We start from the raw sequence: 144,179 nt of genomic DNA on the forward strand, positions 1-144,179 counted from the left end.
ACACTGCACAGGTTCTGTGGGATATTTATGTACAGTGATTTTAATTTGAATAAAGTTGACCCTTTAATTTTTTTAACATTTGTTTTTTAAAATGATATTTAGTGACATTTATAAACTTCTGTGTTCTACATAAAATAATATATAAAAAGGTCACATTTTAATGAAGTGACTTTTTAAAAATATGTTTTTATGTTATTTTATTCCTCTCACACCAATACTGAAAAATAAATACTGTATTCCATTATAAGCAAGCAGCATATGTATTAAAATCAAAGCAGTTGACTTGGACATCATATTCACTCACTAACAAGTAACAATAAAAAATAATATCACTTTGAAACTTTTTTCCCCAATTAAAATAGTATAAATTTCTACCATGTTATAAACAAGTGTTTTCAATATAGTATTATTTTTTTAATAAACATTTCATTTCATTCAACTGGAAAAAGGATGGGGATGATTATTGATAGGAATTCATAAATAAAATATTTCTCAGGTGTAAGAGAGTATACCAGAGGTTAAAATCAATTCATCTTCATTAAAGACCAACTAACGCAGATAATTATTTTTCTCACACAGTATGATAAGAGCAAAAGAATATTGGGTACAGTTCAAGGATATGGGCTATACTCCTGAATTTTACTCTTGAACCTTGTGTGAATTGAAAAGCGTCACACAAAGTTCAAGCTTGTATATTTGAAATAATAGAATTCTAGACACAAATCTTCCCAATAGTTGTTGATGGAATTGATGATGGACTTCTCATCATTTGCCTCTCTTCTATTATATGGTATTTGAATAAAGTAATTAATCATTAAGATATCTTTGAGTTATAAGACCATATGTCTACTCTGTAAAATTAATATGTATTATGGTAATATAATTTTGGAATTTGTGAGTTTCAAGTTTACTTAATGGCTGTTTTAAAGGAATCTTATAACAGATGATCTTCTATTTTCTCTCCTAGTCTCTATCAACTAAAAAAAATAATAAGCTTATATTCAGTTACACAATATAATAATAGCCATAATTTAACAAATATTTTGTAGAAGGAGCTGTGACAGGACTTCAAATACATTATTTAATTTTATTATATTCATTTTATAAATGAGAAAAATGGGATTCAGTAATATAAAAGAACTTGCCAATTGCCTCCCACCTCTTCCACCTAGTAATTGGCAGAGCTTAAATTCAAACCTAAAAGACCCTATTTTAATTCTTCATGACATAGTGCCTCTACTGGGTCATATCTTTAGTTATTCTTTTATAGGAATGTGGTAAGAGCCACCCTCTACCAAAGCCTTATGAAATTTGTCAAAACAAAAGCCTTATGAAATTTGTCTGAGAGAGAGAGAGAGAGAGAGAGAGAGAGAGAGAGCCTCTTTCTTATTTAACAATTTCTGTTATAGTCCATAGCAAGAAAGCAGAGAGGCATGGAAAGTAAGCTTCGCAGAAGACCCCTTCAGTGCAATCATTAAACCTGATATTAGTGGGATGTTAAGGTTATTCCATGGCTCCATTTGAAATTTGTTGTGTACTTTGGAAAGACAGAGAAACTTCAGGTGAGTAAAATTCATCTTATGCTTTCCTGCTATGAGTGAATATCTGCATAAACAGATTCTCCCCTTTCAAACCAGAAATGTGATATATTATTACTGGGTTCTTTCCAACTTCTTCATCAGAACAAAAGAACTAAAAAGATATTTAGAGGGTGATCATCTGCAACAAATGTTTGCATGTACATAATTGTATTATGTGCATATACTTTGAGAGAAGCTTTATTTTTCCCAACAAAGGCAATAAGATAATTCCAAAAGCTTAATATTATGGAACAATTTATTATAACTGTACAAAACCCAGGTTATCACAAGAGGTCTGTTTACTAGAAGATAATTTAGGACCTGCTACCAACTTTTAATTCACATCCTTCTATGGCAGAGTGGAATTCCTTTATGTGTGAGCTGGGCCTTGCAGAAATCATTGCAAAGTGCACAAAAGTTAAGCACCTGCTTTAGCTGTCCTAGTCAAATAAATTTTTCAATAACTGAATTTCCCAGAGGGGAGGAAGATGGTGGCGTGAGTAGAGCAGCGGAAATCTCCTCCCAAAACCACATGTATCTATGAAAATATAACAAAGACAACCCTTCCTAGAATAAAGACCAGAGGACACAGGACAATATCCAGACCACATCTGCACCTGAGAGAACAGAGCGCCTCACGTAGGGGGTAAGATACAAGCCCCGGCCCTGCGGGAGTCGAGCGCCCATCCCCCCAGCTCCCGGCGGGAGAAGAATAGGCAGAGCAGGAGGGAGACGGAGCCCAGGAATGCGGAACACCCAGCCCCAGCCATCCGAGTCAGAGTGCAGACACAGTACGTGCCCAGGGGGCCCTGGATGCTAGGGAAACAGGGCAGCAAGAACAGTGAGCGGACACCGGAGGCCGGGCACCGGAGGACATAAGAAAAGCACGCGACCAATTTTTTTTTTTTTGCTGTTTTGTTTTGGCGAGCACTTTTTGGAAGTCTTAAAGGGATAGGGACCCCAATACTAGGGAAACAGGGCAGAAAGACCGGTGAGCAGATGCCTGAGGCTGGCGCCGGAGAATAAAGAAAAACGAGCGGCCACTTTTTTTTTTTTTTTAATTAAAAAAAAAAATTTTTTTTTTTTTTGTGGTTGTTGTTTTGTTTTGGCGGGTGCTTTTTGGAAGTCTTAAACGGGCAGGGTGGGACACTTAATCCAGAGGTAGGGAATCCAGGGATCTCTGGGCACCCTAACACCTGGGCTGCAGGGAGCAGGGAGACACCTTATTGATATAAATAGCCTCCAGGCCGCTGCCCCTCCAATGAGACTCCAACACTTTGGAGCAGAGGCCCGAACAAGGCCACACCCACAGCAACAGCAGAGATAAACTCCATAGCAACCAGGCAGGAAGCAGAAACCCTGTCTGCGCGCAGCTGCTCAGCACAAGCCACTAGAGGCCGCTGTTCTCCCAGGAGAGGGCCACAAACCAACAAGAAGGGAAGTTCTTCCAGCCATCACTTGTCCCAGCTCTGCAAACTATTCCTATCACCATGAAAAGGCAAAGTTACAGGCAGACAAAGATCACAGAGAAAACACCAGAGAAGGAGACAGACCTAACCAGTCTTCCTGAAAAAGAATTCAAAATAAGAATCATAAACATGCTGACAGACATGCGGAGAAATACGCAAGAGAAATGGAATGAAGTCCAGAGGGAGATCACAGATGCCAGAAAGGAGATCACAGAAATGAAACAAACTCTGGAAGGGTTTATAAGCAGAATGGATAGGATGCAAGAGGCCATTGATGGAATTGAAACCAGAGAACAGCAACGCATAGAAGCTGACATAGACAGAGATAAAAGGATCTCCAGGAATGAAACAATGTTAAGAGAACTGTGTGACCAATCCAAAAGGAACAATATCTGTATTATAGGGGTTCCAGAAGAAGAAGAGAGAGGAAAAGAGATGGAAAGTATCTTAGAAGAAATAATTGCTGAAAACGTCCCCAAACTGGGGGAGGAAATAATCGAACAGACCATGGAAATACACAGAACCCCAAACAGAAAGGATCCAAGGAGGACAACAACAAGACACATAATAATTAAAATGGCAAAGATCAAGGACAAAGAAAGAGTTTTAAAGGCAGCTAGAGAGAAAAAGGTCACCTATAAAGGAAAACCCATCAGGCTAACATCAGACTTCTCGACCTTACAGGCCAGAAGAGAATGGCATGATATATTAAATGCAAAGAAACAAAACAGCCTTGAACCAAGGAAACTGTATGCAGCACGACTATCATTCAAATATGATGGTGGGATTAAAGAATTCCCAGACAAACAAAAGCTGAGGGAATTTGCTTCCCACAAACCACCTCTACAGGACATCTTACAGGGACTGCTCTAGATGGCAGCACTCCTAGAAAGAGCACAGAACAAAACACCCAACATATGAAGAATCGAGGAGGAGGAATAAGAAGGGAGAGAAGAAAAGAATCTCCAGACAGTGTATATAACAGCTCAATATGCGAGCTAAGTTAGGCAGTAAGATACTAAAAAGGCTAACTTTGAACCTTTGGTAACCACGAATTTAAAGCCTGCAATGGCAACAAGTACATATCTTTCAACAGTCACCCTAAATGTTAATGGGTTGAATGCACCAATCAAAAGACACAGAGTAACAGAATGGATAAAAAAGCAAGAGCCATCTATAGGCTGCTTACAAGAAACTCACCTCAAACCCAAAGACATGTACAGACTAAAAGTCAAGGGATGGAAAAACATATTTCAAGCAAACAACAGCGAGAAGAAAGCTTGGGTTGCAGCACTAATATCAGACAAAATAGACTTCAAAACAAAGAAAGTAACAAGAGATAAAGAAGGACACTACATACTGATAAAGGGCTTAGTCCAACAAGACGATATAACCATTCTAAATATATATGCACCCAACACAGGAGCACCAGCATATGTGAAACAAATACTAACAGAACTAAAGGGGGAAATAGACTGCAATGCATTCGTTTTAGGAGACTTCAACACACCACTCACCCGAAAGGATAGATCCACTGGGCAGAAAGTAAGTAAGGACATGGAAGCACTGAACAACACAGTAGAGCAGATGGACCTAATAGACATCTATAGAACACTACATCCAAAAGCAACAGAACATACATTCTTCTCAAGTGCACATGGAACATTCTGCAGAATAGACCACATAATAGGCCACAAAAAGAGCCTCAGAAAATTCCAAAAGATTGAAATCCTACCAACCAACTTTTCAGACCACAAAGGCATAAAACTAGAAATAAACTGTACAAAGAAAGCAAAGAGGCTAACAAACATATGGAGGCTTAACAACACGCTCCTAAATAATCAATGGATCAATGACCAAATCAAAATGGAGATCCAGCAATATATGGAAACAAATGACAACAACAACACTAAGCCCCAATTTCTGTGGGATGCAGCAAAAGCAGTCTTAAGAGGAAAGTATATAGCAATCCAAGCATATTTTAAAAAGGGAGAACAATCCCAAATGAATGATCTAATGTCACAATTATTGAAATTGGAAAAAGAAGAAAAAATGAGGCCGAAGGTCAGCAGAAGGAGGGACATAATAAAGATCAGAGAAGAAATAAATAAAATTGAGAAGAATAAAACAATAGCAAAAAATCAATGAAACCAACAGCTGGTTCTTTGAGAAAATAAACAAAATAGATAAGCCTCTAGCCAGGCTTATTAAGAAGAAAAGAGAGTCAACACAAATCAACAGTATCAGAAACGAGAAAGGAAAAATCACGACGGACCCCACAGAAATACAAAGAATTATTAGAGAATACTATGAAAACCTAAATGCTAACAAGCTGGGAAACCTAGGAGAAATGGACAACTTCCAAGAGAACTACAACCTTCCACGATTGACCCAGAAAGAAACAGAAAATCTAAACAGAACAATTACCAGCAATGAAATTGAAGCGGTAATCAAAAAACTACCAAAGAACAAAACCCCCAGGCCAGATGGATTTACCTCGGAATTTTATGAGACATAGAGGGAAGACGTAATACCCATTCTCCTTAGAGTTTTCCAAAAAATAGAGGAGGAGGGGATACTCCCAAATTCATTCTATGAAGCTAACATCACCCTAATACCAAAACCAGGCGAAGACCCCACCAAAAAAAAAAGAAAACTACAGACCAATATCCCTGATGAAGGTAGATGCAAAAATACTCAACAAAATATTAGCAAACCGAATTCAAAAATACATCAAAAGGATCATACACCATGACCAAGTGGGATTCATCCCAGGGATGCAGGGATGGTACAACATTCGAAAGTCCATCAACATCATCCACCACATCAACAAAAAGAAAGACAAAAAATACATGATCATCTCCATAGACGCTGAAAAAGCATTTCACAAAGTTCAACATCCATTCATGATAAAAACTCTCAGCAAAATGGGAATAGAGGGCAAGTACCTCAACATAATAAAGGCCATCTATGATAAACCCACAGCCAACATTATATTGAACAGCGAGAATCTGAAAGCATTTCCTCTGTGATCAGGAACTAGACAGGGATGCCCACTCTCCCCACTGTTATTTAACATAGTACTGGAGGTCCTAGACACGGCAATCAGACAAAACAAAGAAATACAAGGAATCCAGATTGGTAAAGAAGAAGTTAAACTGGCACTATTTGCAGATGACATGATACTGTACATAAAAAACCCTAAAGACTCCAACCCAAAACTACAAGAACTGATATCGGAATACAGCAAAGTTGCAGGATACTAAATCAACACACAGAAATCTGTATCTTTCCTATACACTAACAATGAACCAACAGAAAGAGAAATCAGGAAAACAACTACATTCACAATTGCATCAAAAAAAAATTAAATACCTAGGAATAAACCTAACCAAGGAAGTGAAAGACTTATACTCTGAAAACTACAAGTCACTCTTAAGAGAAATTATAGGGGACACTAACAGATGGAAACTCATCCTATGCTCGTGGCTAGGAAGAATTAATATCGTCAAAATGGTCATCCTACCCAAAGCAATATACAGATTTGATGCAATCCCTATGAAACTACCAGCAACATTCTTCAATGAACTGGAACAAATAATTCAAAAATTCATATGGAACCACCAAAGACCCCGAATAGCCAAAGCAATCCTGAGAAAGAAGAATAAAGTAGGGGGGATCTCCCTCCCCAACTTCAAGCTCTACTATAAAGCCATAGTAATCAAGACAATTTGGTACTGGCACAAGAGCAGAGCCACAGACCAATGGAACAGACTAGAGAATCCAGACATTAAACCAGACATATATGGTCAATTAATATTTGATAAAGGAGCCATGGACATACAATGGCGAAATGACAGTCTCTTCAACAGATGGTGCTGGCAAAACTGGACAGCTACATGTAGGAGAATGAAACTGGACCATTGTCTAAACCCATATAAAAAAGTAAACTCAAAATGGATCAAAGACCTGAATGTAAGTCATGAAACCATTAAACTCTTGGAAGAAAACATAGGAAAAAACCTCTTAGACATAAACATGAGTGACCTCTTCTTGAACACATCTACCCAGGCAAGGAAAACAACAGCAAAAATGAACAAGTGGGACTATATTAAGCTGAAAAGCTTCCGTACAGCAAAAGACACCATCAATAGAACAAAAAGGAACCCTACAGTATGGGAGAATATATTTGAAAATGACACATCCGATAAAGGCTTGACGTCCAGAATATATAAAGAGCTCACACGCCTCAATAAACAAAAAACAAATAACCCAATTAAAAAATGGGCAGAGGAACTGAACAGACAGTTCTCCAGAAAAGAAATACAGATGGCCAACAGACACATGAAAAGATGCTCCACATCGCTAATTATCAGAGAAATGCAAATTAAAACTACAATGAGGTATCACCTCAAACCAGTAAGGATGGCTGCCATCCAAAAGACAGAGAACAGCAAATGTTGGCAAGGCTGTGGAGAAAGGGGAACCCTCCTACACTGCTGGTGGGAATGTAAGTTAGTTCAACCATTGTGTAAAGCAGTATGGAGGTACATCAAAATGCTCAAAACAGACCTACCATTTGACCCAGGAATTGCACTCCTAGGAATTTACCCTAAGAAAGCAGCAATCAAGTATGAGAAAGATCAGTGCACCCCTATGTTTATCGCAGCACTATTTACAATAGCCAAGAATTGGAAGCAACCTAAATGTCCATCGATAAATGAATGGATAAAGAAGAAGTGGTACATATACACAATGGAATACTACTCAGCCATAAGAAAAGGGCAAATATAACCATTTGCAGCAACATGGATGGAGCTGGAGGGTATTATGCTCAGTGAAACAAGCCAAGCGGAGAAAGAGAAATACCAAATGATTTCACTTATCTGTGGAATATAAGAACAAAGGAAAAACTGAAGGAACAAAACAGCAGCAGAATCACAGAACTCAAGAATGGACTAACAGGTACCAAAGGGAAAGGGACTGGGGAGGATGGGTGGGTAGGGAGGGATAAGGGGGGGGAGAAGTAGAGGGGTATTAAGATTAACATGTATGGGGGGTAGGAGAAAAGGGAGGGCTGTACAACACAGAGAGGCAAGTAGGGATTCTACAACATTTTGCTCTGCTGATGGACAGTGACTGTAAAGGGGTTTATAGGGGGGACCTGGTATAGGGGAGAGCCTAGTAAACCTAATATTCGTCATGTAAGTGTAGATTATTGATATCAAAAAAAAAAAAGGGCATTTCCTGTGTGGTAACCTCCAATGAGTTTTACACAAGATTATAAAGGGCATATAAAAGTGTAGGCAAAGGGTCTGTTTGTGTTTATACAGAGGATCAAAGCCTAATTGGGCTACCCCGAAAATGAACTAAGATACGATATGAAAAAGAACTTCCAACATCAACACTCTCTGGAAGACTCATGCCAGAAGATGATCATCAAAAAACCCCAACAAAGATCCACACACTGCTACAGCTGTAGATGCACTCATCCCACCAGGTCCTGGACTTGCCATGGGAATGAGGAAGGAGATATCTAAGCTGGCCTGTGCATACAGTAAAACAACAAATTTGACTGAATCTATACTGTTGGAACTCAACCAAGAATTAGGAGAAGTGCAAATTGTAGCGCTCCAAAATCTTACAACTACAGACTATTTACTGTTAAGAGAACATAAGGGATGTGAACATTCCCCAGGAATGGGTTGTTTTAATTTGTCTGATTTCTCTCAGACTGTTCAAGTTCAGTTGGACAATATCCACCATGTCATAGATAAGTTTTCACAAATGCCTAAGGTGCCTAACTGGTTTTCTTGGTTTCACTGGAAATGGCTGGTAATTACAGGTATGCTTTGGTTATGTAACTATACCCCTATTATGTTAATGTGTGTGCACAATTTAAGTAGTAGCTTAAAACTTTTACATGCTGAAGTTACTCTACAAGAAGATATGTCAAAGAAATAATCAATCTTCCCATGTTTTCTGCTGCCTGCTACTTCTATAGCTTTTCTTCTTCCTTCCTAATTACAACCCTTAAATAGAATTCATGCCTCATATCAAATTTACCAAGTATCATAATTCTTCCAAGTAGTAAAGATACCTCAAGACAAATGCTGGGCATAGAAGCTACAGGGCATAAATATGCAAAGAAATAAAAAGCTAACCATTTCAAACAATAAGGCTTCTCTCTCACTTACCAAATTAACATTTCCCTGTATGGCCCGGAAGATGACTGGTTAGCCAGAGACGGGTAAGATTCCTCAAGGGAGGACCAACCTAAGACGGGCACAGTCGCAGGGGGGGTCATCAGGTGAGAAATTGGGGATCAACAGAAGTGAGGTTTAGAACCTCACCCCCCCGTTCTGAGAGAAATCTTCTGCATACGTGGATGTTTTATTGCCCTTGTCTAGCTTGGATTAACACATAGTATACAGGCACACACCTGATCATCTACATTTGCTCTCTTACAACACTAAACTATGTTTTCTACCTTTATCTCGTATCTACCTACCACTTCAGCATTTTATTAAAAATAATAATAATAAAGAGAGAAATGTGGTATCCACATATAAATCAAGTATAAAAATCAAATGAGTATTCATATTTGAACTGACTGTTTATAGTTCATAATGCATGAGCAAAACCGAAGGTTTCTGTGATGGCTGCCCTTGTACTGTTCACCATTTAAGAACTTAATTCACTATGTAAGAATTTGTTCTCCATGTAAGAACTTGTTTGTTATGCCTCAGAAGATTGGAGACTGATGAAAATTAGGCTTGGGGTGGATTAATGATTGTGCATTGAACATTGACTCCCCTATACAGAATTTTATTGTTGTTAACAACCATTTGATCAATAAATATGAGAGATGCCCTCACAAAAAAAAAAAAAAAAAGTATACACTTCCAATGGTAAAATAATAAGTAACCGGGATGTAATGAATATAGTCAAGATATTGTCACAGCTTGGTATGGTGATAGCTGGTACCTAGAATTGTCATGTATATAAATGTTGAATCACTATGTTGTACACCTGAAACTAATGTAATGTAATACCGTATGTCAACTACCCTTCAATAAAAAAATAATTATCTACAAAAAAAAAATAATAAAATAACTGAATTTCCCAGTGATTCTGTTCTTTCTCAGCACCATTAGACTGCTTATCACACAAGTATCTCTGTTCTCCTTTTAGTTTAGGTTCACTTGTTAGCTCTGATGAGGGACAAGGGCTCATAAGTCTTATTCTGTTGTTAACTAGGTGGTTTAGAATTTCCTTAGAGTTTCTCAAAATTTAAAATGCCTAAGCTCTGCTATTGTGCCCCAGAAAAGAAATGTCTGGGAGTGGGGTTCAGGCATGCATGTGAACAATAAAAAATAAACTCAAACCTTGTTAAAGTAAATTACATGTGCTATTCTCTCTAGAGCTGGATGAGTTTTTAATGTGAAGATTTTAGAAAGATTATAAGCTTGGCCTGACTTTAGTTATATTAACTCAGCACCACCTTAGTGAGTTTACAAATATGAAGACATATATATGGTATGAAATAATCAATATGTTTCATCTAAACTGCTTCTTTACCCTATTCTTGACAAATCTGGGACACCCTTACTTGAATATCCTGAACCTATTAAGGTTAAACATGTCAATGACACACACCAGAGCCAGGAAACTATTGTATCAGTATCTTGGCTTTTCAAAAAATTGGTGTTTCCAATGTAAAATTAAATTATTTTCCTAAGGTATATGTTCACTGAGATAGATGTTTTACTTCTTTTTTTCACACCTCTCCCATCTCACTCTCCTCCTACACTTTTCCTGCACCAGACCATGTATGGGGAATATAATTATAACACAAGATAGAATGAGACAAGAAACATGACACTTAAATTCTGCTGTGAGTGTCCAGACCCTGCTCTTCTCTTTACAGACCTGGTCTCAAGTTTTAGACAACAGATTTCCCATAAAAAACATAGAGTTCAAGAGTAGGTTAACATAAATAATTTAATGCAAATAAATATCCACTGTAAAATTAAAATTATTATATCTTCTTTCATCCCTTTCCTGTTGGTTGGAATGATCTCTGATGGCTGGAACTCAAGCAGCCATCTTGGACTATGAGACGAAAGACTTATTGCTGAGGACAAGGAAGGTAGACTTTTGAGATAGAAGGGTCCTGTCTTTCAGATGACTTTTCCAAGTTACCCTTACAATGAAGGACTAGATTTTGTTTTATAAATATAAAATAGAAATACACTTTAATCTTATTTAAACTATATTATTTGGAGTTTCTATTGGGTGAACCTAATCTTAACTCATACAGAACACTAAAGTAGTTTTTAGAGGGAGAAACTGGAGAAGCCATTTTTGGATTAGGGCATATTGCCATATATCATGGATTAGAGCAGCAGCATCTGACATGTTAAAAGAGTGTCAAGAGCCCAACAACACAGAAGTAATAGAAAAGCACAGTTGCCATGACCCTGGATGGTCAGCAAGGTAAGCACATCCTAACGCAACGCCCCCTCTCCTCCACAGTGACACTCAGTGATAGCAGGGAGATATTTCTTGGTGGCAGGAGGAGGAGTGGAAGTACTTGTAATTTTCAAAGGGAAGACTAAAAAGCTAATGAAATTCTGATATTAGTATTACATACCATGAGGTGGTAATTTTTTTTTTGTAAAATGAGCTAAATTGGGAGATTAACACCAAACTTCTCTATCTTGTCTTAGTTCCCAGAAAGCAGAGTCTGAAGTAAAAACTTATTTTGGGGAGGAGAATCATTGGGAAGTAAGAGTTAGGGAAAGGGTAAAGTGAGAAGCACTGGATTTTACATAAATTTCAAACTCAATGTGATTTTTAACTTTAAACATTAGCCTAAAAAATGTACACAGGTGTCACAAATGAAGACTGAGATGCAGAATTCTGGGGGACATTTTCTAAAAGGGAAAGAGATGAACACAGGGTAGCACTGCATGTTATAGTGGTTAAAGTGCAGTCCATTTGCTCCATGTAGGAGGCAAAAGGAGATTTGGTTGATGCCATAAACAATAGTAACAGTACTGCCTAATTTTATTAGTGAATAAAATTAATCTTCTCATCTAAAATAGGTAACTTCAAGTAAAATCTAAAATGCCAAAGTGTACAAAGCATGTAATACTCTTTATATGTAAGTACATTCCTTACATAGAGCACACACAATAAACCTAAAATGAAAGGTTTAATAATGGATGTTTAGAACTATTACAGCTTTTCAGATATTAGCATTTTTGTGCCACAATTTTACTTTAATATGAGAACCCAACTTTGAGAGGGACTCAGAGAAGTAATTGTGTCAGAATCGTATTTTGGTTTACTAACCAAACTCAGCCCAGATAGAGACAGCCACTAGAATGACTGAGGTTGAATTCATCAGCTTGGAGTCATAAATGCTTGAAAGCCAAGAATAAATTGACTAACAAGAAAAAAGAAAAAAAAGCATTACATTTCATATCCCACAGTTTGTGAACTATGAATTGTACACATTTAATGTAGGGACTGCATCTGGGCTTGCTAAGAATTCAGGCCAGGGATGGTCTGCATAATGGGCCAATTAAAACTGCAGGAACGGCAGTCAGTTTTATTTGACAGATGGTTATGGTATTGTTGGAAATGCTTTGCACAGATGAGAGTGAAATTCCAAAGCACAGCTCCTTTGTGCAATTCCAATGGGTGATGAGGAGGTTACTTTTGAAAGGTAAATTCAGAATTTTTTCAAACACTGGATGTTCCACAAAAGGATGGTAAGAGTTTATGGATATAGCTAGCTGTGTTCTGGGATGATATTATAATCCCTATTAATACTAACAGCATCGTTAAAAAAATTTAAAAAACAATACTAAGAGTATCCTTAAAAAGGATGTCTAAGAATGATAATTTTAAGTGCCTGTATCATACTCTGAATAGCCTCAAGCAAAAGAACCACAAATTCAACTGCCCAGAAAAACTTATTTCAAGAGAGGAAAATCCATATAGTCCAAATGCAACCACAGTGTTGGACAAATTTTCAAGGTGTTAGCATGTCAGTGAACTGAGGAAGGAGGTTTACATAGAAAGGGCTGACCTACCATAGGCAGAAGATGAAAGATTATTTTTAAAGATGCAATTCCCTGCATGGGAAAGAGAAATTTGTATTTCAGCCAAACCATCATGTCTCTGATTGTTTTAGAAAATATTGCAGCAATGGCAGGCGCCCGATTCCCAGAAGCTGAATTGCCAAATGAACAATCTAAAGAAAATAACCTCTGAGGCCATTTGGGCTCAAAACCAGCAAAGCTTCTGTGACTCTGGCTAAATTTCTGAGTTTTTGAGACACGTTTTTTTGGCAACGTTATAAGTCCCTGATTATTTAGGATATGTTTCTTAAATTTACACTGGAAGATGGATGAAACTGCGCTGGAATCGATACTAAAATTAGAGTTTTTGTTTCTCAGTACAGACTCAAGGACACTTAACATTCAGAAAGCCTGGAAAGACTTATTTAGAGCTGGCTTTATCTGGCAGTGTCCCTCCTCGCTCCTGGCTTCATTTCTACTCTGATCATTTGCCAGCCATTGAAACTCTAAAATTTGGTGGTTGCATCTATTAGTTTCCTGTTGCTGCTGTAACAATTTACTTCAAATTAGGGGCTTAAAACAGCACAAAATGACTATATTGTAGTTCTGGATGTCAGAAGTCTGAAGTGGGGTTGCAGGGCTGTATTCCTTCTGGGTGTTCTAGGGGAGAATCCATTCCCTTGCCTTGCCAGCATCTAGAAGCCACCTTATTCCTTGGATTATGTCCCTTTACTCCATCTTTAAGCCTGACTCCCTCTTCTACTCTCTCCCTCTCTGTGTATGTATATATAGAGACCTATCATCATCTATCATCTATATTTATCTATCTATGTATCTGTCTATCTATCTATCTAGATATCACCTCCGATTTCATTCTCACATCTCCTTTCTGACTCAGACCTTCCACCTCCCTTATAAGGACTCTTGTGATTTCATTGGACCCATACAGATAATAAAGGAAAATCCTACTATCAGGACCTTCAACTTAATCATATCTTCAAAGGTCTTTTTTCAAATAAGGATAACTTATTATCAGGAGGTTCCTAAGGATTAGGGTGTGGACATCTTTGGGAGGCCATCACAGTGGTGACGTGAAATTGACTTCTATCCCAGTGAGTTAAGCAGCCAAGTACAGACAGTGAAATCACTGTGGCTCCAGCACAAGCCTTGACAGCAGGAAGCATGAAGAATTAGCAGAGCAGTTAAACCCTCCAGGAGACATGGCAAGGCATTGTAGAAAAGGACACTTCATCAAACTTGTGTATTGTCAGCAACTAAAGAAAGGCCTATTAGAATCTGGATAATCAGCAATGACCCTTAAGGTGGGCCTCTCTACCCCAGAGATGCTCATATCATAATCTCTGAAACCTGTGAATATGTTAGGTTACATGGTAAAGGGGATTAAAATTTCAGATGCAATCAAGTTGGCTAATCAGCTGGCTGAAGACAGGGAGATTATCCCAGTTACCTGGATGGATTCAACAGAAAGGGCCTAAAAGTGGGAAGGCAGCAAAAGAGGAATATGTAAGGGTGATCTGATGTGAGGAGGACTTAGGCCACAGTTACTCTTGTTCAAGTTTCAAAAGAGGCTACAAAACAGGATACAGGAGAGTTCTAGAAGCTAAGAAAGGTCAGGAAATGGATTCTCTCCTAGAGTCTTCAAAAGGGAATATGGCCCATGATACCTTTCCTCTTAGTCTGCTGAGATATATTTTAGACTTCTGAACTCAGAAACTGTAAATAATAAAATTGTGTTGTTTAAGCCAGTTGGTTTATGGTAACTTGTCACAGCAGCAATGGGAAACCAGTAGATTTTGGTGCTTTCTCATGTATTTCCAGGTTTTTTAGTTTATTGGTGACAAAACACCCAAAGAATTTTAATGAACTCTTGTCAAATTCATATTTTATGTACTGTATTTAATAAAATAACTCCTAAAAAACTGGAAGAACAATATATAATTAAAAACCCCAACAAGACCATTTTTTGAGTTAATTAATGATCACCACCTATCTTCTGAGGGGTCAGAATTCTATAACATATCTGAATTTTACCAAATGCTCCCATTCTAATGTAGATAATTATTTCCCCTTAAAATAAAATCAAACTTATTAGCAAAAACAAAAACAAGTGTAAAATTACTTTATCCAGTGTGATTTGGCAAAGTGCATGTTTAACTTCTAGATCTAACTGTAATAATTTTATTTTTATATCCTGTATTTTCAGTTGATTTATCTTGAATTAAAGATGACTCTTGTCTTGGAGGGTGCACAAATATGGAAATATGAGTGGGTTCACCATTCTGCATAAGGAAAGGAATTCTCAGAAAGTTAAATCGTATGTGCTAAATGAAGCCATGATAGATGCCTAACACATGTGTTACATATATGTAGTATACATATGTACATATACACTGCTAGTTGATAAACCATACATAAACAACTTTAAAAGCTTATGTTCAATTGTATAATTGATTATTTTGATTGGAAAACACTATTTAGTTTCTCTCTTCAAAAAATTTAATGATGAAATTATCCCTGGGATTATACAGTTAGATAGTTTGTTCCAGGAAATTTTATATTCTATGGGGATAGAACACTTTATCAAAATTTAATTTTTGTTGAAATTTTAGGAAAACAAAATATTGTTAAAATAACTCAGCTTAGTTAATATTAAAGATCTCATTGGCTTTATTCAGCAATTCACGAATTGGGCAGCATCCCATCTACCAGAGAGAAAAGAGCTCTGAAGAGCTGAACAAAATAGGAGACATGTACAACAGGAGGGAGCAGTGACAAGAAAAGAACAGATCACCTCACCTTTGAGGAAGGAGACTATCAGATGGGTGGCCTCACTAGTGCTGACCAGGAAATTCCAGAATACATTCCTATGAGAGGCTGAAATTGCAATTATGTTAGTTATTAAGTCTCAGTACATGATATGTGCTTAGCAAAAGTGACTCTATTTGGGGCCTGTTGTCTCTTTTTTAACAATATCAGAATTTATAAAACCCTCTACCATAGTGCAGGATTTCCCACCCAATATCCACCTTATTTATAATCAAGTATATCTGAAAGTATCATTATGGGCAATTATAAAGTCATGAATGTGAGATTGGGTTAGGAAGCTTGATTTGATTCTTGCTTCTAGAATTTGTAACATGTGAAAATTTGGGTAAATCACTTCCTTATCTGTGACTCCCTGAAGTGCACCAGTTCTATTGAAATACTCAGGTTATCAGCACCTGCATTACACGGAATTGCAGATTTACCTGCCCCATCCCAACCTTACTGAATTCCAACTACTCTCTCGGGTTGAGGTCCAGCAATCTGTTTTAAAAGGCCCTAGAGGGGATTCTGATGCAGATTTACATTGGAGAATCACTTGCATAGCAGCTACTTTTATATTCTCCCCCAGTTCTCAATTCAGCATCTGCACACCCATCCTCCAGCTTTTGAGACTATCAGATGCTAAAGGTGCTCAATTGTATGTAATCCACTGTGATTTACCCTCAACTGGTAAAAAGTAATGGATAATAATTTTATCTGCTAACTTGATGGCAGCAGCTTGGCTATCTAGAGAAAAGAAGTCTCATTTTTTAATGGTGGTTGAAATATGAACTAATAATTTTGACTGGCAGCTTTCATTTCCTAATTTAAATTTAGGACTTGTCACCTTAAGTGGGTTAAAAAATGCATATAATTTTAATACCTAGCCAGTAAAGGAAGGGATGAAGGTGGGAGCAGGAACGCTCTCAGTACATGGCAGGTGATCAGGGTCAGCTGTTTCATACTCTCCGCAATGGCAGATGCACAAAGCTGACACTTCACTGGGCTCACTAAAATGCTCTTCAGAGATTCCGGTGCTTTCCCTCCACTACCATCACAATTCCTGTGATGAAACCAGTGAAAATTTTACCCACCCATAGCATTGCCTGCCACATACACTCTCATGTTGAAATATCCTCACCTTCCCTTGTGGTTCTTTTGGACTCATCTTAAAAAGGTCTTGTTGACTATGTCTCATAGCCCCACTAATGGTGCTCCAAATCCTCTGAGTATGCAGACTGACACAAAGCAATTGTCCCCATCATTGTTCCAGACATGAATCAGGCATCATTCTACAGCATTCTCCAAATGGCAAGGTGTCTACACTTCAAGCTTTTGGTGAGTTCATGAGGCCATCTCAATAGTCATGGGGCAAAGTGGGCAGCAGTATCTCCATAAAAACTGATACCACTATAGAAGCCAAGTGCTGGCTCCAAAATATTTTACCAAATGGCTTCTCCAGACCATATTTATTTGTTTTGTGTAGTTTTGAGCCTTTTAGCTGATTAGTCACTAAGAGCTTAAATTTCTTAATTATTAAAAATCAACTATGACTTTTCATAATAATACTAATTTTTCTGTTTTATATATATGTACAACAAATTATTAGTTTTTCTGTCAATCTAGATGTAGAGCTTGTAGATAGAATATATTATAGACCCCTTTTACTATTACCTGTATAAGTGTTATTACTGTTAAAGCTTCATTAACTATTCTTATTTTTAAGCATATCTTAATATTTGGAAAGTGATACGCTTGTGATAGGAACCCTTGTATACTATGCTATCCATTTGTTAAATATTATATATTAAAAAAATTCAAGACATAGATGTTCACAGGTGTTTCTAGTTATGGACTTGCATCATTTTATTTAAAGGAATCACATATTCATTAGAATCTCAATGGATCTCCATCACTCCTTGAGCCTTTGATGTACCAGCATAAGAGTTTTAAAACCTTTATGTGGTCTGTCAGACATGATATGCAGCTGCTTTATAACTCTTACATAGATCAACATGAAGGAATGATGGAGAGTTTCTTTTTTATAAGAAGGAAAATTAGAAAACATTTTCTCAAAATGACATTATTATAGTAAATAATTATGAGAGCAAAAACGTAGTAATAAAATCTAATTTTAGCACTTAATTGAGTTTGGTTGATTATAAGCAGTTCAAATTTGGATGAACTTCAGTAAATTAATTTGGCAGAATAAACAGCAAAACTCAATTTTTCCTGAAATAATTTAGAACAAAAATAAATTGAAAAAAAATTGAAGAAAACTGAAGAACTTTCTAAGGTGAATAAGTACCCTACTTGTCAGGTAAATAATTCAACAACTGTTTTAAATTTGGAGAATTGATTTATAAAAATATTCATAGGATAGCCTTCATATAACAACATTTCTCAAGAGTGACAACATGCTGTAGTATCCGAGTTCTGTGTGTGTATAGAAACAGAAGTTACTGTAACCATTTGTATTCTTATATTTGAATAAAGTAGTTATTATGTTGCTTTTTGGCAAGGAGTTATTAGAATGTCAGATAGAAGAATACTTCATGTCTTGCTAATTCATTTATAATTATGAGTTTAATATAAAGTTTTGTTAGACATACTTGAAACAAATTTTGAAGTGTGTTTACTTTTCCAATGTAAGTTTTGAAATTCATCATTGAAATTCATCACCGATACTTACAATTCACCATATGACAAGCTATGTAGTGCATTTACCATGTGGCAGCTATACAGTAGGATCTATTAATGTTTATATTTATCTCTAGACATGAATATGTTTATAGATGTGATGGAATACATTATAGACATGTGCTACCTAGAGAGCCAAGTATTTCTAATAGACAGAAATAAGTTTAGATGATTTATATACTCTTCTCCACAATTGAAATTCTCCACAATTCAATCACTACTGTTGTCTTGATTTCATCTACTACACATGCATAGATTTAAAAAATATGCATTATTCTTGAAGGCATATGAGTGTTTGAACCCAATCCCAGTATCAGAATTGCCACGTTGGTTCCATTTCAAAATGCCAAATGTAGATGTAGTTTCTTAGTACTCTTCCTTCCAGAAAAGAGATTCTTTCACCTGTTTCTTCTTGAAAAGGTAGTCTTATGAAGATCATATATACATATATTTAATCAGACAAAATGTACTTCATAGGATTTTTAAAACAGACTCAAAGGAAAATTAAATATTTACATTTATTCTGAGCATTTAGTACCATTTGTAGATCAGTATGATAAGGAAATAAGAACATTAAATCAGATTTTCTTTAAAACTTAAGCTACCCTTAATTTTAATGTCTCACTATCTCTATTAATAGCTTAGTGCTACTTAGAGCAGACTTTTGTTTAAATGCATGTTTGGAAATCTGTTAAAAATGAGTAGATACAACACAGAAACACATAAATTAATTCAATTCTTCCAGTTTCAAGAACAGAGAAATGAGTATGTTAAAGACTTTGTTAAACCAAGCAAGTATGGGTTTAATACACAATAAAAATCAGCAGCAAGTAATGTTGTCATTTATGCAACATGTATTTTCTGAAATGTACTTAGGTGACAGTCTGGTTTTAAGTGTAGGGATATTGTATTAAAAGAGATAAATATTGAGATATTATTCAGGCTGGAGAATAGAAAATGAATAAAAAGGAAATAAATAAAAACTAGTTTGCATTGTGGCAAAGATGATAGGAAAAACATACTAAGCAATACCAAACGTGCTGTTTTTTTGTGTGTGTGATGGTTGTGTGTCTGTGTGTGGTTGGGAGAAGGGGTTGATCCAAATGGTCTCCCTGTATATACAATATTTTAGCTGACACTAAAGATTGAGAAGAAGCCAACTAAAACTAGACCCAGAAAAATCATGTTTAGGGAGAGAAAACAGCAAACCAAAGACATGAAACAGAAAGAAATGCCCAAGTACCAGAAACAGAGGATTAAGAAGAGAAAGAATTCTGAAGTTATCTTAGACATGTTGGTAAGGACAAGATAATGCGTTATTCCTTTGAATGTCAAAGGGAGTTTGGATTTTAGAGATTAAAGGAAAGTCATTGTGTGCATGTGTGTTTGTTTAATATATCGGTTCTATTGTTAGTTTTTACTGTAGTCAAAATACATAACAAAATTTACTATTTTAACTACTTTTAAGTGTACAATACAGTGGTGTTAAGTTGTTATGTTAATTATCACACTGTTGGGCATTCATCGCCACCATCAGTCTCCAGAATTTTTCATCTTCTGTAACTGAAACTCTGAGCCCATTAGACAACACTGCCTTGGCCCCTGGTAACTACCACTCTACTTTCTACCTCTATGAATCTGACTATTTCATGAGGGGAATCAGGTAGTATTTATTCTTTTATTACTGGCCTATTTCACTTAGCATCATCTCTTCAAGGTGCACTGGTGTAGAATGTGTCAGTATTTCTTTCATTTTTAAGGCTGAATACTTATCTGCTGTATGCATATACCACATTTGGTTATCTTTTCATTTATTAATGGAACCTTGGATTGCTTCCACGTTAGGCTATTGTTAGTAATGCTGTTATGATCATGGATATACAAAAATCTGTTCAAGTCCTTACTTTCTATTATTTTGGGTGTGTGCACAAAAGTGGAATTGCTGGATCATATGTAATTTACTTTTTTAAATATTTTGTCTGTAAGAATCCACTTTTTTTATTGAAGTGTCATTGATATACAATCTTATATTGGTTTCAAGTATACAGCACAGTGGTTTAACAATTACCCATATTATTAAATCCTCACCCCAACTAGTACTATTACTGTCAACACAGAAAGATGTCAGAATCATTGACTATTCTCCATGCTGTACTTTCTATGTTTAATATTTTGAGGAATTATCATACTATTTTCCATAGCAGCTGCACAATTTTACATTGTCACCAGTAATACATGAAGATTCTCTACATCCTCACCAGCACTTTTTATTTTTCCACATAATCACCAACACTTGCTATTCTTCATTATTTTAAAATAGATATCATAGCATGTATGAAGTGGTATTATAGTTTTGATTTACATTTCCTTCATGACTAATAATATTGAGCATCTTTTCATGTACTTCATTCGCCATTGTATATCTTCTAAAGAACTATCTACTCATCTTTTGCCTACTTTTTAATCATTTTTTATATATTCATATTATATGACATATATATATACAAGGGTTACAAATATGTGTGTGTGTGGGTAGGGTTTATGTGCAGCTCTGTATTGTATTTTATTTGTCCATATGTTTATCCTTATGATAGTAACACACTATTTTGATTGGTCTTATATAGACTTTAAAAATCAGGAATTGTATCCTCCAAACTTTTTTTTTCAAAACTATCTTGGCTTTTTGAACTCTCTTGAAATCACATATGAATTTTTGGATTTTTTATTTCTGCAAAAAACAAAACAAAACATAAAACACTGTTGAGATTTTGAAAGAAATTGCATTGAATCTGTAGCTTGCTTGGGTAGTGTCATCACCGTAACAACTTTAAGCATTCCAATCCACAAACGTGGGATCCCTTGCCATTTATTAATTTTTTCATCAGATTTGGGTGTTTCAGACCATTATTTCTTCTACATATTTCTGCCCTTTCTTTCTTCTCCTTCTGAGATTCTTATGTGTATATTGGTACACTGTCCCACAGATCTTTTATGTTCAGTTCATTTTCTTCATTTTTTTTTTTTTTTGTTCCTTGAACTGGTATTATGTTTTTCTTATCTTCATGTTCTCTTATTCTTTCTCTAGCCTACTCAAATCTGTTATTGAGCCCTGCTAGTGTTTTTGTTTTATTTTAAGTTACTATAATTTTAAGCTCTACAGCTTTGTTTGGTTCCTTTTTAAAATTTCTATATCATGACATTCTCATTTTGTTTGTACATGACTTTTTATTTCCCTTAGTTCTTTGTCAGTGGTTTCTTTAGTTCATTGAGCATACTTAAGACAGTTGATTTAATGTTTTTGATTATAAGTCCAACATCTAGGTTTCCTCATGATGACTTCTGCCAAATAATTATTTTTTTCTTGGGAATGGGCCATTTTTTTTTTTTACTTTGTAATTTCTGTAGTAGTTGTTGAGAACTAGACATTCTCAGCATTATAATGGATACTCCTGTGCATTTCAGAACTTGACAAATCCTTGGGGCAAGGAAATGGAGGGAGTATGGTCAAGTACTTAGGCACATTTTAATTTAATTAATCCTGTTTAGTGAGACTGTCAGAAGTTCTTCCCTCTTTCAGTAAAAACTTTCTACTGATGCCAGATGTGTATTTTCATCTCTAACATAGCACAGGTTTGGCAATACCCCTAGGGAAAAGTGACTTCAACTCACCTGTTTAGAGTACCTTATTTCTATGTCCATAACATCTCTAGGTCTTGATCCTTATAAAGCTCTTCATTGTTTGAAAAGAGGGCATTTTTCATTACCAGATCTTCTAGTAGCTATGGTGGCAAGAATGTTCTGCTCTGAACTATATCAATATAATCAGAAAAGATGATCTTTGTCATTAAAACCAGAAACAGTAGTCTCACATATGTAGTGTTTGTAGTGTTTATAATTTAAAAAATGAACAAAAATAAAAATGCCATATTAACTGTAATACATATTACAAGAAAAAAGTAATTTAAAATACATATGAGGCATTTGAATTCATTGAACTAATTAATTCCAATATCAAATTTTTTCCTATTTTTACTCTAGATAAATAAACTGTAGTTTTAAATAAATAGAATTATAAGAATTCCAGGTGACATATATTTTTGGATGAAATTATATAAGATTCAGCATTTCTGGAAAGCTGGCTGCACCAATAATTCTTATTCATATCTCAAGTCAATAGCAGATTTTATTTTATGGTTTTGCCATAACTCATATCTTACACAAAATCCTAATTGAAAAGAGTTTGACATTCTGTTTTATCTTCCTTTAGACGATGCGACACATTCCCAAACCATATTGTACAATCTTGTACAAATTGCAGTTTACTCAAGAGAGACTTAAAATGATGATGAATGACAGAATTAGTTAGCATAAGTTACTCTGACTTTGAAAATGATATCTAGTCCACATTTGGATGTCATAAAATTGAGTCACATAAACTAAATCAAATGTAGCAGGGAAAGTCTTCAGACACCAGAATATATCCTTTGTCATGAGAGCCTATTTTGAAATTTAAATAAGAATGACTAAAAAAAACTATTTTTTAATAGCCTTGACTATCAAAATTATTTTACTGGTAAGTAAAGAAAATGCCCTGGATCTGCCCTTGTGAAAGAGGAAGACAGAGATAATTGACTTACAACAAATTTTGTAAAATAAGTAAAATACTGGCCTTTATATTTTAAGGGATAAATGAGATTTAATTGCATAACTCTATTTTTTGGAATAAAATACTTTTAAAGATTTAATACTTGGAACAAACCAACACTAACATTTATGATTCTCAGGCATGGATTGTATGCTGTTTTAAGGCAGGAACCATGCCTGTCTTGTTCTCTGTTGTTTGTTTCTCTTGCCAGACATATGGAAAGAACTACTAATCAATTCAAATTTAATTAATAAAAATCAAAGAGACAATTTTACAAATATTTAATCCTTTTCATAACTCAATGACTTAGAGTATAAATATATTTTCAAGAGAATAAATAAGACATGAAGATGGTAACATCAATTGTGTCATATTATATACCAAGATTACAGCTAGGAGCCTACTTGATTTCATCTGATTTCTTGGCCTCTGCTCCTTCCAGAATACCTCAATATCTCCAGCAGTATTCATTTACTTACTCATTTATTGCTCTGTAAGACAGTCCTTCAAAATAATTCTAGACAAATATCCCAATAAGATCTAGCTATTCAAACTTGGGAATTCTAGGCCACCTGAATGTACATGTGTGTGTGTGTGTGTGTGTGTGCATGTGTGTGAGTGTGTGTGTCTGTAACTGTGATTTTTAAAGGTTATAGAATTACCTGGCATTCCTTTTCTTTATGGTAATTTCAAATTAATCTCTTTATGTTCTGTTTCTATTGGGAAAGAATAGGTACAGAGACTCAGGGAAGTCAGAGTGAAGAAGTCAAAAGACAAAGTAAAGTTCATTTAACTCAAGACAGAGTAACAGAGAGGGCCTGCCTAGGGTTAGACAGGCATGATTATATAGCTGCAGTCTTGTCTGGGTCACCCAGTTGATGGGAACTTGCAAGCCCAAATAAGAGCTCTCAGTAGCCCTTCCCTACTTATCTGCAGTGTGAAGACTTGTGCTGAAGTCTGGAGAATAGAGTAAAATAGTAAAGAGACAAAGAAGGTTACCACTAGAAGAGCACAGAGAAAAAATGTAATAAGTTGAACAGTAATAAGTCTATATTTAAGGTAAAAAGTACACACTTGAAGAAAGGGTACTGTGGGAATTCTCAGAGAAGAGGTACCCTTAAGGGTTTAGGGTTTGATATTTTATACTGTGTTTGGGTAGGGCTCAGCATAAAGTATGATATATAGAGGTAATTAATAATTCCTTTGAAGTTTTATTTTTAAGAATAAGGTTATTTACAAGAATGTACTAGGAGGAGCCAAGATGGAGGTATGAGTAGAGCAGTGGAAATCTCCTCCCAAAACCATATATATTTTTGAAAATATAACAAATACAACTATTCCTAAAAGAGAGACCAGAAGATACAGTACAATAGCCAGACTACATCTACATCTGCGAGAAACCAGCGCTTCACAAAGGGGGTAAGATACAAGCCACGACCCGGCGGGACCCAAGCGCCCCTCACCCCAGCTCCCGGGAGGGAGGAAAGGAGTCAGAGCAGGGAGGGAGAGGGAGCCCAGGACTGTGAAATACCCAGCCCTAGCCATCTGGACTGGGAGTGCAGACACAGTGCGTGGTGCACTGGATACTAGGGAAAAGGCACAGTAAAATCTTCAAGCAGGTTCCCACAGCCGTTGAACATGGGACAAAAGAAAAGCGGGTGCTTTTTGAAAGTCTTAAAGGGATAGGGGCCTCACAGCTGGATAGAAACGTCCTGGGACACTTAGTCCAGCAGCTGGGAATCCCGGGGAACTGTGGGCACCCTAAGACCCTGGGCAGCAGCACAGCTCTGAGGCCCCTCATGGTGATAAACAGCCTCCCACGTGTTCCCGCTCTGGCTTGGCCCGCCATAGTGGAGCAGAAGCCTGACTCTGGCCATACCCACAGCAGCCATGCACAGCTCCACAGCGGCTTGGGAAAAAATCAGACCCCATCTTCATGCAGCTTCCAGCACAAGCCACCAGGGGTCACCATTCTCACAGGAAAAGAAGGCAACAAACTAGCAAGAAGGGACATTCTCCCAGCTGACACACATGCCAACTCACCACAACTACCTCTATTGCCATGAAAAGGTAGAAGAATTTGATCCAGACCAGAATCATACAGACATCCTCCCCTGAGAGAGAACCCGGGGAGATAGACCTAACCAATATTCCTGAAAAAGAATTCAAAACAAAGGTCATAACCATGCTGATGGACCTGCAGAGAAAAATGCAAGAGCTAACCAACACAGTAGGGAGGGAGACTACAGAAATAAAACAGTCTCTGGAAGGACTTAAAAGCAGAATGGACAAGATGCAAGAGGCCATTAATGGAATAGAAACCAGAGAACAGGGATGCATAGAAGCTGATGCAGAGAGAGACAAAAGGATCTCCAGAAATGAAATAATATTAAGAGAACTGTGTGACCAATCCAAAAGGAACAATATCCGCATTATAGGGGTACCAGAAGAAGAGAGAGAGAGAAAGGGACAGAAAGTGTATTTGAAGAAATAACTGCTGAAAACTTCCCCAAACTGGGGGAGGAAATAATCACACAGACCATGGAAGCACACAGAACTCCCAACAGAAGGGAACCAAGGAGGACACCACCAAGACATATAATAATTAAAATAGCAAAGCTCAAGGACAAGAACAGAGATTTAAAGGCAGCTAGAGAGAGGAAAAAGGTCACCTATAAAGGAAAACCCATCAGGCTATCATCAGACTTCTCAACAGAAACTTTACAGGTCAGAACAGAATGGCATGATATATTCAATGCAATGAAACATAAGGGCCTTCAACCAAGGATGCGATATCAAGCACTATTATCATTTAAATATGAAGGAGAGATTAAACAATTCCCAGAAAAGCAAAAGTTGAGGGAATTTGCCTCCCACAGACCAACTCTACAGGGTATTTTAGGGGAACTTCTCTAAATAGGAGTACATCTAAGGCTAAATAGATGTCACCCGAGAAAATAAAATCACAGCAAAAAAAGCAGACCAATCAAATACTAACTAAAGGGAAAAAATAAAATCAACTACTCACAAAAGCAGTCAAAGGAAACACAAAAGAGCACAGAATAAAACACCCAACATATAAAGAATGGAGGAGGAGGAATAAGAAGGGAGATAAATAAACAACAGACAGTGTTTATAATAGCATAATAAGTGAGTTAGACAGTAATATAGTAGAGAAGCTAATATTGAACTTTGGTAACCTTGAATCTAAAGCCTGCAATGGAAATAAGTACATATCTTTCAATAATCACCCTAAATGTAAATGGACTGAGTGCATCTATCAAAAGACATAGAGTAATAGAATAGATAAAAAAGCAAGACCCATCTATATGCTGCTTACAAGAGACTCACCTCAAACCCAAAGTCATGCACAGACTAAAAGTCAAGAGATGGATAAAGATATTTCATGCAAACAACAGGGAGAAAAAATCAGGTGTTGCAGTACTTGTATCAGACCAAATACACTTCAAAACAAAGAAAGTAGCAAGAGATAAAGAAGGACATTACATAATGATAAAGGGGGCAGTCCAACAAGAGAATATAACCATTATAAATACATATGCCCCCAATACAGGAGTACCAGCATATGTGAAACAAATATTAACAGAATTGAAAGAGGAAATAGAATGCAATGCATTCATTTTGTGAGACTTCAACATGCCACACTCTCCAAAGGAGAGATCCATCAGACAGAATATAAGGACACAGAGGCACTGAACAACACACTAGAACAGATGGACCTAATAGACATCTAAAGAACTTTACATCCAAAAGCAACAGGATACACATTCCTCTCAAGAGCACATGGAACATTCTCCAGAATAGACCACATACTAGGCCACAAAAAGAGCCTCAATAAATTAAAAAAGATTGAAATCCTACCAACCAACTTGTCAGACCACAAAGGTATAAAACTAGAAATAAATTGTACAAAGAAAACAAAAAGGCCCACAAACACATGGAGGCTTAACAATATGCTCCTAAATAATCAATGGATCAGCAACCAAATTAAAATAGAGATTCAGCAATATATGGAAAAAAAATGACAACAACAACACAAAGCCCCAACTTCTGTGGGACGCAGCAAAAGCAGTCTTAAGAGGAAATTATATAGCAATTCAGGCCTATTTAAAGAAGGAAGAAAAACCCAAATGAATAATCTAAAGTCAAAAATATCATTATTGGAAAAAGAAGAACAAATGAGGCCTAAAGTCAGCAAAAGGAGGGACATAATAAAGATCAGAGAAGAAATAAATAGAATTGAGAAGAATGAAACAATAGAAAAAAATCAATGAAACCAAGAGCTGGTTCTTTGAGAAAATAAACAAAAAGATGAGCCTCTAGCCAGACTTATTAAGAGAAAAAGAGAATCAACACACATCAACAGAATCAGAAACGAGAAAGGAAAAATCCCAACGGACCCCACAGAAATACAAAGAATTATTAGAGAATACTATGAAAACCTATATGCTAAGAAGCTGGAAAACCTAGAAGAAATGGACAACTTCCTAGAAAAATACAACCTTCTGAAGACAGACCCAGAAATAAACAGAAAATTTAAACAAACCAATTACCAGCAAAGAAATTGAATTGATAATCAAAAATCTACCCAAGAACAAAACCCACAGGCCAGATGGATTTACCTCGGAATTTTATCAGACATACAGAGAAGACATAATACCCATTCTCCTTAAAGTTTTCCAAAAAGTTGAAGAAAAGGGAATACTCCCAAACTAATTCTATGAAGCCAACATCACCCTAATACAAAAACTAGGCAAAGACCCCACCAAAAAAGAAAATGAAAGACCTATATCCCTGATGAACATAGATTTAAAAATACTCAACAAAATGTTAGCAAACCGAATTCAAAATACATCAAAAGGATCATACACCATGACCAAGTGGGATTCATCCCAGGGATGCAAGGATGGTACAACATTCAAAAATCCATCAACATGATCCACCACATAAATAAAAGAAAGACCAAAACCACATGATCATCTCCATGAGACAAAATTCAACATCCGTTCATGATAAAAACTCTCAACAAAATGGGTGTAGAGGGCAAGTACTTCAATATAATAAAGGCCATATAAGATAAAACTGCAGCCAACATCATACTGAGCAGCGAGAAGCTGAAAGCTTTTCCGCTGAGATCGGGAACAAGACAGGGATGCCCACTATCCCCACTTTTATTCAACATGGTACTGGAGGTCCTAGCCATGGCAGTTAAAACAAAGAAATACAAGGAATCCAGATTGGTAAAGAAGAAGTCAAACTGTCACTATTTCCAGATGACATGATATTGTACATAAAAATCCCTAAAGATTCCACTAAAAAACAACTAGAACTAAAATCAGAATTTGGCAAAATTGCAAGATACAAAATTAAAACAGAAATATGTGGCTTTCCTATACACTAACAATGAACTAATAAAAAGAGAAACCAGGAAAAGAATTTCATTCACAATGGCAACAAAAAAATAAAATATCTAGGAATAAACCTAACCAAGGAAGTGAAAGACCTATACCCTGAAAACTACAGGACCCTCTTAAGAGAAATCAATGAAGACACTAACAAATGGAAAATCATGCCATACTCTTGGCTAAGAAGAATTAATATACTCAAAATGTCTATCCTACCCAAAGAAATATACAGATTCAATGCAATTCCTACCAAATAACCAACAGCATTTTTCAACGAACTGGAACAAATAGTTCAAAAATTCATACGGAACCACCAAAGACCACAAATAGCCAAAGCAATCCTGAGAAGGAAGAATAAAGTGGGGGGATCTCGATCCCGAACTTCAATCTCTCCTACAAAGCCACAGTAATCAAGACAATTTGGTACTGGCACAAGAAGAGAGCCAAAGACCAGTGGAACAGAATAGAGGCTCCAGACATTAACCCAAACATATATGGTCAGTTAATACATGATAAAGGAACCATGGACATACAATGGGGAAATGACAGTCTCTTCAACAGTTGGTGCTGGCAAAACTGACTAGCTCATGTAAGAGAATGAAGTTGGATAATTGTATAACCCCATACACAAATGTAAATTCAAAATGGATCAAAGACCTGAATGTAAGTCATGAAAGCATAAAACTCTTAGAAAAAAACATAGGTAAAAATCTTTTAGACATAAACATGAGAAACTTCTTCATGAACATATCTCCACAGGCAAGGGAAACAAAAGCAAAAATGAAAAAGTGGGACTATATCATGTTGAAAAGCTTCTGTACAGCAAAGGACACCATCAATAGAACAAAAAGGTATCCTACAGTATGGGAGAATATATTCATAAATGATGAATCCGATAAAGGGTTGACATCCAAACTATATAAGGAGCTCATGCACCTCAACAAACAAAAAGCAAATAATCCAATTAAAAAATGGGCAGAGGAGCTGAACAAACAGTTCTCCGAAGAAGAAATTCAGATGGGCAAAAGACACATGAAAAGATGCTCCACATTGCTAGTCATCAGAGAAATGACAATGAAAACCACAATGAGATATCACCTCACACCAGTAAGGATGGCCACCATCCAAAAGACAAACAAGACAAATGTTGGTGAGGTTGTGGAAAAAGGGGAACCCTCCTACACTGCTGGTGGGAATGTAAATTAGTTCAACCGTTGTGGAAAGCAATATGGAGTTTTCTCAAAAAGCTCAAAATAGAAATACCATTTGACCCAGGAGTTCCACTTCTAAGAATTTACCCTAAGAATACAGCAGCCCAGTTTGAAAAATAAAGATTCACCCCTATGTTTATTGTAGCACCATTTACAATAGCCAATAAATGGAAGCAACCTGACTGTCCATCAGTAGATGAATGGATAAAGAAGATGTGGTACATATACACAATGGAATATTATTTAGCCATAAGAAGAAAACAAATCCTACCATTTGCAACAACATGGATGGAGCTAGAGAGTATTATGCTCAGTAAAATAAGCCAGGCAGAGAAGGACAAGTACCAAATGATTTCACTCATCTGTGGAGTATAAGAACAAAGAAAAACTGAAGGAACAAAACAGCAGCACAATCACAGAACCCAAGAATGGACTAACAGTTAACAAAGGGAAAGGGACTGAGGAGGATGCATGGGAAGGGAGGGATAATTGTGGGGAAAAAGAAAGGGGGAATTATGATTAACATGTATAATATGGTGGGGGGCAAGGGGAGTGCTGTGCAACACAGAGAAGACAAGTAGTGATTCTACAGTATCTTACTGTGCTGATGGACAGTGACTGTAATGGGTTTTGTGGTGGGACTTGGTGAAGGGGACAACCTAGAGAACATAATGTTCTTCATGTAACTGTAGATTAATGATACCAAAAAAAAAAAAGAATGTACTAACACTTACCAAAGTGAAAGGGACTGGGAAGGATTGGTGGGAAGGGTGGGATAAGGGGAAAAAGGAACATTACAATTAGCACACATAATGTAGTGGGGGGCATTGGAAAGGACGTATATACAGAGAGGACAAGTAACAATTCTATAGCATATTACTATGCTGATGGACAGTGACTGTAATGGGATATGTAGTGGGGACTTGATGAAAGGGAGAGTCTAGTATCCACAATGTTGTTCATGTAATTGTACATTAATGATATCAAAATAAAAATAAAAATAAGAATAAGTTTATTTAGGTGACTGTGTTGGTACAGATCTCAACATACTTTATCCATACAGGTTTATTTACACTTTGGAGCTCTATCTCCTATCCTGGATACAAAATTAATTTATTAAGGGGCTGGAAGAAGAAGAAGAACAGCATATAGAATAAGTTAAAGAATAAGTTGGGCCGTTTTACAGGCTAAGTAGGTAATTAATTAACTAATTAATTAATTTTTATTTTTATATCTCTAATGTACAATTACTTGAACAACACTGTGGTTACTAGACCACCCCTATTATCAAGACCCCACCACATACCCCATTACAGTGACTGTCCATCAGCACAGTAAGATGCTATAGAATAATTACTCATCTTCTCTGTGCTATATTACCTTCCCCATGTCCCATCCTCTACATTATATGTGCTAATCGAAATGCCCCTTCTTCTCCGTTATTCCTCCTTTCCCACCCATCCTTCCCAAACCCTTTCCCTTTGGTAACTGTGAGTCCATTCTTGCGTTCTGTGAGTCTGCTGCTGTTTTGTCCTTCAGTTTTTGCTTTGTTCCTTTCCTCCAGAGATGAGTGAAATTATTTGATACTTGTCTTTCATTGCCTGGCTTATTTCACTGAGGATGATATGCTCTAGCTCCATCCATATTGTTGCAAATGGTAGGATTTGTTTTCTTCTTATGGCTGAATTACATTCCATTGTGTATATGAACCATATCTTCTTTATCCATTCATCTACTGATGGACATTTAGGTTGTTTCCATTTCTTGTCTATTGTAAATAGTGCTGCGATAAACATAGGGGTACATATGTATTTTTCAAATTGGGCTCTGGCATTCTTTTTTATTTATTTTATATTATTTTTTATTTTTACTTTTTTATTTTGACATTTTTATTTTGATTTCGTTCATGTTTAAGTACTTGAACAACATTATGTTTACTAGACTCCCCTTATTATCAAGTCCCCACCACATACCCCATTACAGGCACTGTCCATCAGCATAGTAAGATGCTATAGAATCATTGTTGGTCTTCTCGGTGTTATACTGCCTTTCCTATGTTGCCCCTGCCCCCTATATTAGCTAATCATAATGCCCCATTTTCCTCCTTATCCCTCCCTTTCCACCCATCCTCCCAGTTCTCTTCCTTTTGGTAACTGTTAATCCATTCTTGGGTTCTGTGATTCTGCTGCTGTTTTCTTCCTTCAGTTTTTTTCTTGGTTGTTATACTCCACATATGAGTGAAATCATTTGATACTAGTCTTTCTCTGCCTTGCTTATTTCACTGAGCATACTACCCTCCAGCTCCATCCAGGTTGTTGCAAATGGTAGGATTTATTTTCTTTTATGGCTGAATAATATTTGCTTCTGTATATGTACCACATCTTCTTTATCCATTCATCTACTGATGAACACTTATATTGATTCCATTTCTTGGCTATTATAAATAGTGCAGCAATATACACAGGGATGCATGTCTTTTTCAAACTGGGCTCCTGCATTCAGAGGGTAAATTCCAGGAGTGGAATTACTGGGTCAAATACTATTTCTATTTTTAGTTTTTTGAGGAACCTCCATACTATTTCCAACAATGGTTTAACTAGTTTACATTCCCACCAGCAGTGTAGGAGTGTACTTCTCTCATCAACTCACTGCCATTATTTGCTGTCATTTGTCTTTTGGATGTTGTCCATCAAAACTGGTGTGAAGTGATAACTTATTCTGGTTTTTATTTGCATTTCTCTTTGATTAGGTATGTGGAGCATCTTTCCATGTGCATGCTGGCCATGTGAATTTCTTCTTTGGAGAAGTGTCTGTTCAGCTCCTCTGCCCACTTTTTAATTGGCTTATTTGCTTTTTGTTTTTTGAGGTGTATAAGCTCTTTATATAATTTGAATGTTAACCCCTTAATGGATATGTCCTTTCTTAATATATTCTCCCATACTCTGGGATGTCTTTTTGTTATACTGATGGTGTCCTTTGCTCTACAGAAGCTTTTTAGTTTGATATAGACCCACCTGTTCATTTTTGCTTTCGTTTCCCTTGCCCAGGGAGATAAATTCATGAAAAAGTTGCTCATGTCTATGGCCATGACATATTTACTTATGTTTCTTACTAAGAATTTTCTGGTTGTATGATTTACATACAGGACTTTGATCCATTTTAAGTTCACTTTTGTGTATGGGGTTAAACAATGATCCAGTTTCATTCTCTGCTAAAACCAGCTGTTGAAGAGGCTGTCATTTCCCCATTGTATATCCATGGCTCCTTTATCATAAATTAATTGACCATATATGCTTGGGTTTATATCTGGGCTCTCTAATCTGTTCCATTGGTCTATCGGTCTGTTCTTGTGCCCATACCAATTTGTCTTGATTACTGTGGCTTTGTAGTAGAGCTTGAAAATAGGGAGCTTAATTCCCCATGCTTTATTCTTCCATCTCAGGATTGCTTTGGCTAGTCAGCATCTTTTGTGATTCAATATGAATTTTTTTATTTTGCTATCATTAATGTACAATTACATGAACAACATATGGTTCCTACAGTCCTGCTATTACCAAGTCACCACCACATACCCCATTACAGTCACTGTCCATCAGCACAGTAATATTCTATAAAATCACTAATTGTCTTATCCATGTTATACTGCCATTTCCTGTTTTCCCCACTACATTTTATGTGTAATCACGATGCCCTATTTCCTCCTAATCACTCCCTTCCCACCCATCCTCCCCAGTCCCTTTCTGTTTGGTAACTGTTAATACATTCTTGGGTTCTGTGAGTCTGATGCTGTTGTGTTCCTTCAGTTTCTGCTTTGTTCTGAAACTCCACAGATGAGTGAAATCATTTGATACTTGTCTTTTTCTGCCTGGCTAACTTCACTGAGCATAACACCCACTGGCTCCTTCCATGTTGCTGCAAATGGTAGGATTTGTTTTCTTCTTATGGTTGAATAATATTCCATTGTGTATATGTACCACATCTTCTTTATCCATTCATCTACTGATGGACACTTAGGTTGTTTACATTTCTTGGCTATTGTAAATAGTGCTGTGAAAATAGTGATGTGAGAATCATATGAGTGCATATGTCTTTTTCAAACTGGGCTCCTGCATTCTTTGGGTAAATTTCTAGGAGTGGAATTCCTGGGTCAAACGGTTTTTCTATTTTTAGTTTTTTTTGGAACATCCATACTGCTTTCCACAATGGTTGAACTAGTTTGCATTCCCACCAGCAGTGCAGGAGGGTTCCCCATTCTCCACATCCTCACCAAGATTTGTTGTTGTTTGTCTCTTGGATGTTAGCCATCCTAACTGTTGGGAGGTGATATTTCATTGTGGTTTTAATTTGCATTTATCTTATGATTAGGGATGTGGAGCATCTTTTCATGTGCCTGTTGGCCATGTGAATTTCTTTTTTGGAGAAGTGTCTGTTCCATTCCTCTGCCCATTTTTTTAATTGGCTTAATTGCTTTTCATTTGTTGAGGTATTTGAGTTCTTTACATAATTTGGATGTTATATATGTCATCCAAATTATAAATATAAGATATGTCATTTGTGAATATATATTCCCATACTTTAGGGTATCTTTTTTTTCTACTGATGGTGTCTGTTGCTGTACAGAAGCTTTTTAGTTTGATATAGACCCACTTGTTCATTTTTGCTTTTGTTTCTGTTGCCCAGGGAGGAATGTTCATGAAGAAGTTGCTCATGTTTATGTCCAAGAGATTTTTGCCTATGATTTTTACTAAGAGTTTTATGGTTTCATGACTTACATTCAGGTCTTTGATCCACTTTGAGTTCACTTTTGTGTATGGGGTTAGACAGTAATCCAGCTTCATTCTCTTACGTGAAGCTGTCCAGTTTTGCCAACACCAGCTGTTGAAGAGGCTGTCATTTCTCCATTGTATATCCATTTCTTCTTTATCATATATTAACTGACCATATATTCTTGGGTTAATATCTGGGCTCTCAATTCTGTTCCATTGGTCTATGTGTCTGTTCTTGTGCCAGTACCAAATTATCTTGATTGCTGTGAATTTGTATTAGAGCTTGAAGTCAGAGAGCATAATAACCCCACTTTATTCTTCCTTCTCAGAATTGCTTTTGATATTCACTGTCTTTTGTGTTTCCATATGAATTTTACAACTATTTGCTCTAGTAGATTGAAAAATGCTGTTGGTATATTGATAGGGATTGCATTGAACCTGCAGATTTCTTTAGGCAGGATGGCCAATTTGCCAATATTAATTCTTCCTATCCATGAGCACAGGATGTTTCCATTTATTGTTTTTTTTCTTTAATTTCTCTCATGAGTGTCTTGTAGGTTTCAGAGTATATGTCTTTCACTTCCTTGGTTTGGTTTATTCCTAGATATTTTATTCTTTTTGATGCAATTGTGAATGGAATTATTTTATAGATTTTTCTTGCTGCTAGTTGATCGTTACTGTATAGGACTGCAATAGACATCTGTGTATTAATTTTGTATCCCACAACTTTGCTGAATTCAGATATTATATCTGGTAGTTTTAGAGTAGATTCTTTGGGATTTTTTATGTACAATATCATGTCAACTGCAAACAGGGACTGTTTGACTTCTTCCTTACCAGTCTGGGTGCCATTTATTCTTTGTTTTTTCTGATTGCCATGGCTAGGACCTCTAGAGCTATATTTAATAAAATCGGTGCAAGCAGGCATCCTTTCTTATTCCGGATCTTAAAGGAAAAGCTTTCAGCTTCTCACTGTTAAGTGTAATGTTGGCTGTGGGTTTGTCATATATGGCCTTTATTATGTTGAGGTACTTGTCCTCTATACCCATTTTGTTAAGAGTTTTTATCATGAATGAATGTTGAATTATGTCAAATGATTTTTCAGCCTCTATGGAGATGATCATGTGGTTTTTGTACTTTTTTTGGTTGATATGGTGGATGATGTTGATGGATTTTTTAATGTTGTGCCATCCTTGCATTCCTGGGATGAATCCCACTTGATCATGGTGTATGATCCTTTTGATATATTTTTGAATTTGGTTTGCTAATATTTTGTTGAGTATTTTTGCATCTATGTTCATCAGGGTTATTGGTCTGTAATTTTATTTTTTTGTGGTGTCTTTGCCTGGTTATTAGAGTGACGTTGGCATCATGGAATGAGTAAGGGATTATTCCCTCATCTTCTACTTTTTGGAAAACTTTAAAGAGGGTGTGTATTAGGTCTTCACTAAATATTTGATAAAATTCAGCAGTGCAACCATCTGGTCCAGGCATTGTTTTTGGTAGGTAGATTTTGATTACCAGTTCAATTTATTTGCTAGTGATTGGTCTATTTGGATTTTCTGTTACTTCCTGTGTCAGCCTTGAAAGGTTGTATTTTTCTAGAAAGTTGTCCATTTCTTCTAGCTTATCTGTTTTTTTACCATATAATTTTTCATAGTATTCCCTAACCATTCTTTGTGTTTCTGTAGAGTCCATAGTTATTTTTCCTTTCTCTTTTCTGCTTCTATTTATGTGTGTGGACTCTTTTTTTCTTGATAAGTCTGTATAGGGATTTATCTGTCTTGTTCATTTTCTCTAAGAATCAGCTCCTGCTTTCATTTATTCTTGCTATTGTTTTATTTTTCTCCATTTTATTTATTTCTGCTTTTATCTTAATTATGTCCCTACTTCTAATGACTTTGGGCCTCATTTGTTCTTCCTCTTGTATTTTCATTAATTGTGAATTTAGTCTGTTCATTTCGGATTGTTCTTCTTTCCTGAGGTACACCTATATTGCAATATACATTCCTCTTAGCACAGCCTTCGATGATTCCTACAGATTTTAGTGGTGTTGAATTATATTTGTTATTTGTCTCCATATATTGCTTGTTCTCTGTTTTTATTTGGTCATTGATCCATTGATTATTTAGGAGCATGTTATTAAGCCTTCATGTGTTTGTGGGCTTTTTCATTTTATTTGAGTAATTTATTTCTAGTTGCATACCTTTGTGATCAGAGAAGCTGGTTAGTACTATTTCAATCTTTTTGAATTCACTGCTGACCTTCTTTATGCAGCCTAGTATATGATCTGTTCTTGAAAATGTTCCATGTGTACTTAAGAAGAATGTGTACCCTGTTGCTTTTGGACAGTGTTCTATAGATGTCTGTGAAGTCCATCTGTTGTAATACATTGTTCAGTGCCTTTGTCTCTTTACTTATTTTATGTCTGGTTGGTCTGTTCTTTGGAGTGAGTGATGTGTTGAAGTCTCCTAAAATGAATGCATTGCATTCTATGTCCCGCTTTAATTCTGTTAGTGTTTGTTTCACATATGTAGGTGATCCTGTGTTGGGTGCATAGATATTTATAATAGTTATATCCTCTTGTTGGAGTGACCCCTTTATCATTATATATTGTCTTTCATTGTCTCTCTTATTTTCTTTGTTTTGAAGTGTATTTTGTCTGATATAAGCACTGCAAATCCTGCTTTTTTCTCCCTACTAGTTCCTTGAAATATCTTTTTCCATCCCTTTACTTTCAGTCTGTGTATGTCTTTGGGTTTGAAGTGAGCCTCTTGTAGGCAGCATATATATGCTGTGTCTCTATGTCTTTTTTCTTATTTTGGTATTATTAATATACAATTAAATGGTCAACATTACGGTTACCAGTCTCCCCCTATTATCAAGTCCCCACCACATATCCCATTACAGTAACAAGATGCTATGGATTCATTACTTGTCTTCTCTGTGTTATACTGCCTTTCTGTGACCCCCCACTATGTTATGTTTGCTAATCATAATACCCCTTTACCCACTTATCCCCCCTTTTCACCTGTCTTCCCCAGTCCCTCTCCCTTTGGTAACTGTTAGTCCCTTCTTGGGTTCTGTGAGTCTACTACTGTTTTGTTCCTTCAGTTTCTTCTTTGTTGTTATACTCCACAGATGTGTGAAATCATTTAATACTTGTCTTTGCCTGGCTTATTTCACTGAGCATAATACCATCTAGCTCCATCCATGTTGTTGAAAATGGTAGGATTTTTTCTCTTCCTATGGCTGAATAATATTCTATTTTGTATATGTACCACATCTTCTTTATCCATTCATCTACTGATGGACATTTAGGATGCTTCCATTTCTTGGTTATTGTAAATAGTGCTGTGATAAACATAGGGTGCATCTGTCTTTTTCAAACTGGGCTTCTGCATTCTTAGGGTAAATTCCTGGGTCAAATTATATTTCTATTTGAGTTGTTTGATGAACCTCCATACTGCTTTCAACAATGGTTGAACTAATTTACCTTTCCAGCAACATTGTAGGAAGGCTCTCCTTCCTCTTCATCCTCAGAAAGATTTGTTATTGTTTGTCTTTTGGATGCAGGCCATCCTAACTGGTATGAGGTGATATCTCATTGTGGCTTTAATTTGCCTTTTGCTGATGATTAGTGATGTGGAGCATCTTTTCATGTGTCTGTTGGCCATGTGAATTTCTTCTTTGGAGAAGTGTCTGTTCAGCTCCTCTGCCCATTTTTTAATTGGATTGTTTGCTTTTTGTTTGTTGAGGTGCATGAGCTTTTTATAATTTGGATGTCAACCCCTTATCAGGTATGTCATTTATGAATATATTCTTCCATAGTCTATGATGTCTTTTTGTTCTATTAATGGTGCCCTTTTCTGTACAGAAACTTTTTATTTTGATGTAATAACACTTGTTCATTTTTCCTTGTTTCCCTCTCCCAGGGGGATATGTTCATGAAGAAGTTGCTCATGTTTACGTCCAAGAGATTTTTGCTTATGTTTTTTGATAAGAGTTTTATGGTTTCATGACTTACATTCAGGTCTTTGATCCATTTTGAGTTAACTTTTCTGTATGCAGTTAGTCAATAATCCAATATTATTCTCTTACATGTAGCTGTCCAGTTTTGCCTACACCAATTGTTGAAGAGGCCGTAATTTCCCCATTGCTCCTTTATCTTATATTAATTCGCCATATATGCTTGGGTTTATATCTGGGCTCTCTATTATGTTCCATTGGTCTTTTCTATGTCTTTTGATTGGTGCACTCAGATCATTTACATTTAGGGTGATTATAGATATTATATACTTATTGCCGTTGTTAGCTTTAGATTTGTGATTACCAATGGTTCAAGGGTAATTCTCTTACTATCTAACTAATTTAACTCACTTTGTATGCTATTACAAACACAACCTAAAGGTTCTTTTTTTTCCTCCTTTTTCTTCCTTCTCATTTTTTTATGTTAGTTATCATATTCTGTTCTCTTTGTCTTTCCTTTGGGTGACATCTATTTACCCTCAGGAATATTTCCATCTATAGCAGTCCCTCCAAAATGCACTGTGAATGTTTTTTGTGGGAGGTAAGTTCTCTCAGCTTTAGCTTATCTGAAATGTTTAATCCCTCCTTCAAAGTTAAATGATACCCTTGCTGGGTAGAGTATTCTTGATTCGAGGCCCTTCTGCTTCATTGCATTAACTGTATCATGCCAGTCCCTTCTGGTCTGTAAGGTTTCTGTTGAGAAATCTGATTATAACCTGATGGGCTTTCCCTTCTATGTGACTTTTATTCTCTCTCTAGTTTCTTTCTAATGTCTGTCTTTATCCTTGATCTTTGCCATTTTAATTATTATATGTCTTGATGTTGTCTTCCTTGGGTCCCTTGTGTTGGGGATCTGTGCACCTCCATTGGTTGAGAGACTATCTCCCTCCCCAGATTCAGGGAGTTTTCAGCAATTATCTCATGAATAACACTTTCAATCCCTTTTTCTCTCTCTTCTTCTTCTGGTACACCTATAATGCAGATATTGTTTTGTTTGGATTTGTCACAGAGTTCTTTCAATATTCTTTCATTCTTAGAGATCCTTTTTTCTTTCTGTGCCTCAGCTCTTTTCATTCCTCTTCTCTAATTCCTATTCCATTTATTCTCTCTTCTACTACATCTAATCTGCTTTTAAATCCCTCCATTGTATGTTTCATTTCAGATGTGGAATTTCTTAATGATTGATTATTAAATTCATCCCTGAGTTCTTGAATATTTTTCTATACCTCCATGAGCATGTTTATGATTTTTATTTTAAACTCTCTTTTAGAAAGATTGGTAAGTTCAGTTTCATTTGGCCCTTTTTCTGGGGTTTGTGAGATTTTGGCCTGACCCATGTTCTTTTGATGTTTCATACTTCTGTGTGATGCCCAATAGTGACTACTAGTGATTAATGATGTGGAGCATCTTTTCATGTGCTAGAGTGAGGTTGGGGGTCATAGGGGAGCAGAGCTGGTGCCTGGGGGAAGGACAGATCTGTTTCCCAATTCTAGTCTGCATTACCTGTCTCCAGTGGGCCAAGCACACAGGTGTAAGCCTCTGCACTTGACGTCTCCATCTGTTGTAGGTGTGACCTCCCTCTGGCTGGCCTGACACCAGCGCAGTGACTGCTGGTTTGCGAGCAGGTGCCAGCAGGCCAGGAGTAAGATGCAGCAGGTTATGTATCACAGTGGGGGGCCTTGGAGCTGAGTAGGCAGCCAGGGGGATGGAGCTGCTGAAACTCCTCAAAGTTCCCAACCTGCTGAGCAGAGGGCACCCAGGCAACCCTGTCCACCTATCCCTTCTCCCATGTAGCAAGCTCTGTGCATACCCTCCCCTTCAGCAGCCCTCTTGCTACAAGGCAGCCTCTCAAACTGTCTGCCTTTCCTTTGTCCCATAGCATCCAGATGTGGATTCCCATCCTCCACAAATGACTGGAATCTCAGCCTCTCAAACACTCTGCCTGTCCTAGCTCCCGAACCCCACCAACCTCCAGAGCACCAAATAATGCAGGTTTATGTTCAAAAGCTGACCTCCATGGCTGGGTGTTCAGCAGTTCTAGGCTTCCACCCCCTCCCCACTCCATTTCTCTTCCTACTGCCTGTGAGCTGGGGTGGGGGAAGTGCTTGGGTCCTGCTGGATCAAGGCTTTCATACATTACCCTGTTTTGTGAGGTCTGCTCTCTTCATGAGGTCTGTGTGCAGTGTAGTCCAGCTTTCTTTCCTGTTGCTGTTTTAGGGCTAGTTGTATGAACTATTTTTTCACACTATATGTGGTTTGGGGGCCTCTCATGTCACCATCTTGAATCTCAGGCTAAGTAGATTTTACACTGGCATAATCCTTGTCCTACCCTCTAGGGCAGACAAGTCCTTGATTGACAATCTTTGGCCTTGGAGGCCTGATCTAGTTGGCACAATGAAAACATGGGCTGGGCTCTGATATTTTCTTTATTGTGGGAATTGTTTTTCATCTGGGGACTATCTGGACATTCCAAGTCACTTCTGGCCTTTCAAACTTCAACCAATTAAGTAATGAACTCTGTGAGTTATTTCTTTTTCTCTGGTTTTATGTGGGTAACTTTTGAGCCAATTTTAGTGGGCTTTACTGGCTTTATTCTCTCTCTCCCCTGCTCATGTTTGTATTTCTGCTAATATTTCTATTCCCATTTTATTCTCAACTATATACATTAACTTTCCTGATCTAAACTCTAAAGTTTGCTCTTTATTATACTATTGTATATATAAGCATTATTTGTTAGTTAGATATGGAGGTTTTTGCCTTAGTCACGTCTCTCCAAACAGAGCTAATAGGATATATAGGGAGATTTATTATGAGGAGTTAGCTTACATGATCATGGAGGCTGAGAAGTCCCATGATCTAATTTCTTCAATTTGGAAATCCAGGAAAGCCAGTGGTGTAATTCTTGTTGAAGTCAAGCCCTGAGAACCAGGGGAGCTGGAGATGCATATACTGGTTGAATAGCAAGAGACAACCGATGTTCCAGTTCATGCAGGTAAGCAGGAAGCAGAAGATGTGAATTCCTTCTTCCACTGTCTTTTGCTCTATTTAGGCTATCAGTGGATTAGATGAAATCCACACACATTTGGGACAGCAATCTACATTACTGAATCCACTCACTCAAACACTAATTTCATCAAGAAACATTTTCAAAGACACAGAGATAATATTTACTCTAGGCACCCCGTGGCCAGTCATGTTGGCACATAAAATAAATCATCATAACCTTTACCATATCTCACATTCTCCATGAACTTTTATTTATACACTTTGGATTGCCTGTATACTTGAGGAGTATGTATGAGTTATGCATGTGTGCCTATGAAAAAGTATATGTACATATATTTGTGAATTCATATATATGTAGATGTATGAGTATATATGTGAAATATGTGAATATATAAGTATTTGACCTTTATATAACAAATTGTTGATCTTATTACATGATCTAATTAAGAAGCCACTGGGTATGATATATATGGCATACATAATTGGTAAATCCAAGTAAAACTAAATTAACTATAAGTGTTCTTACAATCTATTGACAGCTTGATATCTTGATTTGGAAGTCATTGTATACGATTTATGATTTACAATTGGTTACAGAAGAGTTTAACTAGGTAAATTCAAAGTTATAGAGTTGTCATTCTGCCTTTGAGATAATTTATCAGTTAATTTTTTTTCATTTTCATTAGATTTTTTTCAATATTATTATGTATATATATCAAGACTGGGGAAACACTACAGTAGTATTAAAATTAACATTTTAGTGCAGGTGTGCAAAATCATTACTATTTGCTACTATTTGTTTGTCATAAAAAAATACTTATTGTTTTATATCACTTTGTAAAATAGGAGCAGTACCCATTCTATAGAGTCATTGTGAATTAATCCATCATATAAAAAGTACCTGGCTTAGGATTTATGGTATGACAGGACTCAGTAATGGTTATTCTGCATTATTGCCATAATTTACCTTTATAAACATAAAAATTAATATTTATACAAAAAAATCATTTTGGGGAAACTTTCACTGTTCTATATACTTAATAAGTATTTGTTCATTAATCTAAACAATTAGTCTCTAAGTTAGGTAATATAATTTCCCATAGGTTACAGATGATTCTTGTTAATTTGAAATAGCTATGTTTCATTACATACTTGATAAAGTAAGGTATGTCCTACCAAATTCATAGTTTTGCTTTTTAATATTAATACTAATGTATTCTCCATTCTCAGTAATCCAGCTTTAAGGCCTTGTTGCAACATGGAGTTAATATTGTGGCTGGGTTATAACAGTCATATTTAAAATAATGGGCCACTGTCCTGGTTCAAGGTTAAAGGCTAATTTGGCATTTAAAAAAATTTGTCCTCCAGATTCTAATTAGGTCAAATTTGCAGGAGGTGCTATCAGATTTTCTGCTTAAAAGATAAGCCCTATTGTATAATCTGCAAATATAAATGACCTCAAAAGAAAAGATTAATGAAGCATTTTCAAGAATGTTATTTTTGTCACAGCATGATCTCTCTAAAGTTACATAAAAGATGGAATACTATAACTTAGAATTATGTCTTTATCAGGAGGACACCTTTATGTAAAATACCAATTTTATAAGATTAATATATTCTGCTCCAGGACAACTCTAATAAGAAAACTCATGTTATAAAAGGTTCAAACCAAAAGAGTTTCCAATATAGAAACATAGAATATGTATAGATGTTAATGAATTTTTGGAAAGTTATTGATAAAATAATTCCATAATACAAGTAAGCAATTAAATATCAATTTCTCAATGTTATGGCATATATTTTAAAACATAATAAAAAGGTAATACAAGCACTATTTATAGAGAACTCAAGATAGATGGGAAATTATTCTTTAAAAAGGACACACACATTATTTATAAACAAATTCCCAGAGCTAATTGAACTAGACACTTTATTTAAAGACTACAGTGTGGGCCCTGGAAAAGGACAAAGTCTTACTGAGGCTTCAGGAATGTAGAAGAATAACAGGGTGCTTGAGGTTGAATCAATGTGAGAATGTAACCCCCACCGGGACTTAGCGATATCAAAGAGCTTGCCGACCATAGTCACATAGGCACATTTTTAAAAATACGTAACTGAGTAACCTTTACTGAGATAGGTTAAAACACAACTAGCTGTTTGGCTAAACTTAAAGGAAACTAACAGCTCCCACTACAACATACATAAAATCGTAGACACTGAGACCCCAAGCAGCAGCCTTATCCCACCCTGCACCTGTGGGGAGTTCTATACTTTCTTTTATCCTGAATAAAACTTTTTCTGTAAAGCTCCTACCTTGCTCATTCACAAAGTTCATTCTTTGACTCCGTGAACAAGAACCCTGGCATCAGCTGGTCTGCTTACTTTCATTTGAATAACCTGGTATTTTCATGCTGATTTTTAGAAGTTTCTTGTATATTCTAAGTGGTAATAACAAGATTTTTTTATTAGGGGGGGCAATTTTACCATCGTTATGGAGACAAAATTTATGTAGAATAAAATTCACCAATTTTCAGTATTAATATTGTAATATTGGAGGTTTTCTTTTTGCCATTTCGGTGTACATGTAATAGTGTCTTCTTGTCAGTATATAAATACTATAGAAAATTATGTAATAATGAGTTTGATTAGAGCAAAATCTTTTATTTTTCTTGAAAACTTTAACATTTCCGTCTTGTGGAAGCTGGTATTAGAGAATAAAATGAAATATAACATGAAAATTTTCTATGCATAATTTTTTCTTTTCTGATCTTTAGTGAGCTATGTAAATATCACACAATGATTTCCTGTGAAAAATTTAAGAATTTTTAGCTTCGTTACTGAGTGATTACACCATTACCATAAATGATTTTGGAAGCATTGTCATTCAATCTTGGCGATTTAGTTATTCTTCTATCCTAGACTCAAGCAACCACTATTCCTTTTTTGTCTCTTTCTTGCCTTTTATGGACATTTCCTATAACTGGATTTATAGAACAGGTGGTTGGGGGTCTAGTTTCTTTTACTTAGCACAATGTGTTTTGAGATTCATTCATTGAGACAGACTGTGTCAGTGGTTTGCTCTTTTTATTTTAAATAGTATTCGATGTTATGGATATACTACACATTGTCTAACCATAAATCGGCTGATAGACATTTAATTGTTTCCAGTTTTTCTCCATTATGTTTACAGTTGTGGGTAAAATTGCAATATTTTCAGAATCTCTCACCTGGCCTTAGTGCATCTCCACATCAATAGGGGTTTCCAAGGGGTGGAGAGAAGTAGTCATCTCCATATCAGTAGGTAATTACATGGGTAAGTGAGGGCATATCTGCACAGGAGAGGTTGGGTGGAGCTGTCTCTTGCAGCCAGGTTGAGAGAGATGCAGCACAACTGCTTGTAAGAAATAAACAGGTTTCTCCCACTTTATTTCTCACTTTGACTGATTTCAATTTCAAAGGTATTTTGCCCTGAGATTCCCCCCCCAAGTTAGATCTGAAATTAGCAGGACCTCTGAATCCAAAATCTGTCTACATGGGTGAGACCCTGGGGCAGGCTGCCTCTAGTGATGGTGGGGACACCACAGTGGCTGCAGTAGTAGAGGGTGCAGCTTCATCCACGATCCCCCTATCTGAAATTTTCTGAATCCTTTGGCTTGAGAATTATCATGATTTTATTGCTGTTGCTATTGTATGCTATTAGTCTGGTTCCAAAGCTCTAGTTTTATTTCCCAGGGGCCATGGCAGAAGTTGGGGAATGAGTAGATTGTATAAGGCAAGATTTCTGGAGGCATGGGCTATGGGTGAAATTGCAATATTTCCAGAATCTCTTGCCTGGCCTTAGTTCATCTCCATATCAATAGATGTTTCCAAGGGGTGGAGAGAAGTAGTCCATCTCCATATCAGTAGGTAATTACAAGGGCCAGCAAGGGTTCCTGTGGACTGGAGAGGTTGGGTGGAGCTCTCTCTTCTTCTGCAGCCAGGTCAAGAGAGATGCAGGATGACTGCTTGAAATAAATAAATGGGTTTCTTCCACTTTATTTCTCCCTTTGACTGATTTCAGTTTCAAAGGTATTTTGCCCTGGAATTTCACTCCCTCTGTACCCTCCCCACAGAATTACACAATTTCTCTTTATTATAAATAATACCACTACAAACATTGTCATACAAGTCTTTTTGTAGACATTTGCTTTTGTTTGTCTTTAACAGATACCCAAGAATAAAATTACTTAATCGTATGGTAGTTTTAGTTTTTGGAGAAACTAACAAACTTTTTTTTTGTAGTGGTTGCTCCATTTTACATGCCTATCAACAATGTATAAAGATTCCCCTTTTGTTAGGCAGGACAGATGTGAGTAGGACGAAAAGACGTTGAGGCCCACCAAGAACTCAGGGAATTTATCAGATTAATCCAGAGAGCCAGAAAGGACTCACACCCTTGGTAATGTAAATTCATTCCACATGCTCTGAATCTGGGCTGACCTTGAGCCTTGCTCTAGCTAACTTCAGTTGAGATAGGGCAGAGACCAGGGACAAGAATTGTAATTAATTTTCCTAAAACATGCCATGGTTAGCACAATAAGAACAGGAGGGACTTATTTTAAGGCTAAGATTCCACTTTGGAAAGAGAACTAGGAAGTTAGATTCTTAAAATTTCTTGGTAATTACCCAGTGACTTATCTTAAGGCAAGGCAAGCAGTCTTAACTGGTATTTTCCCAATACTTGGGAGTGGCCACTATCTTAGAGAGGAACAAAAGGTTTGTCCTAAAGAATTACCTAGAGGACTGGCTTTAGACAATGACCTAATGTCTCTCACCAGAGATAAACATCATGAGACCACCTAACAAGCCTATGCCCCCTGCTCTTTACCTTTATCCCATTCTTGAAACTCCTTAAAAGATAGAATCCCACACTTGCCTTTCTTTGATTATGTCATTCTCTGTGTCCTACTTCAGATTAGTAGGGAGGGGCTACTAAGAGCTCTGATACGGGCTTCCAAGTTCCCATAGACTGGATGACCTGGAAACAACTGCAGTTATATGATCATGTTCCTTGGTAACCTGCTTGAAAATCTCCTTTCTTTGCCTTCCAGAAGTTCTCAGAATATAATCTCACTCTATCCAGTGCTCTTTGACTTCCCCAAATCATGAGGCAGTAGGGACTTAGTTCCCAGGCAGATTCAAGTGGACATTGGATGCCAGGTGACACTGCCTTTAGGAGTTGGCAAGAGATTATGCCCTATGCTTAGCAGCAGTTAATGAACTTCCCTTTCCTCCCTCTGTTTTTCCTTTCTCTCTGCTTTATTCAAGTAAACTTGCCTTTACCTTGAGTCTTCTCTGTTTTTCCTTGGAATGTATTCAAATAAAACTTTCATTCTGCTTCACTACTGTGTCTCTGACCTTCACTTCTTTGTTTCAACAGAGACAGGAACTGAGGAAAACAAACTCAACCACCTAACAGTTTCTCCACGTCCATGCCAACATGTGGGTTTTTTAAAATTACTATTATTATAGCCTTTCTCATGGGTATGCAGTAGCATCTTGTGATTTAATTGGCATTTCCTAATGACAAACAATATTGATAATAATTTATTTTGCAGTTACAATTAGCTAATTGTTATGGTTGATGCATAGGGTGTACTGTTCATTCACAACCTACCTGGTTAATTATTAATATGTCACTTCAAAGTGTACAGGTTACTTTTTAAAAAATGTTTTAAATTCATATAAACTAGCATAGCTCTTTAGTTAAATGTTAAATATTATAAACATTACAGAAAGTGAGATCTTAAATAAAAATTAACAGGCTATGTTAGTATTGAAGATGAAAAAATGTGTACATTTTTGAGAATGATATGAAATTAAACCACTAATTGCTTTGCTGGTATCAACTTATATAAATCAAAAAGATACTATACTGAACCTTCTTCCTTAGATAGATCTGGGTTAGAATTTGTGAAAATAGAAATTTGCACAGTATTTGGAAGGGCAAAGTAAAGCATCAGCACCCACTTTTTGATGCTTTCATGAGTGTATGAAATTTTGATTTATAAAACATGATTTGTAGTACCATAATCCATAGACTTTTGCAATATCTGTTCCATCTGAAAGAAATTATGTGCACCTCCAGTGGACAAAAACCCATATGTTAAACTTTACCCTCACAAGGTAGTATAATAACAGCTCATTAAATAGAAAGTCTAAACCATTACTGTCCTAAAACATCCCCAATGATCTCTTTGCCTATTTTCCTAAAACAAACATTAACTCAGTATCTAAATGTACTTTGCAAACAAGTAAGCACACACTTTCCTTAGCACTCTATTACTTTATTTGCCTTCCACTCCCACACACTTTCCAAATTTTGGTAATATCTGAAATTTCTAATGTTATTAATAAATTATTTTCTTTTTCTCTCTCTTCTATGTTTTATCTTAAGTTTCTGTTTTTGCGGAAGCCATACACTTCACTAAGAAGTTTACCTTCTCTTACTTCCCATATCACATTAATTCTTTCCTAGATTTACTCTTGATTTACTTATATAATTACTTTAAAGTCCACTAAAAAGGAACTGTCATGTAAAGTTTCTAAGTATTTTTTTTAATTTGAAATGCTATTTTATCTCATTGTCATATTTAAGTGACCACTTCACCACATAAGTAATTCCAAATTTTATTTTAATTTCTGCAAAATACTTAAAACATCATTTTGTTTTTGTATTCAGCATTACTATATTTATTCCTGTGCTTATTTGTTTTTACATGATCAGCATTTATCCTTCTGGGAACTTTTTACATTTTCTTTGTCGCTGATGTGTTAGAACTCACTACACTCTGTTTAGCTCCATATGGGGTTGTGATCATTACTCACATGAGAGAAAGTTAAAAAAATAAATGTAGAAGAGGAGTATTTGCAGAAAAAATTGATTATCGTTTCCCAAATTAAACAATGATATAAGAATTCAGATGGGAAGGCCTCAGAAAGTGCCAAACCAAATCATTTAGATCAGTAAACACACACACACCCACACACCCACACACACACACACACACACACACGTCCTGCCTGTTATCAAGTATTCCTCTCCATTTTAGATAAAAGTCCTGCCTTCTATTAAACCAATTCATTCATTAATACCTCTAGTGATAAGGAGAAGTCACAGGAAGGTTATGGGAACATGGTCTTGGCATTTCACATATTATCACACATTTTTTCTCTCCATAATATCCTGGAATAATATTGGTTGGGAAGATTTATTGCTGTTAACATTCAATGTGGACACAATAGCATTACACAAGGACATGAGATGGTTCATAGCACAGGTTCCTAGGTAAAGGTGGAAGGTACTTTATACCTTGAGAGGATTCCAACTTAAGTCTCTAGGCTTAAAAAAAATTAAATAGGCAGTAAAGTGATTTAACAAATCTTCCCTTTTCCCAGCAATACCTATATTTAGGGCTATGTAAATCCTATATGATCCTCTTGCCCTAGAGAAATAACTGAGGTGAAGGTCACTGGGGTGAACCTCTTTCACAGAGAGAAATGAGCACAAACCGGCTTAATAATGGCAGAAATAATGTTCTCATTTCACTCCTTTAAAAATATTTCAAGTTTCTTACTTGTATTACTTTGAAATCATGAAAAATGTCATTCCTGAGTTAATGTGCCCCTTACATCCCCTGTTACCCTCTGCAGCAGCACCACTTTCAAGCCCTGCAAATTCTCCCAACTCCAAGCTATGTATCTTTTAGATTTCTTCTAGTCCTTTATTGTAACATTGATTTTTAAAAAATTCAACCCTTCCTTTCATTTTCTATATTTCAAATTTCTGTTCTTCTTTCTTTTTGCTTTTTTTTAATTCCCTGAAGCTCCATAGATGCCATCTGATAACTAGAACACCTCTTAAAACAACTGAAGTAGGAAGACTCTGTGGTAGGACACTTGTTGATCAGGATTCATATTATATATATGACTTAAAATATACACACTGAAATGCAGAATTGAAATGTTTGTTTATACTAAGGTATATTTACTCTGTTATGGTGTAAAACATTTTTCAGCAAACTAAGTTATTAGCATGTGTTCAACTTGTATTATAATTTTTGAAGGGAAAGATCTGTAATAGACCAATTCAACATTATATATATAGGGCCTCATTTTAAGGATAATTTTACATTTCACTGGGCTGGTTCTTACTATATAGCAAAATAAAATAGCTAGCATAATAGTACAAAAACAAAAGAAAACTCAAGAGATTCTCAACTGGTTGCTAAGGCTTAATCCCATTAACATATATTAGAAAACGTATTAAACATCATATCAAGTTCTATTTAAGAAAAGAACTGGGGACAATCTTCTTTTAAATAATTAATTTCATGAAATACAAATTAGGAGAAGTTAGGTCTTTTGGTGCAGTTAAGACAAAAGTAGAGTACATAGAAAGAAACAAAAATAGATACAGAGAGTAGAATAAAAACAGTAATAGCCTGCAAAGAAAAAGGTGTAGCTCATCTGCTGTTAGTAAACATCTAGCTTGTATATAAACAGGTTTGACAATTTAGAAGCAGAACTGACATCTGTATGTAAACTTCCCATGTCTTTCGTACGACAATTACAATGCTCCTGATCCTGGGATGTAAAGACAGGATTTGTTTTCTAATGGACTTTTGCCTCTAGTAAGGCCAGTCAGAATTTCAAAGTTCTTTGAACACTTTGCCCTTTAACACTTAACAGAAACGAATGATTTGCCCTAAAAACTCTTTAGTGAGAGAAATCACAGTGTGTGTCGGGGGGGGGACCTGATTATATGGGTGAATGTAGTAACCACATTGTTTCACATGTGAAACTTTCATAAGATTGTATATCAATAAAAAAAATAGTCCAGTGAGAGACTGACATAAAGCTAAAATAAATCATAATTATAAAAACAAAACAAAAACAAAATAAAACAAAACAAAGGCAGTGCACTATGTACACTGTTTCACACTCTTCTCTTTATTAAAATGTATTCCAGATATCACTCCTTAACAGTTAATGAAGACCTTTATCATCCTTTTCCTTTAATCACTGCATCATACTAAATTGTTTGAATGTACCTTAGTTAATTTAGATAATTTTTAATGTGTAAGCATTAAGACTATTTCCAGTAGTTTGATGGTATGTGTGGTGTTACAATTAATAATTGTGATTTTATTTCATGTTGTCAAAGGTGTATCTTCAAGAGAGTATCCAGAAGTGAGCTTGCTGTGTAAATCTTGATGCTTAATTGCCACCCATATTCTTTATTCCCTTCAGCAATATGAGTTGCTATTTGTTTTTTTTTAAAGTAAACCTATTTTTTATTAAGGTATTATTGATATACACTCATGAATGTTTCACATGAAAAACAATGTGGTTACTATATTCACCCATATTATTGAGTCCCCACCCATACCCCAATGCAGTCACTGTCCATCAGTGTAGTAAGATGCCACAGAGTCACTGGCCTTCTCTGTGCTACATTGTCTTCCTATGACTGACCCCCCATACCATGTGTACTAAACATCATACCCCTCAATCCCTTCTCCCACCCACCCCACCTGCCCTCCCCCTTTGGTAACCACTAGTTCCTTCTTGGAGTCTCTGAGTCTACTGCTTTTTTGTTCCTTCAGTTTTGCTTCATTGTTATACTCCACAAATGAGGGAAATCATTTGGTACTTGTCTTTCTTCACTTGGCTTATTTCACTGAGCATAATGTCCTCCAGCTCCATCCATGTTGTTGCAAATGGTAGGATTTGTTTCTTTCTTATGGCTGAATAGTATTCCGTTGTGTATATATACCACCTCTTCTTTATCCATTCATCTACTGAGTAAGTGGATATTTGTTTTAACTTCACCAATACAGCATTCTATCGGAGTTTTGAATTTTTATAATTCTGATAGGTGAGACATTGTTTTTCAAGTTAAAATTGTATATTTAAACTCTGTATTCATTTTCATATTATCTGTCTATTCATATCATCTGAAAATTTTTTAATTTTTCCCCTTTCCATTCATTTTATAAAAATTAGCTATTAGTGAGATAATCCCTTTATCCATGACATATGTGGCATTTTTTTCAGTTTGTCATTTTTCTCTTGATATGATTTTGTTAATCCATCATGTAAAAGTTGGGGATGTTTTTGTAACATATTTGTGTTAATCAATTTATTTTTTATATTTGTATGTCTGGTTCCTGTGACTTTGATTCCAATTTGGTATGTGGTATGGATCTAATTTTACTGTATTCCATAAGGCTAACCTGTTGTGACAATGCCACTTATTAAAATATCACTCTTTGCTTTAGGATTTGAGATGCTGTCTTTGTCACATGCTAAATTTCCATATGTGCTTAGACTTACTTCTAATCTTTTTACTTCATTCCACTAAGCTGACTGTCCATTCATGTGCTAGCTACTACAGTTTTATTTATAGAACTTTGTAATAACATTACTGTTCTTTTAATTCTTCATTTACAAGAATTCCCTGGCTTTCCTCGCTTTTTATTAATTCACAAAATTTCAATATCAACTTGCTAGTTTCAGAAAATCAAACTTGATGGTATTTTTATTAGGATTATATTAAATATGCAAATTAATTTAAAGAGAATTAACATGAAAATAATGTCATGATTCATGGCTATTTATCATGTTCAAAACTATTTTGGTGTTTTCAGGAGGCTTTCAAACATTTCCTGATATGAAGTTTTACAAATTCCTTATTAAATATAGTTCAAAGTGTTTGACCTTTTTGTTAGGTTTTTTAAATAAGACTTTTCTACTCCATTTAATCCAATTTTCATAAGGTTGGAGAATGAGTAAAATTCACTTCATCTCTGGAATCTCCTCTAATACCTCTCTGTACAGGATTCTACTCCATTCAGGCTAACATCACTTTCATTATTTGATACACTTTGTAGCTTCAGTTGTTATGTAGTTGAAAATACAAGGTTTGTCAGCTGAAATGGACACTGCCCCATGCCCATCTTCGCCACTTACAAACTGCTATTAAACTTGTGACCTAGTGTCTTCCTTATTCTACACCTAGTTCATCTCTTAGGAAATAGGAGTGCTAGCATCTTCCTTCAACCTTTGTGTAAAATAAATTATATAACAATGAAGGGTTTTCCAAAAGATGCAGAACTTATTACTCAAAAATATTACTTTATTCCCTTTGTATTTCTATAAAACAAATAAAACACGTTATTGACTATCCAATTAATCTATCTCTAATGAGCCTTCAACATACATATGGATGAGGTCATCAGTGTTTAGCAAAAGATAAAGCAAATGTCTCTTTAACAACACATTCTTCTCTTACAAGAAATCCAGTAAGTGAAAGCCTGAGTATGGTGTTTTAAGTTAACAATTATGAAGGCACATCCCTTGAAGATATTGACTATGAAGAGCTGGAATCATCCTCTAGTCAGAAACAGCTCTCAGCTCCCATGTATGATAAAGAGGGCAGAAGATAAATATATCTCTCAATTTACTTCAAACAACATGTCACTGAGACAACATGCCTCTGTGATAGGACTCTCAATTTTTCATCTCAGCTGTAAAAACATGATTCCTCCTACTTGGAAAAACAACTGAGTTATAGGTAAATGCAAGAATGTAGTTATTTACAGGATGATTTTCTTCAGTAAAAGGAAAACTGTGCTCTGAAATAAAAGGCAAATAATTTTAAATATTGAATGAAATTTTCAAGTTTTAGAACCTTGAAAATATTAAAAATCTGAAAGCTTTGATGATTATATGTAAAGATATGCAATAACTAATAACTCAATAATTTTCTTAATTTCCCAATTGAATTTCTTATCTGAATAACATACAACAATTAAATAATTTTAAAAAATCCTCTACCCTCTCAGCTCTAAATGATAATACATGGAGCAAGGATTATATTAAGATTTGTTCTTTGTTATATTTATATTCCCACAGGCTGGAAAGAATTAAATACTCCAATATTCACATTTTCTTGCCACCTGTATAGAATAGAATCACTTTATTGAAAGGAAATAATTCCAAGGGATCCTTCCCTCTTATTTCATTAAGTTCCTCTTTCATTTTCTTTTATAAGAAATGTAGGCCATGGAGAAATTAATAACTTACTCCTAAATAATCAATGATCAATGACCAAATATAAACAGAGATCAAGCAATATATAGATACATATGACAACAATAATTCAACATTGCAAAATCTGTGGGATGCAGCCAAGGCCATGCTAAGAGGAAAGTATATTTCAATATAAGCCTACCTCAGAAAAGAAGAACAATCCCAAATGAACATTCTAAACTCACAATTAATGAAAATAGAAAAGGAAGAACAAATGATTCCCAAAATCAGTAGAAGGAGGGACATAATAAAGATTAAAGCAGAAATAAATAAAATTGAGAAGAATAAAGCAATAGAAAGAATAAATGAAAGCAGGAGCTGGTTCTTCAAGAAAATAAACAAGTAGATAAACCCCAAGCCAGACTTATCAAGAAAAAAAGAGTCTACACACATAAACAGAAGCAGAAATGAAAAAGGAAAAATCACTACTGACACGACAGAAATACAAAGAATTATGAGAGAATACAATGAAAAATTATATGGTAACAAACTGGATAACCTAGAAGAAATGGATGACTTTCTAGAAAAATACAACCTTCCAAAGCTGACCCAGAAAGAAACAGAAATCTGAATAGACCAATTACCAGCAAAGAAATTGAACTGGTAGTCAAAAAACTACCTAAGAACAAAATCCCTGGACCAGATGTTTGTACTGCTGAATTTTATCAAACATTTAGTGAAGTCCTAAAACCTATCCTCATTGAAGTTTTCCAAAATAGGAGGGAATACCCCCAAACTCATTTTATGATGCCAGCATCACTCTAATAACCAGGCAAAGACACCAAAAAAAAGAAAATTACAGATCAATATCCTTGATGAACGTATATGCAAAAATACTCAACAAAATATTAGCAAACCAAATTCAAAAATACATCAAAAGGATCATCCATCATGATCAAGTAGGATTCATCCCAGGTATGCAAGGATGGTACAACATTAAAAAATCCATCAACATTGTCCATCATATCAACAAAAAGGACAAAAACCACATGATCATCTCCATAGAGACTGAAAAATCATTCAACAAAATTCAGCATCCATTCATGATAAAAACTCTCAACAAAATGGGTATAGAAGGCAAGTACCTCAACATAATAAAGAAGGATTCCCTACTCTCCCCACTGTTATTCAACATAGTTTTGATTGTCCCAGTCACAGAAATCAGACAACACAAAGAAATAAAAGCATCCAGATTGGCAAGGAAAAAGTTAAACTGTCCCTGTTTTCAGATGACATGACATTGTACATAAAAAAGTCTAAAGAATCCACTCCAAAACTACTAGATCTAATATCTGGATTCAGCAAAATTACAGGATACAAAATTAAAAAATTATGGGAACTTGCATAAAGAGAAATTAGTAAAATAATTTCACTCACAATAGCATCAAAAAGAATAAAAGAATAAAATACCTAGGAATAAACCTAACCAAGGAAGTGAAAGACATATACTCTGACAAACACAAGACACCCACCAAAGAAATTAAAGAAGATACCAATAAATGGTAACACATACCGTGTTCATGAATAGGAAGAATTAATATTGTCAAAATGGCATTCTTTCCTAAAGCAATCTACAGATTCAATGCAATTCCTATCAAAATACCAACAGCATTCTTCAATGAACTAGAGCAAATAGTTCTGAAATTCATATGGAACCACAAAAGATCCTGAAGAGCCAAAGCAATCCTGAGAAGGAAGAATAAAATGGGGAGAAGTATGCTCCCTGACTTCAAGCTCTACTACAAAGCCATAGTAATCGAGACAATATGGTACTAGCATAAGAACAGACTCATAGACCAATGGAACAGACTAGAGAGCCCAGATATAAACCCAAGCATATATGGTCAATTAATATACCATAAAGGAGCCATCGATATGCAATGGAGAAATGACAGCCTCTTCAACAGCTGGTGCTAGCTAAACTGTACAGCTATATGCAAGAGAATGAAACTGGATTATTGTTTAACCCCATACACAAAAGTAAACTCAAAATGGATCAAAGACCTGAATGTAATTCATGAAACTATAAAACTCTTGGAAGAAAACATAGGCAAAAATCTGTTGAATATAAACATGAGCAACTTTTTCCTGAATGCCTCTCCTTGGACAAGGGAAACAAAATGAAAAATGAACATATGGGGCTTCATAATCTAAAAAGCTTCTGTACAACAAAGGAAACTATTAGCAGAACAAAAAGGTATCCTATGGTATGGGAGAATATATTTGTAAATGACATATCTGACAAGGGATTAACATCCAAAATATATAAAGAACTCATATGCTTCAACACCCAAAAAGTAAATAACCCTATTAAAAAATGGGCAGAGGATATGAACAGACACTTTTCCAAAGAAGAAATTCAGATGTCCAACAGGCACATGAAAAGATGCTCCACATCGCTAATTATCAGAAAAATGCAAATTAAAACCACAATGAGATATCACATCACACCAGTAAGGATGGCCAACATAAAAAAGAATAGGAACAACAAATGCTGGAGAGGATGCGGAGAAAGGGGAAACCTATTACACTGCTGGTGGGAATGTAAAGAAGTTCAACCATTGTGGAAAGCAGTATGGAGATTCCTCAAAAATCTGAAAATTGAAATACCATTTGACCCAGAAATTCCACTCCTAGGTATTTACCCTATGAATGAAGTTTCCTAATATCAAGAAGACATATTTACTCCTATGTTTATCATAGCACTATTTACAATAGCAAAGAAATGAAAGCAACCTAAGTTCCCGTCAGTAGATGAATTGATAAAGAAGATGTGGTACATAGACACTATGGAGTATTATTCAGCCTTAAGAAGAAAACAAATCCTACAATTTGCAACAACATGGATGGAGCTAGAGGATATTATGCTCACTGTAATAAGCCAGGTGGAGAAAGACAAGTATCAAATGATTTCGCTCATCTGTGAAGCATAAGAGCAAATCAAAAACCAAAGGCACAAAACAGCAGCACACTCACATAACCCAAGAATTGACTAAAAGTTGCCAAAGGGAAAGGGACTGGGGGGTGGGTTGGGAAGGGAGGGAGTAAGGGGCATTATGATTAGCACACATAATATATCAGGGGGATGTGGGGATGGCAGTGTAGCACAGAGAAGACCAGTAGTGACTCTATAGCATCTTACTATGCCAATGGACAGTGATTGTAATGGGGTATGTGATGGGGACTTGATAATGGGGGGAATCTAGTAACCACAATTTTGCTCATGTAATTGTATATTAATAATACCAAAAAAAAAAAAAAGAAATATAGGCCATGGGTAGGAGCATTAGGGCATGTCTTAAACCAGATATGAGAAAATCAGTATATCTTCAAAGAACAGCACATCTAAAATAGATTGTATTAATGAGATTTCTTTTTACATATTCATCAAAGAGAGTTGTAGTGAAAACCTAAGAGGTTATGATTAACATTTTGCTTGTCATTATCTATCTTTGGATCATATCATTTAGTTTGAAAAGGTTAATTGACTATGAGTCATTCATGATTTTAATAAAGTAGATAATTTCAATCACCTGACTTTCTGCTATACTTAGTTTTCTGAAGCAGATTATCTTTCATTTGTGTTGGTTTGTGTGGTTCAATTATTCAAGAGTAAATTGACTATGAATAGGTAAACTTACTTCACACATAGCAGTTAGCATTATTTTATTAATGTATTTATGCATTGATACATTAAAATTTCCACCATATGTTTACATATATTCTTTAGTCTAATACTTATATATCACTGTTACAGAATGAGTTTTTATGGATTGAAAATCTCAGATATCTAAAATATACCTCTTTAAATATAAGAACACTATTATTTTAAGAATTTGTGATAAAAATAATTCTAAAGTGTACTACACATATTAAGATTTCTCAAAGATAACACATTTTTACTAAAAAAATTGAATAAGGTCTTCCTTTTGATCATGTACTGCACTGGATTCTACATAGGGATATTTTTTCTTCTCCTACAAACAGAAAACTGAAGTTTCCAATCTAAATTCTGTAGGTCATTGCTTCTTTTCTATCTTTGCTACTCTTTCCTGGAATAATTAATGCTCATATTTGATACCTAAGATGTTATAGTAAACACTGGATGAATAAAACAAAGCTCTGGAAATAAAGTGATTAAAATATGTGTTACAATACAGTACTCATTCTCTTGTATAGGAAACGTAGGCCAGTCTGGTGATGACTAGACTGAGTGATATTCATGAAAAAACACATTCAGAAAGGATATTTTGAGGAGTAAAGGGGTCTTAAGAATGACACAGATTAAATGCCCCTTTCTGTTAATAACTTTTATAGCTACACACCACTTGAAATATATAGTTCAATGTTTTTTGACAAATATAAGCCCCATTGTAACCATCACCTCAAAAAGTTTCTACTTAACTAATTGAAGTCAGTCATTCTCATTCTATACAGTCTATAGCTTACCTGATTTTTGTTCTTTTTTCTAGTTTAATTCTCTTAGAATATCATATAAATGAAGTCTAGTTTCTTTCATTCAATGAGTTTTTGAGATTCATTTATATTGCTGAATGGATAAATATTTCTTCTTTTATATGCTTGAGTTTTCTTTCAACAATGTAAAGATGTTTGAATATACTTTTAAAGGTTTGAATCCCTTGGCATTTTTACCAGGTCCCTATGTCTTTATTATTATTATTATTGTTGTTGTTGTTGTTGTTGTTGACTTTAAAGAGATCTTTTTATATTCTAAATAAGAGTCCTTTGTAAGATATATGTATTTGCAATTATTTTCTCCCACTTTGTGGCTTGCCCTTTCATTATCTTAACAGTATCCCTATAAAAAAACAATTTTGGTAAAGTTTATTGATTTGTTTATTTGTTTGTTCTTAATCCTGAGAAATCCACGCTTCCCTAAATTTGTGAAGATTTTTCTCACATGTTTTTATTTAGAAACCTTAGCATCTAAGTGTTTCTATTTATTCTATTTAGGTCTGTTACACATTTGAAGTTAACTTTTATGTACAGCATGATATAAAGTTGAAAGATTTTTGTTAGTTTTTTTTTCTATTTTTGTTTCTTCATTTGAATATCCAATTGTTTTAACATCATTTTTGAAATATATTAGATCATTTTAGAAAGATTTTTTCTTTTTTATGAACTTTATTTTCTGTTCTATTGATTGTCTATTATTCAACAAAACTGTACTATGTTAGTTGTGTAACTTTAAAATAAGTAATGAAATTAGGCAATATAATTCCTGCTGCTTTGTCATCTTCTTTCAAAATTACTTTACTATGCTATGTCATTTACAGTTCCTTGTAAATAAAGAACAGAAAAACAAAAGATAAGATTAACCAAGCTAAAAGTTGGTTCTTTGAAAAGATAAAGAAAATTGACAAACCCTTAGCTATACTAACCAAGGAGAAAATAGAAAGGAACCAAATCAGCAAAATTATAATTGCCAAAGGGGTTATTACAATGGATACCACAGAAAGTCAAAAGAATATAAGAAGCTACTATGAACAGCTATACTCCTAAAAATGGGACAACCTAGAAGAAATGAAAATATTCCCAAAAACATACCATTTACCAAGAATGAGTCAGGAAGAAATAGAAAATTTGAGTAGATAAATTACTTGTCAGGAGATTGAGTCAATAATGAAAAATCTCCTGAGGAAAATAAATACCAGGATCTTAGGATTTCACTAGTGAATTTTACCAAATATTTAATGAAGAATTAACACTAATCCTTCCCAAACTCTTCCAAAAAAGTGAAGATAAGGGAATACTCCCCAACTCATTTTACAAGGCCAACATTATTCTGATACCCAAACCAGAAAAGGACACTACAAGAACAGTAAACTACAGGCTGATATCCATGATGAACACAGATTTAAAAATTTTCAATCAAATGCTAGCAAACCAAATTCAGTCACACATTAAAAGGATCATTCACCATCATCAAGTGGGATTTATCCCTGGGTTGCAAGGATGGTTCAACATATGCAAATCAATGTGATAAAACATATTAAGAAAAAGAAAGAAAATAATCATATGATCATCTGAATAGATGCAGAAAAAGCATTTGACGAAATTCAACATCCATTCATGATAAAAGCTCATATCCTATTAGGCATAGAATGAACACATCTCAACATATAAAGACAATATGTGACAAGTCCATAGCTAATACTATACTTAATGTTGAAAGGTTTGAAGCTTATCCTCTGAGATCAGGAAAAGACAAAGGTGCTCATTCTTACCACTCTTATTCAAAGAAGTATTGGAAGACCTCGCTAGAGGAATAAGGCAAGAAAAAAATAAATAAAAGGCAGAATTGGAAAGGAAGCAGCAAAATTGTCTCTATCTGCAGATGACATGAATTTATACATTTAACATTCTAAAGACTCAACCAAAATTCTGTTAGATCTAATAGAAGAATTCAGTAAAGTTGTGGGATACAAAACCAACATAAACATCAATAGTGTTTCCATATACCAACAACAAATTTTCTGGAAAAGAAATAGAGAAAATAATCCCATTTACAACAGCATCAAAAACAGTTCTTAGGAATAAGTTTAATTAAGGGAGATGAAAGGTCTCCACTCTGAAAACTACAAGACATTGATGAAAGAAGTGGCAGACACAAATAAGTGAAAAGGTATCTTATATTTATGGGTTGGAAGAAAAAAACAATAGTTTCATGATTGGCCTGTTGCTTTTAAGGGAAATTGGAACTGAATCCTACTAATATGCTCTTTAGAATAGACAAAGATTTGTTCTGTGAAGTGGCAAAGAAGGCTTGCTGTTATCTCCCTTTTCACAGACCACATTCCTTAAGGGATGATCCTGGAGCATTAAAATCTCTGCACATGCTGGCAGATAGGAAGGAACAATGTCTGAGTGCTGCAATGGTGAAAAATCACCCTGAAGCAGAGGAATGCAGGAAGTCACACCTGTGTTATGGTATCTTCTATATTGTGCCATTAATATGAGCTGGGAAAAGGAGAGCCCACTCAGATCCACATGGGCCTTTTGTTACATTCTCTACACCCTGTCCCGGATTCTTCAAAGTAGTGCCTAAAAGCTTAGTATTTCCTCATACAAATCATATGAGCCTAGTAAGCCTCCATGGAAGCCATTCTCTGCATAAGTTCCAGCAATTTGTTCTTTGATCTTATGTCCTTTCTGCTCAATGTGAGGTTTTGTCTAAAAACTGCTACAGGAAAAAGTATAGCTCACCTGTGACTTGCAAACCTCAAGCCAGAAGTGATTAATTTCTGGACAAAGCCGACTGTCAAGATATAGTAACAAAGCTCTAACTCCAAGGAGCAGGAATCTATCCACTCTCCAACCCCATCCCGTGACACTGGAAGAAGAGGAACATTGTGTCTAGGGAGCACTAGGAGTCTCCATGGTACAGCCATCCAGGTTGTATTTTCAACTTGAAAGCAACTCCAAAATTATATGGGAATAGTAAATAAAGAACTTTCGAAGAAAAATTTTAAAACTGCAATAAAAATTTGGATTAAGATATGTGTTGCCAAAATGAAACTTTTTAAAACATCACAGTTATTTTTAAAATTTGAATTTGAAACAGGCATTCTGTACATGGGCAAGAAATTGGTGAAAATCAGAATCTCATTATACATAGGGATTTATAATAGCATACAGTTGATGTTTCAGAACAGTGAGAAAATTGCATATTATTCAATATACATGGGTGGATATTTGTTTAAAATTTGGAGAAAACAGAATTACAGCCCAACATATTCATCATTATTTAATTAATACATAAACTATAAACATGCAGCAGAAATGCATATCAGTAGTTTACTTTTGCCAAATAGAGAAATCTTTTGAGATATAAACAAAGGAAGAAATTAGAGTTTTCACTTTTCAGTATAGAAGCTTGACTATGGAAAACACAGAAAACAATTTTAAATGACGATTCAATGATTTTATTCTTTTTCAATGGTTTCTCATTTGCATCTTTTACATGTATTACTTATTATAAAACACATATGTACTAATGCTTAAGATATAAGGAACTACAAAACAACGAGTTTTTTTTTAGATCACTCAAAACTTGTTAACAGAGAATTCCTAAAAGTGAAGTAGTTTTAACTTTTTGAACAATTTAGGAACAAAAATCTTTAAAACTAAATAGTGACATATGAAAATTTCCCTCTTTTAGTGAGTAGTATTTGTGTTCTGGTAATTAATTGAAATATTTCCATATCTCATTTTTGCCACCTTAAAAGAGATAATTGAACTTCATAGCAGTAAATTTCATATGTAATGACAACTTTAATCGAAATGCGGCATCTAATAGAAAAAGTAATTGATAACTGGTAGCAAAAATAGAATAGAGGATCTTATTTAGGAGTTATCAGAGCTTTGCCTGAATCAGTATAAATGGAGCAGTTTTCAATTCTTTCTAAATTGCATATTAGGAAGTTATACACAGCATTAGAAATAGTCAAAGAAATCATTACCGAAGAGAAAAATCACCTGTTTAAATAAAAACACTTGTTTTCCTTTTTCTACATTATAACTACATGATAAATTATGGTAAAAGAGTCATTTGATTTTTATGTTCCAGATGAATTTTTCAGTTAGTAAGAACTATTAACTTATTTTTCATATGATTCTTTATTCATGTAAATATTTTTCACCCTAAAATTCAAACTATGAATGAAAATGGATTCAAAAAACTTTACATGTGTTTTACCACTTTCCTCTGAAGTAAGGGCAGGGATATGTCACATTTTAATTTATGTACTCACCAGTTTAGGGTTTATTCGCATTTTAATTCACAAAGAAAAAAATCAGCAGTAAAAAACAGATGAAATATATTTAGGGTTACGTAGAGTGATTTTTACACTTAATCTATTTTTAATAGGCTGCATGTTTGACTTTTACTCTGAATAATTATGATTCGATTTTTATTAGTCTAATGTATTTTTTTAACTTTGTTATCATTAATCTACAATTACATGCAGAACATTATGTTTAATAGGCTCCCTCCTTCACCAAGTCCCCCCCACAATCCCCATTACAGTCACTGCATCAGTGTAGTAAGATGCTGTAGAATCACTACTTGTCTTCTCTGTATTGTACAGCCCTCCCCGTGCCTCCCCCCACATTATACATGCTAGTCGTAATGCCCCTTTTCTTTTTCCCTGCCCTTATCCCTCCCTTCCCACCCATCCTCCCCAGTCCCTTTCCCTTTGGTAACTGTTAGTCCATTCTTGGGTTCTGTGATTGTGCTGCTGTTTTGTTCCTTCAGTTTTTTTGGTTCTTATACTCCACATATGAGTGAAATCATTTGATACTTGTCTTTCTCTGCCTGGCTTATTTCACTGAACATTATAGCCTAGCTCCATCCATGTTGTTGCAAATGGTGGGATTTGTTTTCTTCTTATGGCTGAATAATATTCCATTGTGTATATGTACCACATCTTCTTTATCCATTCATCTACTGATGGACACTTAGGTTGCTTTCATTTCTTGGCTATTGTAAATAGTGCTGCGATAAACAGAGGGGTGCATCTGTCTTTTCAAACTGGAGTGCTGCATTCTTAGGGTAAATTCCTAGAAGTGGAATTCCTGGGTCAAATGGTATTTCCATTTTGAGCATTTTGAGGAACCTCCATACTGCTTTCCACAATGGTTGAACTAATTTACATTCCCACCAGCAGTGTAGGAGGGTTCCCCTTTCTCCACATCCTCACCAACATTGGTTTTGTTTGTCTTTTGGATGGTGGCCATCCTTACTGGTGTGAGGTGATATCTCATTGTGGTTTTAATTTGCATTTCTCTGATGACTAGTGATGTGGAGCATCTTTTCATGTGTCTGTTGGCCATCTGAATTTCTTCTTTGGATTACTGTCTGTTCAGCTCCTCTGCCCATTTTTTAATTGGATTATTTGTGTTTTGTTTGTTGAGGTGCATGAGCTCTAACATATTTAATATTACATTTTCCATTATCATTTTGAATTTTCACATGTTCTGTAAGTCTGAGAACATCGTCTCTCTTAAAGTGATGATTGTTGTTTTGTAGTAAGGTAATTTAGAAAGCCAAAAACAGAATTGAATGTCATTTCTTGGTGCAGTACAAATTATCCTGAAACTTTGTGACTTAAAACAGCAAATATTTATTATCTCTCACAGTTTCAGACAGTCAGGAATCTAGCAGTGCCTAAGCTAGTTGGTTTTAGCCTAGGTTCTGTAAGAAAGTACAATTAAACTCTTAGATGAGGCAGCAGCCATCTCAATCCTTAACTAGGGCTTCTGAAACTGCTCACTCACCTGATTTTTTTCAGGTCTTAGTTCCTTAGTGGCTCTGCCTGGAGGTTTCAGTTCATTAACTATGACCTCTTTATATATCTGCTCAAAATATAGCCTTTTTCTGCCAGAAAGAGTGATAGGAGAAAGATAGATAGATAGATAGATAGATAGATAGATAGATAGATAGATAGATAGATGATAGATAGATAGATAGATAGATAGATAGATAGATAGATAGATAGATGATAGACACATAGAAAGATAGATGGTAAGATAGATAGATGACAGGTAGGTAGGTAGATAGATAGATAGATAGATAAATAGATAGATAGATAGATAGATAGACAGATAGATAGATAGATGGATGATAGAGACAATGACAAAGACAGGATGAGCAATGTTCTTCTGTATGCTATTTGACACACTGGCATACCTCAGCAAAATGTAGGAGGGAGCTCTGCAAGTGTTTGAGACCAACAGACAGGGGTCATTGGAGGTCACACTGCAAGCTGGTTCCCACAGTCCTATCTAGCCCTCAATGATTTATGTTCTTCCCATAAGCAGAACACACTCACCTCCATGTAAGGCCCTCTACTCATGTCTTTTCCCATGACATCAGCCCAAATCCAGATTCTTGTATCTAAATTCAATCCAGTACGGATAAGGCTCCTTGGGTATGGCTTCTTAAGTACAGGCTCTTGAGTTCAGTTCTTGACTTATTAAATGAAAGTGACAAGTTATCTGCTCCCAAAATACCCAGATGGTAATAATGGAATTAGCATTGGTAACTTCTTCAGAAAAGGGAGAAAATGGAAAGAAGAGGTAGACCATGGTTGAAAAAAAACTCTAAAATTCACCTAGGAAAAGTGCTGCACATTATATGATTAGATTTCAAGGCGAGTCAACAAATAATTGTCCTCAGCTCTTAATTCCATCCTAAATCCTTCTTCCTATTTCAGAAAAGCTAGCATGTATTGCTTCTCTGTGTGCTTACTGACAGTAAAAATTTGTAGGTCACAAGGTCCCTTATCATTTTGTATTTCTTGGTCAAAGTAGGTCTTTTCAATCAAAGTTGGTAATGTTTCTGAATAAAGAATTCCTTTTTAAAAAGTTCTGAATCTTATTGAGGTCCATGCCATTAGACGAAAGCCACATTTACAACCTCTTGGAGGTAAGCACTTCTCTACATTGCATTTCATCTTGGATGGCTGAGGGACAATGACCTTAAGTTTCTTAAAACTCTAATGTTTGATTAAAGGAATGTATGGGGCATATGTTTTATCTTTTTTAGAGGAGCTTTTGTCTGACACAAACTTTGATCTTTCTCAGGTCGCAACAAAAGATGTTCAGTCATACCTTTAGCTTTAGCTTTGGTCTATGTTTTTCTAGAAGTGTCGTGGTTTTAGTAACCTTTGACATCTGAAAAGCCTGAGAATTTTCAAAACTACCCAGTGTTTATTTTATCCCACTCTTCTCACATATTACTAAAAGCAACAAGAAGAAACCAAGCAGCACCTTCACAACTATGATAGGAAGTCCTCTCATTGAAAGACAGTTCCCCATTAGTCTCTCAGTCCCATTAGCACCTCAGCATCTTTTCATCGATGTTAGCATAGCAACCAGACTTGGATGACAGAGAATGTAACCTCCTCCAGGATTTGCAATCCAGAGTACTAAAGATCACATCTCCCTCTGTGGCAAATATTTTTTCTTATGTATTCATTTTATATTGCTGCTATAACAAATTTGGTTGCATAAGTTACAAACACATATGTCTCCTCGGCTCATGGCACAGTCCATCTTCAAAATTTGTAGGTCACAAGGTCATAAATGTCTGCTCCAATCTTTCTCTTACTGCATCACTGTAACATTGACTTTTCTGTTTCCCTTTTATAGTCTTGTGATTACTTTGAGAACACCTAGACAATTAGAATATTCCAGGAAAATTCCCTAACTCAAGATCCTTAATTTAGTCACTGCCTCAATACCTCTTTTACCATGTAAGGTCACATTCCCAAATTCTGAGGACTAAGACATGGGCATCTTTGCAAGGACATTATTCTGCCTACCCTTGTCTACATTTTGTACCCCAAAGATTCGATTTCATTCTGCTTTCAAAGCAATGACTTCGAATGTCTCAACCATTTATTATATCAACTAAAGCCCCAAATCTCATTTTATGTCTAATCAGCTCAAAAGCCCCAACTCTCACTATTTCAATCATCTAAATCAGATATGAATGAGACTTTGGGTAGAACTTATTCTAGGGAAAAACTCCACTCATTTCTGGACCTGTGAAATTAGAATGTAAATTATATGCTCTCAAAATACAATGGTGGGACAGGCAGATAGCAGTTACAGACATTACCATTCAGCATGGAAAGAAATGGAAGAAAAAAGGAGTCACCAGTTCAAGCAATTTTGAACTCTAGTTAGGCAAACAAGCATTAGTTTTAAAGACCTATGGTTATGCTTCTTTGGCTCTCAGCTCTACTTTCTATCTAGCTACTACTATCTATCATGGTGTCTCCACCTTCCTTGCTATCCTTTACTTTTTAGAAGTGTAGCTGATATTTATGGCTGAATAATTTTGTTTGTTTCCTGCTGTAGAATTTTGGGACATCTATAGCCTTCTTTTATTTCATTCATTTATCCATTCTTTGTCCCATTTGGTCCAAGATATCAGTGATTCTGCTGGTAAAAATTGTGTATGCCTTGGGTGACTCACTCTATTAAACAAGAGGCTCTAAAACAAATCTTTCCTGATTAATCCATCTTTATCCTGGTTTCTGTAAGATAACTGAGGTGATCTTCAAAGAGTTTTTATGGGTATGAACACTATGACCTTTAGCTCCTTCCTAGGCACTAGCAAAGCTTTCCAATCATATCTGTGGCATTCTTTCTAGAGTACATTTTCTTGGTAGTGGACCTCCTAATTTAACATCTTTTCCAAACTGGATAGGGTGATGATTTTTCAAATCAAATTATGTGTCCTTCTGCTTCATAGTTCTTCCCTCAATGTATCTTTTTCTTCCTGCATTTTACTATAAATAGCAAGAAGCCATCATGCCACAGTATCAATGCTTTTCTTAGAAATCTGTTAAATATCCAAGCTCTTCATTTAAAAATTTTGCTTTGCATGTAACTGAAAGATATAATTCAGCCAAGCTCCTCTGCCACTGGAGAACAAGGATACCTCTCTAGTTTCTAATAACATATTTCTCATTTCTATCTGCATCCTTGACAGCAGAACCTTTAATGTCCATATATTTCTATCAAGAGTCTTTTCACAATGACTTAGGAATTCTCTAAAGTGATATGTGTTTTCTATACCATGTTCATCATTTTCTTCTGAGCCTCTACCAGCAGTTTTAAATGTCCACATTTCTGCTAACAGTATGTTCAAGGCAATCTAAGCTGTTTCTAGAATGCTCCTAAATTTTTCCCCAGCTTCTCTTCACTACCCAGTTCCAAAGTCACTTCCACATTTGTAGATACTAGTTAGAGTAACACACCACTTCCAGGCATCACAGTCTGTAATAATTTCCTTAGGCTGCTGTAATAAAGTACCATAAAGTGGTAACTTAAAGTAACATAAACAGTATCTTAAAGTTCTAGGGATCAGAAGTTTGAAATGAGTATCACTGGGCTAAAATCAATGTCTTAACAGGACTGCACTCCTTTATGCAGGCTCCAGGAAAGAATCTGTTTTTTTGCCTTTCCTGGCTGCATGGATCCCCTTGATCTTCAAAGTCAGCAATAGCCAGTCCAGTCTAACCAGTCCAGTCTTTCTCATGCTACATCACTTTGACACTGACTCTTCTACTTCCTTCTTTCACTTATAAGAACCATTGTAATTATTTTGGGCCCATCAGGACATTCTCCCTATCTCAAGATTATTAATGTCTCTCACCTGTGGAGGCCCTTTTCCTGTAGCTTAATATAATATGCTCACAGATTCCGTAGCTTCTTTGAGAGAGGACATTATTCTGCCTGTCACAATTTGCATACAGCTGTCTTGTAAAATTGGGAGGTTCTTAAGCTGTGGTTCCTTATTTGTGACACAAATCCCATTCATGGGGAACATCCCCTAGAGCCATTTTGTATTACCTTTGAAATATGAAGAGCAAGAGAATTGAAGAAAATAAGAAGCTTGTATGTGTAGTGATTTGAGTTAAAAAAAGTCCTTTGTCATTGACCTAGAAGTTTGATGTCTTCTGCTAGTACCACTAAGATTAAGGCAGGCCATTTTGTTAGCTTGGAATAAAGATAAAAATTTCAAACCTTTCTCAATATTTGACTACCTTAGCTTGATTACACATTTTATACCTTATATATACAACTGTAGACTATAGTGTTGCTGAACTCTCTGCTACTATATTACAATAATACCTTTTCTCTAATTTTTAATAACATTTAACTTATTTTCTTGGAAGTCCTCTCTCACAGCCCTATTGAAGACTGTACAAATTCTGCGAAGTGATTTGACAAAGTACCTAAAACTTTTACTATCATTCTCCTTGAATTCTACTGCCTAGTTTCAAAGCCATTCCCGTATCTTAAGTTTGTTCCAGAAGTACCCAGATTATGATACTAAAACATGGATCAGTGTTCTTTTGCTTTGTAATAAACTACCTTAAAACTCAGCATCTTAACAAAATATTTAATCCTCATCCAGTGTTTGAGGATCAAGATTCTGGGAATGAATAAAATGAGAACTTCTGGCTCTGGATTACATGACATTGCAACTGTAATGTTGGCTGACAAATGCAGTCAACACTCAACTGAGGCCTTAGAACCTATCTCCAAGTTCATTCATGTTGATGTTTACAGGCTTTATTCTCGTTGCTTTTGACTGGAGGCTTTATTCACTCACTGTATACTTATCTCCATGAAAGTCTCAGTATTTTATAATTTAATCTTAGGAGTGACATTCTGTTTACTCTGTCATATGCTACTAGCTGTAACCACCAAACTGGCACCATATAGAGGAAACTACACTACAGTGTTAATACCGGGAATTGAGATCATTGAGGGCTCTGCTGGAGGCTGTGCACTACAAGCTGTATGTATTATTTGATATTATTGTTACCAAAATTAGTCCTAATTATTCCTATGTCAGAAACTTTGATAATTTTGAAATTAATGCAAAAAACTTTTGGTTTTATCAAATATCTTATTTTGTGTATTGGAGACAGAAAAATCATATTGTATGCATAGATCAGGTAAATTTTCTAAAAATTTGCAAACATAAAAAAGTTTATAGAATACTTAATTTTCTACACTGTAGATTTGTTTATGGAATTATCTGAGAATAAATACAATTATATTAGATGTAAAATAAGCTGCTTTAGTGGCATGATTTATGTCACTTCATAATACTTAGAATTTGTTTTTGACTAAACGACCATGACCACATAACCTCATGTTCATGACTTGGCCTCTTGCCATTTCCCTATCTATTATCACCTACCCTTGCTCACAGACTTGCTCCATTCTGAGTACTCAGGGCTTCTGCTCTGGTTAGTACCTCTATCTGTAATGCTTACAGCAGACATCCCCTAGATTATTCCATCACCTTTATCAAATGTCATTTCCCCAGTGAGACTTTCTCTACTGGAATTTGCATTAACTCATGCTTGGCAACCAATTCCCAATTTCTGATTCAGTGTTTTTGGTATACGTCAAGCCTCTATAATTTGTTTCTTGTTTTTATTGTATGCCCTCAATACAAAAAGCTACCTTCCAGAAGGCTGAAATTATTGTCTGTCTTCTTCACTCATGTATCTTTGGCATTTAGGATACTGATTAGAACCTAGAAAGAACTCAAAGAATATGTACCAAATGAATGAATATATGGAATTTTATGAAATAACAAACTAACAAGTTAATATGCATTTGAGCACAGCATACTAGATATTTCCCTCACCTTAATGAAAAAATTGTGATTTTATAGCATAAGAAAGTGGGATTAATTAGAGACTAAAATCATCACTGCATACTTATTTGGAAATACAGCTCAATTTCTTGGCTATTATTACACTGGAAGGTATTGAGGGATGTAGTACTGTTTTTGATTAACTATCATTGTTGCTGCAATATCCTTATTATCAATTGATATCAAATGGCTGTTGATAAACTACACAAAACAATATTATTTCAATTTTAAAAAGTCATTCCATAATTTTTTTTAGCATGACTTTAAACCAATAGACAGAAGTTACATTCTGTAGTGACTTGAAAGATTATGTAAACCCACTTGATTTTTCACTTTCCTGTACAGCTTGAATTATTATTAAGATTTTATGACAATAAACTCTATTTTTTCCTATTGAACATCATGCCAATATATAATTTCTTTTCAGTTAATGGGATTGCTATTGTAATTTATAGTAACATTTGCCATTTCGATATATCCTTTGTTCAAAGGAAGATCAAAGGGCTTTTTGCTCTCTGATCTCTAGTTCTTCAAACATCCTTGAATGACATTTATCATTACTTTTGGAAAATACACAAGGTAAGGTGGAATGTCAGCAATATAGTAAAGAATCACTTCATGTCCAAAATGACAGAGTAACTAAAATTATTAATTTTATGTTGCCAACAATAATGTTATTACTTTAATGAAAATCTCAGTTTATACAATATTTTAGAAGTATTTTCTCTTCCTCCCTCACATTCTGCTTAAGGTTTATCCAATTAGGTTTCAAGCTGAATATTTGCATATTCTATAAGCTAAGGTATTTAAGTATCTTGTATCTTGTATCTTCTTTCCTCTCTCCTGTGCATTCTCTAAAGACTGTCAAATTGAAGGAAACCTATGACATTATTTTGAGAGAAGGCCCCAGACACTGATCTCTGTTTCAACCAGATGAGCTTTGACTTCTCCATTTTAATTCTTGTTTTTCTATATTAACTTTCCTCTGATAGAGTAATGTCTAAAGGTGTCTCCCTCAGATAGAAAAAGTTAAAAATCAAGTTAAGGTGAGTTCATACTAGATTTTGGTGAGCTCTAGATTAAATGCCTTATAAGTCATTGTCCATGTATAATGCCTTTATATACAATGTAATGTCTAGTCACGGCTTATAGGAAAGCCATGTGGTGATACAGACAGAAATAGAGGGAGAACACCATGTTACAGCAGAGGCAGAGGTTACAATGATACATGCATCATACAGGAATGTCAAAGACTGCCAGTAACTACCAGAAGCCAGGGAGTGGCCAGGAAGGATTCTTCCCTAACCTCCAGAGGGAGCAAGACTCTGTCTACACCTTGATTTCAGTCTTCTAGCCTTCAGAACTGTGAGAGAGTAAGTCCCTGTTATTTAAACTACCAAATATGTGAGAGAATAAATATCTATTGTTCTAAGCTATTCAGTTTATGGTTCTTCGTTACAGCAAACCTAGGAAATGAATATACCTATACTGAATCAATGAGATGTCTCTCTATGAAGATGTATTTAAGAATATTGAAAGTCTATGTATTTTCCATGTTTTATACATTTATAAATTGTACATTATCTTGAGGACCTTCTTTCTATGTTAATGTCAAAATAAGCTGATTCAGATATCAGCCACTTAAAAAGTATTAAATATTTTTCTTGATTTACCTTGAATTTTTTGTTCCATGAATCAAACTATGTTCATAAAAAACAAGTCTAGTTATGGGATCATGAGAAATGAGGCAATGTGACATCTCCTATTAGAACATACAATTTTCACATGAGTCTGTGACATGGAAAACAAAACAAGATGTCCTGGAGGTCATAGAGATCTGCGTTATACTCCTGGGCTGACTTGTCTTTTTCTTTAAACTTGGATAAGTTTTTTAACCTCAGGCCCACAGCACACACAATAAAAGTGTGGATATTAGATTTGAGGTTCCCTAAGTTATTACCTAACTCAAAAATTCTGATTTTAGCTTTCTTCTCTCATACCTGGAGATTTAAATAATTGACAGAAATATGGCAGTTCAACAAAAATGGAAAGTATAACTTGAAAGTTGTTTTGGGATGAATTGTGTTAACCCAAATTCATGTTGGATCCTAATCCCTAGTATCTCAGAAAGTGACTGTGTTTGGACGTAGAGTTTTTAAAAGCATGACTAAGTGAAAATGGCCTTTTCAGAGTGGGTCCAACTCCAATATGACTGGTGTTTTTATAAGAGAAAGATATTTGGACTCACAAAGAGACACGAGAGCTTCATACACACAGAGGAAAGACCATACGGAGACAGGAGGAGAAGACAACTGTCTTCAAGCCAAGGACAGAGGCATTTGGAGACATGGACCCTACCAACACCTTGATACCTTGACAGCTCTACAGTAGACTTCCAGCCTCCAAAACCGATAAAAAATAAGTCCCTGTTATTTAAACTACCAAATATGTGGTATTTTGTTATGTCAGCCTGTAACTCTGGGGGAAAATGTGTTCCCAGCCTGGGGCAAATAAACCTTTGAAACCAAAATCAGTCAAAGGGAAAACTAAAGTGAGAGAAACCCATTTATTGCTTACAAGAAGTCATCTACTGCTCACCTGTGTCTCTCTCGACATGACTGAAAAGGCCCCACAAAACCTCTCTGGTCCAGGCATGAGCAATGGTGGTGGTGATTGTGATTATGTTCATGGTGATCACCTCATTTATCATTATCTTCATTTTTTTACTATGAAAACTTTGCAGAAGTATGTTAACATTTCTCATAATTATGCAGTTTCCCTCACCTTTTCCTCATACTTTTCTAAATTTTTACTTTGGTTATTTTGATATAAAATATCTCTATTTCATTGTTGGGTATAAATTTATTTGTGAAAATTGGGTAACTTTTCTCCAATTTGTCTAGTCTTTATTGTATGACATTAATCTTCCCACCCTTGCTTTTAAAATCCACATTTTTAACAAACAGTGAACATGTATTTCTATAACCTCTTACTGCGTAAGTCAAATAAACACTAATAAATTGACATATAAATATTTGGTATTTTTTATTTCTACTTTCCTATCCCTCTTTAATTTCCCCATTTTATTATTGCAGTCAACTGTAGTAGATCCATTTCTTTTTTTCAAAACAATATTATTGTCATTTACATTGTGTTGTTTTTTAATATATAATTATATTTTATTTTAAAATATATGTTGAATCTTTTAAAACTTAATTTTGTCATGTTGTTTAAGAGTCCACACCTCTCAAATAATTTTTCTGTCAATTATTTTAATTCCTTTTTGTTTTGCTTTGTTTTGTTTTTAAGATTTTCTTAAGAGTTTGAGAATGTCATTTTTAACTTTACCTTAGAATATATTTGTTGATGGCTATAGACTTTTACATGAATATTTTTCCCTCATAATTCTGAGTATATCTCTTTCTCACATTCTTATACACAATGACAAAGAAAAGACTATTATTTGCAAATGTTTAACCTATGTTTTTTTCCAGAAGTTTTCTTTCAATTTGGTAAAATTTCTGATTCACTTGAAGCCTAAAACTTCACTAGTATATGTACAGATTTTGATATGTTTTAATCAATATTCTCTAAGTGTTAAATACAAATATAGATTTTTTTTACATATTAGAAATGTTTTTTACTTATGTGTATGAATAATTCATGTTTTAATGTAATATTAAATTTATTATTACCTATTGTAGTTTGAAAAAAATATTTCCTATCTGCATAACTTCTTTTGTATTTATACACTGGCCTCTGCTATTTTTTCATCTGTCTTACCATCTCATAGCTTAAAGAACAGTTTTCACTTTTTCGTTAATTTTTTTGTAATTTCTTTACCACAACTGAGTTTTTTCTGTATTTTCTTGAATGCTATGATGTATCTCATGCTACATGATCTTTTGAACAGTCTGATATTTTTTCTTGTTTTAATATTTTCCTTAAGGTTTAGCTTTGAAAGTTATACAAATCTTGTATTTCATTGTGTGTGTGTGTGTGTGTGTGTGTGTGTGTGTGTGTGTGCTTTTAAGTAGACCTCAAAGATCTCCACTGATTTTAGGGACCTCATCATTAAATATATGATGAGAGAGATGATCCCAGTATAATACCAAAGCTATATCAAGCACTTCATTACCTATGTGCTTTATTAAAGATGCTAGTGGGGAAAGCAGCATAAGCTCTAAACATTGGCCTCTTTTGTCTATTCCTGTTTTCCAACACTGAGTGTTGGAAAAGGTGCAGGGATCTCTTGATACTGGGATGAGAGCCAAATCCTGATTTTGAACCATTTTGCTGAGCACTCACTACATGACAAAGGACCACTTTGTGAAGTTCCGGACTGTTGCTGCTACTGATCTTAGTTTAGTGTGTAACCATGTCTGCTGCTGTGCATTCATTTTGTTGCAGTAACTGAGGATCCCTCCAGTGGTAATTCCAAGCACATCTAGTTGTATCTGCTGGTAGCCTTGAAGCTTTAAATCATAGCTGGAGATTGCTGCCTAAGCCTCTGCTGGAATAAGTGAGGCTCTGAGGATTTTGCAGCCATAGAGTAGAAATAAGTAGTTGCTGTTTTTATTCTTACTATTATTTTATAAGTATTATTAAAGTAAATATTGCTTTAACTTAATAAAAGAAGAAATATTCCCTCTTCTCTCCTTAACTATTTAAATTTAGTCCACTCAGACAATGCCTTGTATTGTTAGTGATAACTGTGTGCATCTTAAGGAAAGAGATCAGGATGAATCACTATCTTGACCATACAAATTCTTAAAAAAATACAAAACATAGGGTTAAGTCTATAAAAGTTATTGCTGCTTCAACTATATTTATCACATGCAGATAATTTCCTTGCTTCACATACTAATGTACTTTAAAAATTTCTCTTGTCTAAGTGTTTTTTAATAGTACTTTGTGGACTTTTAAATAGCTTTTTTTTGTGGGATGTTAATATAAGGACATAACAACTGTTGAACAGTTTGAGTTCAGAATCAACAAACAAGAAAAAGAATCCTGATATATAGTATTCAAATTTTTTAAATGTTTAAAACTTAATGAAACAAATCCCGAGGAATTTCTATATTTTTGTTTTTGGAGACAATACAAATCTCTGTATTAAAAGTCTTTCCTCAGATATATCAGGTCACATTTAAAATTCTAGAGTTAAAGGAGAAACTGAACGCCAAACATATGTTATATGCATCATCAATTTAGTTTATGTTCACAGATTTATATATTAGGCAGCAACCGCAAAAAACAAATGTCATGGATTTTCTACCCTGTTTTATTATGAACTGAAAATAAAATAAAAATGCAAAACACATACATTTGCATGGGACAATACAATGAAATAATTTATTGCCTTCAATCCAGCAAAGGCAGTAAACTGCCTTTGATTTTTATCATGTCTCAATTCTAATAAAACTGATCAGAATGATAATTTTACTTAATGAGAAGTATGTTTATTTAAAATGCTTCTGATGAACATAACTTCCTGATCTATCTTCCAAGCACCTTTTCTTTTAGGATATTCCCCTGTACTACCTGCTAGTTTATTCACATGGCTGTGCCAGCCTCCCTCATTTCAGTGGTGAGAAAGAAGAAAACATAAAAAATAGCCATTAACCAGTCAGAGTAGTCTATCTTTGGAACACAGTGATTAATTTATCTGGGCATATCTTGCAAACAAAACTAAATAGAAACTTCTGTTGGTACTGATATAGATGTTGGGAGATAGTCTCTACTTCTATGTTCACAAAATTCATAGACCATGTAACCCTGGAGGTTTTGGTGACTAAGTCAAACCACTGGAGAGGAGAAAGAAGAAGAGACAAAGACAGACTTGTATGTTATTTTTCTATGCTGTGTAACAAATTGTCACAAATTTGGCAATGTGACAAATTGGTAAATGTAGCACATAATTGTGCTAGACTTTTTCTGATATCTTTGATATTTTTACAAATAATAAGTGGGGGGTCTATACTAGAAATGTAAGATCTTTAAATATTCAATAATTAATCTAGGTAATTAAACGCATTTGCACAATATAGATTTTATGTGCATAAATGATAGTAAGCAATACATAAATAACAACTAAAACAAATAAGTAGAAATTTCATAGGATAAAAAGTTACTATATAAAAACATCAACTTTGTTTCTAAATACCAGCAATGCACATTTAGAGATGAAGTGAATTTGTAGTATTTAAAGTAGCATTAAAAAATGGGAATTAAGAAAAACATAATGAAATTAATACAAGATACTGTATTAAACCTGCAATATATTGATGAAAGGATGAAGAGATATATGTTGATTGATTGAAAAATAATACTGTTCGTAATTATTTAGAAATGATCTCTGGGTATCACAATGCCAAATAAAATTCAGCAGGTTTTTTTCTTAATTGATGATGTAAAAATCATACAGAAATTATAAGTACCTAGATTATTCATTGCAATTTTGAAAAATAACAGAGTGGGACAAATCATACTACCTATTTGTGAAATTCTCAAACTCAGAATTTCTTTCCTCAGCCTTGTCTGATTCTACTAATAAACCCATCAAAGGTACTCTTCATTTCTGTCTTAGTGTTTTGGATCTCCAACATTACTTTTCGGTAATTTTTTGGAATTTCTCTCTCTCTGCTTACATTGCCCACCTGTTCTTGCATGCTGTCTACTTTACCAATTACAGCTCTTAACATTTTAAACATAGTTGTTTTAAGGTTCTGGTCTGTTAAGTCCAACATCTCTGTCACATCTGAGTCTGGTTCTGATACCATCTCTGTCTCTTCAAATTGTGCTTTTCTGCTTTTTAGTATGTCTTGAATTTTTTTCCTGATAGCTAGGCATGATCTACTGGGTAAAAGAAACTACAGCAAATAGGCCTTTAGTAAAATGATGGTAAGTGAGAGGGTGAGGAGAGCCTCCTATAGTCCTGAGGTTTGTTCTAGGTGTTTAAATGAGCTTGTGCTCTGAACTGAGAACTTCACAAGTGTTTCTCAGTTTATTTCTACCCCTTAGGTGGGACAGGATGGCCTGAGCAGACTGGAGGTGAGTATTTGCCTTCCCGAGGTCAGTAAGGGTCTGATAATACCCCAGGAGGTTAGGCTTCAGTTTAATTAGTTTCTCCTGAGGACCGGACTTGTTAAGAACACACTGCTTCTGGGGCATTTCAAAAGGGTTCATTTCCCCTTCTTCTATAGGAAGCAGGAGGATATTTTTCTCAGATATTTATTGCAGGAACCTGGTTGAGTTCCTGGAAGTAAACCCCACAATATTGTGATTTCCCATGACTGAGCTCCCCTGAAGCTATTAACTTTCAGACTTGTCTGCACTGAGCCACCATCAATTCATCAAATCCAGCCCAGGTTTTCCTACCCCAGCACTAGTTCCGCCGGCAATTCCATTCCTGCATTTCTGCTCTGGTAAGTCTCGACTCCCTTTATTCTCCTGTATGTCTCTCTAGTCCAGCAGACAGAAGTTTACCTTGTATTTTCCTCTCTTATGGATCCAAGAAGAATTGCTGTTTTTTCAATTTGTTCAGCTTTTACTTGTTAGGCCAGCAACTTCCAAGCTCCTTACGTGGAACTAGAAACTGTAAGTCTATACGTCTATTTGAAGGTTTAGAATGAAGCTATGAAGAAGACAGTGTGAGACACATGGATAAGTGGAATGGGAGGAAGTGTTCAGAAACATAAATACAAGTATAGTCAATTATTTTCTGACAAAGGAGACAAGGTGATCCAAACAGAAAAGAATAACTTTTTCAAGAAATCATTCTGGAACAATGATATATCCATATATAGAGAAAAGACCTTCAAATGTTAGCTAATACTATATGCAAAATTAACTCAAAATGTATCATAGTTACATTTTTTCTGAAAAAGAAATGTGAATTTAGAAAATGAAATAAAGTGCTAGAAACATCATTTTCAATGAAAAACTCCTAAAAATGATATGTGTAGTGTGTTTTTCACTTTGTAAAGTACTGTTTATGTGTATACCAAAAATCAATTTTTTAAGAGATTTATTAAAAATATACAAATGGCTGACAATGAATGAAACATAATAGGAGATTTTGACAGATTTCTTTACTCCAATTTCTATGTGATCTAGAAGACTCATTATGGAACTCCCTCCAAACCTTTCTAACCACTCCCTCCCTGGTTCTGATCTGTCATACCCCCTTTTCCTCCTTTACTGTTCCCTTTAGAGTTTATCATTACCATCTTATTAATGGTCAATTTGCTTATTTCTCTCAAGTGTAGTCTCTTATTAAATTCACAGAGTAGGAACTTATCTTTAATATATGACAGAGCTTGTATTTTTTTGTAATGTGAAAACAGTAAATACCATTTTTCAATGTTTATATAAATCCTAGAGTGATGGAAAATTTACAGATATTACAAATACACTTAAACATACATTAAACATTATTAAGTTGATTAGAGAAATGATTGAATTTTTGCTCTTCTCTCAACCTTTAAAAGTCTTTACTTTTTCCTTATTTCAACATAAAAAACTATACAGTAAAGATTAGAGTGAACCTCTGTGTTCATCTGTCATCCTTTCCTAACCCAAGTTCATTTCTGGAATGAGCTTCACTTCCTGGCACCTGATTTTCAAACATCATCCTCATATGGAACAATTGCCTTTGACATAAGTTTTGCATTTATTTTCAGCTGGAGCTAAAATGTATTTAAAAGATCTTATGTTTCTCATAATGACAGTAATATAATAGTCTAAATACTTCTTATCTATTTGCTCCCTAGTTGTGTTGTCTCACTAAATACATTTAAGTTGAAATGACAACAGGTTTTAACAGGGAAAATAAGAACTGTGCATTTTGTATTATTTGACAAGGACATGACATTATATGTGTAAGTTTGTGAAGTGTATATTATCAAATGAAATTTTTTTATAATGATTAAGTTTTCCTTTCAAATATATCTTTGCTGCTTGTATAATATAAGTACTAATATAGGAAGTCACAGTTATTTCAGTAAAGAAAACTCAGCCATTGTACAAGCATATAAAAGCATACTCCATTAACCTTTCTGTCCTTGGAAATCAGACTAACTTATTGTGAAATTTCAATTAGCTTGTCAAATAAATGCACTGCCCCTACAATTCTTTTCTGTAGTTCTGTTTTAGAAAATAGAGTGTTCCAAGAACTGAGTAAGAATTATGATTTTCATCTCTGGGAGAAATATCAAGCAAAGCATATTGAAGTAATATTTAAAACTGAGTATTTTTTTTAACTGAATGCAACATGAATGATAATAGACATGGCTTGTGCTGGTTTCATTACATTTTTCTTTAAATAATGGAGATCATGCAGCGTACTTACAGTTGAGTGGGGATGATATTGCCTATGTTGGCTATATATGAAGTAAAAAAAAAAATGCCTGGCTTTGTTTCATATAGTAAAACTACATATATTATTGGCCATGTTTATATGACACAATAAAAGCCAAAAAAAGAAAAAGAATAAAAATGTGAGAATGGAGTCATTAATATATATATATATATAAGCATGAGAGGAGGGTCAATGGTATTTCTAATTCTTCAAACCAAAACAAGTCATTTAATTGACTGACTATCTTTATAAAGATATCCCATTCTATGGGGGGAAATGTTTTATGTTCATTGTCAATTTACATAAAATACAAATAATTGTAAACATCTTCATCTTTCTTTGTAACAGGCTTGACATTAACCATTGCTAACTTTCAGGACTATATTTGACAAAATAAAATCTTCCTCATTTCTCAGGAAGAAAAAAAATTATTTTAATAAATATCTCACAAAATACATTTCTTTAAGCCATACTTTCCTAAAAAATGGCTAGTGATTTTTATTCCAATACCCAAATATGATGGTAAAAACATGTATTCTAATCGAAAGTATGTGTGAATGAGCAATACTGTTTAGACTATGGAGAAAGGGTACATATTTTAATAGTGTGCAAATTCAGATTTTAAAACAGAACATTTTTTCTTTTGTTATAAATGCACATCTGCTTTTTTATATTCAAAGAAATAATCCTCTTCATCTGATAGAATTAAGCATTTTATTTTCCAATGTTCTTTAATATGTCAATAATTTGTTAATTAGTTTTCCACCTTTATTCTTACCAGCACTACACTCCACCCCATTTCTTTTATCATGATCCAATTCTTTTGCATAGTTCTTAACTTTTAGTTTGATGTGATTTATAGAAAGTCTCCTTGGTTCACTTCATATTCTGTAGAACAAGCAAGTATCCAGATTGAAATTAAAATCAGTATATAACATCTTAGGAAAAATAGCAATATGTGGAAGTGTAATAGGGCTATATCTATATTTTGATATTTTAAATATATTTGTTCACACTTCTTTGTTTACAAGTATAAAGTAAATAAAGTCCCTTGTGTGATTAGATATATTATTGCCAACAGATTGTGACTCTGTCATAGAAAGAGATGTATTAAACACATATTTCTAAATTACCTTGAGAAAATTTAAACACTGGGCAAAAAGGAAAGAAAGAAAAGAAACAACTTTTCTTTGACTTCACTTCTGAAAACACTGCCAGAAGAAGAAATAAAAGCAAATCATGTTTTTAACAGTGATTTATGGTTGCACAAATAGTGTCATAGCCTGTGTTATCCAGAAAGCAGAGCCTCAGGCAGTGACTCAAGCTATTACTTTAATGGGGAGTACAATCTCCAAGCCAGTAGTGAGGGACAAGACAAATAAAGTAGGGAAAGTGGGAGAGTCATTAACATTCTAGAATCCTGATCAGTAATATTGATTGCATGACCCATAAGACAATATAAGGAATCAAGTAAAATGTCTAAGAGAAAATGTCCATAGTATCAAAAAGACTAAGAACAACAAATGCTGGCAAGAATGCAGAGAAAGGGGAACCCTCCTACACTGCTGGTGGGAATGTAAACTAGTTTAACCATTGTGGAAAGCAATATGGAGGCTCCTTAAAAAACTAAAAATAGAAATACCATATGACCCAGGAATTCCACTCCTAGGAATTTACCTAAAGAATATAATTTCTCAGATTCAAAAAATCATATACACCCCTATGTGTATTGCCACACTATTTACAATAGTCAAGAAACAGAAGCAACCTAAGTGTCCATCAGTAGACAAATGGATAAAGAAGATACACAGTGGAATATTATTCAGCCATAAGAAAGAAACAAATCTTACCATCTGCAACAACATGGATGAAGCTGGAGGATATTATGCTAGGTGCAATTAGCCAGACAGAGAAAGACAAGTACCAAATGATTTCTCTCATTTGTGGAGTATAACAATGAAGCAAAACTGAAGAAACAAAACAGCAACAGACTCACAGACTCCAAGAAGGGACTAGTGGTTGCCAAAGAGGAGGGGTGGGGAGGGCCAGTGGGGAGGGAGGGAGAAGGGGATTGAGGGGTATTATGATTGGCACACATGGTGTGGGGGGTTTCATGGGAAAGACAGTGTAGCACAGAGAAGGCAAATAGTGACTCTGTGGCATCTTACTACACTGACAGGTAGTGACTGCAATGGGATACAGGGGGGAGCATGATAATATGGGTGAATGTAATAACCGCATTGTTTTTTCATGTGAAACCTTCGTAAGAGTGTATATCAATAATACCGTAATAAAAATCAAGTCAAACATACACACACACAGAAAGGATATTATTATAAATATTTTGGCTTTAGTTTGATAAACATGAACAGACACAACAGCAGCACTGCTTCTGTGTGTGTCAAGTTTAAATGTTGTTTTCAGTCCTTAGTTTCTGTTGGTTCTGAAGAACAAGGATACCAGAAAGTTTTTAACTAAATACTAGAATAAACTCCATGTTGATAAAACCCATCAAATATCATCCATGCTAAATGAAGACATCAGATTAAGTCAATGGGGGTAGAGGTATGTTGGTATTAAAAAGAAGAAAGGAAAAAAAATGTCTTAATTATTAATATATTTTTTTAAAAACATGGGAAAGAAATAATATTTGCCTATATCTATTCTTAAAATGCAGCAGACTGCATATTCCTTTGGAAAATGGAGGTTTAGATGTAAATGCTATTACTATTTAACATAGTTTTTCCCTAACACCATGACCTTGTCTTGAAGCATCATACCAGGTTGTTTTTCACATTGTCAAGTAAAGAAGTCAAGCATGACATGAGAGATCTCAGTGAAATACTTTTGAAAACTACCAAACCTTCAGTATTTTAAAGAGGGAAACTTTCTTCCCAAGCAAAGTATTAAATGAAAGAAAGTCATGTTCTTGGTGAAAAAATGGAGCATATTTGATACTTAGCAAAGCAATTGCCTTTCCCACTGCAGTAAAATATATCCTCTTTATTGTTTTTCTCACTGTGTTTTCTGATTTATTGCCAACAAGCACTCTACAAATACTAAAACAGGAAAAAAAAAGGTTTTGCCTATTCTCATGAAAATTATTCAACACATTTAATAAAGTCAGGGCTTACAATCACATGCGATCATTTAGAAACTTAAAGATTGTAAGGATACAGAACAGAATAGGAAGCTGTTTTCTATTTCTTTACACAAAAGCAGCAGAGGTTCTGGAAGACATACTCAAAAGCATTTGATTAAAAAGGATTTCTCATTCATGGAAGAATTCCAGAAGATTGGTTAGGGCATTGATTACTATGCAGATTATTTAAGTAATATAATTAGGTAACATTTTTCTTAAGATTTATAGTTACTATTAGGTATGTTGCTGAAAAATGCTTTTGTGAAACTATGGCTCTGAAAATAATATGATCAAAAAAACAATTTTCAAATTTAATGTAATATATTTTTTAGACATATCAAAACAACTTTTTCTTTTTCACATTAAGCAGAACTCATAAGATGCTGGAAACTCTACTACATTAATTAACTGTGAAGAGAACATTACAGTTAAAATATGAATTTATAATATTTTTTTCACTCTTATAGATGGTAATAACAAAATACATATTGTTGAAGATAATCTTATTTGCTTAACAGTAAAGTAAATAAGCAATGTTAATTCAAAACAGATATTTTGAAATAGTTGGGTGGTACATAACATATTTCTTTTCTCATTTGGAAAAAGAATTTAACACTTTGGTTATTTAGGGTACCCAGCACTGTTTTACTTTTTCACTGATGAAGTGTTCATTTTTCTTCACTTTTTTTTGGTATCATTAATATACAATCACATGAGCAACACTGTAGTTACTAGATTCCCCCATTATCAAGTCCCCCCCACAAACCCCATTACAGTCACTGTCTTTCAGCATAGTAAGATGCTATAGAATCACTACTTTTCTTCTCTGTGTTATACTGCCTTCCCCATGTACCCCTCCACCATGTTATGTGTGCTAATCATAATGCCCTTTTCTCCCCTTCTCCCTTCCTTCGTACCCACCTTCCCCAGTCCCTTTCACTTTGGTAACTGTTAGTCCATTCTTGGGTTCTGTGAGTCTGCTGCTGTTTTGTTCCTTCAGTTTTTTCTTTGTTCTTATACACCACAGATAAGTGAAATCATTTGGTACTTGTCTCTCTCTGCCTGGCTTATTTTACTGAGCATAATATTCTCTAGCTCCATCCATGTTGTTGCAAATGGTAGTATTTGTTTTCTTCATATGGCTGAACAATATTCCATTGTGTATATGTACCACCTCTTCTTAATCCATTCATCTACTGATGGACACTTAGGTTGCTTCCATTTCTTGGCTAATGTAAATAGTGCTGCGATAAACATAGGGGTGTACTGTCTTTTTGAAACTGGGATCCTACATTCTTGGTGTAAATTCCTACAAGTGGAATTCCTGGATTAAATGATGTTTCTATTTTTAATTTTTTGAGGAACCTCCATGCTGCTTTTCATAATGGTTGAACTAGTTTACACTCCCACCAGCAGTGTAGGAGGGTTCCCCTTTTTCAACATCCTTGCCAGCATTTATTGTTCCTAGTCTTTTCTATGTTGGCCATCCTAACTGCTGTGAGCTGTTATCTTATTCTGGTTTTAATTTGCATTTCCCTAATAATTAGTGATGTGGAGCATCTTTTCATGTACCTGTTGGCCATCTCAATTTCTTCTTTGGAAAAGTGTCTGTTCCTAACCTCTGCCCATTTTTTAGTAGGGTTATTTGCTTTTAGGGTTGTTGAATCATATGAATTCTTTATATATTTTGGATGTTAACCTCTTGTCAGATATGTCATTTGCAAATATATTATCCCATACTGTAGGATGCCTTTTTGTTCTGCTAATGGTGTCCTTTGTGGTACAGAAGCTTTTTAGCATGATGTAGTCCCATATGTTCATTTTTGCTTTTGTTTCCCTTGCCCAAGAAGATGTGTTCAGGTAAAAGTTGCTCATGTTTATATTCAAGAGATTTTTGCCTATGTTTTCTTCTAAGAGTTTTATGGTTTCATGAATTACATTCAGTTCTTTGATCCATTTTGAGTTCACTTTTGTGTATGGGGTTAAAAAATAATCCAGTTTCATTCTTTTGGATGTAACTGTCCAGTTTTGCCCACACCATTGGTTGAAGAGGCTGTCATTTCCTCATTGTATATCCATGGCCCCTGTATCATGTATTAATTGACTATATATGCTTGGGTTTATATCTGGGCTCTCTAGTCTGTTCCACTCATCTATGGATCTGTTCTTACACCAGTACTAAATTGTCTTGATTACTGTGGCTTTGTATTAGAGTTTGAAGTTGGGGAGCATAACTCCCTCCCTCTCCTGCTTTATTCTTCCTTCTCAGGATTGCTTTGGCTATTTGGGGTCTTTTGTGGTTCAAAATGAATTTTAAAACTATTTGGTAGATTGCTTTAGGCAGGTTGGCCATTTGACAATATTATTTCTTCCTATCCATGAGCATGGGATGTGTTTCCATTTATTAGTATCGTCTTTAATTTATCTCATGAGTGTCTTGTATTTTTCAGAGTATAGGGCTTTTACTTCCTTGGTTAAGTTTATTCCTAGGTATTTTATTCTTTTTGAAGCATTTGTAAATGTAATTGTTTTCCTGATTTCTCCTTCTGCTAGTTCATCATTAATGCATAGGAATGCAGCAGATTTCTGTGTATTAATTTTGTATCCTGTAACTTTGCTGAATTCAGATATTTTATCCATCAGTTTTGGAGTGGACTCTGGGGTTTTTTATGTATAATCTCATGTCGTCTGCAAACAGGGAGAGTTTAACTTCTTCCTTGCCAATCTGGATGCCTTTTATTTCTTTGTGTTGTTTCATTGTGTTGTTTCAACTCCTGAACTATGTTGAATAAAAGTGGGGAGAGTGGGCATCTTCTCTGGTTTCCGATCTTAAAGGAAAAGCTTTCAGCTTCTCGCTGTTAAGTATACTGTTGGCTGAGGGTTTGTCATATATGGTCTTTATTATGTTGAGGTACTTGCCCTCTAAACCCATTTTGTTGAGAGTTTTTATCATGAATGGTTGTTGAATTTTGTCGAATGCTTTTTCAGCATCTATGGAGATGATCATGTGGTTTTTGTCCATCTTTTTGTTTATGTGGCAGGTGATATTGATGGATTTTTGAATTTTGTGCCATCCTTGCATCCCTGGAATAAATCCTACTTGATCATGATGGTTGATCTTTTTGCTGTATTTTTGAATTTGGTGTGCTAATATTTTGTTGAGTATTTTTGCATCTATGTTCATCAGGGATATTGGTCTGTAATTTTCTTTTTTTGTGGTGTCTATGACTGGTTTTGATATTCGAGTGATGCTGGCCTCATAAAATGAGTTTTGGAGTAGTCCCTCCTCTGATGTACAATGTTATGTTGATTCCAAGTATACAGCACAGTAGTTCAATGGTTACAGCACATATGAACACTTGATGATACATTACATATTTAATTGTTCATTGCACATTTTCTTATATTTCTTGGGGTTTAAATGGTTGCCAAAGACAGTGACTATAAGTGAAGCAGAAAAAGAGTTCATTAAAAAAATTCAGCTTACAGAATTATTTATTGGTCAGGAGAACCAGCCTCAATGCTCAAATATGCTATGGAGAAAAAAACGTGGCCAAGAAGGAAAAGTGACGGCTGCCACCACTTCACTTTGCTAGAGGCAGCCACTGCTATGGCTGGTGCCACTGACCTCACTGGTGCCTCTTTAATGCCCAAAGCTCAAACAATAGCTGCTTCTGAAAGTTAGATGCCTCTTAAGTTAACCAAAAATTAATTCCATTATTTGAGCTTTCCTCCTCATTTTGCTTATTTCTAAATCAGAATTTCATGTAAATAAATCTGAATGAAGGAGGTTTGGCTCAGTGAAGGTTGACTGCCTTTTGTTGACTGTGATTTTTTTGTAAGGACCTTATTTGTGAAAGAAGTCTGATGATTTCATGTTTTTAAATGTCTTTAATTGAATTTTATAGGATGATCCTGATCTTTATAGCACTGAAATTAATCACTGCTAAAATTATGTCTAACTCCACTTTTTATTCAAAAGGAAGAATATCCCTTAATTTTTTTAATTGATTCAGGTCTCCATGTCATTTCTCTATGTAGATCCACAATTTATATGTATATATATATTAAATATATGTAATATATATAATACACATAAATATATGTTATCATAAAAAGAAATTCTAATTATATATATAAAATGGGCATATACTATTTACTGTATTATATGTTATAGTGAGAGAGGAAATATTTCTGTTTATAGTAAGGTATTACATTAATGCCTCATTGAAAATCTGTAATGTTAAGAATTCCACCTCAAAATTTGAATCAATCTGAGATTTCAGAAGTGTGTACTTTTTGTTATAGTGGGTGACTGGGGCAGATGTTGGTAGATAACGAAACAGATGCTAAATGATGCTCTTTTTACAAGACATTTATAAAAGAGAAACAAAATTAAATGTCAAAATGATAGAACTACTTTCAGTTCAGAGATATAAACCTCCCCAAACTCATTAAACTGGAAACAACAGCCAGTACAGGTGTTTGTGTAAGTGGGAACTTGAAACTTAAATGTGGGAAAACTATAATTCTTACTGAAATGAGATAACACTGACGTATGCCAATTTGCCTTTCATATTTAAAATGCATTATAGGGATATTTTTGACAGAGGCTACTTATGATTTCTATCTGTGGGTGAATTGAAATGAATACAATTTCAATATCACATGATGAAAAACCTAATGAAAATGTGTGCCTATGCATAAAGCAAGCAGAAAAAAAAGCTTCAACAGAAAAGAAATGCATTATTTTTTAAAATAACATTTCTTTACTCAAAGTAATAAAATACATTCATTTAATTATGACACTTAGAAATCAACTTAAGGAAATTATATATACACATAATTTTGTGCACCCAAAATTTACAAAAATTATCACCAAAAATGCTGATGAATAAATGTGTGTGTCTAGTTCTGTATCTGTTTCTTCCTCTATCTGGCAATTCTCACATTCTATAACTAAAGTGGGGAGTGGTTGACTTTTTCCTATGTTGGAAGAGAGATAAATGAATTCTCCTTTGGATCAATAAATATAGACAGCTGTCTGATACTATATGATTCAGGATCACTAATGTATTTCAACTATTGAATTGATGTGGCTTCTAATCAAGGATTAGGTAGTGAAATAAAATGTATCTTTTAAGATGCTCAAAATATGATATTTAATTGCAATCTAGATTACCTGATATAAATTATGCTGGCCATGCTGTAGGTCAATTGTTTCTTTCCATGGAAGTTAGCTACATAAAAGGACATAAGCACTTACTGCATTAATCATATACCTGTATTTATTTTCATTTAAATTTCATAAATATTTTCTATAAGGAAAAGTTTACAAGATAAATAATTTTCTACTAGCTATTTTAAGCTGAAATGTTTGTATAAATGGCAAAAAAAGCCACCCCTACGTTAAGTACTTGATTTAAAAGTCTACATGTATGTTTCCAAAAAAATCATTAATCTTTAGGCTGAATTTTGTATTAAAGTCAATCTGGGCAGTTTTTTTCATGATCAAGGTGTTGGTAAAATGTGTATCTCACTTATTTTCATTTATCACAAATTAACATTGAAGACTGAGAGTTATGGAAATATTTCAATAACCACACTAGTCACTAAAATGATTGGAGTTCTCAATATGTATGATAGATAAATGAAGTAGAATGTGGTTCTCTTGAATTTTGATTTGTGTTCTGTACTAACAAATTGGAAATATGTAATGCTATTTTAAAGTGCTAGTTAAATTAATTAACTCACTAAATATTTATTAAATGCTGGCTATATAATACATTTCCCTACATATATCTACAAGAGCTATAAATACACTGGATCACAATGTAAACATTATTCCTAGATTCCAAGAACTTAGAATAGACTGGGGATAAAAAATTATGAAACCAATATTCACAAAAAGCATACTACAGATGCCTATTTAACTTTGTTGTAAACAATATCTTCCCAGATAAATGGTTCTTTTTTTCTTCTTAATGATTTATTTCACACACTGAGTAATTATAGAAGTATTCTTAAGAAACTGAATTACTATTTAAATGATAATAGAAAGTACAAGAAATGACATTTAGCCAAATACATATAGTGGGACCTGAAAAGTGAATATAAAAGATGGAGATGGAAGAGATGGCTCTTCTAGGTTAAGAAAACAGCATTTTAGAGAAGACAAATAGGGACTCTGTGGCATCTTACTACACTGATGGATAGTGATGGCAGTGGGGTATAGGGGGGGACTTGATATTAAGGGTGAATGTAGTAGCCACATTGTTTTTCTTGTGAAACCTTCATAAGAGAGTATATCAATGATACCTTAATAAATAAATAAATAAATAGATAGATAGATAGATAGATAATCAGATAGATAAATAAATAAGTAAATAAATAAATAAATAAGTAAACACATAAACAAAACCTAGGAGTAAAGGAAAAAAAAAAAGAAAGGAGCATGGTCTGAATCTTGAGTCACTCAGGCGTACCTCAAACTCAGAAGTTCAAAGGGTCAGTCACTGAAGCTCTGGTTCAGCAAACAGGAAGTTTCTGGGAATTTTATCCAGGGCTTTACAAGCTATATTAAGAAACTTACAGCCTAGCTTTGGAATAATAGGAAAATCATCAAAAGGATAAAGACAATATTGCTTCTGGTTACGTGATTGAAATTCTCTGTAATTTGATACTGTCTCATTACACATAGTTTGACACAATTGACATTAATTTGAATGGTAAGAAAACAATTTCCCATAGCACAAAGCAAAGTATATTATTATGAGATAAGGTAATTATTAGGACAGTTAAACACTAAAAAGAATGATCATTTCACTTTCAAGGACTTTTCTCAGTGTAATGATTAGGCTAAGTTAATGATTAAGCTTGCAATTGCCTTCTAGAAAGCTTAATTCCTTAGCTCACTTTTCCAGACTCACTGTGACAGGAATATCTTAGTGACCTGAGTACCAAAATTCTCCCATCAAATGTTAATAAGATTAAGATATTTTGTAAAGATATCCCAGTGAGATTAGGATCTATGTACAGTCCTTAAAGACAAATACTTATTACCGTCAATTCTCTTTACTATCAAGTACCCTTTGTTTAGTGATGTGCATTGATAACCTTGAGCCTGAGAGAAGGATATCCTGTCTCAAATGAGAAGGTACCCTGTCTCACTTGACTCTACCGGAAGCTCAGTAGGAGCACAATGGTATGCTGATTCTTCATCAATCTGCTAAGTGCATGTGTTAGAAAATGACTTCATACTTAATGTAAGTTGATTTTCAAGGATCCTATAAAATGAACAGAGATCAAGTGACCACGTGAGGTTATAGACCCCCTAATAGGTGGAACTTCATACATCTTCTATCATATTTTATGCTTTTCATATTATATCTCACAGTCTCTGTAATCTTTTTGACTCCAAGCACATATACTTTTTTCCCCAAAGCTGATCTCTTTTATCTATTTTTTTCTTAAATTTAAATATAGTTGATAACCAATATTTTATTGGTTTTATGATGTGCAACATAGTGATTTAATTATTACATACATTACTAAATGCTTACCATAAGTGTAGTTCCCATCTGCCAACATACAAAGATATTACAGTATTATTGACTATATTCCCTATGCTATACTTTCATCCTTGTGACTAATTAATTTTATATTTGGAAGTTTGTATCTCTTTATCCCTTTCACCTATTTTGCCCCATCTTCCTGCCCTACAGCAACCAACAGTCTGTTTTCTGTGTTTGAATCTATTTCTGTTTGTTTGTTTTGTTTTTTAGATTCCTCATAAAATGAAATCATATTTGTCTTTCTCTTTCTGACTTATTTCACTTAACATAGTACCCTCTAGGTCCATCTATGTTGTTACAAATGGCAAGATTTCATTCTTCCTTATGGCTCAGCAATATTCCATTCTACATATGTAGCACATCTTTTTTATCCAATCATCTATCAATGCACACTTAGTTGCTTCCATATTTTGGCTATTGTAAATAATGTGGCAATAAACATAGGGGTGCATATATCGTTCCAGATTAGTTATTTTTGTTTTCATCAGATAAATTCCCAGAAGTAGAATCTCTGGGTATTTGTTATTTCTATTTCTAGTTTTTTGAGAAAACTCTGTATTACTTTCCACAATAGCTGCACCAATTACATACTCACCAACAGTATACAAGGGTTCCCTTTTCTCCACATCCTGACACACTTGTTTTGTTGATACTAGCTACTCTGACTTATGTGAGGTGATATTTCACTGAAGTTTTGATTTGCAGTTTCCTGATTAGTGACACTGAACATCTTTACATGTGTTTACTGGTCATCTGTATATCTTCTTTGCAAAAATATCTATTCAGGTCTTCTGCCCATGTTTTAATCGGATTATTTGCATTTTGGATGTTGAGGTATATGTATTCTTCATATATTTTGTCTATTAGCATCTTAATTGAATATATTACTTGCAAATATCTTCTCCCATTCAGTAGGTTGTCTTTTTGTTTTGTTGATGGTTACCTTTGCTATACAGAAGCTTTATAGTTTCATTTACTCCCATTTATTTGTTTTTGATTTTTTTCCTTTGCTTGGGGAGACATCTCCAGAAAAAAATTGGTTAATGCTGAAGTTAAAAAGTGTACTGCCTGTTGTTTTCTGGAAGTTTTATATTTTCAGATCTTATATTTAAGTCTTTAATCCATTTTGAGTTTGTTTATATGTATGGTGTAGGATTGTATTCCAATTTCATTCTTTTGCATGTAACTACAAGTTCTACCAACAATATTTATTGAAGAGACTGTCTTTTCCTCATTGTATATTTTTGCCTCCTTTGTCATATATTAATAGATCATATATGTATGTGTTTATTTGTGGGCTCTCTATTTTCTTCCATTGGTCTAACTATCTTTTCTTGTGCCAGTATTATATTCTTTTGATTACTGTAGTTTTGTAGCATTGTTTGAAATTATAGAGCATGGTGCCTCCAGCTTTGTTCTTTCTCAGGACTGCTTGGGCTATTTAGGGTTTCTTGTGGTTCATATAAGTTTCAGGATTATTTGCTCTAGTTTAGGGAACAATGCCATTATTATTTTGATAGGGATTGCATTGAATCTGTAGATTGCTTGGGTAGTATGGCCATTTAACAATATTAATTATTCCTACCCATGAGCATGAATTGTCCTTCCTTTTATTTATATTGTTTTAAATCTCTTTTATCAATGTCTTACAGTTTTCATAGTACAGATCTTTCACCTCTTTGTTTAGGTTTATTCCTAGGAATTTTATTCTTTTTGATGCAATTGTAAGTGAGATTGTTTTCTTAATTTCTCTTCCTGTTAGTTTGTTATTTGTTTATAGAAACACAATAGATTTCTATATTGATTTTGTATCCTGTGGCTTTACTGAATTAATTGTTAATTCTAATATTTTTTTGGTGTAGCCTTTAGGGTTTTTTATATATAGTATTATGTCATCTGAAAATAGTGATGATTTTACCTCTTCCTTTCTGATTCAGATGCCTTTATTTATTTTTCTTGTCTGATTGCTATGGCTAGGACATCCAGTACTATGTTGAATCAAAGTGGTGAGAATGGACATCCTTGACCTATTCCTGATCTTAGTGGAAAAGCTTTCATCTTTTCACCATTGAATATGAATAATAGTGTGGGTTTGTCATACATGGCCTTTGCTATGTTGAGATATGTTCTTTCTGTGCCTACTTTGTTGAGACTTTTAATCATGAATATACATCCAAGCACATTTACTTTTAAGGCTGCATAATACCTTAAGGATTGGATGGAGTTCAGTAGGCCAATAGTTTTATAAGTTAGGCAATAAGGAAAAGATATTTTTCCCTTACAAGTCTCTCATTTACTTTCCTGACATAATGACAACCAAAGAAATGTGTTGCTTCTTAATCGAGACCACAACTTATAAGTATTTATATGGTCTAGTATTTATAGATGATGAAAAGTTACCCAGTGTAAGCCTTAAAATTGTACTGGCATAAGCATGATTTTTTACATAGAAAATTCAAATTCAAAATGTAGTAATTGAAGTTCAATATCCATAGATATCCTGTACAGCAAAAGCCTTTAAGTAAATAATTCATAGAATCATTTAAAATAAGGAGTGTGATAGGAGGAAATGGACTTCATTATTCACTTCATTATAGTAGAAACACTGCCTGTCTGCACACACACATGCTTTGGGGTATAGGTGCAGGGTTAATCTAACTTTAAAACATAAGTTATAGCACAAAATACCCAGATACATGATGAATGACATGAACAAAATGTAGAAGCATAAAACATTAACCTGTTGGATATCAGCAAACTATTAAACATTCAAAAAATTTAGGATTGAAGGTAAAGTAACTCAAATGACAGAAAACTATTATCTGATAACATAACTTTGATACTATAATTGAACAAACAAAAACAATACTTACAAAAATTAATGAAGGTAAGGGATAGATACTATTCATAAATAAGAATTTGAAGTTTTATAATACTAAATAAACCTCCAAAATAACTATCATAATACAAAACTTATTCCTTACATGTGTAGTAATGTTTTTTTTTAAATGGAACCATGTATTCTGTAAAACAAGAATAGATTTTTCTATTTTTCTCAAGTAAAATTCAATTAAAATCAGCCTTTTATAGATTTAAGCTTTTCCCTCATTCAAGTGTTTAGAATCAGATGAAAGGGGCACTGGGAGGCTATGAAGTGACCCTAGCCTACTTACCAGCTGACTCCTGGATGCCATCTCTACTCTAACATCCGGAGGCATAGTGGTTGGGGAAAAAGCCACCCTTCCCAAACTCTGATGGAAGATACTCCACTGATATTGTACCACAACTTTTTGCCACTGTGTGATGCTGTTTTTCTTAACTATTCTAGCTTTCTGCCTATGTAAATAGTGGTAAAGCACAACAAATAAGACACAAAACCTACACTCTTATCCACTTTTTCTAACTTTCTTTCATTCCCTGTAGACAGGTGTATGTGTAAGTGTGTGGTATGTATGTGTGTGTGTAGAAAATCTATGCATTGAAGAAAAGCTGTCAACATAAGTCTTTACACTTTTTTCCTCAAATCTACTGTATATGTCAAGCCGTAGACCCCTTGGAATCCATACTCTATAAAATTGCTTCTCCAGTGTCTCCTTCCTTCCTGTTGGCAGTAGTCTGCTTTACCTTGTGAAAATGTAAGCTAAGGTTGGAGAAGGAAAATTATAAATGGAGATATTGCAAAATGGAAGGTATAAGATACATATGCATATCAAATAACTTTTAATATCTTCACACTGCATGTAAAATATAAAAATAGACATTAACCTCTCATGCTTAGAAGGCTTATTCTAACACATGAATAAATTAACATTAGAATTCTACATATCAACCTTACATATAAAACAAATCAGCTTTGTTTTAATAACCACACTTTCTATTTTCTTTGTTCTTAACTTCTTTATTTTATTTTATTTTCATGTCTTGAAAACTTTATTCAAAATACATTTGTTCAGCCCACTTCCTATGCAGATTTTAGAAGATGTAGAACAGTGGAATTTACTCTAATAGGTGATATTTTTTGCCAGATTATTTTTCACATCCAAGTTCAACTGATGTTCTGCTCTCAAAATAGTTTTCAAGGTGTGGAAGTATACATGCCAAATCTTTTATTTATCTATCTATCTATCTATCTATCTATCTATCTATCTATCTATCTATCTATCTATCTATCTATTTATTTATTCATTTATTTTTATTTTTTGCTCAGTGAAATAAGCCAGGCAGAGAAAGACAAGTACCAAATGATTTCACTCATATGTGGAGTATAAGAAAAAAGGAAAACTGAAGGAACAAAGCAGCAGCAGAATCACAGAACCCACGAATGGACTCACAGTTACCAAAGGGAAAGGGACTGGGGGGATGGGTGGGAAGGGAGGGATAAGGGCGGGAAAAAGAAAGGGGGCATTATAATTAGCATGTATAGTGTAGGGGGGCACGGGGAGGGCTGTACAACACAGAGAAGACAAGTAGTGATTTTACAGCATCTTAATATGCTGATGGACAGTGACTGTGAAAGGATATGTGGGAGGGGGGACTTGGTGAAGGGCTGAGCCTAGTAAACATACTGTCCTTCATGTAACTGTAGATTAATGATACCAAAATAAAAAAGATGTTCTTAACTTCTTTTGACTTTGAGCATAATAGGTTATTTTTTGTTATTATTTCCCTGGAAAAGTAAACTGATCTTAAGCAGATATTTATTTTTTGGATCAATTTGCGGGTAATCAATACAACTGCACTTACACAAATGCCATTAAAAAACATCCTAGTTAAAAATTAAAATGACAACTTAATTACAGCCAAATATATTCACCATTATATTAAAATCGAATTTCATTTTAATGGTTCATTATCTGGCATATACATGATGTGACAGTATGTACCCAAAAATGAAAATGTCATTGCAGTATTTAGTTATACAACAATGTATATATGCATAATACACTTTCACACAAATATATATCCAATATATGAAAACAGTATATTTGCATAGAGAAATCACTGATTCCCAAATATACTAATCTTCATTTTCTTTGTTAATAATTTATCAAATTGATATATCAAAACAAACATAGACTTTTGTAAGGGTATGACTACCTAGAAGATAGCCCATAACCTAATCAGATGTACTGGTTATGTTTACTTAACTAAATTTTTTTTTACCTAAAGAAGTAGATATTTACCATATGCCATATGTTTTCCCCTTCCTTCCTTCTTTCTTTCCATCCTTCCTTCCCTCCTTCCTACAAAGTATTGAGTGACTACCTCTTACTTGCAGGTACTTCACTTAGCATTGGAATGAAATATTAATGTGCACAAACTATTTCTCTCCCTGTTCTTTTTGCAATCATTTATGTGCAACTTTTCACTAGACATAGAGAGGATTAAACATCCAACAAATCTCTTCCTACCTACAGTGTTATAGCAGGCTGGAAATCAAATTATAGAAATCATATATATAGAAAATTGGAGGTGGTAAATTTAGGAAGAAAAGAAATGTCTATGTTTGTGTCCAAACCTAATAACTGAGTGTGTGTATATATATATATATATATACATATATATATATATATATATATATGGCTGTTTCTTTTTTGTTTGATGAGGATCCTTGATCCTTGACTGTCATGTTCTTACTGAACACTGAATACTTTTTGAGAATTTGGTATGTGACTCCACAAGCTCTGCTTTTCAACCAAGTCCCTGCTCCATTGTTGTTAGGTTTATTTCTTTCAGCTTTGAGCAAACAGTTGCCTTATTTTTTATACTTACCAATAAATTTGTATTTCCATCACTTTTGTGATAATGATCCCAGGGAAAGAAATGACCTTAGATTATAAAGTAATTTCAGAAATGTGCTCCCCTCTCTGGAAGTTTAGTTCATCAACCCCTTATTTATTTCATGGCTCTCTGTACATGTAAAATGATACTAGCAATTTGTCTTTTTATACCCAGGTGTGAAGATTCCTGATAATCAACCTTCCAAAAACGTTATTTGATCTGCATATGTATCTTGTTCCTTCCTTTTAGCAACTTCTCCATTTACAAGTTTCCTTTTCCAAACTTAGCTTACATTTTCACAAGGAAAGGCAGACTATCACCAATCAGGAAGAAAGGAAACACCAGAGAAGTAAGTTTATATAGTATAGGTTCCAAGGGGTCCGGGCTTGACTACAGTAGACTTGAGGAAAAAATGTAAAGATTTATGTTGACAGCTTTTCTGCAACACATAGATATTCTATGTGTTATAGGTAGGGTATAGGTATAAAGATTGATGGGTTCTAAGTATTAGAGTTAGGTATGCAGATGAATGCTTTCTTGGAAAAAGCTATTCAGTGATGGTCAACTCTTAGTGTTGAAGGACAGAATGAGGAGGAATGGAGAATCTCTTTAGGTAACCCTCAATATTTCATGACTGTGGCAACCATAAGATACACTCGATTAGCGAAAACACTGTCACTTCAAAGGCCTCCTTTGGGTCATTTTCACTAGCTGCCTATTTGTAAAGCTTTATTGTGTAAGAAAGAGCAGCTCTATGTTCAAATCCCAATTGTATCAAAAGCTAGTTTAAGGATACTATGGAAATAATTTAATATATCAGACCCTTGTTTAGTCATCTGAAAAAAAAATGGGGTAGTCATCTCTTTGCTACCAGGATTAATTTTCTATAGGTGTGTAATCAATTACTTAAACACTTGGTGGTTTAAAACAATGAATAAAAATATTTCAGAATTTTTATGGGCAGGAATGAAGGTGCAACTTAGCTAGGTGGTTTTGAATCAAGGTTTCTCCTGGTACTGCAGACAGGATTTTTACTGAGGCTTTTATAATCTGAAGATTTATATAGGGCTAGAAAGTCCACTTGCAACTTCCTGGCAAGTTGATGCTGGCTATTGCCAGGACTAAATTATTAACTATTGACCAAGATTTCTTCACAGTGATGCTTAATATGTTCTTATAATATGGTAGTTAACTTCACCCAGAATGAGTAGTCCTGGAGAATTCAAAGTGGAAGCCTCAACATCTCTTACACTTTAGCCTTGAAAATTGCATAACATCATTTTCAGTATATCCTATTGCTTATATGGGCCAATCCTAACAATTAAGGGACTACCACAGGTGCGAATACCAGGAGTCAGGAAACATTTGGGACTATACTGACCAACTCACATAATTGTTGTTAGATTCACAAATAATGAAAGAATATGGAACACTCTGAAAAAGGCAAATTTTCCATCTCAAGGAGGATTAACTTACAACAGAAAGACTATTCTACACCATTCTAGTCCAGCTCTTTTCTCAGAAACCACTTCCATTCCCATGGTGATGGGCTGGAAAAAGCCAGAGTTCTGCATCTTTTTGCACTGTTGATCATATCTATACTTGCCACAGATTTCTCCACGTTTCACTTTAAAGCTCTGGGACACTTTATCAACTAAATGATACAATGTCTAGTACCTTGGCATGCAGAAAACATACACAGATCTTCATTCTCTATGCTTAGATTTATACTCTCAGGCTTATCAGATTTCTACACATAGAAAAACAAACGATTAATAAAAGTAACATGTTTAATGCTTCCTAAGGAAGATCTCCTCTGTTCAGTAACACTGGTTTCAGCATCATCACCAAAATGATGACTCAGTGAGTATTACTCAGCATTCAGAGCATAAAATGTTAGGCACCTATAACAAAATCAATGCTGGCTCTAGAGCGGCTACCTGACGTTTGTTAATTTTCAGAGGAAAATTGAAAGTAATATTTAGACTTTGTAGTTCTCAAAAAAAGAAAACTATATTAAATTCAATGTAAAGCTGTTCACATTATTTTTCTCAGCTCAGGAGACGTCCTAGAAGGTGTTCTTACTGTTGTAAAATGCATTTTGCTTCTTCCTTTTCATTTTGTGAAATATAAATCACTCTCATAAACTTGCATTTCCCTTTCTTGTATATTTTATCAATAAAAAAACATTGGTAGTACTCAGTCCAGAAACACGCAAAATGCTGGAGTTTTACCCTTACTAACAGTCTCAGCAAAAGTTAGGTTGGACTGTTAGTGTTGCTCTCTTCAGCTCAAAGTGTATTAGTAATCATATCAGGAGACATTCAACATCCCTTGATGTGAGCATTCCATTGTAGCATACGTAGGTGAAATTAAAAATTCAAACATCTACTTTTTAATTCAGAAAGATCTTCATGAAACACAAATTGTATGCATATGTCACACAAATTTGTAACAGCATTCTAAATGCCTTAAGGATAAATTTACTCACTTTTACTAAACATTCACATATACATAGACACACAAACATCCCCCCCAATATACATATATGGTGAAAATTTTTTATATAGTGATAAATACATACTACTATGATAAGATACATACCATACTTAAAGCATCTTCTTGTATTTTAACATACAGAAAATAATTAAAATTATAGGTTGAGTTGGACTGAAAGTATTTGGATATGAAAATCTGAAGTGGCATGAATCAAAACAATTAGAATATACTTTAAAAGCAATTTTCCAAAAAAATTAATTTGATTCAGTCATTGGACTTCCTTTTTTTCTTTTCCAATTCATTTCTGCTAAACACCAATTTATTTTCCATTTCATTCATAATAAGATTGTGGTATTTGATGCACACTTATTTTTTCCAGAAACACATAAATAAAACATATGCATATTATATAAATATAGCTATATGAATAGACTCACATGAATGTGCTGTTATTTATATCACAAAGCAGTTGATCTTGTTCAACACTACAAAATGACTTTTTTCCTGATACAAATAAATACACAAAAAAGATGTAGAAAATTAACATATTTGATGGAATATACACATGATAAAATAAAACTACACTAACAATAATAAGAATAGTTACTTGAGGTCTTTGTGTGATGCATAAAATAAACTATATTTGAGTTTTATTTTTTAAATTCATAAATTTATTATATTAGTCATCATAAATCTGAAGGACAGGTTTTAACTCTTTACTCTTAAAAAGGATGTAATTTTCCTTAGAAAACTGAAATGATTTGCCTGTTGGCTTGTAACTATTTAGTAAAAACAGTTAGAATTAATACATTGGTACTAAATAATTAATTAACTAACACAAAAACATCTTTTTTTTTTTTAATTTTAATTCTAAGACTTCGTTCCAGGTTGTTGTAAAAAAGGTTACTTACTCTTTTAAATAAACTGGTTAAGGTTTTTAATCATATATTTGCATTTAAATAATGTACTTGAATTTAGAACACTGAGATAGAGATAACAATAACAGCAATACTTATAAATTGCTTGCTAAATTTCAGGCACTGTTCTAAGTGTTTTGCACAGGTTATTTTATCTAGTCCTCATAATAATTTAATAAAATGGACATTATTAATGGTGATAGTTTTTTCTACTAAGGAAATGGAAGCACAGAGTGGTTGAGTGACTTAACTAAGTTCTGTTGGCAGGGATTGAAGCTGCTTCAGCTGTAGACTATGAGTTCTGAACAAATATGCAAAGCTGATTTCTATAACCAAGAAAATAGGCATAGATCAAGATATTACTTAATATATAAATAGTCTTATAATGACATGAGACTTGTCAAAATTTTCTAAAAGGACTTATTTCTCCCCAAATAAGATAACTACAGAGAATAAGAATGGATTATTTTAGTACAACAAAAGAGCTTATTCATTTGTAAGATACAACTATCCTGCAAATACAAAAACTGTGAGTTCCCATAATTCATAATTATTTTCTCTGAGTCAATTAAAAGTTAATACCATAAGGAATTCAGATACTAAATTAAATCTTCATATGTTGAAGTAGGTAATTGATAGTGCAATATATTTATAACCCACAAAATGAGTGAGTTGTGAAAATTTGGCAGTAATATTCAAACACATCCTACTGACATATTATAGATGCTTACAATTACAAATTCAATAAGGCAAATATAAATTTTTTTTTTGGTGACATGCTTTACAGAATTTTTTTGTCAAAGTACTAAAGATGTTTTATATGAATTACATTTTAAACAAATGTGTAGTTTAGTAAACATACAGATTATATTTAAAAGTTTAAGAAAATCAGGTATAAGAAAACAAATGAATTTTCAGTAGAAAAAAACAATTTGCCATTAAGTAGTTTCCTATCTTACCCATGAAACATCCAAACCATTATCATGTATATTGGTTCAAGACAATCCAAATCAATTTGATTTGACTCAACACATATTTATCCTGCTGATATAGTGTATGCTTCACTATATGCTGCTTGTCTGATTTACATGAAGATAGAAGTTATACAATAAAACATGGAAGGTTTAATTGCGGTGTTCTAAAATAACACAGTCTAAGAGATCCAAAGTATTACTTAAACAAAGAGAAGAAAAGCAATCTTTTCTTTGTTTTTTTTTTTTACTTTTTTATTAAGGTATGATTGATATACACTCTTATAATGGTTTCACATGAAAAAAGAATGTGGTTACTATCTTCACCCACATTATCAAGTCCCCCCCCATACCCCAATGCAGTCACTGTCCATCAGTGCAGCAAGTTGCCAGACATCTACTATGTCCCTTCTCTGTGATTCACTGTTCTCCCTGTGATCCCCCACACAATGTGTACTAAACATAATACCCCTCAGTCCCCTTCTCCCTCCCTCTCCCTCCACAACTGGTCTCCCACACCCCTCCCCTTTGGTAACCACTAGTTCATTCTTGGAGTTTCTGAGTCTGCTGCCATTTTGTTCCTTCAGTTTGCTTCATTGTTATACTCCACGAATGAGGGAAATCATATGACATTTGTCTTTCTCTGCCTGGCTTATTTCACTGAGCATAATGTCCTCCAGCTCCATCCATGTTGTTACAAATGGTAGGAAATTTTTTCTTTCTTATGGTTAAATAGTATTCCATTGTATATATGTACCACATCTTCTTTATCCATTCATCTACAGATGGACACTTAGGTTGCTTCCATATCTTGGCTATTGTAAAAAGTGCTGTGATGAACATAGGAGTGCATATGTCTTTTCGAATCTGCGAAGTTGTATTCTTTGGGTATATTCTAAGAAGTGGGATTCTGGGTCAAATGGTATTTCTATTTTTAGTTTTTTGACGAACCTCCATGTTGCTTTCCACAATGGTTGAACTAGCTTACATTCCCACCAGCAGTGTAGGAGGGTTCTCCTTTCTTCGCATCCTTGGCAATATTTGTTGTTCTTAGTCTTTTTGATGATGGCCATCCTTACTGGTGTGAGGTGATATCTCACTGTGGTTTTTATTTGCATTTCCCTGATGATTAGTGATGTGGAGCATCTTTTCATGTGTCTGTTGGCCATTTGAATTTCTTCTTTGGAGAATTGTCTCTTCATATCGTCTGCCCATTTGTTAATTGGGTTATTTGCTTTTTGGGTGTTGAAGTGTGTAAGTTCTTTGTATATTTGGGATGTTAACCCTTGTCAGATATGTCATTTACAAATATATTCTCCCATACTGTAGGATGCCTTTTTATTTTGTTGATGATGTCCTTTGCCGTACAAAACCTTTTTAGTCTGATGTAGTTCCATGAGTTAATTTTTGCTTTTGTTTCCCTTTCTCGAGGAGATGGGTTCAGGAAGAAGATGCTCATGCTTATATTCAGGAGATGTTTGCCTATGTTGTCTTCTGAGAGTTTTATGGTTTCATGATTTACGTTCAAGTCTTTAATCCATTTCAAGTTTACTTTTGTGTATGGGGTTAAACAATAATCTAGTTTCATTCTCTTGCATATAGCTGTCCAGTTTTGCCAACAGCAGCTGTTGAAGAGGCTGTCATTTCCCCATTGTATGTCCATGGCTCCTTTATCATATATTGATTGAGCATATATGCTTGGGTTTATATCAGGGCTCTCTAGTCTGTTCCATTGGTCTATGGGTCTGTTCTTGTGCCGGTACCAAATTGTCTTGGTTACTGTGACTTTGTAGAAGAGTTTGAAGTTGGGGAGCATAATTCCCCCTGCTTTATTCTTCTGTCTCAGGATTGTTTTGACTATTAGAGGTCTTTTGTGGTTCCATATGAATTTTAGGATGATTTTCTCTAGTTCATTGAAGAATGCTGTTGGTATTTTGATAGGAATTGCATTGAATCTATAGATTGCTTTAGGCAGGATGGCCATTTTGAAAATATTAATTCTTACTATCCATGACCATGAGATGTGTTACTATTTACTGGTATCTTCTTTAATTTCTCTCATGAGTGTTTTGTACTTTTCAGAATATAGGTCTTTCACTTACTTGGTTAGGTTTATTCCTAGGTATTTTATTCTTTTAGATGCAATTGTGAATGAAATTGTTTTCCTGATTTCTCTCTCTGCTAGTTCATTGTTAGTGTATAGGAATGCAACAGATTCCTGTGTATTAATTTTGTACCCTGCAACATTGCTGAATTCAGATATTAGATCTAGCAGTTTTGGAGTGGATTCTTTAGTGTTTTTTATGTAGAATATCATGTCATCTGCAAGCAGGGACATTTTAACTTTTGCCTTGCCAGTCTGGATGCGTTTTATTTCTTTGTGTTGTCTCATTGCCATGGCTAGGACCTCTAGTACTATGTTGAATAGAAGTGGGAAGGGTGAGCATCCTTGTCTTGTTTCCGATCTTAAAGGAAAATCTTTCAACTTCTTGCTGTTAAGTATACTGTTGGCTGTGGGTTTGTCATATATGGCCTTTATTATGTTGAGGTCCTTGCCCTCTATACCCATTTTGTTGAGAGTTTTTATCATGAATGGATGTTGTCTTTTGTCAAATGCTTTTACAGCATCTATGGAGATGATTATGTGGTTTTTGTCCTTCTTTTTGTTGATGTGGTGGATGATGTTGATGGATTTTCAAATGTTGTACCATCCTTGCATCCCTGGCATAAATCCAATTTGATCATGATAGATGATCTTTTTGATGTATTTTTGAATTTGGTTTGGTAATATTTTGTTGAGTATTTTTGCATATATGTTCATTAGGGATATTGGTCTGTAATTTTCTTTTTTTGTGGTGTTTTTGCCTGGTTTTGGTATTAGACTGATGCTGGCCTCATAGAATGAGTTTGGAAGTATTCCCTCCTCTTCTATTTTTTGAAAAACTTTAAGGAGAATGGGTATTAGGTCTTCACTAAATGTTTGATAAAATTCAGTGGTGAAGCCATCTGGTCCAGGAGTTTTGTTCTTAGGTAGGTTTTTTTTATTACCAGTTCAATTTCATTGCTGGTAATTGGTCTGTTCAGACTTTCTGTTTCATCCTTGGTCAGCCTTGGAAGTTTGTATTTTCTAGAAAGTTGTCCATTTCTTCTAGGTTGTCCAGTTTGTTAGCATATAATTTTTCATTGTATTCTCTAATAATTCTTTGTATTACTGTTGTGTCCATAGTGATTTTTCCTTTCTTATTTCTGATTCTGCTTATATGAGTAGACTCTCTTTTTTTCTTGATAAATCTGGCTAGGTGTTTATCTATTTTGTTTCTTTTCTCAAAGAACCATCTCTTGCTTTCATTGATTCTTTCTATTGTTTTATTCTTCTTGATTTTATTTATTTCTGCTCTAATCTTAATTATGTCCCTCCTTCTACTGACATTGGGCCTCATTTGTGTTCTTTTTCTAGTTTCATTACTTGTGCATTTAAACTGCTTATATGAGACTGTTCTTCTTTCTTGAGGTAGGCCTGTATTGCAATATACTTTCCTCTTAGCACAGCCTTGGCTGCAGCCCACAGATTTTGCGGTGTTGAATTATTGTTGTAATTTGTCTCCATATAATGCTTGATCTCTGTTTTTATTTGGTCATTGATCCACTGGTTATTTAGGAGCATATTGTGAAGCCTCCATGAGTTTGTGGGATTTCTCATTTTCTTTCCATAATTTATTTCTAGTTTCACAGCTTTGTGATCTGAGAAACTGGTTGGTATAATTTCAATATTTTTGAACTTACTGAAGCTGTTTTTGTGGCCTAGTATATGATGTATTCTTGAAAATGTTCCATGTGCACTTGAGAAGAATGTGTATCCTGTTGCTTTTGGGTGTAGAGTTCTGTAGATGTCTGTTAGGTCCATCTGTTCTATTGTGTTTTTCAGTGCCTCTGTCTCCTTACTTATCTTCTGTCTGGTGGATCTGTCCTTCAGGGTGAGTGGAGTGTTGAAGTCTCCTAGAATGAAGGCATTGCCTTCTATTTCCCCTTTTAATTCTCTTAGTATTTGTTTCACATATGTGGGTGCTCCTGTGTTGGGAGCATAGATATTTATAATGGTTATATCTTCTGGTTGGATTGACCCCTTTATCATTATATAATGTCCTTCTTTGTCTCTTGTTACTTTCTGCGTTTTGAAGCCTCTTTTGTCTGATACAAGTATTGCAACTCCTCCTTTTTTCTCTCTGTTAGTTGCATGAAATATCTTTTTCCATCCCATCACTTTTAGTCTGTATATGTCTTTGGGTTTAAAGTGAGTCTCTTGCAGGCAGCATATAGATGGTTCTTGTTTTCTTATCCATTCAGTGACTCTATGTCTTTTGATTGGTGCATTCAGTCCATTTACATTTAGGGTGATGATCGATAGGTATGTACTTATTGCCACTGCAGGCTTTTGATTTGTGGTTACCAAAGGTTCAAGGTTAATTTCCTTACTATCTAAGAGTCTAACTTAACTCACTTAATATGCTATTACAAACACAATCTAAAGGTTCTTTACTGTTTCCCCTCTTTTTTTTCCTCTTGCATTCTTTATGTATTAGGTATCATATTCCGTATTCTTTCTCTATCCCTTGATTGACTTTGGGGATAGTTAATTTAATTTTGCATTTGCTTAGTAACTAGCTGTTCTATTTTCTTTTTTTTTCTTTTGAGGGCATCTCTCATATTTATTGATCAAATGGTTGTTAACAACAATAAAATTCTGTATAGGGGAGTCAATGTTCAATGCACAATCATCAATCTACCCCAAGCCTAATTTTCGTCAGTCTCCAATCTTCTGAAGCATAACGAACAAGTTCTTACATGGAGAACAAATTCTTACATAGTGAATAAGTTGCATGGTGAACAGTACAAGGTCAGTCATCACAGAAACTTTTGGTTTTGCTCACGCATTATGAACTATAAACAGTCAGTTCAAATATGAATACTCATTTGATTTTTATACTTGATTTATATGTGGATACCACATTTCTCTCTATATTATTATTACTTTTAATAAAATGCTGAAGTGGTAGGTAGATACAAGATAAAGATAGAAAACATAATTTAGTGTTGTAAGAGAGCAAATGTAGATGATCAGGTGTGTGCCTGTAGACTATGTGTTAATCCAAGCTACACAAGGGCAATAAAACATCCACGGATGCAGAAGATTTCTCTCAGAACAGGGGGGATGAGGTTCTAAGCCTCACCTCTGTTGATCCCCAATTTCTCACCTGATGGCCCCCCTGCGACTGTGCCTGTCTTAGGTTGTTCCTCCCTTGAGGAATCTTACCCGTCTCTGGCTAACCAGTCATCTTCTGGGGCCATACAAGGAAATGTAAAGTTGATAAGCAAGAGAGAAGCCTTATTGTTTGAAAAGGTTAGCTTTTTACTTCTTTGCATATTTATGCCCTGTGGCTTCTATGCCCAGCATTTGTCTTCAGGTATCTTTACCACTTGGAAGAATTACGATACTCGGTAAATTCGATATGAGGCACGAATCCTATTTAAGGGTTGTAATTAGGAAGGAAGAAGAAAAGCTATAGAAGTAGCAGGCTGAAGAAAACATGGGAAGATTTATTATTTCTTTGACATATCTTCTTGTAAGGTAACTTCAGTATGTATAGGTTTTAAACTACTAATAAAATTGCACACACACATTAACAATATAGGAGTATAGTTACATAACCAAAGCATACCTGTAATTACCAGCCATCTCCAGTGAAACCAAGAAAACCAGTTATGCACCTTAGGCATTTGTGGAAACTTATGTATGATATGGTGGATATTGTCCAACTGAACTTGAACAGTCTGAGAGAAATCAGACAAATTAAAACAACCCATTCCTGGGGACTGTTCACAACCCATATGTTCTTTTAACAGTAAATAGTCTGTAGTTGTAAGATTTTGGAGCGCTACAGTTTGTACTTCTCCTTATTCTTGGTTGAGTTCCAACAGTATAGATCCAGTCAAATTTGTTGTTTTACTGTATGCACAAGCCAACTTCGATATCTCCTTCTTCATTCCCATGGCAAGTCCAGGAACTGGTGGGATGAGTGCATCTACACATGTAGCAGTGCGTGGATCTTTGTTGGGGTTTTTTGATGATCACCTTCTGGCATGAGTATTCCCGAGAGTGCTGATGTTGGAAGTTCTTTTTCATATCATATCTTAGTTCATTTTCGGGGTAGCCAAATTAGGCTTTGGTCCTCTGTATAAACACAAACAGACCCTTTGCCTACACTTTTATATGCCCTTTAGACCCTTGAGTAGAACTCATTGGAGGTCACCACACAGGAACTGCCTTTTTTTTTGATATCATTAATCTACACTTACATGACGAATATTATGTTTACTAGGCTCTCCCCTATACCAGGTCCCCCTATAAACCACTTTACAGTCACTGTCCATCAGCATAGCAAAATGTTGTAAAATCACTACTTGCCTTTTCTGTGTTGTACAGCCCTCCCCTTTCTCCCACACCCTCATGCATGCTAATCTTAATATCCCCCTTCTTCTTCCCCCCCTTAACCCTCCCTACCCACCCATCCACCCCAGTCCCTTTCCCTTTGGTACCTGTTAGTCCATTCTTGAGTTCTGTGATTCTGCTGCTGTTTTGTTCCTTCAGTTTTTCCTTTGTTCTTATATTCCACAGATGAGTGAATTCATTTGGTATTTCTCTTTCTCCACTTGGCTTATTTCACTGAGCATAATACTCTCCAGCTCCATCCATGTTGCTGCAAATGGTAGGATTTGCCCTTTTCTTATGGCTGAGTAGTATTCCATTGTGTATATGTACTACCTCTTCTTTATCCATTCATCTATCGATGGACATTTAGGTTGCTTCCAATTCTTGGCTATTGTAAATAGTGCTGCGATAAACAGAGGGGTGCATTGGTCTAGGTCAAACTTGATTTCTGCATTCTTAGGGTAAATTCCTAGAAGTGCAATTCCTAGGTCAAATTGTAAGTCTGTTTTGAGCATTTTGATGTACCTCCATAGTGCTTTCCACAATGGTTTAACTACTGTACATTCCCACCAGCAGTGTAGGAGGGTTCCCCTTTCTCCACAGCCTCGCCAACATTTGTAGTTGTTTGTCTTTTGGATGGTAGCCATCCTTACTGATGTGAGATGATACCTTATTGTAGTTTTAATTTCCATTTCACTGATAATTAGCGATGTGGAGCATCTTTTCATGTGTCTGTTGGCCATCTGTATTTCTTTTTTGGTGAACTGTCTGTTCAGTTCCTCTGCCCATTTTTTAATTGGGTTATTTGATTTTTGTTTGTTGAGGCATGTGAGCTCTTTATATATTCTGGACGTCAAGCCTTTATCAGATCTGTCAATTTCAAATATATTCTCCCATACTGTAGGGTTCCTTTTTGTTCTATTGATGGTGTCTATTGCTGTACAGAAGCTTTTCAGCTTAATATAGTCCCACTTGTTCATTTTTGCTGTTGTTTTCCTTGCCCGGGTAGATGTGTTCAAGAAGACGTCACTCATGCTTATGTCTAAGAGGTTTTTGCCTATGTTTTCTTCCAAGAGTTTAATGGTTTCATGACTTATATTCAGGTCTTTGATCCATTTTGAGTTTACTTTTGTATATGGGGTTAGACAATGGTCCAGTTTCATTCTCCTACATGTAGCTGTCCAGTTTTGCCAGCACCATCTGTTGAAGAGACTGTCATTTTGCCATTGTATGTCCATGGTTCCTTTATCAAATATTAATTGACCATATATGTCTGGGTTAATGTCTGGATTCTCTAGTCTGTTCCACTGGTCTGGCTCTGTTCTTGTGCCAGTACCAAATTGTCTTGATTACTGTGGCTTTATAGTAGAGCTTGAAGTTGGGGAGTGAAATCCCCCCTACTTTATTCTTCTTTTTCAGAATTGCTTTGGCTATTCGGGGTCTTTGGAGTTTCCATATGAATTTTTGAATTATTTGTTCCAGTTCATTGAAGAATGTTGCTGGTAGTTTCATAGGGATTGCATCAAATCTGTATATTGCTTTGGGCAGGATGGCCATTTTGACGATATTAATTCTTCCTAGCCACGAGCATGGGATGAGTTTCCATATGTTATTGTTCCCTTTAATTTCTCTTAAGAGTGACTTGTAGTTTTCAGTGTATAAGTCTTTCACTTCTTTGGTTAGGTTTATTCCTAGGTATTTTTTTTTTTGATGTAATTGTGAATGGAGTTGTTTTCCGGATTTCTCTTTCTGTTGGTTCATTGTTAGTGTATAGGAAAGCTACAGATATCTGGGTGTTGATTTTGTACCCTGCAACTTTGCTGTATTCTGATATCAGTTCTAGTAGTTTTGTTGTGGAGTCTTTAGGGTTTTTTATGTACAGTAACATGTCATCTGCAAATAGTGACAGTTTAACTTCTTCTTTACCAATCTGGATTCCCTGTATTTTTTTGTTTTGTCTGATTGCCATGGCTAGGACCTCCAGTACTATGTTAAATAACAGAGGGGAGATTGGGCATCCCTGTCTAGTTCCTGATCTCAGCGGAAATGCTTTCAGCTTCTTGCTGTTCAATATAATGTTGGCTTTGGGTTTATCATAGATGGCCTTTATTATGTTGAGGTACTTGCCCTCTATTCTCATTTTGCTGAGAGTTTTTATCATGAATGGATGTTGAACTTTCTCAAATGCTTTTTCAGCATCTATTGAGATGATCATGTGGTTTTTGTCTTTCTATTTGTTGATGTGGTGGATGATGTTGAATGTTGTGCCATCCTTGCATCCCTGGAATGAATCCCACTTGGTCATGGTGTATGATCCTTTTGATTTATTTTTGAATTCGGTTTGCTAAAATTTTTTGAGTATTTTTGCATCTACGTTCATCAGGGATATTGGTCTGTAGCTTTCTTTTTTGGTGCAGTCTTTGCCTGGTTTTGGTATTAGGGTGATGTTAGCTTCATAGAATGAGTTAGGGAGTACCCATCCTCCTCTATTTTTTGGAAAACTTTAAGGAGAATGGGTATTATGTCTTCCCTGTGTGTCTGATAAAATTCCGAGGTAAATCCATCTGGCCTGGGGGTTTTGTTCTTGTGTAGTTTTTTGATTACCGCTTCAATTTCGTTGCTGTTAATTGGTCTGTTTAGATTTTCTGTTTCTTTCTGGGTCAGTCTTGGAAGGTTGTATTTTTCTAGGAAGTTGTCCATTTCTCCTAGGTTTCCCAGCTTGTTAGCATATAGGTTTTCATAGTATTCTCTAATAATTCTTTGTATTTCTGTGGGGTCCGTCGTGATTTTTCCTTTCTCGTTTCTGATACTGTTGATTTGTGTTGACTCTCTTTTCCTCTTATTAAGTCTGGCTAGAGGCTTATCTATTTTGTTTATTTTCCCAAAGAACCAGCTCTTGGTTTCATTGATTTTTGCTATTATTTTATTCTTCTCAATTTTATTTATTTCTTCTCTGATCTTTATTATGTCCCTCCTTCTGCTGACCTTAGGCCTCATTTGTTTTTCTTTTTCCAATTTCAATAATTGTGACATTAGACCATTCATTTGGGATTGTTCTTCCTTTTTTAAATATGCTTGGATTGCTGTATACTTACCTCTTAAGACTGCTTTTTCTGTGTCCCACAGAAGTTGGGGCTTAGTGTTGTTGTTGTTGTCATTTGTTTCCATATATTGCTGGATCTCCATTTTTATTTGGTCATTGATCCATTTATTATTTAGGAGCGTGTTGTTAAGCCTCCATGTGTTTGTGAGCCTTTTTGCTTTCTTTGTACAGTTTATTTCTAGTTTTATGCCTTTGTGGTCTGAAAAGTTGGTTGGTAGGATTTCAGTCTTTTGGAATTTACCAAGGCTCTTTTTGTGGCCTAGTATGTGGTCTATTCTGGAGAATGTTCCATGTGCACTTGAGAAGAATGTGTATCCTGTTGCTTTTGGATGTAGAGTTCTACAGATGTCTATTAGGTCCATCTGCTCTACTGTGTTGTTCAGTGCTTCCATGTCCTTACTTATTTTCTGCCCGGTGGATCTATCCTTTGGGGTGAGTGGTGTGTTGAAGTCTCCTTGAATGAATGTATTGCAGTCTTTTTCCCCCTTTAGTTCTGTTAGTATTTGTTTCACATATGCTGGTGCTCCTGTGTTGTGTGCATATATATTTAGAATGGTTATATCCTGTTGTTGGACTGAGCCCTTTATCATTATGTAATGTCTTCTTTATCTCTTGTTACTTTCTTTGTTTTGAAGTCTATTTTGTCTGATATTAGTACTGCAACCCCTGCTTTCTTCTAGCTGTTGTTTGCCTGAAATATGTTTTTCCATCCCTTGCTTTTAGTCTGTACATGTTTTTGGGTTTGAAGTGAGATTCTTCTAAGCAGCATATAGATGGGTCTTGCTTTTTTATCCATTCTATTACTCTGTCTTTTGATTGGCACATTCAGTCCATTAACATTTAGGGTGACTATTGAAAGATATGTACTTATTGCCTTTGCAGGCTTTAAATTCATGTTTACCAATGGTTCAAGGTTAGCCTCTGGTATCTTGCTGCCTAACTTAGCTCGCTTATTGAGCTGTTATATACACTGTCTAGAGATTCTTTTCTTCTCTCCCTTCTTATTCCTCCTCCTCCATTCTTCCTATGTTGGGTGTTTTGTGCTTTGCTCTTTCTAGGAGTGCTCCCATCTAGAGCAGTCCCTGTAAGATGTCCTGTAGAGGTGATTTGTGGGAAACAAATTCCCTCAGCTTTTTTTTGTCTGGGAATTGTTTAATCCCACCATCATATTTAAATGATAGTCGTGCTTTATACAGTATCCTTGGTTCAAGGCCCTTCTGTTTCATTGCATTAAATATATCATGCCATTCTCTTGTGGCCTGTAGGGTTTCTGTTGAGATGTCTGACGTTAGCCTGATGAGTTTTCCTTTATAGGTGACCTTTTTCTCTCTACCTGCCTTTTAAAACTCTTTCCTTGTCCTTGACCTTTGCGATTTTAATTATTATGTGTCTTGGTGTTGTCCGCCTTGGATCCTTTCTGTTGGGGCTTCTGTGTATTTCTGTGTTCTGTTCGATTATTTCCTCCCCCAGTTTAGGGAAGTTTTCAGCAATTATTTCTTCCAAGATACTTTCCATCCCTTTTCCTCTCTCTTCTTCTTTGTTACCCCTATAATATGGATATTGTTCCTTTTGGATTGGTCACACAGTTCTCTTAATATATTTCATTCCTGTAGATCCTTTTATCTCTCTCTATGTCAGCTTCTATGCATTCCTGTTCTCTGGTTTCAATTCCATCAATGGCCTTTTGCATCCTATCCATTCTGCTTATAAACCCTTCCAGAGTTTGTTTCATTTCTGTGATCTCCTTTCTGGCATCAGTGATGTCCCTCTGGACTTCATCCCATATCTCTTGCATATTTCTCTGCATCTCTGTCAGCATGTTTATGATTTTTATTTTGAGTTCTTTGTCCGAAAGACTGGTTAGGTCTGTCTCCTTCTCTGGTGTTATCTCTGTGATCTTTGTCTGCCTGTAGTTTTGTCTTTTCATGGTGATAGGAATAGTTTGCAGAGCTGGAATGAGTGACTGTTGGATGAACTTCCCTTCTTGTTGGTTTTTGGCCCTCCTCTCCTGGGAGAACAGCGACCTCTAGTGGCTTGTGCTGGGCAGCTTCAAAGACAGTGCTTCTGCTTCCTGCCTGGCTGCTATGGAGTTAATCTCCGCTGTTGCTGTGGGCGTGGCCTGGCTCGGGCAGCTACTCCAAAATGGTGGAGTCGCGTTGGAGCAGGAGCGGCTGGGAGGCTATTTATCTCCGTAAGGGGCCTCCCTGCTCCCTGCAGCCCAGGGGATTAGGGTGCCCAGAGATCCCCAGATTCCCTACCTCTGGATTAAGTGTCCCGCCCTGCCCCTTTAAGACTTCCAAAAAGCACCTGCCAAAACAAAACAATGACCACAAAATAGAAAAATTTAAATAATTAAATAATAAAAAATAAAAATAAAAAATGGCCTCTCGTTTTTCTTTATTCTCCAGCACCAGCCTCAGGCATCTGCTCACCAGTCTTGCTGCCCTGTTTCCCTCGTATTGGGGTCCCTATCCCTTTAAGATTTCCAAAAAGCACTCTCCAAAACAAAACAGAAAAAAAAAAAAAAATTGGCCGCTCACTTTTCTTTTGTTCTTCAGCGCCAGCCTCCGATACCCACTCGCCGGTCTTGCTACCCTGTTTCCCTAGTATTGGGTTCCTTGTCCCTTTAAGACTTCCAAAAAGCATTCACCAAAACAAAACAGAAAAAAAAAAAAAAAATGGCCGCTCGCTTTTCTTATGTCCTCCGGCGCCAGGCCTCCGGTACCCACTCACCAGTCCTGCTGCCCTGTTTTCCTAGTATCCAGGGCCCTGCGCATGCACTGTGTCTGTGCTCTGGCCTGGATAGCTGGGGCTGGGTGTTCAGCAGTCCTGGGTTCTGTCTCCCTCCTGCTCTGCCTACTCTTCTCCCACCGAGAGCTGGGGGGAGCGGCCCTCAGGTCCCACCACGCCGGGGCTTGTATCTTACCCCCTTTATGAGGCACTGGGTTCTCGCAGGTGTGGATGTGGTCTGGATGTTGTCCTGTGTCCTCTGGTCTTTATTTTAGGAAGAGTTGTCTTTGTTATATTTTCATAGATATATGTGGTTTGGGGAGGAGATTTCCACTGCTCTACTCACTCCCCCATCTTGGCTCCACTCCCATTTTACTTTCTTTACTGTGGTTTTATTACCTATGATGACAGCTATTAAACTTTAGGAACAGTTCCATCTGTAGCAGTCCCTCCAAAGTAGACTGTAGATATGGTTTATGGGAGGTAAATTCTCTCAGCTTTTGCTTATCAGGAAATTGTTTAATCCCTCCTTCAAATTTAAATGATAATCTTGCCAGCTAAGGTAATATTGGTTCCAAGCCCTTCTGCTTTATTGCATTAAATACATCATGCCACTCTCTTCTGGCCTGTAAGGTTTCTGCTGAGAAGTCTGATGTTAGCCTGATGGGCTTTCCTTTGTATGTGATCTTATTTCTTTCTCTGGCCTATTTTAAAGTCTGTCCTTATCCTTGATCCTTGCCAATTTTATAACTATATGTCTTGGTGTTTTCTTCCTTGGGTCCCTTGTGTTTGGAGATCTCTGTATTTCCATGGCCTCAGAGACTATCTCCTTCCCCAGACTGGGGAAATTTTCAGCAACTACCTCCTCAAAGACACTTTCTATCCATTTCTCTTTCTCTTCTTCTTCTGGTATCCCTATAATGTGAATATTGTTCTACTTGGATTGGTCACACAGTTCTCTCAATATTCTTTCATTCTTAGAGATCCTTTTTTCTCTCTGTGCCTCAACTTCTTTGTATTCCTCTTCTCTAGTTTTTATTTCATTTATTGTCTCCTCCACTCTATCCAACCTGCTTTTAATACTCTCCATCATGCACTTCAGCGATTGGATCTCTGACCTAAATTCATTCCTGAGTTCTTGGATATCTTTCGGTACCTCCATTAGCATGTTAATGATTTTTATTTTGAACTCCCTTTCAGGAAGAGTCTTAAGTTCCATGTCATTTAAATATTTCTCCAGAGTTATATTAATTTCACTCTGGACCAGGTTTCTTTGGCGTTTCATATTTGTATATGGCGCCCTCTAGTGTCCAGAATCTCTACTCTGCAACTGCTCAGCCCCTGAAGCAATATCGGGGGTGGCAGGGGAGCAGTATTGGTGACTGGGGGGAGGAAAAAGCTGTTCCCTGCTTCCTGGCTACTGTGCCTGTCTCTACTGCCTGAGCCAGTGGGCTGAGCACACAGGTATAAGCTTTTGTTCTAGTGCAGCTGGATATAGATCCCTGCTTTCCACAAGCAGCTGGAATCTCAGTCTCTCCAGGAATTCTCTCTGTATTATCTTTCCAACCCGGTAGTCATGCAAGTATCATAAAAGCACCATGAAATGTAGGTTTGTGTTCCCAGAGCAGATCTCCAGAGCTAGGTATTCAGCAGTTCCAGGCCTTCCACTCCCTATGTGCTCTGTTTCTCTTACTCCTGCTGGTGAGCTGGGGTGGGTGAAGAACTTGGGTCCCACCGAGCCACAGCTTTGGTACGTTACCCTGTTCCATGAGGTCTGCTCTTTTCTCCAGGTGTGTGCAGTCTGGCGCCATCCTCTTTCTTCTTTCCTCTTTCCTGTTGCTCTCTCAGGATTAGTTGTGCCAAGTATATTTTCTAATTGTATCCAGTTTTAAGAGGAAGCCTTTGTCTCTCCTCTCATGCCACCATCTTTAATCCTAAGAAAAGGAATCTTAATGTTTGAGAAAATCTTTTTTCATAGTTTGCCTTTTACTTCTGGCCATTAACTTCTTACTATAGTTATTACCCTTTCACTCATTCATTCATCAATTTATTCATTTATTCATAACTCTTTTTTGAGAACCTATATGTTTCTGAAGTGTATTTGATGCTGGTAATATATTATAATAAGATAAATTTTTCCTAGGCCTCCATAATATTTACTGTCCAGTAGTCATTCTATTTTGTACACTAGTGATTTAGAAATGATTAATTTGGAGAAGTTAACATTTTCTTTAAGTCAACAGGTGACATATTCATATTTTCTCCCTATATATTTATTACATTATATATCATATAAAATAGGCAAATAGATGCCTTTATTCATAAGAATATATTGATATTATCCCCCAAAAAAGGTAAGGTAAGGGTTTTCATTGATAGGATAGAATCCCCAAAAGAAGTAAACATAGATCAATCATTTTCTTAGTAAAGTAGTTAATGCAAAATAATTGGTGTTGGAGGAGTGAAAATGAAAAGCAAAAAGCCAGACTTTGTTTTTCTTATCCCTCTCCCCTTGCTAAATGCATTGATGTGAGTGGTAGGTTGTGAAGAATTTAGAAGCTGTCATATGCTGAGAATATTTAAGACAATAGAACTAAAAGTGACTTCCCACAAGGGAAGTGTCCTCCATAAGCATGATTATCCAGGTCACCTTGCTCAATAGCAAGGCCATTCTCACATCATTACATAAAATACTTCTCCATTCAGCACAAGCAACACAATTTTCTTTACCACCATCAGAGATATGAGAGCCATTACTTACCAACTTGTCATAGGAAGTAACTTCAACATATTCTAGCTACTTAAAAAAGAAGTTCTAAGATACTTGAAGGATGGATATATAATTTTTTCTGAATGCTTTAGTTCCAGAATTTCTAATTCAAAGGTTGAGAGTTGGAGAGAGAGACAGTGAGTTTTTCTACAGCTTGCAATTTTGTTCCTTTCTTCTGTTTTTAAAAGCTTAGCTATGGTAAACTTAAAATTGTTCTTTCAAGTTCTATGGGTCCTGTAGTTATTTATCTGTATCCTAGAATCTAAGTGTAAGATAAAAGATCCAGGGACTCTGGCCCAGAGCCTTCCAATGTAAAGAGGTCGAAGTATGAGACAAATTAAGAATGAGAGAGTTAAAAGGAATTGCTGGTGACAGAGAAGAGTAATTCTCTGAGATGAGTGAAGAAAGTGTCTAGATGAGGAGAAACTGATGATGTGTGTTAGATTCTGCTGATAGGTTACAAATGAAGAGCATAGAGAATTACCCTTTAGGTATTAAAAAGAGATGGTCATTGATGACATTGACAATAAACCCAGAGTTGTTCCAGGTGGGAACTGAAGAAAAGCAATTGTGAATAACCAGTAAAGGAAACTATTTTGGAGGAGTTTTCTACATAGTGAAGCAAAGAAATGGATTAGTGATTAATGGGATATTCAAAATGAAGTTGTGAATGTTTTGTTAAAATGGCAGAAATAACATCATGCTTGCCTGAAGCTTGGAAAAAGAAGTGGAGAGGGGGAAGCTGATGCTGTAGCCACAGAGAAAAGAATTGCAAAGACTAGTGACTGTAAGGATACAAAAGTGTCTGAGATTTAACCCACAAGTAGAAAAATATGGATAGCCAAGCCAAAGAAACAGAAGACCATGTAGAATATATGGGGGGTAGATAAATGAGTAGATGGTAAGCAGAATAATAGGAGCTTGTAGAATAACCAGCATCATCAAGTTTGGTCATGATAGCATATTAAGGTTGTTAAGACCAATCACATCAAATATACAGACCAGATAATATTGTCCTAGTGAATACTGAGATGGTTAAATTATCAAAAGATTGTGAGATTAGAATTGTCTAATACAAAATAAAAGTTAGGAAAGTTGTAGTCTAGTTACAGTATCCTTTTGCAAACTCTGACATAATTAAATCTATCAATAAATAAGAAATGTTAAGTTATTGACACTGAAATGAGGAAATGATATACATCAAATATACATGCAAATACACATCAATATATTGAACTACACTCCATAAATATTTACAAATGCAGATTGAAATTCTGCTGGCAGAGACCCAATTCTTGACATTAGGTTTAAGAATTTGGATTTGCCCATTAGGATCTCAAATTTTATAATACATTTGGTCTAATAAATGTAATGAGAAGAATGAAGGAAGAGAGATGAGAACAGACAATATCTATTTTTAGTCAGTTTTAAAAGAGTGTTTTGCAAAGCATGTGACAGAATGACATATTACCATTGAGTCAAGAATATGATAGAAGTGGATGTAAAGATAAATAAAATATATAACACATTATATATCACTGATTATCCTAATCATAATCCACTACCAGTGGTTTCATCATAATATCTACTATGTATGAAACCAAAATAGTATAGCTAAATTACAGCTTTCATCTCAAAACAATATTTCCTTGCTTTGAATTTTTACAACCTTTGAGCTAATGAGTGTTACAGTGCAGTGGCCTTAATTTGAAAGACAATAATGAGCAAGTGTTCCACTATTTTTATAGTTCTTATAAAATATATAGGTGTGTTGAGTTATTCATCTAGGTATCTCCATCCTGTCTTTGTTTTCTAAGGAGACTGTCAACTGATTTATAAAACTACAAGGTTTCTCCTATTTCAGTCCTGTTCAAGAATTGCTTACTATAGCCTTTGCTTTGATTCTTATGGGCTATCCCATATTTTTCCCATAAATTACTTTATTTTGCTAAAGGTAGCTGATCTGTTTTTTAACTTGTAAACAAATAATTCAAAAAGACACAGACACTGTTTATTAGTCATCACTGATCTAAGGACTGCTAGAACAGTTGTCATCATAGTTTTGTGGAAGCAATTTGCTTGGGGAAATCAATGCACTGCTTTGCTTCAGACATAAGATCAGATTAAAAAGAAAGCTGGTGGGAGAGTGAAAGCTCTTTGTATACTTTCTAAAATTACGATGATAAACAAACAATTTTCTTATGAAATGAATATATAGGACAGTTGCTATAAATCTATTGTTTTCATTGATATGAATTGTCTTGTAGAATATGACAGTAAACCACAGTGATGAATGCAATGTGTGATCTCTTGGAAGGTAAATATATAATGCAGACATTTGTGAGTAATACTTTCTACTCTCTCTTCAGGCCTTCAACATTTCCTCACCTATTGTCATTCCCACTAAGCAGCCTTGTTTTTTGTTGCATCACAAAAATAGAAGAGAACAAAAGGGAGTTTCTTTGCTTATTGGGAAAAAAATTATTTAAAACATGATAAAAGAGAGAAAGGGCTAGAACACAATCAAGAATGAGACAAAGAATGAGAAAAAGTCAGGAGAGAGAGAATGAATAGAGGTAATAAAAAGTTTCACTTATTAAAAGTAGAGATAGAATGAGAATGATCAGGGATATTTTTATCAGGAATCAAGATCTTCCATGCAGACATCAGAAGTTTCTGGAAAATTAACTATAAATTCAAGAAGCAGTAAAACTAAGAATTCTATTACTTACTTTCCAATTATTTGAGTTTTGTATGGCAATTTGTTTTCTGTCATATTTGATTCTTTTGGTTTTTCTTTAATTTGCAGATTTTATGGCCCACTGCTCAATATTTTATCATATCTCTCTTAATATTTAGAAATATGATCCATCTTTATGAAATTATAAATTATTCCATATATACCTATTTCTAGATAACTCAGTTCTCTGCTTTTTCACTCTTTAGCTTTCTCGTCTTAAACTATTTCTCTTTTCTCATTCTCCTTTTCCCTATTTCTTCCTCTCCTCTCTCTTTTCTTCTGTCTTTCTCTCGTATTTACCATTTTAAAGAGGCTGTGATGTGGGCAAGAGAGAAACATCTGTCTACTTCATTCTTCCTCCAAGAGATGAAATATGCCTTCAGATGACACTGGATTGTTGCAGCAAAGTAATCAGGAGAGAAATGAAGAATCATGTTTCCTACCTTCACTGTTTATGATGATGGCCTTGCCACAGTGGTTTACTGGAGCTGGGATATGAGGCAAACACTCAGGCAAGGCCGTTTTTATTTTAACTTCATAGTGCAGGGCTGAGAGGACTTCAATCTTCAGGTTTGCTTTGGAAATTTCTTTCTTTTAAAGTTCCACCCACTCCTCTTTGATTAATGGCTAAGAAGGTAAATTCACTCTTTTCCATTTAAAACTAAGTGCCTCAGGGTCAATAATTTCATTTCTTCCACTGGACTTTTTATAGATACAAAATAGTTAAATGTTTTCTTGCTGAAAATAAATTGTGTGTGTATGTTTATTTTTTCTTTGGTATATGTAGAACTCTTTCTATGGTTTTGTCTATTTTAGTAAAGTAAGGTTGCTGTATTAGAAAAATATATGTATGCTGTCACACATGACCTACATTTAGTAGACATGAACTAGTAAAATTAACAGAGGATTGGAGAGCAGCATTTTGAGACAACAGGAATCCAGATGTTTTTCTAAGAGGAAAAAACTTAATTTGCTAATATACCTCTGCCTAGCCTTGTCAACCACTTTCTTTTTTAATTTGAATTTTCTTTTTAAAATCTAACATAGTAGATTGAAAATATTTAATAACATTGTGAATTCATGACAATTAAATTAAATAGATGACATAAATACTCTTAAGATGTTCTTTACTCTTTCCTAAACTTTCTTGTTCAGATAAGGTTGATTACATGTCGCTGCTACTTTGATTTCTGGAACTAGGCTCATTGTTTCTGGAGCGTAGGAAGTCAAGATTTCAAAGGGTTCAAAGGCAGAATCATCTCCCAGTAAAGAGTGAACCTCTCCCCAACATGTGCTTTGGAAGTAACATCTTGGTTAAAGAATGGAGGTTCTTCAGAAAATATAAACTCCTAAACTGGTATTAACAGATCCATTACTATTTTCCCTTCAAGATACCAGCAACCCTCCTTCAGGCTTGTGGTATTCTAAGGTTCTATTCTTACATAAAATCATCAAGTTAAACATTGTTACAGGTAACTCCAAGTACAGGAAAACTCAATAGCAATGAATGTTAGAAACTAGTATCCCCAGTCAGCAGGGACCAGCAATACAATGTGGAGGAAGTGAAGCCTCATGGGACAACTTAATGGAAACAAAACGATCCTTGATGTCATGCAACTACAACTGCCTTTCCCCCACCTCCAAATAAATATTGTATTCCCTCTCCTTCCTGTCATTCACCTGGGATTTTGTCTTCTTTTCTGATCAAAACTCCTGTGTGTCAAGTATTTGATACATATTTATTGTTAAAATTGTTTTAGATCAGTATCATGGTTCCTGTAGTCAATTACATTGTTATTTTTATAAGGTTCATATGATTCTGTATTCATATAACAGTATGCATAGCAAATGATGTTCAAGATAACAGAACAGGAGAACCCATCTCAAACATAACTTAAGCTTTGGACAATAGTTTTGTCTATTTTTAATAAAATATAATGTATGAAAAATCTCCCTGAAAAATTCAAGCCCTTTTTTTTTTTTATGTCAAATACCTTTAGGAAACAATATGTGGTGTAACTCAATCACAGACTTGCATTTAATTTCCCACAAAATATGTTTAAGTTCAAAAATTAAGTGGGAACATGTTTCAAATAAATGTGATTTGAGTTTTGTTAACTAGAATAATGGTGTGATTAGTGAAATCCTTAAAAGGTCACAGACACAGTGCGTTGGTTTGTTTCTAATTCTACAAACAGCTATACCCACTTCGGAAACAGACATAGCCTCCTGTTTACTAACTGCATGCCTTTGAACAAGTTCTTCTACTTTCCTGAGCTTTAATTTTTGCATATGTACAATGGAGGCAGTAACCCTTAACTCATATGTTACTAGGTGAATTCAATAAAAGTGGCTCATTTATGAACAGCAATTGCTAGGTGTGAATGTATGTCTGAATATGTGTAAATATGTATATATGCATATCATGTGAGTGTGCATGAGTGTACATGTTGGTGTGAGTGCATAGTATGAATGTATGTGCAAATATGTGAGGGTGTATATATATGATTGTATGTGTGCACAAAACTGTAGATGATTGTGTGTGTGCATAATTGTACAAATTTATATGAATGTGCATGGGAGTGTGTGAGTCCACACATGCGTATTTCTATATGCCCATGTGCTTGGCGCCTCTTTCTCCATAGAGATGACAGGTTAAGGATTATAAATCAGTTTAACAGAATGTGCAATGATATTACATAGATCTATATTGGAGTGGGTTTTTTTGTCACTTTACCAGTTTTATTTTATTGTGGTGAGAACACTTAATTTGAGATCTATCCTCAATAAACTTTTAAGTATGCAATACAGTATTGTTGTCTATAGATACAATGTTTTATAGTAGATCTCTGCTATTTATTCATTTTGTTTAACTAAAATTTTATGCCAGTTCATTAGTAACTTCCCATTTCCCCCTCTCCCAAGACCTGAAATCCACCTTTGCACAATTTGATGCTATGAATTTGACCATTTTAAATACCACCTGCAATTGGAATCATATAGCAGTTGTCTTTCTCTGACTGGCATACTTCCTAAACTATCTTCCTGATTGCTTTTCATTCCCAGAGACCAACTTTCATACTACTACCAGCAGTAGTCTTTTCAGCATAATTTACCATAATCTTACAGAATGTGGTAAGGAGTTTGGTTTTCTTTTTATAGGAAATTTGAATTAATATATACTTATCAAGGCTCATGTTTATTTTGTTAAATATTTATTGCTCAATTGAAGTATCTATTGAATTGAGTAAGAAAAGATTGTAATCTCCTTGAAGACATGTCCTATCAGAACTTCCTATTGGCAGAAAGAGAAAACAATGCTTAATACATTGTAAGTTTTCAAAATGTTATTTGAATTAACAACTGTGAATATATTAAGGATTCACTCTGAAATAAAATATAATGACAATATTTTAAATATGTCTCTGCTCTAAAGGGGATTCTTATTTTCAGAAATTCAAATCCTTCATCTAGATAGTTTTAATAATAGGAAAGAATAATAACAACACAAAGTAAATTTAAAAAGTGAAAGACACATGGTAATGAACATTGTGAGTAATGTGTTTTAATAAATACAGAACCTTCACATAAATTCTAGAAAAACTGTGATAATTCCATTTCCCTTGAATGGAGCTATTTTAGATTGTGAATGTTGAAACTCTCCGTCAAATGAAATATTAGACAGCTTCTGGAAAATCGTTCTACTTCTTCAGTGAGAAAACCAGCTAAAAGGACTGTCCTTTTTCTTTGTTTGGATTTGTCCTTTTAAGATAGGATAACCAGAACTGCTATAGCCATCTGGCAGTCTTGCAACTATGTTACCGTGCAACAAATTGTAAGGATGCACAGTTAAAATATTTGAAGAACCTGAATTTTTTAAAGTATTGTTAAACAGATTATTAAACCAACTTGGGACTTATCTCAACTTTGACCTTTCTGAGGAAAACCATGTGTTTTCCTTATTTGTGCAAATAATTGAATCTGATTTTGTTATTTACAATCCATAGTATCCTAAGTGATTGACAAATGTTTGTGTTATTTTTTGTGGTATATTATTGTTGCTTTACTTCCTTATTATTATTCTAATCTAGTACCAAGAATAGTTGAGTTACTTAACCAAGTATAAACAATGAAATAGAAATTTAAAAAAAGGACAAGTGAGAGTGAGGAGGAATAAGGGTATTTTTACATGGTGAACACAAAGTAAGTGAATTCACTAATGGGAACATCACCCTATTTTATGTACTCAACAGTGGTCAGTAAATTTTGTTCTGAGATTCTTATCAAAGTGAAGAGGAAAACACTATCATTCAACATTTGCATTCAGTTAAGTGAAGAAAAACAGTTGTACAGAAAAAGAACATTGGGTTATTTTTGTTTTTGTCTTTTGTGTTTATTTGTTTTGTTTGGTTTTGGGCATGATATATATGTAAGACTTCATATCAAGAGCATTTTAAGGCACAGTGAAGCATACTATAAATCATATTGCTTTCCATTCAACATGAGGAAGTCACTCTTGCAAAGTGAGAATCCAACGCAGTGTAATTTTGCACTTACCTATCTGTGATAGAAATCTACATTCCTGGTGACAAAAAAAATCAGACTCAACCTGCTTTAAACAACAAAAAGAATGTTTGATATTTTTGCTAACTCAATAGTTAAGGAAGAAGATAAAGTTAGACTTAAAGTTGATCAACTTTACCAAAGACCCAGCTTTGTCTCTAGCATTCTTCTCTATTTCTCAAAGGTGTAATCCTCTCTGTCCCATGACATCCCCTCCAGTAATATCAGGTGCTCTTCTGGGATCATACAGCAAGGCCAATCTCCTTATATCATTGCTCTTCTGAGGGAGACAAAACTTCTCTCTGTAAGCAGTCAAGCAGATGTCCCGAACCTGTGTTTCAGGGGCTCAAACTTTGTCACTTTTTGCTGAAACCAAAGGGATATGATTAATCAAATTACACTAGTTACTAAGTCTATGTAGTGGTCAGGGTAGGCTCTATCCCTCCAAACATTATTGAGACTTTTTCAAAATGTTGCTAAAATAAACATGAAAGAATGTTAGGTAACATAAACAACAGTCTATGTTTATTTACTTAGAAGTGTACATACTTTTCCTTCTGGTTCCAGAAAGCTGACTAGACAAGATACAACAAAAACAGTATGCAAATAAACCAGGTTGAAGAGGACCTACAGGTATAGAAAAAAATGTTAAATAGACTTATGTAGCAAGTTCTCATGAGCTATGCTGTTTTTTTTTAATTTACCAAGATAAATATTTAATACTAATACTTAGAGCTATACTTTCATTTATAATTAATTTACAGGACAATCAGTCCATAATGATGAGTAAATTCTGCACTTCCATTTATAGCACACACCTTAACATAAAAACATATATAATAAAAATTATCTCCTAGTATTTCCATAATATTGCATTTGAGAAAGTAGAAAGCAGTTACTAAGTAGTTTTTGCTTCATTTGTGTCTATATTAATTTATGTATGAGTTGATTTCTCTGATCATATTGTCATGGGAAGTATAACATCAAACAGTATATAGCAAATTGACACATTTAGACCATCTAATACTATTTTTTTCCCCTATTTTCAGTAAATGAAAAAAAAGGTTAAGATAATAATGTGGAATTAATTGAATATTTTATTTCTTTAAGTTTTGTGTAGCAAATTTTGAAAGTCCCACAGAGTAAACATAGTTGAATACTTTACAAAACATAATTAGTAACGATGGATGTTTGATTGATTGTACATATCACCCAGTAGGAGAGTTGGATGAACAAAGTTTGATACAATTTCAGGTCACCTTAAATCTGGGTCACCTTAACTTCTTCAGGATTATTGACATTATCTTTCAAAGAACCAAACAAACACCCCAGTGTACCTTCCTACTACTTGTTTTCATTCTATTTGATACAGGAGATAGATTTATCAAATGGTATAAAAGAACATCTGTACCAGCTAAATCATGCCTACTTTTAATTCTAATCATGGATGGGAAGCTCAGTTCTTTTACTTCTACTTGTTACAGGAAGCACAAATTTGTAAGAATTATAAAGACTAATAAATTGTGTATGCATTTGTTTTCAAATTCTGTACTTCCCTCTTTGATAAAAACTAAATTTTAAAAAAGCTATACAATTGTTCACTATAAACCCATTAAACCATGTACAATTGATAGATCAACGGAGCCATAAAATACACAAAAATCTACAGCCCACAAATGTTCAGAGGTCCAGTAAAATTACCAATCTGATACAAATTCATATAAAATATCCTAAACTTAAAGACATTAAATTAACTCAAGACCTTAATATAAATCTCAGCAGAGAACTATGTAAGATTAGGGAGTAATGGAGTGATTTTTACTCCTTGTATTTTGGAGTTTTCTTAATTTGTATACTTATGACATTTATTTCTGTATACAAATTGTTCATTCTGAACAGAAATGAGAATTGAATTCAAGTACTATTAAATAGGCCTGGCTTTGTTTGGCATTTTTAAAAAATATACTTAAAATATGAAACCTTTATCATGAGACAGACAGAGCCATCAATCCTTAGTGTTTGCACAATAATTTCCACCTCAATAAACATGTATATATTTAGGACTCTTCCAACAAAGGTCAGTCATCTTAGCGCCATACACATACACATGCTTTTTTAAATATCACCTTTACCCTTGAGTTAGTGAAGTATGGTCTGCATCTTAATCAAATTCACATTACTCAGAAAGTTCCAGTTATATAAAATTAAAAACAAAGAACATAAGACTTCTTAGCAAAAGTAATTAGAAAAGTTAAAGAAAGGAATCACATACAAGAATAACTTATCTCAAAAATTTCATTTTACATATTTTATTTTAATCTAAAATTTGCATATTATACATTTTGCTAAATAAGACTTGATGTTCAGTCTTGGATATAACATGTTGTATGCTGGGTGCTAGAAACAAAGTTATTTTGACAAGTTATTAATATCTTCTCTAGTACAGAGATTTTATTTAATTATCTAAAGCAAACTCTTTTTAAAAATATGGTTTCATTTGGTTGGGGTTCAGAGTCATATTTTTCCTTCCATCCTTACCAATAATGCATCTTTGATAAATTCACAGGTTTGGTTCCTTTAAAGTACTGAAAATCTTTGATAATGGCATAAAATTCAGAAGGCTGGATTCCTTTAAAAGCTTGCAAATTATTTGCAATTATACTTTTATTGCCAATGCCTCTTTTAAAACTTTTTATCTTAATGTGCCTGCATTCTATTATCTTTCTTAAGTATTCAACTTAGTTTCCATAGGGAAAATGACATTCACATTTACATTTCATTTTATGATATGGTATTTAGTTAAATTAAGTAATTAAATATCAATTGAAAATGACATATGAAGTTTGGGGACGAATGTAAAAGAGTTTTGATCAATCTAAAATGCAAATACCAGGAGAGGAACTAGGCCAATGAAATGAGTGTTTAGAGTGCTGTGTGCAAGAGGTGATAGGATACGTGAGTTGACAGAGCACGTAGCTATGCAAAAGCTAGCTTTTATGGCTTTTTATTCATCCAAATAATTTTTTGATTTAGTGTATATAACAATTTAAACTCTGATAAATTAGAATGCAATTTATATGATGTATGCATTGTCAAACTATAGATATTCTCCAAAATTACAAACCCGTTCAATTGTAAATATACAAGCACTTATATGTGTTTCACTATAAATAATACAATCTAGAAAAGATAGTGATCTGGAACTTCTGGCAGTTGAGACTAATTTTTTCAAACTTAAAAATGTAAAATAATTTAGATTATGTTTAACACCACTCTTAAAGAAATAATTTGACTTCCATTGATAATTTTTTTAATTTTGGAATCATTAATGTACAATTACATGAGCAACATTATGGTTACTAGAGTCCGCCTGTTATCAAGTCCCCACCACATACCCCATTACAGTCACTGTCCATCATTGTAGTAAGATGCCATAGAATCACTACTTATCTTCTCTGTGTTATACTGCCTTCCCCATACCACCCCCCCCCACATTATGTGTGCTGATCATAATGTCCCTTTTTCCCCCCTTATACCTCCATTCCCACACATCCTCCTCAGGCGTTTTCCCCTTTGGTAACCGTTAATCTATTCTTGGGTTCTGTGAGTCTTCTGCTGTTTTTTTCCTTCAGTTTTGTCTTTATACTTATACTCCACAGATGAGTGAAATCGTTTGATACTTGTCTTTCTCTACCTAGCTTTCTTCGTTGAGCTTAAAACCCTCTAGATCCATCCATGTTGTTACAAATGGTAGGATTTGTTGTCTTGTTATGGCTGAATAATATTCCATTGTGTATATGCACCACATCTTCTTTATCCATTCATTTACTGATGGACACTTAGGATGCTTCCATTTCATGGCTATTGTAAATAGTCTTGCGATAAACATAGGGGTGCATATGTCTTTCTCAAACTGGGCTGCTGCATTCTTAGGGTAAATTCCTAGAAGTGGAATTCCTGGTTCAAATGGTATTTCTATTTTGAGTTTTTTGCGGAACTTCCCAACAATGGTTGAACTAATTTATATTCCCACCAGCAGTATAGGAGGGTTCCCCTTTCTCCACATCCTCACCAACATTTGTTGTTGTTCATCTTTTGGATGGTGGCCCTCCTAACTGGTATGAGGTGATATCTCATTGTGGTTTTAATTTGCATTTCTCTGATGATTAGCAATGTGGAGCACCTTTTCATGTGCCTGTTGGCTATCTGCATTTCTTCTTTGGAGAAGTGTCTGTTTATATCCTCTGCCCATTTTTAAATTGGCTTATATGCTTTTTGTTTGTTGATGTGTGTTACCTCTTTATATAATTTGGATGTCAAACCCTTATCAGATATGTTATCTATGAATATATTCTCCCATACTACAGGATGTCTTTTTGTTCTACTGATGGTGTCCTTTGCTGTAAAGAAGCTTTATAGTTTGATATAGTCCAACTTGCTCATTTTTGCTTTTGTTGCCCTTGCCCAAGGAGATATTTTTATGAAGAAGTTGATCATGTTTATGTTCAAGAAATTTTTGCCTATGTTTTCTTCTAAGAGTTGTATGGTTTCATGACTTACATTCAGGTCTTTGATTCATTTTGAGTTTACTTTTGTGTATGGGGTTAGACAATGATCCAGTTTCATTCCCTTGCATGTAGCTGTCCAGTTTTGCCAACACCAGTTGTTGAAGAGGCTGTCATTTCCCCACTGTATATCCATGGCTCCTTTATAGCATATTAATTGACCATATATGGTTGGGTTTATATCTGGGTTCTCTAGTCTGTTCCATTGGTCTATGGGTCTGTTCTTGTGTCAGTACCAAATTGTCTTGATTACTGTGGCTTTGTAGTAGAACTTGATGTCAGTGAGCATAATTAACCCCACTTTATTCTTCCTTCTCATAAATGCTTTGGTTATTTGGGGTCTTTTGTGGTTCCATATGAATTTTAGAACTATTTTCTCTAGTTTGTTGAAGAATGCTGTTGGTATTTTAATAGGGATTGCATTGAATCTGTAGATTGCTTTAGGCAAGATGGCCAGTTGACAATATTAATTCTTCCTATCCATAAGCACAGGATGTGTTTCCATTTATTGGTTTTTTTTCTTTAATTTCTCTCATGAGTGTCTTGTAGTTTTTAGAGTATAGGTCTTTCAGTTCCTTGGTTAGGTTTATTCCTAGGTATTTTATTCTTTTTAATGCAATCGTGAATGGAATTGTTTTCCTGATTTCTTTTTCTGCTAATTCATCATTAATGTATAGGAATGCAACAGATTTCTGTGTATTAATTTTGTATCCTGCAACTTGGCTGTATTCAGATATTAGATCTAATAGTTTTGTATTGGATTCTTTAGGGCTTTTTGTGTACAATATCATGTCACCTGCAAACAGGGACAGAACTATGTTGAATAAAAGTGGGAAGAGTGGGCATCCTTCTCTTGTTCCCAAACTTAGAGGAAAAGCTTTCAGCTTCTTGCTGTTGAGTATGATGTTGGCTGTGGGTTTGTCATATAAGGTCTTTATTATGTTGAGGTACTTGCCCTCTATACCCATTTTGTTGGGAGTTTTTGTCATGAATGGATGTTGAATTTTGTCGAATGCTTTTTCAGCATGTCTGGGGATGATCATGTGGTTTTTCTCCTTCTTTTTGTTGATGTGGTGGATGATGTTGATGGATTTTTGAATGTTGTACCATCCTTGGAGCACTGGATCATGATGGATGATCTTTACCGATTTTTTTTGAAAGATAGTTTTTTCATTCGGCAGGCTGTCTCATTCATTCATTCAATCATTCAATTTGTATTTAATTTTGGGGCTAAATAATATATTGGCACCATGAACAAAAAGATGACAGAAGAGTGAGGTGCCTGAGATAGGAGAGGTGGCAAGGCATCTGTTCAGAGCTGGAACAGGAACAGCACTCATGCTTTGTCATCCATAGTGAGAAATGGGATCTACTAAAATGTTATAGATAATTGGTTACATGTTCAACTTTTGAAAATGCACTCTTTCTATTGTTAGAAATAAATGTTATTCCAGCAATTTGTTGCCATTGTCATCCAACAAATAATAACACAATTAATTCTGGGCACATACAATAAAATGCTACTTAATATCTTTCTATTTTGGACAATTTAATGAACTCTTAATGTGTCAGTTCCTCATCTGTAAAATGGAAATAATACTAACACTTGTAATACCAGGTGGTGATAAGAACTAAATGACTTCAGCTTTGTAAAGAGCTTAACTGAGTCTGATTGATACATAATTAACATTGTGTAATTAATTCTAAGTAAAAATATTTAATTTATTCTCAACTCTACACTTTTTATTTATTATATTGATTTATGAAAGCATCTCACCATTTCTGAAATTTGGTTCTTCATATGTGTGTTGCAATCTTATCTATTTTTGTAGAATCTCATTTGGTAATTGCATTTACCTGAGAGTTTTAGGTTTTATTAATTACTGTATAGTAAGTCAAATGGTAGTAATATAGTGCAAGAAATAGTCTTCCCTTACAAAATAACAACAAATGTGAAATCATATATATTCATAACATTTCCCATTCGATTATTTTGTGTATTATCTCCAAGGTCAAAAGCTGAAAAATGAATGCCAGTTTTTTTTCAATACTAAGTAAAATCAATTTTAATCTATTATAGCTTTTATAAAAACAGTTCCATAGTAACAGAAATATTATTCAATATGTGTAAGGCTGGATTTTCTCTCTCTTTCAAAACAATTAAATATATGATGTCTATTTTTCTTCATGACTTCAAAAAATACAGAATAATTCATTTTTTAAGGACTTCCATTTTTCCTTCCAGAATTATAGAATTCCACTGTATTAGTCAGGGTTACCTAAAAAAAAAAAAAAACCAATAGGAGATTTAAATATATTTCTATCCCATCTATCCATGATTTATCTATATATCTGTATTTAATACAAATATATCTTTATCTGTATCTATATTTATATCTAATCTGTATCTATCTATATCTATATAATAGGATTTATTATTAGGTATTCATTCAGATGACCATGGAAGCTGAGATGGCCCAAGACCTTCACTCAGCCTGCTGTAGATGCAGGAAACCAATGGTCTAAGTTCTAGCCTGAGTGGAAGCACCTGAAAACCAGGAGCACCTACAGTGTAAGTTATAGTCGAAGGGCAGGAGAGGACAGATGTTCCAGCTCAAGCCAAAAAATTCCCCTCTTAGTAGGCCTTTTTGTTCTATTCTGATCTTCAAGTCGCTGGATGGGTCCCCTCACATGAGGAAAGGCCATATAGTATACTAAGTTTACCAATTCAAATGTTGATCTCATTTGAAAACACCCTCCCAGATATACTAAATAATTCTTGATTCAATGTCTGGACACCAGGACTGTAAGCTTGGCACATCAAATTAACCACTATATCTAGTAATATAAAAGCAATTTTACTTTGATCAATAATATCAAATACATAATTGATCCATAAATTAATGCTGAAAATGCACCTGGTGTTTGACCTTCTATGTAGTATGATATAGAATGTGCTTTGTACCTTAGTAACTTCTTACCAATTACAGATAATAGCAAGTTTTATGCTGCAAAACAAAGAAAATATTCTCACTGCCATATGTATTCAATACAAAGTATTTTCTGTGACCTTTTGATTAAATGATTTAATCTTTGTGAGAAGACTGAGGATTTGAGTTGGGCAGGTGTGGTAGATTCTTTGTTGCATAGATGACCAAAGCATGTCTCCCATCCTGCCTGTTCTTTGTAGAATGTGCCCTTGACACTTATTCAATAAAAAAATGAAGGTTTATATTCTTTCTTTGAATCCCTGTGGTGGGCTTTTAATCATGGCAGGTATCACATGATATGACATCTGAGACTGGTTCATATAAAGGACACTAGAGATCTTCGGAGCCTTAAGTGTCAATGAAAGAGGCCCCAATCTTTCACATTATGAGAGAATATAAGATATAAGATGTAGTGAGACAGTAGGAATCCCTAATTACTGCCAGCATCAAGCACCAGACATGTAATGATCATGCTTTTAGATGATTCCTTTGCCCAGAAATTGAAGCCTCTCAGGTGTAGCTTCTGATATATTTGAGGAGATGGAAATTTTTTCAGTTTTTTTTCCTTAATTGCTGACTACAGAAATAATATCTACAATAAAATGATTGTTTTAAGATGAAAATTTTGGGGTAATTTGGTATTCACTTGTAAATAAATGGAGCCACATATGGAACTGCTAATAGTATTTAATATAATCAAAACCTAATACATGTGAAATTATTTTTAAGCCATAAGTCCTGTTTATGAAAGCATAAAGGTTTTTATAATAGCATTAATGAAGCCTAAATGGCATGAAGTCAATTGGTAGAAACTTAAAGGAAATTAAAGGAAGTGACATTGGAAACTGGAGGAAAGGAGGCACTTGTCATATAGTGCCAGGAAATTTGGCCACACTGTTGTCTTAGTTAATGTACAAAACAGAGAACATACCTAATAAATTTAACCATCTTGCTAGAAGACCTCTGGGCAAATTTTTGAAGATGCCACTTGGCGTTTTCACTGTGCCTTTAAATAAAATGAAAGAGAGGAGGTATGCACTCAAGGATTAACTGTTAAATATTATAAAATCAGTGTTTGTAGAATTCTAAATTAAAACTTCATTTTGTTGCCAACTTTCTAGATAGTAAATAATTCTCATATTAAGAAATAGCTTCCAGGCAAAGGTCAAATCCATGGTAGAACTACAAGATCCTGTATTAAACTTTAAAAGATAATGTCTCATAGAACCTTTCAGACAGATGCAAATCCCTCTAAGGATCATAAGGGGGTGTATCACCAGGCTTCTGTGTTAAACAAAGGGGTATCTAAGAAGCTCATGGACTTTGTCTCACAGCAGTATGGTTGGGGGAGACCAAATTGATAAGGGGATTATCTTGTTGAATTTTTGACCCTCCAACTTCTACAATCAAGAGTGCTGAAAAGAACAGCCCACGCGTGCTGCTCCTTGTTGAAAAGGAGGATAACTCAGATGGTGGAAATAGAAGCCTAGAAGGTATATTTACAGAACATAGGGAGCAATTCCAAGACACTACAACTAAACCCAAATCTAAATGAAAAATATGCCCAAACTGATTTCAGGATTACTGTGGACTAGTGGCTCTGTATTCTCCTGATATTCTCATTTTAAACTGGAATGGCTATAGTGGTTGCCTATGCCTATCCTGCATTGTATGATGAGTGTTTGGTAGAGCAGAAAAATACCTTTTCTTTTCAATTCACAGGTCTACAGATTGAGAAAAACTGTAAATAAAGATTTCTACCCAATATACATCACCTGAAGAGCTTCAGCCATATCTGGAACCTTACTTAAATTCTCAAATTTGAGCTAATGCTCTAATGGCCACAACGAAGATGGGGATGAATATTTCATTCATGTGGGAAAGATGTGAAATTTCATGGTTGAGGGTAGATTGTAGCAGATTGTATTTTTCAAGGATGGATACTACAACCTCTCCTATCCCACATTCTCTTATTATTGGACTTCCATATTGTTTTCATAAAATGATAAGGCCTATAATCTCTACCATTGAATCTGGAAGGGGTTGTCATGATGGCAGAAATGAGCCTTGCATTACTTCTAAGACTAGGTCATAAAAGGCAAGATAGCTTCTAACCGGCTTTCTTGGGACACTTGCACTTAGAGCTCAAACTAACTTGTAAGAAGTTTTGTGCTCTCATGCTGCAAAAATGTTGTCATATGAAAAACCATATATTAGTATTTTGTCCAACAGCCTCAGTTGAGATCCCAGTCAACTGTGAGGGTCAGTGGGCAGGCATATGAATTAATATACATACAGATAATTTCTGCCCCATCTAATGAGTTACTTATGATTTTCAAGGAATCCAGATTGAGGCCCTTGGTCTCATGAACAGAGACAAACAATCCCCACTTTGATTTTTCTCAATCCCTGACATCCAGAAGCTGTGTTAAAATGATTGTTTTTGGATGATAAATTTTGCATTACTCTGTTACATAGAAACAAATAACAGGAATGCCATTTATAAGGAAAATGCTGTACACTAGTTAATGTTTACTCAAAAAGGAAAATGTAAAATATAAATGCAGATAAGAGCTAGGTGGTGAAGAACATTAAAGATAATGGATCACATCAAATACCTATTTTCTCTGTAAAGCTTGGACTGTCTTCAAGGATAGAAGGTTAGAGTCATTGTTATAAAAAATGGGCACTGGGAAAAAGATAGCTTACATCAGTATGAAGGATGTTGTAGTAATTAATTAATTCATGTAAATTTATATGAATTAATACTAATAGAAGTGGTAGAGATTTTAAAAAGTGTCAAGACTGAACAAACTAATAAACTAATAAAATTTTAAATGGTTATGTTAGCCAAATAATAGTTCACATTTACTCCATTTGAAAATGGGGTATACATTTCAAGTTAAATAATTCTGGATGTTATGAAGAATAATGCTGAACAGCTTACAAATATCATATGTAAATAAGCAACACACAAAGTAAAATTATTTCTTAACACAGAAATGGTCTCTGTGTCACTTTCAATAATAGAATAACATATATGTGTCATACATTGTGTAAAACAGTATTAAACCATTTACTTCTCACTTTTCTAAGGTGAATTCTAATGTCCAAAATGTTAAACTCAATTTTTCTAAGTTCTTATATTAAAAGATGTTATCAATTCTAATGTCCTCCCTTAAATCTTCTTTTAGTCTTCCCAATATTTAAATTTAGGATTACTCCAGAACGGAATATGTAGACTTCATTACTTTTGTATCTATATCCATTACTTAGATGATCTCATACAGTATGGTAGGCTTGATCTTTACCTATTACCAACAATTCCCAAATTAGATCTCTAGCCTAGACTTCCCCAAACTCAGAAGTCTAGCTCTCTTTCAGGATCTTTGGCATCTCGGTACCAAGCCCCCATTGCTTTGATCTCTGTCAGTGAGCATCTGTGCTTTATTTTTATTTATTTTGTGCATCCATTAGAAAGATATGTCCTCAGACATCAGAAGATCCTGAGATATTTTTGGGACTGGATATGCTAAAACCATTTTGCATATAAATTAAGGGTAATTCTTTCTTTGTTTCATATCCCTTAGGCTTATGAAAGTTTTCATAGTAATGCTGTATTTTCAGATAGCAGTGGAAAATCTATATAATCATATCTCACCATTCCTACTGCCACCATTTTGGTCCAAACCTCTTAACTTGGGGCTATATTTTGTATTTATATTTTCTAAATTGGTTGACTTTTGGTAGTTGGTTCAAACTGCTACCAATCCCCTCCCCTTTTATTTTATCCTTTTATTCCCAAATAGCACCCAAATGGACCCTCTAAAAAGAAAACCCTATGACTTCTTATTTCACACAAAGAAAAAGCTAATGTGCTTGTGATGGTTAATTTTAAATGTCAGCTTGACTGGTCCACAGGATGCCCAGATATTTAACTAAACATTGTTCTAATCTGGGTGTATCTGTGAGGGTGTTTCTGGATGAGATTAGCATTTGAATCAGTAGACTGAGTAAAACAGATTGCTCCCTCATCCCCCGTTATGTGTAGACATTATCCAGTCTCTTCAGCGCCTGAATAGAACAAAGGAAGGGAGGAGGCGCTGTTTCTGACCACCACGCTGGGACAATGGACTTCTGCTGCCCTCTGCCTACAGTTCAGGCCGTGGGTGCTCCTGGCTCTCAGGCCTTCAAACTCAGATTAGAATTCACACCACTGACACTTTCTGGTTTCCAGTTTACAGAAATCAGACTGTGGGTCTTCTCAGCCTCCATAATCATGTAAGCCAATTCCTGATGATAAATCTTCCTTAGAATTCTATGGAGAACCCTAGTGTAATACTTATCATGATCCAAACAGTCATCCAGAAGTTGTCTTACTGTATCTCTCGTTCTCTTTCAGACTATTCCATTTGTTCACTATGCGCTGGTCATACGGGGGCCTTTTTTCTTTTCTCCCCTGTCACACGGCAGTAGGTATGCTCCTGACTGAGTGTGGGTAAAATTGCACTATTTCCAGAATCTCTTTCCTGGCTTTAGTGAATCTTCATACAACAGGTGTTTGCAGGGGGTGGAGAGGAATAGTCCATCTCCAAACGAATAGATAGTTACAAGGGCGAGCGAGGGTTTATCTGGATTGGAGAGATTGGGTGGGGGGGCTCTTCTTCTGCAGCCTGGTCGCAAGAGACACTGGGGAACAGAAGGGATGACTGCTTGTAAGAAATAAACTTTATTTCTCTCTTTGACTGATTTCTGTTTCAAAGGTATTTGCCCGGGATTTTCACTTATACTGAGGAATTTCACACTTGCCTGGATACTTTTTATCCACGTATCCGTGTGCTTGAATTCTACAGTCTATTTCAGGTCTTTATTCAAAAGTCAGCTTCTCAGTGAAGTTTCTTCTAACTCCCTTACCTATATAACTTCATCTGTAACAACTCCCTCCAAAATAAAAATTTCACATCTTTTCCTATTTTATTTTCTTAGCACATATCACTCTAACATACCATCCCTTTTCTTATTTATATTATTATCTGTCCTTTTCACTGGAATACTCTATATTATTAATAATTATCATAGGTTTTATTGATTAATGTATTTCTGCACTTAGGGGAGTGGCATATAGGTGGCACTCAATAAACATTTGTTGAATGGATAATTGAAGTTCTATTATTTTTACCTTCAAATATACCCTGAATCTCATCATTTGCTAACTGTATCATTACCCCCCTGATCCAAAATCTGGCTACTTCTCAGTTGAATTGTTATAAGGTTCCCAATTTCTCCCCTTCCTCCATGACAGTCTATTCTTTGAAAGTTAACCAGAGTTATTTTTTTCAATACGTAAGTCTAATAATGTCCCTCTTTGTTCAAAATCCTGGCATAACTTCATATATCATTCAGAATGAAATACAAACTCTGCCATGGCTAAAAGACCTTGTCCTTTCTCAAGTACAGATTGAATGAGTGGTTCTAATTTTCCTTTCTATGTACAGGAGAGTAAACCCATACTCTTTGGCATGTAGCTTTGCAAGTCTCTCCCAGTGTGGATTAAATAGATTTTTCTCCCATATTTTTAGTTGGCTATGTGACTTGCTTTGACCAGTGGAATCTGAGCACATTTTACATGAAGAGAGGCTTTATGTATGCTTCTGTTGTCCAGCTTCCCATCTCTCATTTGCCCTGAGGGGAATATGCCTTAGCTGCTGGTCCAATGAGGAACTAGACCCATTTTACAGACAAAAGGGAAAACTGTCCAACACTCAGACTGAATCAGATGTGCCCAGTCAAGCCTAGACTATATCAGCTGAACTCCAGGAGATCTGCAGACCCTTACATGTGAGAATACTACATTTTTGTTGTAAGCCAGATATCTACATGCCTGCTTCCTAATTTTTATCAGACATTTTCACAAATAATACCTCTACTTTTCTCCCACATTTTTAATATCTTGATTTTTCTTCTTAAGCTTATACATCTGACATATTGCATATTTATTGTTAATCTCTTGGTTCCCTCTCAAGCATGCAATATCTATGAAAATCAGGAATATTCTTTTGTTTTTTAGTCTGTTCACAGCACTTAGAAATGTGGCTTTTAGTAGATTCTTAAAATATTTTGAATACATAAATGACATATATATTTAACAGTGTGTTAATTTGGTATGAGTTTCCATCTAGGTTTCTGTCCAGAGTGACCAGTGTACATCTGAAAACTGTTTATCTATGTTACATAGACAACTTAGTAGGGGTATAAAATATTGATATTTTATTCTATATGATGTGATTTCTGTAGGTGATGAAACATCAGTAGTGTTAACATGCAGTGCAATATAGAGAATATTTCTGTATGAAGTCAGTTTATCCTGCAGCTCTCCAGAGAGGATTAACTCTAGAAATTGCCCAAGACATCATTATAGTTGATCTTCACCTACATGGTAAGCCCATGAAATGAACTCTAGAGACTGGATTTTAATGACAGTCCAGTTCATAAAATATTGTTTTCATTACATTGCATAATAAATACTAAAAGCAAGTAAGTATAGTTTTAAACATTTTAAAGGTTTATTGACTCAATAAAACACAAGAATTATATGTAGCCATTAAATGGAAGTATCATTACATTGCAATTATTTATATCATGCCTGGCAAAGTTTTACTGGCTTTATTAAAAAATCTCTCATTCTGGGATTCTTATTTTCCTAGTCAGCAAAATTATAAAGGTAAAATGTTCCTTTTAAAGATTTCCCTCAGTCATACCACTACTTTCCAAGTGTATCTTCTGAATGAGTGTTGCAGATTTCGTACCTTGAAGCATATCAGAAGACCTTCCTCTTACAATGAACATCAAGTGTAGTATTCATTAATTGGAATACCATGACACTTAAGCTGCTGTTCACTTCTGGTTTAATATTAGAAACAATTTTTTTCTTATAATAATACTTTTGCTATAACAAAATTTGTAAACTTATATAATAATAATAATACTTTATTGAGAAGTTTTTGTAATGTTTACTATTTTTATAAATATAATTTGCTGTGTAAGATAATACAATTACCTTATAATAACATTTTAATGGAATAAAATTTAAGTTTCATGAAGGGATTCATTCTCCTGGGCATTTTGTTTAAAATCTTTCATAAAATTTCATAATATATTTTCTTTTACATAATATTATGCTTATAAAGAATCAAACTATGCCTGTGTGCATGTTTATCATACTTCTTCAAGAAATGAGATGAAATTATAACTTTATTATAAAGTTGTTCAGCATTGAGTTTTGAGTTCATTCTCCTCAGTCCTTGTCCCCACCACAGCAAAGAACTGAAAAGCCGACACACAGTAGTGAAGCAGAATAAAAGTTTTATTTGAATACACTCCAGAGGAGGAGTGGGATAGAGTCAGGGTAGAGAAAGGCAAGTTAAATTGATTATACTGCAACGAGGATGTGAGCCAGAGTCAAGGTAGACAAAGGCAGGCTGCTTACTATGAGGCTTCTTTTTATGGGGGTTTTTGGCAGGTTAGAAAAGTCCTTGACTGACATTCTTAGGCCTTGGGAGCTTGATCTGATTGGACGATTGCTGCTCTGACATTTTTTATCTGGGGAACTTTTGTCATCGGGGAAATGTCTGTGCCCTTCACTTTCCTCTCCCTCCCGTGTCTTCCTTTAAATAATCCTCTGAGTCGTCTCCGGCTCTCTGATTGACTCCCTGAGTTCTTGGTGGGCCCCACCTTCTTTTCATCCTGCTCATATCTGTCTTTCTGCCTAACAAAGCTGATTAATTAATAAATGCCTTATATAAAATTTTACTGTAGATTTTATTTTATAATTTTATAAGACATATTAAAACATGTCATTCCATATTTTAAAGTGTTTTATATGATGAGGATCAATTACACTTAATTTTTAGCTATTCTCACCAGTTTAGAGAAAATTGTCATCACTTTGAGAATTATGTGTCATGGTGTCGTCTTGAGCAACTGTTTGGCTGTATTTTTCAAATTTATTTTTTTCTAAACCTTTCTCCTTCTAATATCTTCTGATCTTCCCAGCCATTTGTTACATTTATTATTATAGGGTATTTCAGAGTATTTGCAATTTCTAAAAATAACAGAGTACATTAGGATTAATTTCAATATTTTTTATTGAAAGAAAAGACTATATCAGTGCCCACATAGCTCCACAGAGCTAAACTAATTTTCATACGAATTACAAACAATTTGTTTTAGTATTTTCTCTTGTTTTGGTGACTGTCCCAGCGATTGCTAATTTTCCCTCAATTTCAGTCTTTTTTCCTTTTCCTTTTATATTAAGAGGTATTTCTTTTTTTTTTTTTTTTTTGAGTGGGTTGTTTGGTTTTGCTTTTGCTTTCCTGTCTTTGGTTTTCCTTTCCTTGTTATGGTTTTATTTAAATTTGGAGTTGGGAGGCAGTGGCCATAGAAAAATAAGATCCTTTTGCGTACTATCTCTTGCATTAGATGCTAGGTGTAGCCATGTGGACCTGGCTAGTGGTTCAGAAGGCATAGTACCATGGTTCACTTGTGGATATTTCCTTAAAGAATTTTTTACCTTCTCTTTCTCATCTTTCCTACAAGAGACAGGTAGATGAAGGAAACATGGTAGGGATGACAGAACATCACCATTGCAGGAGGGCAGGCCCCTGGACAACTTCGTGAAGTACGATATTCATGAGTGTGCATCTGTGTATCTAGATAACTAAGTGAGAGAGAACAAAAATATCATGTTTAAGTTACTCTTATTTTGGGGTTCTGTTTCAACCAGCAAAAATTATGTCATAAATAATAGAATGAGTTTAATCAATCCCAAACTGTCTCATTCAGTAGTTTGTTTCTGAAAAGAAGAATGTGTATTTTAATATTTCCTACTTTTACTGGATGTCATTATTGATGGCTCCCCTGGTAAATTTAATTGATTTAATCACTGCTATTTATTAGGCTTACCATCTATTTGATCAGTTCATTATTTTATCAGAACTGATTTGTTGCAAGATTATTTTGCTTACCATATTGTAAAAGTTCACCAGATTCAAAGCACCCTGACATGTTTAGTTATATCAAATAACAAGCAACATTGATTTGTTTGTGAATGTTAGTGACCAAGAAAATATAGACATCAATAGAAGGTATGTCTTAGGTGATAAATATATTTAGTGAAGAAATCTGCTTTAAAACATTGATATATAGCCATATTTAACTATCTCAGCAATATGCAAAATGTCTTTGAGAGTTTGTGAAGAGAAAGACCCATTAAAAACTCTATCCTAGAATCTAAACAACTTCTTTGATTAACACGTTTAATGATAAGGCGAGTGATTTGAAAGCAGAGGGCTGAGACTGAATATGTTTACCCTACAATATCCAATTATTTATTATAGAGCAAAGAGAGTATTTAATTGTGGTAATATTAGCATACTAGTTATTAAATAAAGGAAAAGTGTGCTTTTTACTCATATTTCACTCACACATGGGAAATATTACTGTTTATTTGCACATATTTTATCAAGTGCTGTGTGTGAGTCAGAAGCATGAACTATGCAAATGAGGAGTATTTTCTTTAGTCCATGCAGTTCTAATAACACAATTACAAATCTTAAGACTACTATCATAAGAAAATGTTTTTAGCCTTCACATTTAATATCCAAAGTTCTGTGACTTCAATCTTCTTTTTTTCTGTTTTAAATAATTTTTATTTATTTTATTTTTTTTATTTGGGCATCATTAATGTATAATTACATGAGCAAAATTAGGGTTACTAGACTCCCCCAATTATCAAGTCCTCACCACATACCCCATTACAGTCACTGTCCATCAGCATAGTAAGATGCTATAGAATCACTACTTGTCTTCTCTGTGTTATACTGCCTTCCCTGTGTCCTCTCGTCCTACATTATGGGTATGCTAATAGTAAGGACCCTTTTTCCCCCTTATCCCTCCCTGCCCACCCATCCTCCCCAGTCCCTTTCGCTTTGGTAACTGTTAGTCCATTATTGGGTTCTGTGAGTCTGCCGCTGTTTTGTTCCTTCAGTTTTTGCTTTGTTCTTATGCTCCACATGTGAGAGAAATCATTTGATACTTGTTTTTCTCTGCCTGGCTTATTTCACTCAGCAGAATGACCTCTAGCTCCAACCATGTTGTTGCAAATGGTAGGATTTGTTTTCTTCTTATGGCTGAATAATATTCCATTGTGCATAGGTACTACATCTTCTTTATCCATTCATCTACTGATGGACACTTAGGTTGCTTCCATTTCTTGGCTACTGTAAATAGTGCTACAATAAACATACGGGTGCATATGTCTTTTTCAAACTGGGCTGCTGCATTCTTATGGTAAATTCCTAGAAGTGGAATTCCTGGGTTAAATGGTATTTCTATTTTGAGTTTTTGGATGAACCTCCACACTGCTTTCCACAGTGGTTAAACTAATTTACATTTCTACCAGGAGGTGTAGGAGGGTTCCCCTTTCTCGACATCCTCACCAACATTTGTTGTTGCTTGCCTTTTGGATGTTGGCCATCCTAACTGGTGTGAGGTGATATCTCATTGTGGTTTTAATTTGCATTTCTCTGATGATTAACAATGTGGAGCATCTTTTCATGTGCCTGTTGACCATCTGAAATTCTTTGGAGAAGCTTCTTTTGAGCTGCTCTGCCCATTTTTTAATTGGCTTATTTACTTTTTGTTTGTTGAGTTGTGTGAGCCCTTCATATAATTTGGATATCAACCCCCTTATTGGATATGTCATTTATGAATATATTCTCCCATACAGTAGAATGTCTTTTTGTTCTACTGATGGTGTCCTTTACTGTACAGAAATGTTTAGTTTGATATAGTCCCAATTGTTCATTTTTGCTTTTGTTTCCCTTGCCCATGGAGATAAGTTCATGAAGAAGTTGCTCATGTTTATGTCCAAGATATTTTTGCCCTTGTTTTTTTCTAAGAGTTTTATGGTTTCATGACTTACATTCACGGTTATGATTCTTTTCAAATTAACTTTTTTGTATGGAGTTAGACAATGATCCAATTTCATTCTCTGACATGTAGCTGTCCAGTTTTGCCAACACCAGCTGTTGAAGAGGCTCTCATTTCCCCATTGTATGTCCATGGCTCCTTTATCATATATTAATTGGCCATATATGCTTGTATTTATATTTGGGCTCTCTAGTCTGTTCCATTGATCTATTAGTCTGTTCTTGTGCCAGTACCAAATTGTCTTGATTACTGTGGTTTTTAGTAGAGCTTGAAGTCAGAGAGCATAATTCCCCCTGCTTTATTCTTCCTTCTCAGGATTGATTTGGCTGTTTTGGATCTTTTGTGGTTCCATATGAATTTTAGAAGTAGTTGCTCTAATTCACTGAAGAATGCTCTTGGTATTTTGATAGGTATTGCATTAAATCTGTAGAGTGCTTTAGGCAGTATGGCCATTTTGGCAATATTAATTCTTCCTATCCATGAGCACAGGAGGTGTTCCCATTTATTAGTATCTTCTTTAATTTCTCTCATGAATGTTATAGTTTTCTGAGTATAGGGCTTTCAATTCCTTGGTTAGGTTTATTCCTAGGTATTTTATTCTTTTTGATGCATTTTTGATGATTTCTCTTTCTGCTAGTTCATCATTAGTATATAGGAATGCAACAGATTTCTGTGTATTAATTTTGTATCCCACAACTTTGCTGAATTCATATATTAGATATAGCAGTTTTGGAGTGGATTCTTTAGGGTTTTTTATGTACAATCATATGTCATCTGCAAACAGGGACAGTTTGACTTCTTCTTTGCCAACCTGGATGCCTTTTATTTCTTTGTGTTTGATTCCCATGGCTAGGACCTCCAGAACTATGTTGATTAAAAGTGGGGAGAGTTTGCATCCTTGCCTTGTTTCCAGTCTTAAAGTAAAAGTTTTAAGCTTCTCGCTGTTAAGTATAATGTTGGCTTAGGTTTGTCATATATGGCTTTTATTATGTTGAGGTCCTTGCCCTCTATACCCAATTTGTTGAGTTTTTGTCATGAATGGATGTTGAATTTTGTCGAACGCTGTTTCAGCATCTATGGAGATGATCATGTGGTTTTTGTACTTCTTTTTGTTGATGTGGTGGATGATGTTGATGGATTTTTTAATATTGTACTAACCTTGTGTCCCTGGGATGAATCTCAGTTGATCATAATGGATGATCTTTTTGATGTATTTTTGAATTCTGTTTACTAATATTTTGTGAGTATTTTTGCATCTATGTTCATCAGAGATATTGGTCTGCAATTTTCTTTTTTCGTGGTGTCTTTTCCTGGTTTTGGTATTAGAGTGATGCTGGCCTCATAGAATGAATAAGGGATTATATCCTCCTCTTCTACTTTTTGGAAAACTTTAAGGGGATGGTTATTAGGTTTTCACTAAATGTTTCATAAAATTCAGCAGTGCAACCATCTGGTACAGGCGTTTTGTTCGTAGGTAGTTTTTTCATTACCAGTTCAATTTCTTTGCTGGTGATTGATCTATTCAGATTTTCTGTTACTTCCTGGGTCTGCCTTGAAAGGTTGTATTTTTCTAGAAAGTTGTCCATTTATTCTAGGTTATCCAGTTTGTTGGCATATAATTTTTCATAGTATTCTGTCATAATTCTTTGTATTTTTGTGGTCTCCATAGTGATTTTTCCTTTCTCATTTCTGATTCTGTTTATGTATGTAGACTCTCTTTTTCTTGATAAGTAAGGCTAGGGGTTTATCTGTTTTGTTCATTTTCTCAAAGAACCAGCTCCTGTTTTCATTGATAATTTCTAGTGTTTAATTCTTCTCAATTTTATTTATTTCTGCTTTAATCTTTATTATGTCCATCCTTTTACTTACTTTGGGCCTTATTTCTTCTTCGTTTTCTAGTTTCAGTGATTGTGATTTGTTCTGTTCATTTGGGGTTGTTCCTCTTTCCTGAGGTAGGCCTGTATTACAATATACTTCTCTCTTAGCACAGCCTTCACTGCATCCCACAGATTTTTCAGTGTTGAATTACTGTTGTGATTTGTCTCCATATAGTGCTTGATCTCTGTTTTATTTGGTCATTGATCCATTGATTATTTGGGAGCATGTTCTTAAGCCTCCATTTGTTTGTGGGATTTTCCATTTTCTTTGTGTAATTTATTTGTGGTTTCATACCTTTGTGGTCTGAGAAGTTGGTACAATTTCAATCTTTTTGAATTTACTGAGGCTCTTTTTGTGGCCTACGATTTGATATATTCTAGAAAATGTTCCACATGCACTTGACAAGAATGTGTATCCTGTTGCTTTTGGATGGAGTGTTCTATAGATGTCCATTAGGTCCATGTGTTCTAATATGTTGTTCAGTGCCTTTGTCCCTTATTTTCTGTTGGTTTGATCTGTCCTTTGGAGTGAGTGGTGTATTGAAGTCTCCTCAAATAAATGCATTGCATTCTATTTCCCCCTTTAATTCTGTTAGTGTTTGTTTCACATATGTAGGTGGTCCTGTGTTGGGGGCATAGATATTTATAATAGTGATAGCCTCTTGCTGGACTGACCCCTTTATCATTATGTAATGTACTTCTTTGTCTCTTGTGACTTCCTTTGTTTTGAAGTCTACTTTGTCTGATTCAAGTACTACAACTCCTGCTTTTTTTCTCCCTATTAGTTGCATGAAATATCTTTTTCCATCCCTTTATTTTCAGTCTGTGTATGTCTTTGGGTTTGAAGTGATTCTCTTGTAGGCAGTATATAGACAGGTCTTGTATTTTTATCCATTCAGTGACTCTATGTTTTTGATTGGTACATTCTGACCATTTACATTTACGGTGATTATCAGTAAGTATGTACTTATTGCCATTGCCAGATTTAGATTTGTGGTTACCAAATGTTCAAAGGTA

Source organism: Manis pentadactyla, chromosome 1 (assembly GCF_030020395.1).
Source record: "Manis pentadactyla isolate mManPen7 chromosome 1, mManPen7.hap1, whole genome shotgun sequence".
Taxonomy (NCBI): Eukaryota; Metazoa; Chordata; class Mammalia; order Pholidota; family Manidae; genus Manis; species Manis pentadactyla.